Source organism: Trichomycterus rosablanca, chromosome 5 (assembly GCF_030014385.1).
Source record: "Trichomycterus rosablanca isolate fTriRos1 chromosome 5, fTriRos1.hap1, whole genome shotgun sequence".
NCBI classification, from domain to species: domain Eukaryota; kingdom Metazoa; phylum Chordata; class Actinopteri; order Siluriformes; family Trichomycteridae; genus Trichomycterus; species Trichomycterus rosablanca.
This window is the reverse complement of record NC_085992.1, coordinates 8,540,196-8,684,374: the sequence shown is the minus strand read 5'-3', so window position 1 is coordinate 8,684,374 and position 144,179 is coordinate 8,540,196. Positions and strand designations below refer to the sequence as shown.

Genomic DNA, 144,179 nt, shown 5'->3' with positions numbered 1-144,179 from the left:
TTATTGTAATAATTTATCATTTTGAAAGTGTGGGTAGTGTTATTTACTATCCACCTTTTTCACCATGTTTATAAACCGGATGAATACACAAAAGTTACAGTACCACACATTAAACAACATTAGAAAGACTCACATTAAAAGATTTTATTCTGTTCCAGTTTTCTGATCCAAATCTGATTCTGGGGAAAATGTGCTTGAAAATAAACAAAATAAAACCATGCACGCTATAACCATATATGATACCAAACATTAATATTCTATTGGTCAGAGAGGAAACACAGTGGGGATAAAACAAGTAGTCATTCCCTTTTGGGTTTTGTTATTTAATTTACTTAAAGTGCATACACAATATGCACTTCAGTTTTACACTCGCTGATTTTTGTTTATGTACATACAAATATAAAAACATGCCATTACAGGCATAAAACAAAGAGAAAATAACTTAACATATAAGAACATGAATTACGTTGTTGGCAATAGAAGCCTTAAGTGTCTTTGGTACAAAATAAGTATTTTGAAGCATTTTGGTTTTATTAACCAGTTTCTTATGCCAATATGTCTTCAATTTTACATAATTTAGTGGAATTCAAGTCAGAATATATGTAAAAACTTATTTATCTTCTTTCTTAAAAAACAGTCTTAAGGTTATTTTAGTTTATAAGGGATTGTATTAATGGTTTAGTTGTTTTGGGCAATGAGACTAAATTCTTCTCTCATATGTCTCAGGACCAGCTTCATATTATGATGCTACTACCATCATTCTTGTGAATCGTATGAGCAAAAATTCTTTTCCAAAACCGGACAAGCTGAATTATTAAAGAGTATTTATTTTTCCTTCACCTGACCATTATTGATTATGATCTGCCTATTTTTTTATGTGCAAGTTACTAACTGATGTACCATTGCGACACTGCTTAGCATCCCAGTCAATTTGCTGTTCTAAAAAACGTGCTCTTTGCTTTTCTGCAATAAATTTTCGTCAGTTTTAATTACTGATTGCTTATTGAAAATTGTACCATGTGTTACATAAAATGTGGGGTATTTAAATAGGTTTGATCAAGTACTTTAAGTTTTTGGCTTTATTTTGTTGGATAACTATCAACTGGCAACAATCAAAACATTTTGTTTTACAGTAATGAAAAAAGTAAAGTCTTACAAGTTGTGTACTTAGAAATACAGTTTGGCACAGTGGCACAGCGGTCCAAGTCTAATTCTCACCTTTGTTTACTGCTTGTGTGGTGTTTTTCCCACACCTGTGTGGATTTTCTCCGGGAGCCTTTGTTTTACTCTGTCCGCTGTAACCTCCAAAAACTCAGCTGAAGATAAATTGGCTATTGAAAATTTCCCCAAGAAATGAGTGAGTCAGTAAAACAATGAATTTGAGACATCCTGCTCTGTCGAGGGTGTGTTCTAGGAATAGAATTAGACCCAACAGCAACCCTGTTTAGGATACACACTTGACAGGACACCAGTTTATTACAGGGATCTCACTTTCTTACTCACTCAGAAGTTTATGTATTCATTTATTTATTTATTAGGATTTTAACGTCATGTTTTACACTTTGGTTACATTCACGACAGAAACGATAGTTACTCATTACACAAGGTTCATCAGCTCACAGTTCATACAGTCATGGACAATTTTGTATCTCCAATTCAGCTCACTTGCATGTCTGTGGACTGTGGGAGGAAACCGGAGTTCCCAGAGGAAACACACGCAGACACAGTGGGAACATGCAAACTCCACACAGAAAGGACCCGGACCACCCCACCTGGGGATCGAACTTAGGACCTTCTTGCCGTGAGGCGACTCAGTCAGAAGATCAGTATAAAGCTTTCACTTAAGATCCTTAAGATCACTAAATGTATGTGTGTGTTTGACCTGTGAAGGACTGGTGACCTGCTCCGGGGTGTTTCATACATTTTGCAAAGTGAATTGGACCCACTGTGACCCTTAATAAGATAAAGCAGGGGATAATCAGACAATAAATAAACGAATTAATAAATACACAAATTTACAATTTGGATTTTGCAATGAGTGTATCTGTTTCATCCATTCCATCTTGATTATTCCTTAAAAGATTCATTGATTTTCTTTTGATTGCAAGTTGCAAACCGCAGCTCGACCACACAGACTCTGAAATGTCCCATGTGCCATATTAAGGAAAATGTAGAGTTGACGTCTGCCCGGAACCATTATTTACATAGTTGATGCTTTTATCCAAAGAGACTAACAATTATGAGTGAACAAAATTATTGAGCAATTGAGGGTTAAGGGCCTTGCTCTTGCTCAGGGGCCCAACAGTGACAACCTGGTAGTGGTTGGGCTTGAACTGGCAACCTTCATATTACTAGTACAGTACCTTAACCACTGAGCTACCACTGTCCATTATAAATATGCACAACAATGCTAAGGTATACACGGAGACTAAATGTAGATTAAACAGGTTCATTTGTTCGATAAGGTCTGCAGACTGAAGCCCGTATCCTCTTTATGCACGCGTTCAGTGCGCGTGATACCTGCGCTGTTCCTCGAGGCTCGAGCGCGCAGCCTGCAGGTGGAAAGAAAGCGTTTAGGATGCACCGTCGCTGTTCCTCGAGAGCAGGTGGAACCCACGTGCTGTCTGGCGCAAAGTTAATAGCCTATATAAAGACGGCGGAGGCACGAAGCAGTCATACCAGCTTGCGGGTTCAACTAAGATTACACCTCATGCGCTACCCAGACTCAACAAGTACTTCCACAGGATCAGCTGCTTACACTTTTCTGCACACATGGATTAAAGACAGTAAGACTGTTGTGGAGCTACCGCACCCGACGAGTGTCAGCAAGTCGATAATCGGGGCATAAATCTGGATTTGTTGGTCATGCATCGAAAATCTCTCAGCAAGGCGAGTGACATTTTTGCAGAACCAAGTGCACTCATGTAGCAGTACTGCGTGCCTGTTTAAACTGTTACACCATCCGAAGTGCTCACATTTCCCCTCATTTGGACTTCATCTGGATCATGGACTCATTTGGGATGGCAGTGAACGGTGTCAGTTACACAGAAGTAGCTGTGGTACTGGCACCAGATGATCCCTTTAAAGGACCGTCCAAATCCATCGCGCCCTGGAGCTTCAAACTGTTGGCAGCCTGGATGTCCGTAGTGACCGTACTGTCCCTGTCCGAAAACTTTCTGGTGATGCTGGTCACTCACAAGTTTAAACAGCTCAGACAGCCGATGAATTATCTCATTGTGAATTTATCACTGGCAGATTTTCTCATGTCACTGATCGGAGGGACGATAAGTGTGGTGACAAATTATTACGGCTACTTCTTCCTAGGCAGTTGGGCGTGTGTGCTGGAGGGATTTGCGGTCACTTTTTTCGGTAAGTGGAGTCCGAACAATTTAGATGTTAGACGCGCTGTTTTGGACGTTACAAATTGTAGTAGAACCGAGTTGGTTGGTTGGTACAGGGTTGATCGGAATTGTTAAATGTTAAATATTAAATTAGACTTTTTCACATCTGTCCACATGTAAACCAGAACAGTAACTGATTGACGGGCGGCACGGTGGCTTGGTGGGTAGCACTGTCGCCTCACAGCAAGAAGGTCCTGGGTTTGATCCTTTTTGTGTGGAGTTTGCATGTTCTCCCCGTGTCTGCGTGGTTTTCCTCCGGAGGCTCCGTTTTCCTCCCACAGTAGAAAGACATGCAAGTGAGGTGAATTGGAGATACAAATTGTCCATGACTGTGTTTGACATTAAACTTGTGAACTGATGAATCTTGTGTAATGAATAACTACTTTTTTTGTCATGAATGTAACCAAAGTGAGTAAAACATGACGTTAAAATCCTAATAAATATATAACAGTTAAAATTACTGCTCCACCTAGAAATACTAAACCTAAAACGCTTAACGTGAAAAAGCTGAATGTGGCTTACCAACACCAATCTTCTCTCAGTTATTACTGGTCATAAGTACCCTCTACTGCTCAGATGACCAACCCGTGGTCCAACAGGAAGGTAATATTTTGTTAAGCCTTTTCTCTCCATTTAAACCTATTATTATAAGGAAAAAGCTTAATGTACTAACACCACAACCTAAAAACACCAAACTTCTCTCAATTGTTACTGGCCATAAGTACTTTCTACTGCTAAATGACCAACCTGTGGTCCAAAAAGAAAGCACTAACTTTTTTCTTTCCATTAAAACATATTATCATTAGGAAAAGTCTAAGAATGACCTGGAAATGATCCTGGAACACCAAACTTGCCTCACTTATTTATGATCATTAGTACTCTCTACTGCTGTTAATTGTTTAGTTGTTTAGTTTGATGTTTAAAAAGTATGTTGAAACTGTTTAAATGCCGTTTCTATATTGTATTTTTTCAGCATTTGAGATTACTAATGATCAGTAATAAGTAAGAGAGAATTGGTGTTCCTAGATCGTTGTTTTATTAAGCCACATCAAGCTTTTCCCTATGATAAGTTTAAATGGGAAGAAAAAAGCTCAACATAAAAGTGATTACTTTTCTTTTGGACCACAGGTTCATTTTAGCATTAAAGAGTTCTTATGATCAGTAATAAGTGAGAAAAGGTTGTTTTTTCTAGGTCGGTGTTTTAGTACATTCGGCCACATTAAGCTTTTTCCTTATTACAGGTTTGAAACTGAAGAAAAAGCTTATTGTAAAAATGACTCCCCTCAAAGCACAATCGATCACTCACTTATTCATTCACTTACTGGCTCACTTACACCTAGGGGCATTAAGGGGTATCCACTTAAACCTACTTATTTTTATGATGCATATTTGATGAGCTGGCAGAAAAACTGAAGTACCCAGGTTATTGGTTATGCCACTAATGAGACAAAATGCATATACTATAGGACACCACCTCAGCCACATTCATTTGCACCTTGTAAGATGCAGTGTGTGACATTTCTTGTGAAGAGGCATATTCCATTAGCAGCCCACAGACCAGATCTGGTCCTTGGATACATTTTCTGTTTATTTGGTTCCTACTAGCAATTTGAACATAAACAATGAATAAGTAACATTTACGTAGAATTGACACTGAACAGAGACAGTGTGGAAGATAAAGGACAGAATGTGCTGGAAAGATTATATCTTGACTGGTGAACGCATTGGTATCCCCCAGAATGCGCTGGACTCTTCAGCTGAGAACAAATACATCTGGTCTGATCTGTTCAGCCTGTTAAGGGGGCCCACTGGGACCCTATACAGAAATATCATAGGAAAGATAAGATGAACAAAACAAATGTTATGTTCCATACATTAGATGCAGTAAAGAGTTAATTCTAATTGCCCCAGCAATTAGAATTATAGTTAGTGCACAAAACTGTCCTGTTTTCATATGCACAGCATGCTTGATTTCCTCAGTAGATTTCCTCTGTAGTCAAAGTATTACTGTCCGTATTAAAAAAAAAAAAAAAAACAAGACCAGAAAAGCTTAGTCAGAAAAGTCATTGGAACAGAATTAATGCATGTTCAAGGTTGTATAATGTCTATGTTACTGTGCTTCACTGCAAACCTTCCATTAAGAAATAATAGTATAATGGTAGCCAGCATATTTACAAGTGTGGTCAGATTGGACTAACATACTTGGAGTCGATTGGCAAACTTTTTAAGACTACATGAATGTTTCAATCCAAAACTTATTGAAACTTTTGGTAAATATGGGTAAAAAAGGCAATGAATGGTAACTTTAAATACGAAAAACGTTACCTCTATTTAAAGTAAATTTATTTAAAGTCAAAACATTTACAACTGTTGATACTTCAAGGAATGTAAAATTAGTACATGAAATGTGAGTGTGTAGTGTCTTGTCCTTGGAGTTTTTTGCTCTGTGCTCAGTGTTTCCAAATGGCACCAGATCCAACATAACCCTGACCAGGATAAACTGGATAGTTAATTTGTGCTACTGATAGCATGATGAGGGATCATTGGAATGCACTTTCATAAAATCTGATTTCATTAAACGATATGATCTTAAAGTTCAGAGTTTTTAAGAATTTTTTTTGTGTCTACTGACAACCCATGTGATTAAAGCTGCAGGATATATAGTATAGCCTGGGTATAGGCTTATGTACTGTGTGAAATTGTACTTTAACTCTTAATTGGATTATAATAGTGCCAGTAAAATTATAAACATGGAAGTCAGATGAAGGAAGCTTTTGAAAGTGATTAAACCTTGAGATGATATCGCTTAAGATAATCTGTTGTGTTTTCATCTCGTTTGATGAAATAAGATTTGATTAAAGTGCATTCCAACAATCCTTATTATGCTATCAGATTAACTCACCAGTGTATTATTGTCAGGGTCGCCTTGGGTCTGGTGCCACTTGGAAACACTAAGCACAAGGCAAAAACACACACACACGGGCAGCATGGTCGCTAAGTGGGTAGCACTGTTGCCTTACAGCAAGAAGGTCCTGGGTTCGATCCCCAGGTGGGGCGGTCCGGGTCCTTTCTGTGTGGAGTTTGCATGTTCTCCCTGTGTCCGCGTGGGTTTGCTCCGGGTGCTCCGGTTTCCTCCCACAGTCCAAAGACATGCAGGTGAGGCGAATTGGAGACACTAAATTGTCCAAGACTGTGTTCGATATAACCTTGTGAACTGATGAACCTTGTGTAATGAATAACTACCGTTTCTGTCATGAATGTAACCAAAGTGTAAAACATGATGTTAAAATCCTAATAAAAAAACAAACTCAATCACTCAAGCGTAGAAGCAATTTACAGTAGAGTAGCACGGTATTTGAAACCTAACTTCTTTTGTTCTGTCATTTTGTCTTTTTTTATTTATTCATATATAATTGCCTATATATACATACATCATTGTCTGTTTTACCACCGCTTATTCTGGTCAGGGTTGTGGTGGGTCTGATTCTCTGGGTAAAAGGTAGGAAATACACCGGACAGGTCGCCAGTCCATCACAGGGCAGACACACACACAATTATACTTAGGGCGATTTTGAGTAGTTCCAATTGGCCCAACTGCATGGAACTGTTTTGGAGGTATAACATCTGGAGAAAACCCACACACACAGAAAGAACAAGCAAACTCCACACAAAAAGGACCCTGTCCGCCAGGCCCTTCTTGCTGTGAGGATATTTATAGCCCTTTATTAAGTATTTACTCATATTTACATATTTTCCAATCACTGCTATTAACATCTTCTCGTGGTGTTTAATTAGGCCTCATAACAGGCTTATTCCCTCTATTTAGTGTTGCCAGAGGAGGATGGGTTACAAGCCTGATTTCTCTCAAGGTTTTTGTCCTTGAGCCATCTCAAGAAGGTTTTCCCTTGGTCACTGTTGCTTTTGCTTTGCTAATTGTACATATAGATTCAGAACTGTAAAGCTGCACTGGGACTGCTAAACATTCTATACAACCCAAAAATACTGAAAATGTAAAAATCAATAATCATTAAAACGCACAATAACATGCCTGCTGACAGATTCCCCAGTGGGCTAAAATGAACACATTTCCACATCACAGCTGTCAGCTCAATAACTTAAAATACTTAGGGGTCATAAATTTACGCATGTCCATGTCTTTGATTGTTGTGACAAATCCTAACTGATTTATTGAATTAATTATTTATTTTTGGACCTGCATTAAAGATAATATATGCCAATACTGTTTATTTTTGGTATTAAGTACATTTTATATTGTAATAAGTGCTAAGAATAATAAGAAAATTACTTTCAGTTAACTGATAACTAAGGGCAGTGGTAGCTTAGTGTTTAGTGCACTAGACTTCAGAAGGTTGCTGATTCAATTCCATGTACTGCCAAATTTCCACTGTTGGTCCCCTGAGCAAGTACCCTAACCCTCAATTGCTTGGTTTTGTTACAACTGTAATTTGATTTAAATAAAAAGCATCTGCTTAATGCCACAAATTTTATTAACTGACGTTTTCCTACACTAGGTATAGTGGCATTGTGGTCCCTGGCAGTCCTCGCATTTGAGCGGTTCTTTGTCATCTGCCGGCCTCTGGGAAACGTTCGTTTACAGGGCAAACACGCAGCGCTGGGCTTGCTATTTGTCTGGACTTTCTCTTTTATTTGGACCATTCCACCTGTACTGGGCTGGAGCAGCTACACTGTCAGCAAGATTGGCACCACATGTGAACCCAACTGGTAAGAGTAGATTATGTTTCTGCTACCATGCTTTACATTCAATTAGATGTAGAGTAAGAAAATAACAAATCACCATTATGCAGCATTTTATCTCTAAGCTTTGATCAAGTAAATCAATTTTAAAGGCATACTCAATACATACCTTTCCTAATTCTGCATCCAACTGTATCTGTAGCTATGAACAAAAAAACCTGACGTTTGGCTGTTCTGACTAAAGGGAAGGGGTTGTGCTGGAGGTGGTGTGGGTGCTGTACAGCAAATAGACCTTCCTGTACTTACCTACAAGTATGTTAACACCTGCCCATAAGCTTGTTGGACATTCCATTCCAAATTTATGGACATTTATATGGAGTAGCCCCAAAAAAGGCTGGGACGAATTTTGAATATAATTTTAACACAAAGTTAGGACAAGGGAAAATTGAGTTACTCAAGTTACACTGTTTTAAAATATTCCACAATAAGCAGGAGAATTCGTAACAGACATGGGTATTATGAATGGGGGAAAAAGGAGGATCCACCAAACCCTTTCTTTTTCAAATAAAGATGGGTCCCAGCTTACCACTTTGTGCCAAACTTTGTGAGAGAGTTTAAAAAATTTCTTAACACAGTATTGCAAAGAAATTGGGTCTCTCACCATCTACCATACATAATATTGTAAAAGATTCGTGAAATCCAGAATTATCATTCTATGTAGAGCATGGCTAAAAACCACTGTTAAATGTACAGTATGTGGGCATTACATAAAAAACTGTGATCCTAGTCTGAAATATATAGGTGATGAGTCCAAGTTTCAGCTTTTTTTTAGGAAAAACATCCTCCATGCCTGAACTGTCATGCCCCCCTCTGACACATGTGCAGTCACTTTTTACCTGATTGAGATTTGCCTGGGTCTCACAAAGAGGTGTATACAGTGAGGCACTACTACATGTAAATTAATCATCCCTCATGCAGGTGCCTTGACCAGCCAGCAGAGGCAGCAATTGAAGTAAAAAAAAGTCGTAAAAAACCTGTTCGACCACCCACCCCCAGACACAGCCAATTGTCGATAGTACATGTTCTGCTTGTGTTTAAACACAAGCACCTGAGATCTCAGCAGTAGAAAATCTAAATATATTTGGGTCATTAACATTGTTAATAAAATAAAGTGCTGCAATTTAGCTGTTGAGAAATAATGCACTAAAAACTGGCTTGTAATGTGTATAAAATACAAGCTAACTGACAAACAACCCTAATAGTAATGCCATGCTGTACTTCCTGTAAAACATTTGCTCTGGATAACACCCAGCTGTCAGAATTCACAAAATACAGTGTTTGGAAAACGTTTATCCAGGATGCAGGCTGTAGTGAAGACAGTGTCTGTTTGGACATTTCTTTCTTCTCTTAAAACTCTGGGTCAGAACACATGCTTTGTTGTCCTCGGTGGCCTTAGCCCTTTACTGCATCACCTCTGCTGATTGACGCCAAAACTGACATTCACTTTGAACAGTTCACAAGGCACATTCATTATCGGCTGAAAGGAAAAAGCAATTTTGTTCAGCTAAATTATATTGCAATTCTACAAAAGCAACATGATGATTTAGATAAAAACAGTGCTCTGTCTACAGTATAACCAATGTATGTACATTAATAAATAATAAATTCTTATCTATGTTAATAAAGTTCTTCTTATATTCCAGAAGCTGACAGTAAAATGCATGTTAAAGGGGAAAAATGCTGCTTTAGGATCAAGGAAGAAAAAAATAGCTAGCATTTTACTTGCCTGTCAGTGTAATAAACTTCATTTCCCTGTAACCCCAGATCTCTGTTTCGCACTCAGCTACACAATCACAATGGTCCAGTATTGACCCCTGATGCTCATTACATCTCTCTATATACATAGCTATATATACAGGTCCAGTTTATTTACTCCTCGCATAGTGCTGCCTATTAACATGCTCTGTGAGTTTGTTCCTTAAGTATTTTGATGTTATTCCTTGTTATTTAGTAGAATTGTTTATTTCCTCTGTTCTTAAAGGTCTGTAGTGTAGCATTGTTTAGCGTTAGCATTAATGTAATGCCAATGCTACCTCTCACCTGTCACTAGCTTAGCACTTATCACTAGCATTAGCACTGTTGTTAGCATTAGCTATTTACTGTAGTCACATGTAGACATAGACACAGCTTGTTTGTGTTCTGTTCGCCATTGTTAACAAATACCATGATTTATTTTCCCTTAACCTGTATTCTAGTATCCTTCTTCCTGTCACTCATGTTTGAATAAGCATTCAGGCATTTTCAAGGCCAGGTCATACCAATTTTTTGCATACAAGTGTTTAAAATTATGTTTCTTTCAATAAGATTTGTGGTGGTTAGCACATTGTTAAACTTTAATCTGTGAATTATCACAAACAGCTACAAATTATTTGATAAAAATGTAATCAGTTGGGAGGCTATGTAAGACTACTTAAAATGTGTAAATATAATGTTGACTATTGTGTTTTTTATTTCTTTTTTATGGCATCCAAGTAAACTTGCTAACAGGGCCCCAAACATGATAAGCAAATTGCTAAAAAAAAAACTCCCAGTGTAAAACACTTTGTGTACAAATAGAATCTAATTTGGTCATTGAAACTTAATTTCAAGACTTCATCTGCACTTATAATGCCTGCACAACCAGATTACATTTTAGGTAAAGCTAAAATGAAAAAGGCTAATAGCTAACTTAACCAATTAGCCAGACCAGTCTCACGTTTCAAATAACCCAAATAGCAAGTTTTAGGTGAGCTGTGTGTGGCTTACTTGCGTGAGTGTGTTTGCGACTTTGAGAAGAGATTTAGCCTTTTCCTTCATTTTTTCTTTCAAACATACAAACATTGATTCTTCAGGGTGTTTGACAATTACACACTAAATATTATATAAATATAAACAACCCTTATAATTGAAAGACGTGGCAAAAATCTTTACTATGCATGACATCAAATTGGATTCTCTGGCATAAGATACCCTTCTGATACATGATGTTTACACTGTGCAGCCATCTGATTTATCTGGGTCTTCAGCAACAATGGATAAAAACAATTTCTATCTTAAAGCATAAGTGCAATGACTTTCATGTATAATAGGAATAATAAATGCTACACTGTTCACAACAAAATGCATTATGGTGTAGCATTTAACAGTGAAATTATACATAGGTCTACTTAAACACATAGTACAATACAAACACCCAATAAGAAAAAAATTAAAAACACTACCTGTTACAGTAGATAACATTTCTAACCCTCATAGATGTCCACTATCCTATAGACAGTTTTGTCTTAATGTCCCCTTTAGTGTTTTTTATGTGAGTTAATCACATACCTTTGGACTTTTTAAGCAGTGCTATGCTTGTTACCATCTTTGCTTCTTGGCTCCCAACTCTTGCCATGGATAAAACTATATAAAACAGCTATAATACATATTATATTAATATATTAATGTTTGTAAAGAAAAGTTTTGAATTCACTGTGATACGTTTAGTTTTATAGTCCATATAACAAGTTTTATTTATGCTATTTATACCAGTGCACCATTATATAAAATAATAATCACTAAGAAAAAAATCTGAGCATTAAATCTTGTATTTATTGAGGCTGTTCTGGTGTCTCCACAGGTACTCTGGAGACCCATTTGACCACACATTTATCATCACATTTTTTGTCACCTGTTTCATCTTGCCTCTGGGCGTCATCATTGTGTGCTACAGCAAGCTGCTGCGGAAGCTGAGAAAGGTTGGTCTGATGCTACATGATGATTCACATCTGCATTTTTCTAGTGAAATATGCCATGTATGAAGCATAATCTCTACAGCAACTTTCGAGTTCGAACCGTTCTTTTGGTCACTGTCTGCAAGCTGTTATAACTGTATAAATTTTGTAATTTTTTTGGTTCACTGGGTGCTCTGGCTGCCCTGGTTTCCTTTCACCTCCATGCAGAAGGTTGATTGGCACATGCAGAAGTAGCTGTTCTGCTTTGCCTATATGTGTTAGTAAGTGAGTAAATGTGTAAGTGTGTGTTGCCTCAGATTGATTGGCACCGTGTCCATGTTGTATTAATATTTTGTTATTGCAAATAAAAACATAATACATAAAAATAACATGTCAGTATCCCTGTGCAGGTGTCTAACACTCATGGCAGGTTGGGAAATGCCCGTAAACCTGAGCGGCAGGTGTCTCGTATGGTAGTGGTAATGATTGTGGCCTTTATGGTGGCCTGGACACCATATGCAATGTTCTCCATCATCGTTACTGCCTACCCCACCATCTATTTTGACCCCCTGCTGGCTGCTGTTCCTGCATTCTTTGCGAAAACTGCTGCAGTCTACAATCCAGTCATATATGTTTTTATGAACCAGCAGGTAAGAAAAAAAGCTTTACATTTGATAACACTGAAAAAATGTTCACTAGTGCAACAATCGATACATATTTTAAATGAATAATATTTATAGCAGCATGTGGTTTGTGGTGTAGCAGGTAAGGTGAGCTTGTCAATAACGTTTCAAAGTTGCTTGTTACTATGGATATAAGATGGATATAAAGATGGTCAATAATTCAGCACGTAAGAACCTAGTTCAATGTGTACAGGTGTATCATAACCTCAGATATTAGATTAATAAAGAACAAGGCCCATTTCTTAACATCTGTAACCATTTTTAGACTTAGAAAGTTTATTGAGGCACAGTCAGACAAATATTTGTGTGTAAAAACATAAACATGACAGTTTTATTATAACTAACACTGCAGTCTATCACTGACTACATTTTCCAGACTTTTTTGCACTGCTTTGTTAGTAGTGGGGCCTATAAATGCTATACAGTGTAGTGATGTACCGTATGTAATTTGATTTATGTTTTTAGCTGGCTGGATCTCCATGTGATTTTGAAAATCTAATTTAGCATGAACATCTTTCATTGAGAAATTATTAAAAACCTCGATAAATTTTAATAAAAAGAAATTAGTCTCAGATGGTCTTAAATGAAAAGAAAGAAAGCTGCAGAGAGAAGGAGCAGTCTCTTAAAGAAGATCGCTGAGAATTAAATATGTGAAAGCAGCAGAGCAGGATAAACAACTGTACATAATTCAGCTAAATGCTGAAAATGAAAAATGAAATACACAAAGAACAATAAGCACTGAACTACAGCCGATAACCTCTGGCAAAAACCCTTCTGTCATACTCACAGCCAGAAAAGAGGGGTATAGAGCTGGAGTTTTAATTATAAACAACAAAAGACGGTTCTTTCGGACATCAACATAAAATATTACATTCCTGCACATACCCAACATTGTTTGTTTCAGAAGCTCTGTTGTGCATCGTTTTCTTTTTTGTTCTTTTTTGCTCTGTAACTCACGGGCATCTTTCTTTCTCCAAGTGTGAGATGCCTACTGCAGAAGAAACAGGTGTTAATTAGGCATCCTAAATCATGCAATCACGCATAGTTGCACCTTAGTAAGCGCAGGTCAATTACACTCCTGCTGTGGTGTCTTTCCATTATACTTTTAGACATCTTAAAAGGTAGATGTGTTATACTGTTGATGTGCTTCAACATATTTTACACTGAGACACAACAAACGAATAATTTTAGTATGATGTAGCAAACAAATTTTGGTCCATTTGGCCAATGGTCTCCAGTTTGGTCCTACATAGTTAAAATTTGTCCTTCGACTGTATAATAGTGATTGTCCATATAAATCACAATTAATAAATTCATAATATCTTTTTATTTTATTTCTGCCTCATTTTATGTACTCTATCTTAAACTCTTTTCTGGTCTTGAGCTGCTGTAACACTCCAATGTCCCCAATAGGGATCAAAAAAGGAATCTTATCTTAATTCCGCCATCGTACAAGGGTCCCTCGAGAGGACTACCATTTTTTAAACCCCTTAAACATTTAAATGGGATTTGTCAGGATATTGGCTGGGACACAAAACCTTCTTGTATGTGTGGGGTCATGTGGGTTCTTGGACTCATGCATGCTAACATGATAAGCTTAATTACTGCCAAAATGTTCTATTAATTTTATTTCATGTAGGAATAGAGAAGACCTTTACTTTTACTATGTGGCTAAAAAACCTTAAAAGGGCAGTTTATGCTCAAAACCATTCAATGTAACCAAATTAAAACAATTCTCAAAAGAAGAGTGGGTCAAACAGTGGATAAAAGACTCAAGTTGTCACAAACATTTGATTGCAGTTGTTACTGACAAGGGTAACCACAAACAGTCATTAGGTCTGTGGGCAGTTACTTTTCACATTGGTAATATAGATTTAGAATAAATCTTTTTATACAACAGGTAGTTCCGAACTTACAATCTGATTGGTTGAGAAGCGCTCTAACTGTGCTGATATTCGTGATAACAGCACAGCCTTTTCACACCACAACTGTATTACTCCGCTGACGCGTTGCCAGTAACGACAAGCTTCATGCACACAAACGTGCACGCAAGCGACACAGACTTTATTCCCGATCGCGTTTTAAATCCGTTATCTGATACACAATCTAGCGCGCTGTGTAGGAAACATAAATCCGCGATCTGATACACAATCTAGTGCACTATGTAGGGAACATAAATCCACGATCTGATACACAATCTAGCGCACTATGTAGGGAACATTAATGTGTTTGTGACGCGAACAGTTAGCTTAATAGCCCAGTTAGCAGCTCCTAAGAGTTCTGTTATCATCCATAATCCTTTGGTGTGTGTGAGAGGTTTTTTATTTCCTTTTTTCCCTTCGGAGGTTCTCGCCTTTTTCTTCTTGTTGTTCTTACCTCCCTAAAATGAGTTTTTGCAACTTGGGATGTTTGCTTTGTAGTGTTAAACTTTATATTCGTTGTGGAACTACTTTTTGGCGGAAGGTATTGTCAATATTAAAGCATATCAGAGCTTCTTTGATTTATTTTCTTTCTTTATTTTGTAAAAACTGTTGTATAAAAGCAATAGAACACTTGAGGTTGTGTGTTATCGTGAATAACATCACGGCTGTTACGATCTACGACCGAATCACAGCCGTGATGTTATTCGCGATAACACACTCCCTCTCGTGTTCTATTGCTTAAATATAGCCTGACCTAAATGCTGTAAAAACCCTGGAATGTTGATATTATTGAGTACAATCACATGCTTTAAATAAATGTTGGGTTGAGCTGGGAAGGCTTGTGGTAAGGACTGCTCCAATTAAGTTTCCCTGCTGTTAAATGGGTTAATGTATTTATAACAACTGTGATCACAGCAAGCAACAAAAATATCCAAAAATGTCATTTGAAGTGATGTGGGTAGTTAATTGTGACATTTTGTAAATTGTGCTGTCTTTTCAAGCAGGCAGTGGTACAGTGTATTACATGTATCTGCCCTTCTAAGCAGCCCTTTGTGTTGGTCAAAGAACCGCATTGATGCATGAAGAATTAGAGTTAATTTGGTTCTCTACTTTGACAGGGCAAAGCCTATTAGGGTCACAATGCTCGTACTGCAGATTATAGCTCAGCTCTAATTTCAGATCAGGAAGTTTCTAATGTGGGATCCCTGAGCCCTTTTTGGCAACACATGTTGCACCTAATTTATCAGAGTACCTGTCATTGCTTTGTGATGTAAACAACTGAATTAATTAGTTCTAATTTTTTACAGACAATAGTAAAAAGTGAGCTACTATTCTTTAAAAAGCTAATTTTTTTAATTTTAGTTCTAGTTTTAATGTTTTATCTCTGTATTTTTTAGAAATATGCACAATATTTTCATGGTATAAACATGTAAAAGTTTAGAAGAAAACAGACACAGTCCCTACACTATTGTTTGACTGCTGCAATGTACAAACACGACAGTCACTAGCTTGGTAAACAATGCAAATTGCGATTATCCATCTGAAACTGTGGATGATTTTAGGAAATGGGATAATTGTTTATGTTGGTTAGCAGTGTTAAGAGTGTTAATTCACCTGTTAAAAATGAGGGTTTAAGTAATTGTACTTACAGGTTTACATCAGGCATGCAGGCAACTGTGCTGGAAGTCAAAGGACCTGATCAAAATGTTTTTTTTTTTGTAAAATACAATAAAAACAAGAATCTGTGGTTTAATTCTTTTGAAAATGTATTAAACTGACCAATCTGACCAGTGAAAAAGTTTTATTTAGGCTTGAAGACCAGCTAAATCAGCCCAAACCAGCCAACACTAGCAAACTGTTCTAATATAATTAAAGCTGTTTTTAGGATATCACCTTATGTTAAAAGTAACAATGTGTTTTTCATTGTTTTTCATGTTTTCAACACATCCAGAGCTGACTGTTCACTTGCTGCATATTTCTCACCCACTGACATTTTCCACTGTAACGAGATAATCAATGTTACTCGCTTCACATGATAAGACCTGGCTCATGATCAACGTTTCATTAAATCCCAAATATGTTCACTGGGGTAGAGGTCAGGGATTTGTACAGGCCACTGGAGCTCATCCACACCAATTTAGTCAAACCATTACTTTACTGACCTTGCGTAATTCACAACACAACTGAATCTGCACCAATTTATTCTGGATAACAGTTTTCACACAAAAAAAAAAATGCATGAGACGTCATCAGGTCAGCGTCAATGATCCTGCAGGTCAAGCACTGTCACTATTAAAGCGCTTAATGGTCAAGCCCCGGCTTATCTCAGTGGTATGCTTTCTCCCGCAACCACACAGCGATCTTTAAGATCAGCCACTCAGAATTTGTTGACTGTTCCTAGGGCTCGTTTGAAGCTAAAAAGTGATCGTGCATTTGCAGTTTATGCTCCGAGGCTATGGAACACTCTACCTCCTAATATTCGATAAGCACCTTCGGCCACTGTTTTTAAATCACTCCTAAAAACATACCTTTGTAAGCTGGCATTTGAACAGTGAGGAGCCGTGGTAATTATAATTGTTTAGTCTATTTTTATCTGTTTTATTTTGTCTCTTACTCTTACTTACGTATTTTTATTTGGTTTTACTTTTTTAACATAATGTTGTCTTATGTATGCTTGTTCGATGTACAGCACTTTGGTCAACGTAAGTTATTTTAAGATTTTAAGATCAAATTTACTTACTTACTTACTTACTATTGCGCAAGAGAAAAAGCATGTAAATCAATACAGAACCTGGAGCATGTGATGTCTAAAAGACGTGACCAACAAAACATTAAATTAAAACCTAAATAAAGTAACCACTTTTATATACCTTAGTGCGAGAGAATGAAAATAACCTGCATAACAGTTTTCACATAGAAAATTGCACATAAAAGTATCAGACCAGTGGCAAACGTTGAATAATCAGAGGATGTATGTTGTCGGTTGGCAAGTGACACCGAGGTGACAGCAGAATTGAGGTAAATGTCCAGGTAGTGACCTGGTGTCAGATTTCTACCTCTGTGAACCTGTTCTTCAGACGTCCATCCTTATTCTAACAGCCAGACAGAAAGGGTCAGCTAGGACCTCCAGGGGTTGCTTAGGTGTCTGACTTCTCCTAAACTGCCTTTCTGGGCTAAACACAGACTTTTGTCAAAATATGCTCATAAAAGGCTTTCATTTCTGAGAATGTTGCCTTTTAAATGCCGGGTTGGTTACCCACCAACAATAAATTCAAAGGGCCCATACCACCCATTGGGCTATCACCACCACTACCATTATGAATACTATTGCAAATACAAAAGTGACTCTGGAACCTTTGTTCCATTCAGTCCCTGGCATATACAGTCAAGACAGGGGTGGGAATGTCATTAACCTTTTCTACCTGGCTAAGAAAAGTGCAAATCCCACTGACAAAGGTGTAGTCCCCTCAGAAGTACACTGCACAGCATGCTGTTCGCTTATCAGTGCGACTGCACACTGAGTAGCTGACAGGCTGCATCCAGCTGCTGTTCATTTTCTATTTTTCTTTAAAATGCTGTCGTTCCCTGCTTCTCCCATTTAGTATGATTCTTAATAGTTTGCTGTGTGAATGGTCTTCTTAAACCCTGTGGCTGTGTTTTTTGCATTTCTTTGCTAAAATCACTGGGTGCATCACAGTAACACACTCCAAGCAGTTTATGCTAGGCATATCCAGTTATGTCTGTATGTAGATAATACATTGGCCAATAGCACTATATACACTATACACTGATCAGCCATAACATTAAAACCACCTCCTTGTTTCTACACTCACTGTCCATTTTATCAGCTCCACTTACCATATAGAAGCACTTTGTAGTTCTACAATTACTGATTGTAGTCCATCTGTTTCCTTACATACTTTTAGCCTGCTTTTACCCTGTTCTTCCATGGTCAGGACCACCACAGAGCAGGTATTATTTGGGTGGTGGATCATTCTCAGCACTGCAGTAACACTGACATGGGGGTGGTGTGTTAGTGTGTGTTGTTCTGGTATGAGTGGTCAGACACAGCAGCGCTGCTGGAGTTATTAAATACTGTGCCCACTGACTGTCCACTCTATTAGACACTCCTACCTAGTTGGTCCACCTTGTAGATGTAAAGTCAGAGACGATCACTCATCTATTGCTGCTGTTTGAGTTGGTCATCTTCTAGACCTTCATCAGTGGTCACAGGATGCTGCTCACGGGGGGCTGTTGGCTGGATATTTTTGGTTGGTAGACTATTCTCAGTCCAGCAGTGACAGTGAGGTGTTTATTATGTTGATTATCTTTGGTCTGTTATCAGTTTTCAGCCTCAAATTGTTCAAGCTTAATGGTGGATGATATAACGTCTTTTGTTGTTAGCACAGACCTGAGGCTAGAGTTCAAGTAAAAGTAGTTTTTTATTGACTTGGGGTCAGAAGAATTACTGTACACTAGACCTGGCGCATCGAGTTCCTGTAAATGTCAATTGCACGGCTGTAATTGACAACCATGTCTATTTTTTCCCTTTATCAATTGCCTTTTTAAAACGTACCTTTTTGAAAACGCACACACACACACACACACCCACACCCATACCCATCCACACACATTATATATATATATGTATGTATGTGTATATATAAACGTTAGAGGGGGGCTCAGATAATGGCACAACATAAAAGCTTGACTGTTGTTTTGTGGTAATGTACGAAGAAAATCCACACAAAGAAATATTATGTGATTTTATTATGTCAGATAAAATAAAGATTGAGCTCCTAAGACTGCCATAACATACAAGACCCGCTTAAATGTAGATAAACTTTTGACCTTCAGTGGGACAGGTAATGGTCCCACTACCATTAAGCTGCCAATGTTAAGGCTTTTTTTTAAGGCCCTATATGCTCAGTTGCTCAAATTGTATTCTACTGTATCATATGTTTCACTTTGGATAAAGGCATTTGTAAGTCATACTTAGAGCTGTTGAAGGTCAGAAATAAATAACTTTATTTTCCTCTTGTTTACTAGGATTTTAATGTCATATTTTACACTTTGGTTCCATTAATGACAGGACAGGAAGTTACAGGTTAAACATGATTCATCAGATCAAGTTCAATGTCCAACACCATTACGGCCAGTTTTGTATCTCCAATTCACCTAACTTTTATGTCTTTGTACTGTGGGAGGAAACCAGAGCCCTGGAGAAACCCACGCAAACAGTTAAAACCTATAAACTCCACACAGAAAGGACCCACACTGCTCAACCTGCTCCAGGATTTCCAGAATAGTTTTGATACTGCAGTGCTACCAGACATACTTTCTAAGAAAAAAGCAGAAGACTGATCAGGGTCAGCTCCCATGTTTACAGATATAACCATATATTTCTGAATGATCTCAGCTTGGTCATGCACACTTGGGGGTCTCAGAATGAGAGTGACTTATTTATTACAACTCTATATATAGTCATCTTTGGATCAGCTTTTGGAACTTTGTGGGAAAACTTGAAAGCAGATCCTGTAGCTGTGATGTATTTATGGAATTACAGTAAAAATTGGATTTTATTTTGCTCTTGCATGTTTACTTTTTACTTTCATACACTAAATCATGTAAATGTCTTACATTGCAGATATTTTCAGTAAAATTAAATAATATGTTCTTATCACCCTTGTAATGTGTTCCCAGTTCCGGAAGTGTCTGCTTCAACTGCTGAGTTGCAACAATACACTGGAGGCAAACCAAACCACAGATCGAGCAGACATGACCGGGGAGAGCAACAGAGGCGAGATGTCAACCATCACTGCCCGAATCCCAACTGGTACTGCTTCACCCAAACTGGACAGTCAACACAGCAACTCGAGCTTTACTGACCCGCTGCCGATTCCAGAAAACAAAGTGTGTCCCATCTAACTGGGCAAGGCCTCCACTTTACACACTCTTATTTTATTTCTATTCTCTGATGGACAGTCACAATCAGCAACTTTACAACACAATGAAAGTGATCTTCTGGTCCTCACCTGTACCCAGTACCCTTTAAAAAGCAATAGTTTTTTGGCAATAGCCATTTTCTGTGTTGTCTGTATATTATTTTTGAAAATCCTTGTTTATGTTCACTCATGATATGAAGGTTGCATTCTGTTACATAATGTAATCACGTGAATATTCTAAGAGTGAAATTAAGCTGAAATATGACTGTTAATTGTTTTGTGTATCATAACTTCTGATAATTTCTCAGCCCTTAGCAGTTATGAGCACAAAATAACTGCTTGTTTTACACTAATGTAACGGTGGTCTCATGTCGAGGACAGACACACGTGAGATGTTACATATTGTTTACTCATGATTACAATGGACAAGACCAGACACACAAACACATGACCTATGCTAACTGCTATGCTAAGTGCTATGCTAAATGCTGAACACACATGAAACATGACTAAACTATCCTTAACTCTAAGCTAAGCTCAACTGTGAAAGCGAACACAAATGCTAATGCTAAACATGAACTAGGCTGTAATTTATTTATGTTATTGTCATGTTTTACACTCTTTGGTTACATTCATGACAGGACAGGTAGTTACTGGTTATACAAACACAGTCATGAACAATTTTGTATCTCTAATCACCTCACTTGCACGTCTTTGGACTGTGGGAGAAAACCAAAGCTCCCAGGGAAACCCACACAGACATGGGGAGAACATGCAAACTTCCCACTGAAAGGACCCAGACCACTTCACCTGGGAGTCAAACCCAGAACCTTCTTTCTGTAAGGCGACAGTGCTACCCACAACTAGACATTATTCCCTAAACAAGATTCCTAAGCAAGATACATGAACTATGATACTAAACATCATTCTCCATGCAAGACAGCAATCACCAAACAAAAAAACCCCAAAGGCTCCCTTAAAGTAATCAACAACAGCAACAAAAACGCCACCCTTAACTGAACCAAAGCACAGTCTTTATATACATTGAGCGTTCGTCTTCCCATGAGGTTCAGCGCTGAATCATTAGCTCAACTGTCCAATCAACATGAAGAGACGTCGACTTGAAACTCCAAATAAATCCACCTAAACCATGAGCTCCAGGAGCACAGAGAGGCTGTATTCATAACGGCTAGACATGGAATAAAAAGTGAAATGCAAATCAGTGGTTGAACCAGGTGCAAAATGCAGATTTACTTCAATAAATAAGATAGGATGCATACAAGAAAATGATTATCTAGATGAACTAGACAATTACTTTTGGAAGTAAACTCTTGCTGCAGGGTTCACTGCTGACATGACTTTAATTTTCCAGCCATAGATGTATCAGGTCAACTTTTTGAGTTTGCTTTGATGTCATTTCTCTTTTTCTACATTCTCTTTGTATTCTCACAGCTGCATGTTTATTCAGCAGAGCCTTCTGAATTAATATATATATGTTTTTTTTTCAATTCTCTCTGAGCTGGACTGAAGTCAGTCAAGCAAAGAATGTGTGTATGTGCATGTACAAGGAATCAGTGGTTTGGTGTCTCGAATTTGAATCATTTTATGCAGTGTTACTGTTTTTTTAACTCATTAGATTTAAAGACAAATGGCAAAACAAATGTATCCTAAATCACACAATGCCACTGTTTTAAGCTCTCATGGTTTGTATTTTTTAAAAGCAGTAAAGCTGTGTGCTTTTGACACCGCTTTTAACTAGCTAGCTTAGTGGCTTTCAAAAAAATTTTTTTTTTAGTTTATTATATGCTCAATTATTCACTGATCTTCCAACCTCAGTACTAAAATAGATAGGACAGAATGTAAAATGCTAATTAAAATCAGAAAATCATTGATTTGTAAAATATTTTTGATTGATTTGTAAATAAATGTGATGATTTATTTATAAGTCTTAATATTTCTCTTAAATGTTTGCACATCCATATATCTAAATATTTAATATCACTAGGGTTCCATTTTAAATTATACTGCTCACCATTCTTGCATTGCTTCTGAATGATGCCAATTTATGTTATAACCTAATCATTTTGAATATGCTGTTAAATGCTAAATAGGGCTGGGGTACACTGATCAGCCATAACATTAAAACCCCCTCCTTGTTTCTACACTCACTGTCCATTTTATCAGCTCCACTTACCATATAGAAGCACTTTGTAGTTCTACAGTTACTGAATGTAGTCCATCTGTTTCTCTGCATACTGTTTCAGCATGCTTTCACCCTGTTCTTTAATGGTCAGGACCTCCACAGGACCACCACAGAGCAGGTATTATTTAGGTGGTGGATCATTCTCAGCACTGCAGTGACACTGACATGGTGGTGGTGTGTTGGTGTGTGTTGTGCTGGTATGAGTGGATAAGACACAGCAGCGCTGATGGAGTTTTTAAACACCTCACTGTCACTGCTGGACTGAGAATAGTCCACCAACCAAAAATATATCCAGCCAACAGCACCCCATGGGCAGCGTCCTGTGACCACTGATGAAGGTCTATGTTGTGTTTACGTTATTTAAATGAACTTGCTGGCAGTTTGAAGGATCTTGTGCACCTCAATCTTTCCTATATATAAGGGACATCAGAGCCTCATTAAATGTGTCTGATAGTGATTCGAGTTGTTTGTTTCCCTGAAGACCTTTAATAGGACTGGAGCAAGGATGTCAAAACACATTTAATAGTATCAGTTATAAAGTATTCCACAGGGAGTACATCAGTGAGACCTTGGTGATTTAGTATTTTTTATAGTCCTGATGGCTGATCTGACTTCATCCGCTGATGTTTGTGCATCTAATGTCCCTGACTGTCTGGTCTAGGAGTTAGAAAATGACTCATTCCTCCTGACTAAAAACCTAAAGAATATAAGTCATATTTCACATAAAACTGCTGGAATATCTAAATTATTTTAGCTGTTAAGGAAACCTCCTGACTAGCTGTTTCTTATTATGGGTATATTTTATGGAAATATTTATGTGCATTATTTCGAGAATTGTTTTGAATCTGTTTTTATCATGGGCATATTTTTATGTGCATTTTTTTTTTGTAAATTGAAAATTTTTTTGAATTATTGTTTGTAAATACATTATAAACAAGGCTTTACATATTTTGTTTTGTGGCACATTAGCAGAACACATCTTTTTATCCTCTTCTTTCTTTTTGCCTTTAGCAAAGCTAAATTCTATGAAGTACAATAGACTAGGTCATGGCCAGCAAGTCTTTTAAATTATTACTTGTTCATTGCTATTATCATGCTACTTCAATGGCAAAGACTGTAGTAAATGGTGACTGACCAAGCCTTATAGACCAAGCCTTAAAGACCAAGCCTTAGACAAAAAAGTGAGTGGAGATGCTGACGATACCACGTTTGTAAGGAAATCTGATTTTAATACATTTTAGTAGGGTAAATTTAAAATGCTTTACATTGAAACTGCACTAATTAGACATGAACAGACAGTGCTGAAACATATGCAGCTAAATAACAGTGCTAGAGGATTGACAAAGTAAGACAGACAGTATGAGACAGGTAATGTCAGGGAAACACTGCAGAAAGCTGTCAGAATGGATACATGCTGTTGTAGAGACAATGGTGTAAGTAGCTCTTCTGGCTAAATGAGCTTTTTATGGTATATTATCCTTTATGTTACCTTGTTTGTTATTATGTGTAGAGCTTTGTAAGATAAGATAAGATTAGATACGATTAAAGGGAAGTTTACTTGTTACAGCAGTACTAGAGAAGAAGAAAAACAGATAAGAACTTAAGAAATAGGAAAAAAAACAATAAGGAAGAAATTAAACATAAGTATAGACTTTAAGAGCTATCAGTTTCACAAACAAATTGCACAGCCAGCGTGTAGTATTTAAACTAAAAATCCTTTTAAAAATAGAAACAGAATCATATTCCTATTGTTAGAATATAAAGAACAGTTATTGCATTTATATTTGGGGGAACATTTAAACATAATAGAGATTGTGACAATGACTGAGTAGTAGTGAATAAATACATAAGTGTTAAAAAGGTAAACGTTTTCACAGAGGTAAGTAAAAATCCTTTACTGATCCCTATGGAAGAAATTCGAGGAAAATATTGCATGACTGTTTCATAAATCATATGTAATGACAGGAAGGCGTATATTGACAGTGCTGACATTTGCAGTTTATCACCAAATTCTTCTGTTCTGGTAAGGATGGTAAGCATCTTGTGTATAAAATGCTGCCCTCTAGAAATATTTATCCTCTGAACTATTGTTATATTTTATTGTCTCAGACTGTACAGAATATTATTTTCTGTTCATATTTTCTATCTATTACCCATCAATCTACACTTAATTACCCATTATAATACTGTGAAAATATGTTTTTGGTATTAAAAAAAATACTTATATCTCATTCACAAAAGTATTTCGATCCAAAATATTTAGTTTTTGGCAGAAATTAAAGCTGTCTGCTTGGATAAAAGTCTGCTTGGATACCCCTGTACCCCTGTACTGGCACACCCAGATTTAGGCAGTTTATCCCATTCCTCATGACAGATTCTCTCAAGCTATATCAGATTGGATGGTCTATGAAATGCCATTATGGCATCAATCTGCAGATGTTCAGTGCTAACAGAGGTGTAAATACTTTTTACAGCACTGTATACTGACAGGGCACTTTATTAGATACACATTTCTAGTATGTACATAAACGATTACACCCACCATTTAAATAAATTTAATGGTTTTACAATTGGTGCAAGTGGTTCGTCTGTACATTTTGTCACCATCCTGTACCCCATTTGTGAGTTGAAAAGAAACCCCAAAGAACCCCCACTTATATACAACTTCTGTTGTAAAATAAGTGCAGGGGCCAGTACACTATAGTGTAAATACATGCTCAGACATTCAATTGTGTAATAACAGAAAATTAAACTGAAATGTATCACTTTACTTATCAAAATGTATCCTTAGGATCCCAGTGGGACTACCACCTACCCATGCACATTGGGTGCAAGACCAGCACAGGGCATCATACACTCACCAATGAACTCGGGTACAGTTTTACAAACAAAACTTTTAATTCTGTACTGACCTGTGATCTATGATGCTTTTAGAAAGACAATGAGAACCAGCTGCATAAGAATCAGATGACCTTGCGGTAGTTGCAAGGAGAGAATGTTGAGTGTGTGTGTGTGTGTGCACAACACTTACCTTATACACTCCTGGTCAGAACAGATCTTGAAGCAGTCTCCCTCCTGTTGTAAGCATATATTAAGCTGCTGGCAGGGAGTCAAGTAGCGATTGAGGTTCACTGGCAACAAAGAGACAAATTCTATTTGTTGTTTTTTTTTATCTGCATCAATATCTGCATTTCTTTGCAGTGTATCTTGCCTGCTGAGTGTTAATATACTTACTAATGATAGATTTGCTTTTAGTTACTTTAGTGTTTTTTATTGGCCATGATTTTCATTATTCATTTTCTACAGTGGATTTCGCCACACTGACTTCACATTTCCCTTGCATCACAGGCGCAGACATAGTCAAGCCTAGTGCAACAGAGGAGGTTTTCCACTTGTGCCCTGCACACATAGTAGTAGTAGAACTTTATTGTCACTATAAATTGCAACAAGTAACAAGGGGGGGCAGGACGGGAAGACAGGATAAGAAACAAGAAATAATACACACATTGGGAGTGAAACATGTTATACAGGATGGTGTAACAGTTCACATTCTCACCCCAACCTTTTTGTAATAATTAAATAATCAAATTTTCAAATATTAAAATCTAATCATTTTAAAGGTAAATAAAAGTTTTTAAATGTTTGGTTATATAGTATTCCACAGGAAGTCCATCAGTGAGACCTTGGTGATGTAGTGTTTTTTATAGTCCTGATGGCTGATCTGACTTCATCCTCTGATATTTGTGCATCTATAATGTCACTGACTGTCTGGTCTAGGATTTTGAAAATGACTCATTCCTCCTGACTAAAACCTAAAGAATATAAGTCATATTTCACATAAAACTGCTGGAATATCTAAATTATTTCAGCTGTTAAGGAAACCTCCTGACTATCTGTTTTTTATTATGGGTATATTTTATGGAAATATTTAAGTGCATTATTTTTTTCTGAGTCGAGAATTGTTTTGAATTATTGTATTATTTATTTAAGCAATAGAACACGAGAGGGAGTGTGTTATCGCGAATAACATCACGGCTGTGATTTGGTCGCAGGCACGAGCCGAAGGCGAGGAATCGCATACTTCCATACTCAATAGTATGCGAAATGAGGACGCGAGAGCGGTTAGTATGTCCGAATACATAGTATACATAAAGAGGTACGCGAGAAGTACCCGGATGACGTACTTATTGGGCAGCCATGTTTGAGTATGCAAACGATGCACACTTGCGGTCCGCTAATGTATCCCATAATGCAACTGGAGCTGCGTAGGCGATTGAAGCGGAATAAGAAACAAGAACGATAGCGGAAAACGGAGTCCTGTACTGAAAGTATGTACTTTTTTACCGGCCGAGTAGTGCATACTTCCTCCAATCTAGTACGTACTCTGTAAGTATGCGATTCCGGACGCAGCTACTTTCATGTAAAGACGCTTCATCTAGGAATACCGTATTCCGTTTAGTAAAGGCGCATTTTACTTAAGTCAATGCGCATTTACTGCACGGAATACGGTATTAAAAAGCGTAAGGAAGCAAAGTAAGCGTTATTGTATTTTTATATTGATTTTGAATTGTTTTTTAATTATATTTCAGTGTTTTTATTTTATAGTTGTGTTATTTTCAGTGCTTAAGTGTCAAAAACAACCCTATTATTTTACATTTGCCTAAAATATAAGCAGTTCCACGGGACCATGGAACGCATTAACAGGTTTCCCATACATCCTTATGGGAAAAAAATACCTTGAAACTCAATGTGTTTTAAACTCAACGCCACTCCCAGAACCAATTAACGTCGAGTTTCAAGGTACCACTGTATTTTCTCTTTATTAAAATAATTGTATTGGAGAAGCACTAACCTGGTATTGCATGTAAAAATAAGTGAGCACTGATGAATCTCTCCTCTGTACCAGCAGAGTAAGTTCAGTTGAAAATGTACTGACATCTCTCCTGTGTCTACTCAGCTTGAACACATCCATTCCATCCAGCCTGGGCAGCCAACCTTTCCACACCTGCAAACAGAAACATAAAGCACTGAGAAACAACCAGCACATGTGCTGTATATGTTATTGATTTGTTGTGTACTTTTATCTGATATTGTTTGCCCTTTGACATTCACATTAGCATTAAAACAGATAAACAGATCAATACATGTATATAAAGAGATGACCTCTTGTTTGTAGTCTGCACTGACCCTGCCGAAGGAGCATGTACATAACCAAGCCTCTCTCTCATAATCCAAACCCCATTCCTTTTGTAAAATGCAATAAAATAAGAATCTGTTTATTTTCTTGATGCCCTGTGATGGACTGGCAACCTGTCCGGAGTGTTTCTTACCTTGTGTCCACTGCAACCCTGAATAGGATAAAACAGTGGTAAAAAAGACAATGATTGAATTAAAAAATAATGAACACACAAACAAATGAACTGAATGTTTAACTACAAAAGTACAAAGAAAAGATTTCTGATGTTTTCACTGACCAACTTAATTGTAATTTGATTATACAAACAATGCCTACAACCCTCTAAAGTTGGGACAGAGGCATGATTACCACTGTGTTACATCACCTTTACTATTAATTACACTCATTTGAGAATTGCAGATGCTTATTGTTGCAGTTTTTCAAGTGGACTTTTGCCTAATATTGCTTGATACAAAAGTTTAGCTACTTTTAACCTGGTCAGAATTAAGCTGGGTCTGAATCATCTCTCTCTCTCTCTCTCTCTCTCTCTCTCTCTCTCTCTCTCTCTCTCTCCAGTATTATATGTAAAAGTTTAATTTTAAGTTTTTTAGGTTTCTTTCATTTTTTTAAAACTAACATATATGATATTTAATAAATTATAGGTATATATACTTTAGAATATAATTTAAAATGTTTACAGGACAATAGGAACAGAGAGATTGTTGTAAGCAGAGCTATGCTTGATGTAACAACCCTGGGAAAAAATAACATTTAAAGTGTTATTGTTCCAGACATATTAAATACATTATTTATAAGGCTGAACGGGACAATATTAGAAAATATTGTGCTAGTGATGTACACAGTACAAAAACACAGGTGTCATTTATTCATTTATGTATACTTTTATAAGCTTTTACAAACTTTCATAAACTCACTCACCCTTTACTGCAACTGAAAGCAGCAAATCCACCTAATGCATTTTTTGCAAGGTAGGAAGAAACCAAAGTAAAAGGTCAAGATACATGTTGACATGTAGTGAACACGGTAAACCCATTACACACAGAGATTTAAAATAAGGATCAAACCCTGTATCCAGGATTTGAAAATTACCCAGGGTACCTTGCCACTAGGTGACACATCAGATGAGCACAAATTTTGCAAACTAACATTAAAAATGAATTTGATGGTCACTCTAACCTTTTTCTGACGGACCACATAATCAATATTTTAGCAAAAGTATGCAGTTGGAGTTGTTGGCAGACTGCTTTATTAATGACGGCACAGTAGCACAGTGGGTTACTTTCTTTCCTCTGGTCTCCACTAGATCCTCCTTTTCTTTCCAACTCCCCAAACATGCATAAGATAGACTGACTGCTCTAAGAAACTTATTTTATTTTAATGCTCTTTGAGATCCTATTAGTGATAAGCCTGATGGTAAAATAATGCAAACCAGAGTCATTTCTTCACTTAGATCATCAACTGACAGTTACTGAAATGTCCTGTGATGTTCTTCAACAATCTTTAGTTCTCTTTCTCGATCCCTGCCCCCTCTGGTATATCTTACTACCAAGTGTAAATTCCTGCAGTGCTTTTTCTTTCTTTTCCTTACTTTTTCCATACTTCATATGACTTCTCAAATGAAATTTCATGACTTTTCAAACACTGTTTTTGTTTGTTTTGAAGCTTTGAACAAGAGATGTCAGTGTTGATCAGAAAAGAAAGTCTCCCGCCAAGCTTTCTTTAAAAGTTTATTTTTTTCAATATATTCTTCTTTAAAGTAAGTTTGTTTTCCTTGGGACACGGTGGTGCAGTGAGTAGCCTCACAGCAAGAAGGGCCTGGGTTTGACTCCACGGCCAGGCAGGCAAGGTCCGTTCTGTGTAGTGTTTGTATGTTCCAACTGGTTTCTCCAACTCCGGGTACTCCAGTTTCATTCCATGCAGTTATGTCTTTAGACTGTTAAGGGGTCTGAATACTTCTACTTAAATTCATTATACACCGATCAGCCATAACATTAAAACCACCTCCTGGTTTCTACACTCACTGTCCATTTTATCAGCTCCACTTACCATAGAAACACTTTGTTGTTCTACAATTATTAACTGTAGTCCATCTGTTTCTCTGCATACTTTGTTAGCCCCCTTTCAAAAAGTATATATTTCAATCATTCAGTTACAGAAGAAAAACGGTTAAATATCTCAATAAATTGCCAATATTAACATGACATTGATTTTAACTGTGAATGAAAATATTCTACACCTGGGATACAGCACTACTTCAAAGATTTAAAAAGTAGCAGACAAGTTTTAACACATTTAATTTTGTGTTAAACAGTGTTAAGACATTCCCATGACACACGCCTCTGGCATTACCAACAGCGTCAAGTCAGCTGTGCGTCCTGAATGTGTCAGGACTGATTTGTCATAGCCATGAACCTGCACGGTCCTGTTAAATCACCTTGACTGACACCTTGTAGTAGACTCCACAGACATATCAGACAGCTGCTTTAACAATCATTCCAAAATCTCCAGTCATGCAAAGTCTGGGTGAATCGTTTATGCCGTCTCAACCAGCGTCTGAGCCTATAACTTTCACTTCATCTGTACCCTGCAGTCCAAAACCACAGCTAAACACACAGATTAATTAACCTGACACATACAGCTGTGAGATATTTAAAGAACATGCTTGTCCAAGTGTTACATTTCCACAACAGAATTAACCCTGATTATTAAAGCAGGCTGCATGTTTGCACGAATTGGATTCCCTACATGGTTTAAATCGGACAGGGACATGGCTATCCCCCAAAAGTGTCAGTCTCTGGGGGGAAAATCAGCAATTAATAAACCATGAAGGCATGTACTGAGCTCTCGGTTCTCCCTCCACAGATCCCTCTCTGCAGAGTATGAGGTTTTGACAGAGTGAGAACATGTACTGGGTGCTGCTGCTCAGCTCTGCATATATTAAGTGTGTAGTGATGGCCGGTGCAACTACTGCGCCTTCCTCATTCTTTTACCATCCAACTCACTCTTTACAGCACCAGGTACATAAAACATACCAATCCTCATTTGTCTAGGTTCTCAATTCTCATTTGGCTTGTGTTCATATTCATTCATTTATTCAAAATAACTCTGGTGAGTTCTGAGCTTATCATATTTCTACTGTAGAAACACTTTTCAGTAAATCCCAAGGAAGAACACACTCACTCACTTATTCACACTGAGAAATGTGGGGCAGCCACCTACTGGCATTGTTTGAAAGAGTGGCAAAACCAGAATGCCCAAAGGGAACCAAAGCGGTACAGTATAAACAAGCCAAATCCACACGGATAGCAATAAGATATGAATGTAATACTGTAAGTACACATATTATAAATTCATCTTATCGATCCATTTATTTACTTATTCATTCATTTATTGATTTATTCATTCAATATTTCTTTTATTTCTTCTTTATAACTGAGGTGGGTTCTGCATCTATCCTAGAAACACTGGCTGCTCCAGTACATTACAAGGCATCAAACACTTACTTACGCATTCACATTTAGAGAAATATAGGGTAGCCAGTCCACCTACTGTCATGTTTTGGAACAGGGAGTAAACTATGCTGTATGGAGAAAACATGACAAACTCCTCACACTTGCCAGATGTTAATGTGATACTGTAAGTAGTCATTTATAGGTCAATTATTATATATTTATATAGTCAATTTATTTCTATGCTAATTTATTAACTCATTCCTAGGTGGAGAAGTCTGGGTCCTTTATGTGTGGTGTTTGCATGTTCTCCCCATGTCCGCGACCCTGCTACTTTAAGTGATATAACAATAGTAAAAGAAAATAATGAAAAACTGTGATAGTAAACTTTTAAAAGTAAAAGCATTTTGCATTCCTTACATCTGTTCATTAATTGAACCCTGAAAATATACCAAGGCTTTTAGAAGAAATAGTGCAGTTCGCTGTATTTTATAAAATATTGGTGTAGATACATAGATACATAAATAATTTGGCACACATACAGCATGGGCGCATACAGATATAGGTAGTACAGACTAGAGCCCTGAAAAAGTATTTGTAAAGGATTTTGCCTCTACTGTTTTGCCTATTTGTCACACAGAGATGGTCTAAACAGTAGACCCTTGAGTTACGAACGGTTTACCATACAAACAATTTGGGTTACAAACGATCTTTTTCAGCTTAACGTACGAACAAATTTCGGATGAGGAACCGAAATTCGCGAAACACGTGACACCACGAACACGTTCACTCTGACCATCTCGCTCTCTATATATATACAGTGAGCGAACATTTGGACAGAGGACGATGTTTTTTTTCGGTGTATTTTGTACAATTCTATATTAAAATGGCCAAAAAGAAGCTGCAGAGAAAACGTTTTTGTGTTGTATAATTACTCCTGCCAGTAGCTGTCACTGTGTATTAGACAGAGGGGACGGTGAGTGAGAGAGAAGAAGGAACTCGGCTAAGTAAAGTATTTTTTTTTTCGTGCAATTGCAGCTACAAAATACAACACTATTGAAATGGGAAAAATAGGTTTAACTAATGAACATTTTGACTTAAGAACAACCCTTTGGAACCAATTAAATTCGTAAGTCAAGGGTCTACTGTACTTAATATCTATTATTTAATATCTAAACCTAATCTTTAAATATGTAACATTACCTTTTATCATTCCATTATAAAATTGTTCCTACTTTGTTTTAAGTATGACAGAAAACATTGAGATTTGTTTAAGCAGTTTCAGATAGAAAATGTTAAGACCAGATGAGGATTTTTTAAAAAAATATATATTTTCTTTATGCATTTTCTCCCCTTTTCCTCCCTTTTTTAGTGCGTCCAATTGCCCGATTGCGTCATGCTTCCTCTCCACCAATGCCTATCCCTGCTCTGATTGAGGAGAACGAAGCTAACCCATGCCCCCTTCGACTTGTGGGTAGCATGCCGTATGCATCTTATCACCTACACTTTGACGTGTGCAGTGCAGCTTAGCTGCGTGTACGGAGAGACACACCCTGAGAGCACTCTTTTCTCATCTCTGTGCAGGCGCCATCAATCAGCCAGCAGAGGTCGTAATTGCACCAGACATGAGAGAGAGACCCCATCCGGCTTAGCCCTGCCCATATCTGAACAACAGGCCATTTTAAGAGTAATGAATATCCCTTTTTGAAACTTTATGAAAATTTTTTAGACAGCATTTATTAATATTTTCATAGAAAGCATTGATTTTTATTGTTCAGACGCAGTATATTTCAGCTAATAAGCAGCTAAATTGTAATGGGATGAATTACATTTACACAAATCTGGCATTTAGAAAATGCTTTTATCCGAAGCGACTTACAGTTATAACTGAATACAATTCACGCAATTGAGGGTTAAGAGACCTGCTTAGGGGCCCAACAGTGGTAACTTCTAATTACTAGACCAGTATCTTAACTGCTGAGCTAGCACTGTTATTCATTAACAGCCAGGATGTCAGTGTGCAGAGTGGGTTTTGTGAAGCATAACTAAAAACCACTGCTTGGTGCTCAGGTGGCACAGCATGATATTCCATTAGCACACCAGCGCCGAGATTCGAAACTCTGCGTTGCCACCAGTCGGCTGGGCACCATTTAGCAGGCATGATTGGCAGTGCCTGCAGTAGACACGTTTCTTCTAGGGTGGGATGACCGAACTATGTGGGTGGGGTCTTCAAACTCTGTATAAGGACCCTGATTAGCAGATAGAGAGGCGCCTTTGCAGAGTGCATGGATGAAAAAGGGTTCCGCTAAGGGGTGCACGCAGGTCGGAGAAGGTGTGAACAGCAATATACCCACCTCAACTGCAGTCAGGGATCTCCAGCAGCGGAAAATTGACAAACTAACTACGCTAAATTGGGGGAAAATGGGAGAAATGCATAAAAAAATCACTGTTAAAACAGTCTGTAAAGCATCATGTAACATGTTTATACCATCTAATTTGAACTCAGAAAGCTTAAGTAAGAATTCATAAAGAGAGTCAAATATGTTGATTAATTTAGTGTCAAGTGTTTTGGTATGTCATTTAAAATAAATAAACTGAGCAAGGCATGGCAAACTGCACCCAAGTTGGCACTGGAGCTGAAGCTGGATAAAACTGTGAGTAACTGCTGCTGCAGAACAACCCGGACTGGCACTCAAAGCAATTAAAAAACAATAAGTTCTAATTACAGCAACCTGGCCGTATAGAGGCAACACTAAATTACTGTCAATTAGTGTTCCTCAGAGCATCAGAAAAAGGAGTAAACGAAGTGAGCAGCATGGTGGGAAAACAAACTAGTTTCCCTCGGAATGTAATAAAACATTTCTGCGGTATGTCTGAATTTACACAACAGACCTGCTGGAACAGCATCCATAAGAGCAGCAAAAGCTTAGGAAATGGCTTTTAGTAGACTTATATAAACAGATTATATTTATTTTTCTTTTAGCAGTGAGCAAAGCAGAAAAGCAGTCAAGGATATAAAAGATGAACACACTGTATGTTCCATTTTTCAGAAATGTTTAGGAAGCCAGATGCTTTTCTATTGCAAAGAAATGAAATGTAGATAAATAAGAAAAGAATAAAGGAGCTGACCTGATGTGGCATCATTTCTGAGGTTTTCAAGAAAAAACAAATTAAAACAACGGACATAAGAGTAAAAATACAATATTACATAACATTATATGTGTTCAATTATAAAGGTTTTTGATTCCTGATCTTTAAATTTATTTATTTATTTTTATATTACTCACTAACTCACTCAGCTTCTTAACCGCTTATCCAATCAGGGTCACGGGGGTGGGGGGGGACGGGGTCAGTGCTGGAGCCTATCCCAGCTTTTCAATGGGCGCAAGGCACACAGGAACACCCTCGACGGGGCGCCAGTCCATCACAGGGCAGACACACACATACACACACCCATTCACCTATAGGGCAATTCAGTGCCTCCAATTAACCTGACTGCATGTTTTTAGACTGTGTGAGGAAACCCACGCAGACATGGGGAGAACATGCAAACCACGCAGAAAGGACCCGGACCGCCCCGCCTGGGGAATGAACCCAGGACCTTCTTGCTGTGAGGCGACAGTGCTACCCACCGAGCCACCGTGCAGCCTATTTTTATATTATTTTATCTTTAATTAATATTTAATCCTGGTTAGGGTTGCAGTGGGCTTAGTCATTAATATATTAGAAATAAGATGGTGTTATTAACTAGCTGGTCTAGCAATTTAGGTAGAGAAGCAATAATCCACAGACAGAATTCATTGTCTTTTAGGTGCCATTAGATGCTGCTGCTGACAAATGCTATAAACACCACATTACAGATGTCAAGGACCCTTCTTGATGTTGTCACAGACTAGTTTAGAATTAAGATAAAGCAGCTACATAATATGTAGTGCCCTTGACTTTTTTGCTTACTTTATTGTGGTGAGGATTAAATGGGTGTAATTGCCATTTTTTACCTATAAATCAATAATTAACCAAAAAGCTGAAGTAAAAACTTGTTGTTAAAGTTGTATTAAATATAATACTTTTAATATAAACAATTATATAATGATATATACAATGATATGCTTCCAACTTTGCAGCAACAGTTTAGAGAAGGCCCTTTTCAGTTCCAGCATGACTGTGCTCCTGTGCACAAAGAAGAAAAGCTCAGTTTAAAGAAACTCCAGTGTCCTGCACAGAGCCTTGACCTCAGCCCCACTGAAAAGCTTTGGAATGAACTGGAACACCACTTGAGGCTTTCTTGACCAACATCACTGGCCAGCAATTTTGACTAAATGGGCACAAATTCTAACAGACACACAGACAGACAGTGTGGCTATTGTTATAGCTGAAAAGATCACACAGCTGTCTCTAGTTTAAATTAATACCATTTGATATTGAAATGGAATGTCCAACAAGCTCATGGTCAGATGTCCAAATACTTTTGGCCATATAGTATAGATTAAATGGTCAAGAGTAGGTAAACACCCTTACACTACTTGTGGCTGGGTTAAAAGTAGCCAGACTTAAGTATTGCTGTATTATGGTTGTTGTACCATCCTAAACTGGGAAAACTCCTCCTGCCCACCAGAGGTCGCTATCTCCTGAAGTTTGAAAGTCATTGTATACACCTGTTCCAAACTACTGTATAACTACAACCTTACACCCAGTCTATACATTCATGCGTACTTCATAGACTCTAAGGTGCGCAAAGACTTGGGCACTGTCATAAATCATATGTAAACACTATTATTGTGAAAAGAAAACGTCTGGCACTGTCATAAGCTTGGTGAGTAAAGCTTGCAGTGCTTGGTTGCAACACTCACTACTAACAGCCAAACTACATTGTGCATGTGATCTAAAGCTTGTATCTGCTCAGCCAGGCAAAATGGTGGATCGGTGGGTAGCACTGTCATCTCACAGCAAGAAGGTCCTGGGTTTGATTCCCAGGTAAAGCAGTCTGGGTCTTTCGGTGTGGAGTTTGCATGTTCTCTCTGTGCATGAATTTACTTCCAAAGTTCAAAGACATGCAGGCAGGGGCGTAACTACCGGGGGGGGGGCAGGGGGAACCGGTGCACTGGGGCCCATGGCGGCGGGGGGCCCCCCACAGCACTGCCCCCCCCCCATTGGCTGCACTCGCCAGGTCGTTATTGTTATATTACAATATTTTTGTTAAGTAAAATAACGAACTAAAAGACAATGAAATATCAGAATACATGTAATCAAAATAAACAGTGAGTGCACAGCAAGGGATTTTGGGAATGTGTGTAACCTGCTTAACGTTACTACGTTACTAGACCAATTTAACATCAGGCTAAACTTGACGTGTGACTACTGCAAGCCATATATATATATATGTATATGAAATTTGTTGAGGGGACCCATGAGCTTATAGTTACGCCACTGCATGCAGGTGAGGTGAATTAGAGATACAAAATTGAACTGATGATTCTTGTGTAACCACTAACTACCTGTCCTGTCATGAATGTAACCAAAGTGTGTAAAAACATGACGTTAAAATCCTAATAAATAAATATAAATAAATCTGCTCAGCCATGGAACCCTAATTAATCACATTTTAGACAACAGTACTTACGGCGATGTAGTTTTTAGAAGCAAAGTGCCAGATGCAGTTGGCTGGTGGCAGTACCTCTCAGCAGCGGTATATTCTGAGCACCTTGCTGCTTTTCATTAATTACCGGAAAAATAGATTGTGAAAACTGATGAAAGGTGCTCAGTGTGAACATACACTTAAACAGACAGGTAAATTACTTTTATCGGAGCTACTTTACAGCCCCAGCTGGCAGTGTGACAGGTTCCAGTTTTTAAATAACTGTCATTTTTAATGCTGTTACTGCTGGATGTGATGAGAATCAGCAGTGACCGCACTCACCATGTCCAGAGCTCACTGTTAGACTTTATTCCACAACAGACTGAACTGAAGAAAGCTGAACTCTGAATAGTTTCTGTGTCTTTGTCACATTTTCATGATTTAGTTTTACCTTTAATGTATTTTTAATGTCTATTTAATCTCATTTTAAAATATCCACATTCTGGGTGCCAATAAAGGAAGATGGATCCCTGTTGAGTCTGGTTCCTCTCAAGGTTTCTTCCATGTCATATTTAGGGGGTTTTAATTGCCACTGTTGCTCTCGGCTTTCTCATCAGGGGTTTTAGAATTGTAAGCTGTAAGAATTGTAGCTGATGGATTAACTTTTTCTGTATATACTTATTTATTTTTTCAGCTTGCCACAGTGGATCATTCTGATCTGCATACCTGATTTGGCATAATTTTTAAGATAGATGCCCATTTAGAAGCAATTTTCTTTATTTTCCTCATGCTTGGGACTGGTGCTGAGAGTGTACCTCCCAATAGTTAGGCTGTTTTACCCCCTTTCCCCCTCAGACATAGTCAATTTTGTCTGCATAGATGCCTGCTGGCTGGTTTAAATTTGCTATCTACCAACCAGGCACATACACAGATATCAAGTGAAGTCAAATTTATTTGTATAGTGCTTTTTACAATAGACATTGTCTCAAAGCAACTTTACAGAATCCAGGACCGACAGACCAAACACCCATGCTGAGCAAGCCGAGGGTGACAGTGGCAAGAAAAAGCTTACTTAAAATTACAGGAAGAAACCTTGAGAAGAACCAGACAAATATAGATAAATTACGATGGCTTAAGGGGGATGGCTGAAGCCTTGCGATTGAGTGTATTTCTGCCCTGTGTCCAGTGTTTTATTTCTACCTTTGTAGTATGTGTTTATTTAATCTAATTCTAATACATAGACATTGTCCTCTAAGCCATTAAAGAAAGACGGGTCCCTGTTGAGTCAGGTTCCTCTTAAGGTTTCTTCCATATAAAGAAACCTTGACAAATAAGCTCAAAACCAGTGATTGTGTATAAAATGTTGGTGAGAACCAGAATTACCAAATTATTTAAAAGCAGGTGATCTGACTATATGTAACCTTTTTCAAACTGTGAAGGTGGCTTACCTCTGCTGGCCGATCCTCATATGCCTTACTCTTCTGGATCTTTCCACAGTTAGCTGATGGACAACCTGCCTAAAAGCCTGCAGCTTCATCTCATCTAAGGCATCCAGACAACATCTGGGAGTCAATTCAATAGATTCAAATGAAAGAAGGAGTGAATATAAAAAGCCTTTATTTAATAAAAATTTGTGCCTGGATTGTATGACTGACCTACATACAATACAAAGCTAGTGAATCAAAACAGGATTATGTTTCAATTACAAATCCACACTGTATTCTGAGTCCCTGGGTGCAGATCAAATGAACTAATAGTTCGGAGAATCAGGAATGATTACAGTCTTTGGTCAGCTTGTGTAACACATTATTAAAAAGTCCTGGGTTCACAGATGGCCCTTAATTTGAGTCAACACTGCACAGTAATGAACACAGCAAATGAACAGTAGGCAATTTTATTCCAATTAAAATGATCTAATGAGGTATTAGAATTAATTATGTACAAATTAAACTGAAAATGTTGTTTTTCATCCATGCCTGCTCCAAAAAATCACTGGACCAAGTGGGTAAGGCATGGAAGGTTATTGCAGGTGTTATGGAGCATTGACGATGTTGCAAGGACATGAAAGTTTACCCTTGCTCGCACTGAGGAACAGATGGTTCAGAAGATTACAATGCATGGAATTATCTTAAGGTTAATTTGAACTTTGCTTACTACTCAATAGCAAATCCTCTGGTAATTATTGTCTATAAATAATCATTTTCATTTTTCCAGATTCAGTCACTGTCTGTTAGGAGTTCAGCTTGTTCTCCCAATGTCAATAGTTAGATTGACTACTCTAAATTGCGCTTGAGTGTGAGTGAATATGTGTTTAAGTGTTAAGAATAAGTGTTTAAGGCTCTGTATTGGTGTTTGATGTGTTGGTGCTTTGTCCAGATTGACCTAGGTAGGCTCCAGACCCAACACAACCTTGATTAAAACAAACTGGTTATTAATAATGAATTAATTATTTATTTTTTAACTTCTTTATATCATACAAGTCAGGGTTATACAAAAAATCCCACTTTTTTCTATGAAGCATCTACACTATATGGCCAAAACAAATTGGCAATTATAATGAGATTGGATCCCCTTATTAAGTAACTGGTGAAACCCTTATGTGGAAAGAATCTGTAAAAGTCTTTACAAATCATAGATGAGAGAATGACTAATTGCAGATGCTTGAAACCCTTTTTGTTGTGTGGCAGCCTGCTGTAAACAGTTTGGCCTGGCAGGCAGAGGCGGGTCAGTTAGTGTGGTTTTCTTTGAGATACACTTTAAAGCATTCCCTGCGCCTAATCAACCTTTACTCGTGACACCTGGAGAAAACACTTTATAAGTGTACTTGGTGTCAAACTGTTTGTAAAAAGAAAACTGTGCTGTAGCTGCATTCTTCTTGTTCTCAAGTTTAGTCCATGCGTGGGCTTGCAGGGTTTTTTTTGTTTGTTTTTTGCAGCTACTGGTCAGCTGGGTTCCCATGTCTGATTGTTGAAGTGTTACAATTGCTGGTGAAATTCACTTGTACACTATACAAACAAAAACATGTGGACATTCCTATTAGTTCTGGTGTTTCAGTCAAAATTACTTGTAACAGGTGTATAATTAATTATATTGGGGCACTTAGAAAGTGCAGTGGTCTATTACACTAACCCACCAACGCTGAGAACTGGGTTCGAATTTCAGCAGGTGCTACTGGTCAGCCACGCACATACACAAACATAATTAGCTTTGTCTGAAGAGGATGGGTGGCTAAAGCCTTGTGATGGAGTGGTGCCCTGTGCGGGGTGAATTTCTGCCTACTGTCCAGTGTTTCTGGGGTAAGCAGACCCTGTGCTACTTGGTCCAGGATAAACCGGTGATAATGATAATAGAGCCCTGGGGTGGTATAGCAACCTATCCAGTCCAATCTATTATAATCTATCTAATCGTATCTACTTAATCTAATCCAATTTTATCTAATCTTATCTATCTAATGTTACTAATCTTATCTATCCAATCCATCTAATCTTTCCACCTTTCTCTCTCTCTACATGGCAGGCAATTTATTTTACTGTCTGTTGAATTCCAACACAGCCACACCTCATTGATGAAATGGAAAACACTGGGTGCAGGGCAGGAACACCTTGGACTAAGCATCAATCTATCACAAGGCTCATAACACGTGGTTCTCAGCAGTGGTGGACCAGCATAATAGCATCGCTGCACCACCCGAGCGCCTTGTTTCAAATAGTATCTTTTCAAATTCGGATTGTGGTGGAATAGCAATATTTACTCACTGAAATATACTTACTATATAAAAAAACTTGCACTATTCAATATGTAAAAAATACATAAAAATAAACTTAACTGTATGTTTTGTTCTCCTTGCATGTGTTCATTAGTATTAATGAGAAAATGTTTATACCCCTGTAAGTCACTGTAAATAAGAGTCTGCAAAAATTTAAATAAAAGCCTACGCTATTTAATTTAAAGTTAGATATGATAAACCAAGTTTTGGCCCCACAGTGTACTTTTTACCTGCTTAAAACTCTATGGATAAATCAGTGTTGAGTGAACCACAGAACAGTGCACTGCAGGGTACCTTCATTAGTGTGAAGTTTTTACCTCTTTGTGTCCGCTGCCCTTTGCTTGACTGCTCTTTCTGGAACACGCTTAAAGACATTTCAAACACCTTCGTAATTCAAACCGGCACTGCTTACATCATTACGCCCTTCTTTCCAATTTTAATGAATTCCGCAGTCTTAAACAGCCGAACAGTTTGATGCCCTATTAATGCAAAAAAATGTTTATCCTACCTAGCACAAGCCAGAGGATTTCACGCAGCAAAATGAGTGTCCCAGTTAACAAACCCTTGATTAAAAAGTCTTTCTAAGTGAATTTACTTAGAAATGTCGGATTAGAGGATTATTGGTAATCTTGTTGCAGTGCATATTCAGATTAACACATCCCTCAGAATTAGCATTAATAATCAACCTTAACCAGGCTTAATGTAATCAAAAAACACTAATTGCATTTTTTTTAAGCTAAATAACCTTAACAAAATCTAACAGCCTAAATGATTTGAAACTGGGGTCTGCAAATCTGGTTTGAATGTAGCTGTCCTAACCTGTTTTTTGTTTTAAGTTTCTTTTCTCCAACGTGAACTCATACTTATTCATGACTCCCTTCTCACTCCGCTCTTGAACTCTATATGTGCGTCTCCTAAAAGCCTCTCCTGCTGGTCTCCATGTGATCACGCAGCACTGCAGCAGCAACAGACGCCAGATACAGTGTATCACAAAAGTGAGTACACCCCTCACATTTCTGCAAATATTTCATTATATCTTTTCATGGGACAACACTATTGACATGAAACTTGGATATAACTTAGAGTAGTCAGTGTACAGCTTGTATAGCAGTGTAGATTTACTGTCTTCTGAAAATAACTCAACACACAGCCATTAATGTCTAAATGGCTGGCAACATAAGTGAGTACACCCCACAGTGAACATGTCCAAATTGTGCCCAAAGTGTCAATATTTTTATCCATTATTATCCAGCACTGCCTTAACCCTCCTGGGCATGGAATTCACCAGAGCTGCACAGGTTGCTACTGGAATCCTCTTCCACTCCTCCATGATGACATCACGGAGCTGGTGGATGTTCGACACCTTGAACTCCTCCACCTTCCACTTGAGGATGCGCCACAGGTGCTCAATTGGGTTTAGTCCATCACCTTTACCTTCAGCTTCCTCAGCAAGGCAGTTGTCATCTTGGAGGTTGTGTTTGGGGTCGTTATCCTGTTGGAAAACTGCCAGTTTTCGAAGGGAGGGGATCATGCTCTGTTTCAGAATGTCACAGTACATGCTGGAATTCATGTTTCCCTCAATGAACCGCAGCTCCCCAGTGCCAGCAACACTCATGCAGCCCAAGACCATGATGCTACCACCACCATGCTTGACTGTAGGCAAGATACAGTTGTCTTGGTACTTCTCACCAGGGCGCCGCCACACATGCTGGACACCATCTGAGCCAAACAAGTTTATCTTGGTCTCGTCAGACCACAGGGCATTCCAGTAATCCATGTTCTTGGACTGCTTGTTTTCAGCAAACTGTTTGCGGGCTTTCTTGTGCGTCAGCTTCCTTCTGGGATGACGACCATGCAGACCGAGTTGATGCAGTGTGCGGCGTATGGTCTGAGCACTGACAGGCTGACCTCCCACGTCTTCAACCTCTGCAGCAATGCTGGCAGCACTCATGTGTCTATTTTTTAAAGCCAACCTCTTGATATGACGCCGAACATGTGGACTCAACTTCTTTGGTCGACCCTGGCGAAGCCTGTTCCGAGTGTTTCCTGTCCTGGAAAACCGCTGTATGACCTTGGCCACCATGCTGTAGCTCAGTTTCAGGATGTTAGCAATCTTCTTATAGCCCAGGCCATCTTTGTGGAGAGCAACAATTCTATTTCTCACATCCTCAGAGAGTTCTTTGCCATGAGGTGCCATGTTGAATATCCAGTGGCCAGTATGAGAGAATTGTACCCAAAACACCAAATTTAACAGCCCTGCTCCCCATTTACACCTGGGACCTTGACACATGACACCAGGGAGGGACAACGACACATTTGAGCACAATTTGGACATGTTCACTGTGGGGTGTACTCACTTATGTTGCCAGCTATTTAGACATTAATGGCTGTGTGTTGAGTTATTTTCAGAAGACAGTAAATCTACACTGCTATACAAGCTGTACACTGACTACTCTAAGTTATATCCAAGTTTCATGTCTATAGTGTTGTCCCATGAAAAGATATAATGAAATATTTGCAGAAATGTGAGGAGTGTACTCACTTTTGTGATACACTGTACATATCAAGCATGGACACACTAAAGGTAAGAAAAGTGAAAGGCCTAACTGAACGGTCGGCCGTATTAACATTTTCTTTGACTTGTTAAGCATCACATTAGACATACTGGGTTGTTACACAGCTTCCCTTTTTTACTAAGACTGTCCAATATATTTTGGACATGACTGCGGGAGCTTTTATCAATTCTGCTAGAAGCGCATTACTGATGTTTTGCAGTAGGCATTTTACCTTGTGAATGGATCATTGTTCGCCGGAGTGTAGTAACAAAACTGAAAGCACACAGTTCTTTGGAACACCTAATTCCCTTCTCTGGACCTAGGAGGCCAGAAGGCCTACACTTTTACAGTGGGCACTGTGGTGGTTGCCAGCGGAGCACCAACTGGTTGAACTTGCAGACCATCACAATGCCAACTATCACTGGGCATAGCGCATATGGATTATTTAAATGTAATCTGTAGGGTCCCAGTAAACATTGCCTATGCTGATATTAAATAAGTGTCACCAATGACACATGGTATCAACACGCTATATGTTTAGGTGCTGGATGGTCCTTGACCTTGGATGGATACCACTCCACTTTTCTGTATCAAAAACTTGTATTAAGTTTTTTTTATTTAGCTCTTTATATAAACCTGCATAAATAGATATTAATTTGTCCTCAGCTTTAGCACATGGACAGATTATCTTTACTTCTCCTGAAAAAGCTTCTAATAGAAGGTAAAGTTAATTCTTTCCCCAAGTCCTGACTTAGCAAGGCAACCTGACACCATCACTAGTACATAGTTTGACCGCTGGTGTAATGTAATATGCTGTATTTGATTTGATAGGACCGTTCATGTCTAACTGGCTTATGTGATTACACTGGTCATAGCAATAAAAATACATCAATCCATATCCATCAATCCATACCTATTCATCCATCCATCCATATCCATTTATTTATCCATATCCAATCATATCCATATCCATTTATCCATATATCCATCCATCAATATCTATTCATCCATCCATCTCCATTTATTTATCCATATCCTTTCATCCATCCATCCATCCATATCCATTTATCCATCCATCCATCCATACATCCATCCATCCATATCCATTTATCCATATATCCATCCATCAATAACTATTCATCCATCTATCCATATCCATCCATCCATCCATATCCATTTATCCATCCATCAATATCTAATTATCCATCCATCCATCTCCATTTATTTATTCATATCCATCCATTCATCCATCCATCTCCATTTATCAATATAACCATCCATCAATATCTATTCATCCATCCATCTCCATTTATTTATCCATATCCAATCATTCATCCATCCATATCCATTTATCAATATAACCATCCATCAATATCTATTCATCCATCCATCTCCATTTATTTATCCATATCCAATCATTCATCCATCCATATCCATTTATCAATATAACCATCCATCAATATCTATTCATCCATCCATCTCCATTTATTTATCCATATCCTTTCATCCATCCATCCATCCATATCCATCCATCAATATCTATTCATCCATCTCCATTTACTTATTCATATCCTTTCATCCATCCATCTCCATTTATTTATCCATATCCTTTCATCCATTCATCTCCATTTATTTATCCATATCCTTTCATCCATCCATCTCCATTTATTTATCCATATCCTTTCATCCATCCATCTCCATTTATTTATCCATATCCTTTCATCCATTCATCCATCCATCTCCATTTATTTATCCATATCCTTTCATCCATCCATCTCCATTTATTTATCCATATCCATTCATATTCATCCATCCACCCCTTCATCCGTCCATCCATCCATCCATCCATCCACTTCCCACAGCAAAAAAAATCCCTATAAAGCATTGACAAAGTCATGGCTTTAAACGGCACTTTATAACATTATTTAACCGCCTAGTTACTAAATGTCCTGTAGGCTCGTCCACTTTCCCAATACAATCCGTACAATACAAACAAATCCTAGAAATAAACATTCTTACATTGTCTGTCTCGACATCTATCCAATGTCAAGATGTAGATTATAGTAAGCCAGACAAGAAGCCCTGAGCAGTTATAAGAAAATAATGAATGTCTACATATTTTATCCATTTGTGTCTCTATTTTGAGCCAGGAGCGATAAGATCATTGGATTACTTAAAACAATATTATTTGCAGTTAAATTACAGACATGGGCACAAGGTTAAATAACCACTAAATTAGGTAATCCATAGATGATGAAGTTGAAAGCCAGCAGTGAACTCCAGCTTGGTGCAGCACCTTCACCCGCAGCACAGTCTGTCTCTGAATCAGGAGGACAAGAGAACAGACCTTAGCACAAAGAAATCCCCAGAAACATTCACAACAACGTGAACACACATTCTAACTTCTCTGACTAAAGGGCATCTCTTACTTTCTGAGATCTGTGTTGATCTTGCACGCAAAGTATAGACAGCCTGACCAGACGTTAATCCTGTTTTCAGGAGATCTACAAAACAAAAACACACATGCATTCCCCAGTGTTATTAAATGTTTTATTATAGCTTATATTATTATTCATGGATCCATCTGCAATAATCATTTCATTACAGTGACTTGTGTTTTTATAAGGGTTACAGGCCAAGGCTATTATCTTTGCTGGCATGCGAGCCAAATGAATAAAATACCCCTATTCAGGCCCATGCCAGGCATAAACTACTGAGCTTGTTGATTAACACTCAAAGCTTAACAATGAATGATGTTGGGTTTCTGTGGCTGAAATGAAACTCTCTGCTGCTAGAGATCTAAATTAATGTCCTGACAGATTATACTTATTTTTTTAATGCATTTTCCAATGTAAACAGCATTAGTAAATCCCCACAAGTAATTTAGGGCTATTTATTTTAAGGGATTTATTTAAAATGACAGTGTAAGAAATGAAACATAAAAGTTGTAAGCACCCATATTCCTTCCATTTATATAAATCCTTTCCATCCATTTATCAGTTCAAATTCTTTTCCATCCATCCTTCCATATATATCCTTTTCCTTCCAACCATCCATCCATCCAGATATATCGTTTTCCATCCATCCATCCATCCATATATATCCTTTTCCATCCATCCATCCATATATATCCTTTTCCATACATTAAAACCACCTCCTTGTTTCTACACTCACTGTCCATTTTATCAGCTCCACTTACCATGTAGAAGCACTTTGTAGTTCTACAATTACTGACTGTAGTCCATCTGTTTCTCTACATACTTTTATTAGCCTGCTTTCACCCTGTTCTTCAATAGTCAGGACCACCACAGAGTAGGTATTATTTATGTGGTGGATCATCCTCAGCACTGCAGTGACAATGATATGGTGGTGGTGTGTTAGTGTGTGTTGTGCTGTTATGAGTGGATCAGACACAGCAGCGCTGATGGAGTTTTTAAAGCGCTGATGGAGTTTTTAAATACCATGTCCACTCACTGTCCACTCTATTAGACACTAGTGGTCCACCTTGTAGATGTAAAGTCAGAGACGATCGCTCATCTATTGCTGCTGTTTGAGTTGGTCATCTTCTAGACCTTCATCAATGGTCACAGTTCGCTGCCCAGGGGCACTGTTGGCTGAATGTTTTTGGTTGGTGGACTATTCTTAGTCCAGCTGTGACAGTGAGGTGTTTATAAACTCCAGCCATGCTACTGTGTCTTATCCACTTATACCAGCACAACACACACTAACACACCACCACCATGTCAGTATCACTGCAGTGCTGAGAATGACCCCCCACCCAAATAATACCTGCTCTGTGAAGAACAGCATGAAAGGGGGCTAATAAAGCATGCTGAGAAACAGATGGACTACAGTCAGTAATTGTACAACTACAAAGTGCTTCTATATGGTAAGTGGAGCTGATAAAATGGACAGTGAGTGTAGAAACAAGGAGGTGGTTTTAATGTTATGGCTGATCAGTGTATATCCTTTTCCATCCATCCATTTATCCATCCATCTATTCATTTATATCCTTTTCCATCCACCCATCCATCACATGCTTGCCAGCCAGCCAGCCAGTTCCCACAGCAAGTGCAATAAGTCCCTTTAATGCTTTGACATAATCATGGCATTAAATAGCATTTTATTAAATTATTTACCCTCCTAAACACTAAGTGTCTGGTAGGCTTGAAAGTTTCCAGCACATTGCTCTGCTGAGCATTATTATTTATTATTCTAGATAATGGTTATACAATAATATCCCTGCATGCACACACACTCCTACTGATACTGACATTTACTTGTAAGAGCAGCCATGTGGATTTCTATTATGCACTATAATAGTGTGCGTGTCCCTGTGTTCATGTGTAACGTAAAATACCTACTTTCCAAGATGACATCCATGTTGTAAGCATTGACTGTGCCACTACTGGACCACTGGTTGAGCATTACAGAGTGAACTCCAGAGAGGGTAAGCAGGTACACACACTCTACCGGAGCTTTCAGTGCCAACATGTCCTTACTGCAGTCACAGAGAAAAACAGAGGAAGGGTGGCATAAAGCCTAATGACTGGTTTCATCATATCATTATAAACTTTACATCCCAAACCAGTGTGTTTCATAAGCCTGCAGGAGCTAAGTTCAGCTAATAAGTGAAGTTCAAAAATATTACACAGATGGCAGCATGTGTGTAGTCTGACCTCATGTGGACATCCCGCTGAGACTGGCGCCGAATATTAGTGGCACTCTGATGTAGGTCAAAGAGAATAGCCATCTGGCATTCTGAGGAGAGGGAAGCAGTGGCACAGAGTGAATGCATGAGTCTGTGGGCTTGGTGCAAATCTAATGCAACAATCTGGACACCAGTATGGACTGGATGGACTGGATTGTGTTAGATATTAATTCAAAAGTGTCCTGAAAGGTGCAGAAGCAATGGCTAAGTTCTCAGACCAAGTTCCGGACCGAGCCCGGCATCATGTTTTCAAGAGAAAGGTAGGTTTCCAACAGAGGAGAAAGCATGATAAATAGAAACACTCTTACATTTTCTGCATTTATCAAAAGCGACTTACAGTACTGTGACACTATATTGTCTAAGCAATCAAGGGTTAAGGACCTTGCTCAAGGGCCCAACTGTAACAACCTGGCAGTGGTGGGGCTTGAACTAGCAACCTTTCGATTACTAGTCCAGTACCATAACCACTAGGCTACAACTGCCCCCAACACTTCTGCCTGAAGCCAACGATGTGCAGGTGGCCGTCAGTTAAGAGAAACAGACATGTTAATCATCTGCACCTCCATGCCCCCTTTGCTGTCCATTAGTGGCAGGGCAGATAGGCATGGCTCTGTAATCTGAACTCACTTCTGATTTCCACAGCAAGGTGGGCCTACTACAGCATTTAATGTACATAATGTAATCATGTTGGCATATTATTATACAAACACTAACAAACAGTTATTCAACAAAAAAAATCATGTGTTTCATAATTCAACTTAAAAGCAGCAGTATACAAAAAGGCAAAGTGATCACTGAAAGAAACTGGAACATAAAGAAAATGAACTCTGGACCTGGTTGAAGGCTCAGCTAAATGTCACACATACACTGTAGTTTATGCAAATCATTTGATTTTCTAAGTTATGTGTTTGCCTTTTGCATTAAGCAAATGTTCCTTTTTAACTATTCATGATTATTATACATATAGTAATCATTTATTCCACATTAAATGCAGCATTGTAAAGCTGTTGTTGCATAACCATTTGTATAATTTTGTTATGATGAATAGTTTATTACAAATTCTTGGCAGTTTGTGGCTCTTTCCTCCTCACCACAGCCGTCTGTGACCCCCTTGCTGTTTCTGAGATACTTTAAGCCGGTCCTCTGGCTATAAGATTTTGGCCCTTATGAAAGTTACTCTGGTTTGAATGCTGCCCATATCTGCTGCAATAAACACATCACCCTCTAATTTAATATATTATTCATCGCAACATCCACAATTAAAATAGTCATTAACATGCACAATTTTGGGGGTGGTCCAAACATTTTGTCTAACCAGTGCAATAATCTAATGTGAAAATATAAATATAAAACCAACGGTAATACTAATATAATTATCATTTAACAATAATTAGAGCACTGTCACCTCACAGCAAGAAGGTCCTGGGTTCGATCCCCAGTCAGGGCGGTCCGGGTATTTTCTGTGCGGAGTTTGCATGTTCTCCCCGTGTCTGTGTGGGTTTCCTGCGGGAGCTACGGTTTCCTCCCACAGTCCAAAAACATGCAGTCAGGTTAATTGGAGACACTGGTTGGTTGGTTTAGTAGGATTTTAACGTCATGTTTTACACTTTTGGTTACATTCATTACACAAGGTTCATCAGTTCACAAGGTTATATTGAACACAGTCTTGGACAATTTAGTGTCTCCAATTTACCTCACATGCAAGTCTTTGGACTGTGGGAGGAAGCCGGAGCACCCGGAGTAAACCCACGCAGACATGGGGAGAACATGCAAACTCCACACAGAAAGGACCCAGACCGCCCCACCTGGGGATCGAACCCAGGACCTTCTTGCTGTGAGGCGACGGTGCTACCCACTGAGCCACCGTGCTGCCCTGGAGACACTGAATTGCCCTATAGGTGAATGGATGTGTGTATGTGTGTGCGTATGTGTGTCTGGTCTGCGATGGACTGGCGCCCGGTCCAGGGTGTTACTGTGTGCCTTGTGCCCATTGGGAAGCTAGGATAGGCTCCAGCATCGAACCCCCCCACCCCCACCCCCCGCAACCCTAATTGGATAAGCAGTTATGAAAGTGAGTGAGTGAATAATTAGAGATTTTTTACATTAAAAGTGGCCTGCAAAAGGCTCTAAAATAATTTGTTAACATAAACAAAAGCATTTTTTAATGCACTGTATCACAAAACTCCTAGACACGGCTGGAAATAATTCTTCCTAACAATGGTTGTTTTTAGCTGTTTATAGATTAAACAACAAATGTAGGCAAAAGACAATTCATACTTTTATACAGTTTATCTAATATGTTGATTGTATTATTGCATGATAAGAAGTTGCTTATCAGCAGACCAGTGTAGGCATGACAGGTCAGAAATTTAACATAAACTCACAGCAAGTATTTGTTTCTGCTTTGTATCTCATGTGAAATGCAATGATAATAATTATTATCACTCTCAATTTGCCAAACAATCAATTTTGTTTGATGAATAGAGTGTTACAGATGTAATAGAAATGGAAATTCAATTTAGGGACGTACCACTCAAGTCGAGAGTCGCTAGTCTGGCAGGAGAAATGTGGCTGACAAAGCGTCTTGATCCAAAAAAGATGAAAGAACTGCAGTTTGTCAGCAGATGCTCCAGATCTTCAGCACTGATAAAGACATGACACACGTTTTAGAGAGATGTACAGAGTTCTATACAGTCAGCTTATCTGTTCACAAGTGCTTACCTATAAGACAGATCAGTTCCCATGATGCCTTTCCAGAGAGCTGTGGATTGTGGGTACATCTCTATAGATTTCCTCACAGTCTCAGATGGATCAATACATTCTAGTGAAATAAATTACAGTTTTTACACAAATGTACAGTACAATGCTGTGCAAAAGTAATTGATCTCTATCTGATTGCCTCCTTTGTGGAATGAGGGGTGCTGGGGTGGTACAGTGGTGTAACAATGGCTGTATCTGAGAGAGGGAAGTCAACAGGGTTTCATTGACACTGCAGAAAATCTCTGTGAGATTTCGCTACTGGCAGATTAAAGAGCTGGTGGGACACACACAAAAAACCCACCCCATAACATAATCTTAACAATATGTTTGATTTTTGGTTTAATCTTCTTACTATTAAATGCTGTGTATGCAGTCACAATAAGATCACTTTTTTTTTTACAAAAAGTTAAAACATTTTTTAATGCATTTTCTCCCAATTTTAGCTGACACATGCCCCCTCCGACACGTGAGCAGTAGCCGACTGCATCTTTTCACCTGCATGAGGCGAGTTCATATGCAATCAGCCCTGTGCATGGAGAGACATCTGTGCAGATGCCATCAATCAGCTAGCAGAGGTCATAATTGCATCAGTTATGAGGTCCCTATCCGGCATTTTCCTTCCCTGGATAAACAACAGCCAATTGTTCATATAGCCGCCCAGCCCAGCTGGATCGCAGAGCTGAGATTTGATACGATGTATTCGAAATCCCAGCTCTGGTGTGCTAGCGTATTTTACCACTGTGCCACCTGAGCGGCCCCAAAAAGTTCAAATTTTAAATGTTTGAGAATCCCCCAGATGTCTCAGATGTCAGACAAGCACTGGTGCTTTTAATAAGTAGTCATTTAATATTTGCCACCCTCTCATTAATCATGAATCCCCCTTTTGCCTGGCCTCCTTCTTTTTATGAAGTAATTTAAAATGTAGACTGTCTATAGCTAAGACTAAAGACATTTGCAGTTCTTCAGATGTTTTTTTCTGGGAATTATTGTGACTTCTATCATAAGTTGTCCCTGAACCCTTGGAAAAATGGAAAAATTCAGCAGGCTGTCCATGTAGATGTAACACTGTACCAAGATTGCTCTGTTTGGAAATAAATGCTCTGACTGTGAGTCAGAGCTATAAAATGGCTTTAAATTCCTTCAAACTTTTACAGACGTTTTGGAATGCATTTACGTTGTGCCTCAAAAGGCAATTGTTTGACTTTAATGGCAAGGTTTAAGATATACAATACCATGTTTTGTTTAAATATGCATCCATCTTTAATGTCATTGTTTCAGAGAGAAACAACTCTTATACCCAGGTGTGTAATGGGAGGGGAAAACAGGGGAGTGGAATGTACCGTTCAGCTACCGTTCAGCAAACAGAGCATTAATCATAGCAAGGCTTTCGTTGACATGGGCAAGTTTCTGCAGTACAATCACAGCACCACTGCAGCCACTGAACATAAAGTTGGTGCAGAGATGCTACCATAAATTCATCTCCACAGATAACTCCTGTCAAATGAGATTTTCAATTACAGCAGCAATTTTCAAATCCTCATATTTGACTACTCATATTTGAACTACATACTCCATCATTACTAGTGCTGAAAATGGTCCACCACGCAAATATCATCTCTTGAGTAGTGGACCTAAGAGAATCTCTTTCAATTGATAAATGTGATACAAGGGGGTGACAAAGTGTACACAGTCGAATGTGGGTGTGAATCAATAAATGTACTTATCCGATGTAAATCAGTGTGAATAATGGTGTGTGTAAGCTTCACTTGACACTTACTGGTATCTTCTACATCATTATGTGATTCCACAAAATCTGTAAATAAGTGTTAAAGAATTATTTTTGTGACTCTTTAAAAATGAGCATAATATAGTATTTATGGGCTTGGGGGTAAAATTAGTCAACTGAACTACTAAAGCATTAAAAAAGCACAAAGGCATTTCAGCACAGGTATCTGAGACCAGCAAAAAGTAATACTAGAAAGTGAAAAAAGAACCTAAAGGTGTGAGGATACATTTAAACTTGTGTGTGTCCACTGGGAGACAGTGTGCAGGAACAGTACGATCCATTGGTGCCTGAAAAAGAAACAGAGCACATTCATCACAATTCTCTCATGGGTCGTGTTAGATTTAAACAACTATTGAAAACCTTTACAGGATTGGCTAAATAATTAGCTGTCCAAAGTTTGGGAGAAATAAAGTCTCAAAGTAATAGAGAAGGAATAAAAACTCTAAACACATCTAAAAGAAAAGTAAGGGCACAGGGAGAGAGGCAAAGAAACGTGAGGGTGACGGGACATGACAGAATAAAAATGGTCCGGCACAAAGGCAATCAGCCTCATTAGCGATAATACATTAGGCAACTGATTGAGAGAAACCTCAGTTTAATGCGTCGAAAGGTCTGTTAAATAATTGAGTGCCGTGAAGGCCTGTAAAAGCAATAATTCACAATTTTCAGCCAGACTAATTTCGTTGACTCACCACTTTGATTCCTTTACTTTGATCTCCCTTCCCCTTGGCTGCCTTTCCACTTTTGATGTCCTTTTTATTGTCACTTTCAACTGTTATCAACAGGAAACACAATTAGAAATTGACCAGCCAGCTGCTGGCTTTAAATGACACAGCATTTCCAACCATGAAAAAAACTCAATCACGCACCACCTGACATTTAGCGTCAATGATTAAGTAAAAGCGCTGCTGCACAGCATGTATAATAACAGAAAGAACGCAGAAAATAACAGCAAATATTTATAGCACTGATGTTAATAACATTAAGATAAATTCATTTTATTGCTTAAGTAAACCACACCGTATTCTTCTAGCAGTTTTCATAACAAATGCTGTATTAAATTAGAACTTGCTTCTATGGGAAAAAAAACCCTTAATTCACAAACAAATGGTAAACTGGACAGGCTAAAATTCATGATAACAGAGATCTAAACACTTGGACACCAAATGTAACTCATAAAGGTACAGTGGGGCCAAAAAGTATTTAGTCAGCCACTGATTGTGCAAGTTCTCCTACTTAGAAAGATGAGAGAGGTCTGTAATTTTCATCATAGCTACACTTCAACTATGAGAGACAAAATGAGAGAAAAAAATCCAGGAAATCACATTGTAGGATTTTTAAAGAATTTATTTGTAAATTATGGTGGAAAATAAGTATTTGGTCACCCACAAACAAGCAAGATTTCTGGCTCTCACAGACCTGTAACTTCTTCTTTAAGAAGCTCTTCTGTCCTCCACTCGTTACCTGTATTAATGGCACCTGTTTGACCTCGTTATCTGTATAAAAGACACCTGTCCACAGCCTCAAACAGTCAGACTCCAAACTCAACCATGGCCAAGACCAAAGAGCTGTCGAAGGACACCAGGAAGAAAATTGTAGACCTGCACCAGGCTGGGAAGAGTGAATCTACAATAGACAAGCAGGTTGGTGTGAATAAATCAACTGTGGGAGCAATTGTAAGAAAATGGAAGACATACAAGACCATTGATAATCTCCCTCGATCTGGGGCCCCACGCAAGATCTCATCCCGTGGGGTCAAAATGATCATGAGAACGGTGAGCAAAAATCCCAGAACTACACGGAGGGACCTGATGAATGACCTGCAGAGAGCTGGGACCAAAGTACAAAGGCTACCATCAGTAACACACTACGCCGAGAGGGACTAAAATCCTGCAGTGCCAGGCGTGTCCCCCTGCTTAAGGCAGTACATGTCCAGGCCCGTCTGAAGTTTGCCAGAGAGCATATGGATGATCCAGAAGAGGATTGGGAGAATATCATGTGGTCAGATGAAACCAAAATGGAACTTTTTGGTAAAAACTCAACTCGTCGTTTTTGGAGGAAGAAGAATGCTGAGTTGCATCCCAAGAACATCATACCTACTGTGAAGCATGGGGGTGGAAACATCATGCTTTGGGGCTGTTTTTCTGCAAAGGGGCCAGGACGACTGATCCGTGTTAAGGGAAGAATGAACGGGGCCATGTATCGTGAGATTTTAAGCCAAAACCTCCTTCCATCAGTGAGAGCATTGAAGATGGAACGTGGCTGGGTCTTCCAGCATGACAATGATCCCAAACACACTGCTCGGGCAACGAAGGAGTGGCTCCGTAAAAAGCATTTCAAGGTCCTGGAGTGGCCTAGCCAGTCTCCAGACCTCAACCCCATAGAAAATTTGTGGAGGGAGTTGAAAGTCCGTGTTGCCCAGCGACAGCCCCAAAACATCACTGCTCTAGAGGAGATCTGCATGGAGGAATGGGCCAAAATACCAGCTACAGTGTGTGCAAACCTGGTGAAGACTTACAGGAAACGTTTGACCTCTGTCATTGCCAACAAAGGTTATGTTACAAAGTATTGAGTTGAACTTTTGTTATTGACCAAATACTTATTTTCCACCATAATTTACAAATAAATTCTTTAAAAATACTACAATGTGATTTCCTGGATTTTTTTTCTCATTTCGTCTCTCATAGTTGAAGTGTACCTATGATGAAAATTACAGACCTCTCTCATCTTTCTAAGTAGAACTTGCACAATCAGTGGCTGACTAAATACTTTTTGGTCCCACTGTACATGCTAAATGTAGGTACATCCAAATCCAGTTCAAAATATTGATCACAGTGCCAACTGATGCTAATTCTAATTCATGGCCATTTACTATTCAGATCTGTTTACAATTCTTTATAGACTTTAAAGTTAGGTTTACATATTTATGGCACAGTATGGTTATCTGTCTATGCTGTAGGTTGTTTTAGCTTCTGCAGTAGTACAGGCATCTGTTTACACTGCTGCTGTAGTAGGCTCACACAGGCAGCATAATTTGGACATCTTTTTATGCTTCTGGCTTGGAATGGGCATTTATTTATGTTGCTAGCGTAGTTTAGACCTCTGTTTATGCTACTGCAGTAGTAATTTATGCTGTTACTAACAGTAAGTACAAGGGGTGTTACAGTAAAATTTTTATGGTTTGAAGCGACAATTAAAAATGGCAAACAGGTGATGAAAATTATAGAGAAAATTATATCTTCTGGCTTTTAGTCATTGCTTTTAATCCATTGTTTGGTCATTCTGACATGCACTGTGCCACAAGTAAACAATGCCCTTTTTAATGCCAAAGCAACATTTTTTACCTTCAGTCCAGAGGAGCAACTGCCCTGCATCATGTAAAAAAAATTACCTTATTATCATTATCAAACACTTTCTGAAAAGATGTGTATGGTAAAGCCAGCACGAAAAAAAATCCAACACTTGTTTTAAGTAACCCTGAAAAAGATCCGTTCTCTTGACAAGTTCAAGCCAACTCGACAGGACCCACTTAGAATTTTTATATATGTCTCATATTATGAATGTGGAATGTTAAGTGCTTAAATTTAAAGTTCCATAAAAAATATATATAATAAAGTTAGTCAGTGAAAACATCTGATACATTTTCTGTCAGACAAATAAAAGTTCAAGTGTTAACAATGAACAGATTCTTGTTTTACAGCTTTTTACAAAATGTCCTAATATTTCTGGAAATGGGTTTGTACATTTTAGGTCACCATCCTGCTAAGGGACCTTTTAGCTGTGACAGACACAGCTTTCTAAAACTGGGCTGTACTACTATTAGTTAAAGAGAGTCATGTTGTTCAACTCGATTCCTGATTGGACTCCTGGTGACCGTATGGATAGTGTTTATCCAGAGCAGTCTTCTGTTTGGGCCTCTTAATGGCTCGTTTAGTGCATCTTTTAAGTATCCATCCACCGTGATGGATAAGTAGGCCGTCCTCTACCTCAAGCATCACTTCCAACAAATTGGTTCTGTTCACAACATGTCTAAAACAAATTATGTTGTACTAATCCCATTACAGAAAAATGATTTGCATTAGGAATGGAATATTCTTCATGAGAAAAATTTTTTTATAAAACATTTTCTTTCACAGAAATCTGTATTAATTACTGCTTATTTGAATGTAGACTGTTTTAAATATTTAGGAGGTGAATATAAATCAAACCCAGTGTGGCTCATTTCCAAACATCCTTCACCTCTGATGAGTTACAGCGCACCGGCAGCATTTGTGAATATAAGTAGCTTTTAATTTGACAATTTGCTGATTTACATTCATAAGTGGCACACGAGGTGGAAAGCAATAGGTTTATGCCCGTTTAAAAACAGTCCTCCAGTCCTAAATATGCAGCAGCAAATTAGAATTCTTAATGAGATTATGAGGATGTAAATCCTGGCTGAGTTGTTTCTGTAAAAGAACTCCCATTAGCGAGGCATTTTTATTACCAACACTATAACAGAGGTACGAGATTAATAAGCTTCAGATTTGAAAATCTAAGGATACATTTAAACTTTTCCCCTAATGCATTCTGACTGTTACTGCCCACAGCCATGGCATGTACAAGTTCTAGTAAGATACTCAGTGAGGTCAGGAACTCATAAATAAACAATGTAAATGTGCCAGAAACAAGCTGCTGGCAAAATAGAATTTCTTAATGTTTAACTTTCAACTGCTTGTGTTAACCTACACATATAATTACATTGAACATTATGACCTTGACCTAAAATATATGGGTTATAGACTCATTGCATAAAGCCTGCTTTAAAATGAATCAGACCTACCTTTAATGGCTGCATCCTAAGACCACATGCTATGTGCTCAAAGAGTTATTGATGGGAGTAAACTAAATTGTACCTAATTAAGTGAAGGTAAATAAGCCAAGAGGTGTAACCATGGTGCAAACATGCATCAGATTAGTACCTGGCTTTCAGTCATTTTAATTTACACATTCTTGGAAAAAAAAATCTGCAGCAGCTAAATGATCCTCTACATGTTTTAAACATGTGAACCTTCAGTCAATATACTTAAGGGAAATAACATTCAGAAGCTATCAGCTTGGGTGATGTGTTACCTGACTGATCTCTCTGAAGGCGTGTGTAGAAAACCTGCAATGAGAAATCCCGCGACACCGAGCTGATTCCATCTCCCTTCAGAACAGCCAGGCATTCTAAAGGCAGATCCAGCAAAATCCTGTCTGCTAACACCACTACACACTCTTTTTGCTCCTCAGACGATCCTGTTGAATACATACCAGACATTCGATAAGTACAGGTCCTTCTCAAAAAATTAGCATATTGTGATAAAGTTCATTATTTTCCATAATGTAATGATAAAAATTAAACTTTCATATATTTTAGATTCATTGCACACCAACTGAAATATTTCAGGTCTTTTATTGTTTTAATACTGATGATTTTGGCATACAGCTCATGAAAACCCAAAATTCCTATCTCAAAAAATTAGCATATCATGAAAAGGTTCTCTAAACGAGCTATTAACCTAATCATCTGAATCAACGAATTAACTCTAAACACCTGCAAAAGATTCCTGAGGCTTTTAAAAACTCCCAGCCTGGTTCATTACTCAAAACTGCATTCATGGGTAAGACTGCCGACCTGACTGCTGTCCAGAAGGCCATCATTGACACCCTCAAGCAAGAGGGTAAGACACAGAAAGAAATTTCTGAACGAATAGGCTGTTCCCAGAGTGCTGTATCAAGGCACCTCAGTGGGAAGTCTGTGGGAAGGAAAAAGTGTGGCAGAAAACGCTGCACAACGAGAAGAGGTGACCGGACCCTGAGGAAGATTGTGGAGAAGGGCCGATTCCAGACCTTGGGGGACCTGCGGAAGCAGTGGACTGAGTCTGGAGTAGAAACATCCAGAGCCACCGTGCACAGGCGTGTGCAGGAAATGGGCTACAGGTGCCGCATTCCCCAGGTCAAGCCACTTTTGAACCAGAAACAGCAGCACTGGACTGTTGCTCAGTGGTCCAAAGTACTGTTTTCGGATGAAAGCAAATTTTGCATGTCATTCGGAAATCAAGGTGCCAGAGTCTGGAGGAAGACTGGGGAGAAGGAAATGCCAAAATGCCTGAAGTCCAGTGTCAAGTACCCACAGTCAGTGATGGTCTGGGGTGCCATGTCAGCTGCTGGTGTTGGTCCACTGTGTTTTATCAAGGGCAGGGTCAATGCAGCTAGCTATCAGGAGATTTTGGAGCACTTCATGCTTCCATCTGCTGAAAAGCTTTATGGAGATGAAGATTTCATTTTTCAGCACGACCTGGCACCTGCTCACAGTGCCAAAACCACTGGTGAATGGTTTACTGACCATGGTATTACTGTGCTCAATTGGCCTGCCAACTCTCCTGACCTGAACCCCATAGAGAATCTGTGGGATATTGTGAAGAGAAAGTTGAGAGACACAAGACCCAACACTCTGGATGAGCTTAAAGCCGCTATCGAAGCATCCTGGGCCTCCATAACACCTCAGCAGTGCCACAGGCTGATTGCCTCCATGCCACGCCGCATTGAAGCAGTCATTTCTGCAAAAGGATTCCCGACCAAGTATTGAGTGTATAACTGAACATAATTATTTGAAGGTTGACTTTTTTTGTATTAAAAACACTTTTCTTTTATTGGTCGGATGAAATATGCTAATTTTTTGAGATAGGAATTTTGGGTTTTCATGAGCTGTATGCCAAAATCATCAGTATTAAAACAATAAAAGACCTGAAATATTTCAGTTGGTGTGCAATGAATCTAAAATATATGAAAGTTTAATTTTTATCATTACATTATGGAAAATAATGAACTTTATCACAATATGCTAATTTTTTGAGAAGGACCTGTATGCAAAGACACACTTATACCTACAGATGCAATCGGAAATATTCAGCCCCCAAGGAAAATAAGGATTAACGCTGAACTTTTCTGTAGAGCTTTAAATTTAAATCAGTTGAATTATGCAGTGAATGAACAAAGACAATGAAAATTTAATATTTTAGATTAGCAGAATATTGTGTTAAAACTGCCATGTCACAATTACTCAACTCCTGCTGATCTTAAAAGCTACTGCTAGTCTGTATGACCTGAAGCTGGGTAACAACATGATTAAACCATCAGGAACCTAATTTGCCCTTAATTTGATTAAGCTGTGATGTGTTATATAAACACCACCCAGAGATTCAAGTGTTCAAGGTGTGGTGCAAAGGGTCTGTCACAAAAGCTGAGAGAGGAGATTATTTCATTACATCAAAAAGACAAAACATTCGAACCAGAGCTGGGATCTCGAATACATCGTATCGAATCTCAGCTCTGCCTGTCGGCTAAGGCTGAGCGGCCACATGAACAACGATTGGCCTGTTGTTCAGATGGGCGGGACTAAGCCGGCTGGGGTCTCTCTCTCATGACTGGTGAAATTTCCCTCCCTCCCTCCCTGGTGAAAAGAGGGAGGGAGGGAAAAGAGGGAGGGAGGGAGGGAAAAGAGAGAGGGAGGGAGGGAAAAGAGAGAGGGAGGGAGGGAGGGAAAAGAGAGAGGGAGGGAAAAGAGAGAGGGAGGGAAAAGAGAGAGAGAGGGAGGGAAAAGAGAGAGGGAAGGAAAAGAGGGAGGGAGGGAGGGAAAAGAGGGAGGGAGGGAGGGAAAAGAGAGAGGGAGGGAGGGAAAAGAGAGAGGGAGGGAGGGAGGGAAAAGAGAGAGGGAGGGAGGGAGGGAAAAGAGAGAGGGAGGGAGGGAGGGAAAAGAGGGAGGGAGGGAAAAGAGAGAGGGAGGGAGGGAGGGAGGGAAAAGAGAGAGGGAGGGAAAAGAGGGAGGGAGGGAAAAGAGGGAGGGAGGGAAAAGAGGGAGGGAGGGAGGGAGGGAGGGAGACACATTTGCATTGGCATGAAAATTGGCATCAATATTGGTGATGATGTTAAGATTACCAGACTGAGTTTTATCTGTAGCCTCTCTGTTTTCCTTGTCTTTAGGTTGAGTGTTCTCATCGTTGCCTGTCAATGAAGGGCACTGGCTGGGAACAAGAGATAAGGAAGAGGGAGAATCAGCGAATACTGAAAAATAGGAACGAAAATAAAAAGGGTGTGAGAGAAGGCTGGAGAGAACGCATTGCATAATGTAAGGTTTAACTCAGGTTAAATTATTTCTACTTTTACAACTACTTTTAATCATTTCTGCTCTTACACGTGTACATACACATACACACACACACACACAGGCTGATATTTACTCAGGGCACTCAGTTGTCACTAAGAGCTCTTATTTAATCATTTAATAGATGCCAAAAAAGTAAGTGCATGCCAAAAAAGGAATTCATTATCTGAAATGTTATTCCTATTTTTTAATTAAAAGTAGTATACAGGGAGTGCAATAAAAAGTGACAGAAATTTGGCTGAATACCAGGAACATGAGTGTCAGGACATTTTGAGCTAATTTGAACTTCACACACTTCAACGCTGACCAAAAGCTTTCAAAAGATTCCAAGAGTTTGTGCCCATTCAGTCATAAGATTGAGTCTAAATCTGTGTAATAGAGTTAAGGTCAGGGCTCTATGCAGGCCACTGGAGTTTCACCACAACAAAACTGCTAAGCTATTTCTGGATAAACCTCATTCTGAATCACAGTCATGTGGAAAAAGGAAAAAACTTTAGCCACAGAGTTCTTTACATGATATTTCTTTGATACAGTTGATTTTGTACAACTGTTTGCAATGGGTGTGGCTAAAACACCTAAAAGAATAAGGAGGTGTGTGAACATATCTTTGGCCATAAAATGTAGAGACAAATTAGAGAACAACCCTAAATGCATGCCTGCTTAACTGTCAAGAGCTTCAATGGCATGTGTAGGGTACACCAAAATACAATATTCTTATGCAATGCTACCTGGGGGCTTGAAGGTCACACACATTCAACAGTAGTTAGAGGTCTTGCCCTACACGGACTGAGATTTTACCAGATTCTCTGAATCTTTTCACAATATTATGAATAGTAAATGGTAGAGCAACTAAATTAATTGCAATTTTTTAAACTGACTGACAATTCACTCATTAAGGGTGTGTTTGAAAACCTAGGGAGCTGCCTTGCTGTCTTACTGTCTACATAGGCAGCTGCCTTAATAGAGAGGATTCTAATAAGTCAATGACTTATAAGTCAGGTTATTCGAACGCACTACTTAGACAGCGCTTCCATCGGGTTTCGCATTTCACGTTTAGCATTTAGCACCTTGCCATTAAAACCAATAAACTGAGGTAGCACAGCATGCTAACGTCAATATAACATCTCCCTTCATGTACCGATAACGGTTACATTTCCTGACAAGCCCGAACTTGCAAATAAAAACACTCTGTACAAGTTTATACAAGTTAAAAATCAGTAATATTTTATTTACGTTTGAAAATAACTCCATTCGTTTCTCCGCCCCGTCAGCCATGTTTATTTTTCTGTGAGAGAAGAGCACCCGACCCGCAATGAATGCTGGGATTGCCTTGATCACTAAGGCAGCGTCGGATGCTCACTTGTTCTTGAGCCAAAATAACATTGAAATATTAAGATGCCTCAGTAGTGAGGATTTTAAGGCATCTAGGATTTCGAACAGCCTCCTTCTCGGGAGCGCGCACAGGATGATGTAAAATGCTGCCTATGTAGACAGCTCCCTAGCTTTTCGAACACACCCTAAGTGTGGGACAAAGTAAGGTACCACAACCCATTGTTGCTTGCTGAGCGTTTGATGGATTCTCCTTTTATATCAGCTTGAAAAGTCCTTACATGTTACCAATTCACATGCTTATTGTGGATTGTTTTAAAAATATTATAAAAACCTTACACTTTTTATTGACCCTGTAAAAACCTTTAGGTCTTTTGCAGAAAATGTGTTATAAATGTATTTATGCCGCTCAGGTGGTGCAGCAGTAAAATACGCTAGCACACCAGGGCTGGGATTTCGAATACATCGCATAGAATCTGGGCGGCTATATAAACAACGTTTGGCTGTTGTTCATACAGGTAGGGAGCCGGATAGGGACCTCATAACTGATGAATGACCTCTGCTGGCTGATTGATGGCGTCTGCACATAGTAGAGGAATAATGCTGATCAAGGTGTGCCTCTCCGTGCACAAGGCTGATCGCATATAAACTTACATCGTGCAGGTGAAAAGATGCAGTCAGCTACTGCTCACGTGTCAGAGGGAGTGTGTGTCAGTTCGCTCTTCTCAATCGGGGCGGGGGTAAAAATTAGACGAGCTAAACATCGGGAGAAAATGTATAAAAATAAATAAATAAATAAATGTATTTACAAAATACAATCAAGTTGGTCAGAACTTTGACAGTAAAGTAAAAAAAAAAATCACCAAATCACATTTTTGTTTGTAATGTTTCACAAATGTCTGGAATCTGTGGACGCAATGCAGTAACACAACCCGGATAGGATGGCAATTTGGCCACCCGATTAACACTGTTGCTAGGCAACATGAGGGCGAACATAACATTAACTTTTTCTTTTCAGTGGCGTATTAATATGGAATGATGTGAGGTGGTCATAGGTGTACGTTTATCGGCGATTTTACAACGGCTTCGAACGCGGCTCAGCCAATCAGATTTTAGGACCGGAACTATCTGTTTTATAAGACAATTTTCTTCAGTAATAGGTAATGTGTATTGCAGCAGTGTTAATTCAGAAGAGAGCACCAATTATTTTGTTCAACAGTAAGCAATCTGGTCTGAGATGGTCTAAATTCTCCCAGTGATTAGTCTGAGATGGTCTAATTTACCCAGTAAAACTACAAAGCAATACCTGTAAAAAACTTGAATTAACCTGGTCCCTTGAGAAACGAATCCAATATGAAAGGGGCTTAATTGCTGTGTGGGCATACCTGAAAGATGAAAAGTCGAACTGAGAGAGGATAGGATGCAGATAGTCCTCCATTTGTTGGACCACAGCTTGCAAATGCGTCCCCAGCTCTTGGTCTGTGTCGTGTTCCTGTACAGAAAGTTTAGAGAAATCAATAGAAATAAAAAGATAAATAAAGAAAGTGTGAATATTATGCTTGTACGCTAAAGCCAAAATGCTTCTGATGTTAGAATCTGTCAATCACAATGATGCAACACTATTAATTGATGCAGTGCAGCCAGCAATGCAGTTGGTGTCAATGCAGCCAGCAATGCAGCCAGCAATGCAGCCAGCAATGCAGCCAGCAATGCAGCCAGCAATGCAGCCAGCAATGCAGCCAGCAATGCAGCCAGCAATGCAGCCAGCAATGCAGCCAGCAATGCAGCCAGCAATGCAGCCAGCAATGCAGCCAGCAATGCAGTGGGCGGCATGGTGGCTAAGTGAGTAGCACTGTCGCCTCACAGCAAGAAGGTCCTGGGTTCGATCCCCAGGTGGGGCAGTCCGGGTCCTTTCTGTGTGGAGTTTGCATGTTCTCCCCGTGGCTGTGTGGGTTTCCTCCGGGAGCTCTGGTTTCCTTCCACAGTCCAAAGACATGCAAGTGAGGTGAATTGGAGACACTAAATTGTTCATGACTGTGTTTGATATAACTGTGTGAACTGATGAACCTTGTGTAATGAGTAACTACCGTTCCTGTCATGAATGTAACCAAAAGTGTAAAACATGACGTTAAAATTCTAATAAACAAACAATGTAGGATTGAATCAATTGGGTTAAAGCATTGATATCATGTCTAAATCCAATACAAACATGTTGGCTGTTTTTTCACCACTTTATCCAATTTAGGGTCACGGAGGGTACAGTTCACTGGGCATAATGCAGGAAACACCTTAAACAGGTTGCCAGTCCATCACAGGGCAGACACATACACACACACAGCCTGACTGCATTTCTTTAAACTGGATTCTTTGGACTGCATTTATTTGGCTTCTGGAGGAAACCCACACAGACACTGGGAGAACATGCAAACTCCACACAGAAAGGATCCGGACCGTTCCACCTGGGAATCGACCCAGGACCTTTTTGCTGTGAGGTGACTGCTGCTGCGTTCAACATATGTGCCACAACTACCATCAGTGTAACATTTAATATATCCCTATAATAACATGCATGTTTTGGATGTGGTCTTAATGTTTTGGATCATTAAATCATTTTCTTTTATTATGACTTGAATACAAATCAGACTGCGTTGTAATTAATTCAGCAATCCAAAGAAATCTTTAAATACTCCATTAACATCTTGTTGCAGCTTTACTTTTGTACAGTTGTTCTATCCTGATCATAACAAAATTGAGATGGTGCAATAGTACAGTATTTGTGCTTGTGTGTGTACCAGTTGGGAGTGTTGTTCGGTCCCTGCAGTACTTTTGTGCTGGTGGGACTTGTTCCGCAGGGTACGTGCAGCAAGGCTTTTAAAAGTTTGAGCTTGTTTTCGGAGTCGATGCATTACAGAAGGTTGGACCCGAGCCTTGGCCACACTGGTGCACACCAATCCACCTAAAGTGGCACAAAACACACCTTAAATGCACACAAACTAAGCAACTTAGATCAGTAATAGGTCCCACTGAGCCTCTTACAGCTAATAACACTACAGATACGGTGCCCCTATCAGGCATACAGATTATACCTAGCCTTAGATTCTTAATAATGGGATTTTTGCAATGCAAGTGCATTTTGAATGCAATGAATAACAGATACACAGACTTTCAGATGCACAAAAATAGTATAGAACAGTATAAAACAAAAAGAACAACAAAAAATAGAACAGTACATGGTAGAAGAGGTAATAAACAGATGATTAAAGAAACTGTCCGAGGGGACAGAGGTAGCCTAGTGGGTAGGGCTTTGGGCTATCAACAGAAGATTGGCGGTTCAAATCCAGGCTCTGCTATGCAGCCACTGTTGGCTGACCCTGCGCTCTGACCCCAGCTTCCAAAAACAAGCTGGGATATGAGAAGAAAGAATTTCATTGTTCTGTACAACTGTATATGTATATATGACAAATAAAGTATATCTTCAGTTCCCGAGTTTTGGTGCCCGGTGGCTACAATTGATGAGGTTCATTCTTTTTTTACTACTTTTTTTTTTTTTTACTAAGTGCTTGTATATGATATTTAAGCAACATCACACAGGACGAAGTACTGTTCCACTGAGTACCAGCACACTGTCTGCAGCCTTGTGTCTACAACCAGCCTGACCAATCGTGATAATGCTTCTAAACAACATTCATTATTTATTAATTGACAGTAGTAGGCAACACATCATGACGTCATTTCTTCTTTAGTCATTGCTGAGCTCGTAATGTATATAATTAACTATAATTACAATTGTAAAGCAGAGTGTTACACTGTATATCGGGACACCTCATATGTCTCTTGTCCAATCGGATTACTTGGTCAGAACTAGGTCACTATAATAAGATTTATACCATGGGCACAGAAAATACATGTTTTTGATTGGATGGGATGTGTGTATTCATTTCTTCAATAGGACAGTCTAATGCAGATCCAGTCTAAAAACACAAAACATCCATAGTCTATAGCTGAGATAAAAACAGAAATGGGATAGAATCAAAATGAAAACTGTCACAACTGGGCCAGCGACTCAATCAACCAGTGTGCGACAAATGAGTTTATGAAAAAAAGGGAGAACCTGGTAAAAACCCGGGAGTGGCTATAAAAATTGATCCATATGCTCATAAGAGAACCATCACGCTGGCTTTGGAGCAGCAATACTGGGCCAAGTTCCGTAGGCTACCTGACATTAGTGCTGGTGGAAGACTGAAACCATTATGTCAGGCATGTTTAAAAATGAGCAGGTTGCCAACAAAGAGGACAGATATTGTGGGGATTATATAGACCTACCTCCACCCGAACCAAATTAAGGCTCAATGAGGCACAGAGAACATGAGTTTCCTGACATCCATCACTGGCATGGCAGGTGGTCATAATACTGTAATCAATGCTAACCTAACAAGCTATCAATCACTGTGCTTGACCAATTGTAACTATGCTAGGATTCATTTATTACAATATTACATTCTAGAATACAATGATGCATTACTATTACATTAATAGCAGTGATATATGATCCACATCTACATTAAGACTTTTGGAAGAGTAAAATGCAGCATAGATATACAGGGTAATAATGTATTTGACTCTTGTATTTGATACTGTACACCTGTGCAGTATGAAAAAGTGTTAGACTATTACCTGGTGCCTGCATGCTCCTTCCTTTCTGATTCTCAGTGGCTTTCACCTTCTCATATAATGCTCCGTAGAGCAGTGAACTGCAAAAAGAAGAAAAATGGAACACATCAAGAATTAAGATGCACAGAAGGCACAGTTTCACACCCTCATTGAGCACTCTCAAGTAAACCTATCTGGTATGTACATTTGTTTTAAATTTTGTCAGGATGTCAATGCTCCTACTTAAAATATAAAGCCAGCAGCATCCTAGAGTCAGAAAGTGTGAACCAAAGTAGGGTGACACCTAAACTACAGATAACCTTTGACTATAACCCATCTGTTGCTCTGTACACTTAATAAATGCACATACCAGATAGGTGTTCATCACATGTGTCAAACTCCGGCCGGCTATGTCGTTTTTTGTGGATTGTCGTAAAATGAAAGTCTATGCTGCTTTCAAGTGTACATTGTAAAATCATACATAAACTCCCACAATGTATATCAATTTTGTGACCCACGAACTGACTGCATCCCGCCACTAGATGGCAGTGTTTCCACATCAGCGTTTAAGTAAGGCGGTTTTCCAACAAGTGGAGTTGAGAAATATCTACAAATAATGCCAACATGTCCAAGAAGAGAGAGAAAATTGATGCAGTTTAATGACAAATGGGACAAATGTCTTTTGTGTTATGAGACCGTGTCAATGGTAAAGGAGTACACTTAACTGTAGCTATAGGTATACAACATATAGCCTCCAAGAAAACCAACAAACTGTCCAAGAATTAAAAGGCAGATTGCAGATTGCAGCTGGATATGTTACAGCTCTTCAAGGGCAACCATAATGCTGTTTTGGCCCTCTGTAAAAATGAGTTTGACACCCCTGGTATACATTAATGTTACAATTACAATGTTACAATTACTTATTTTACATGTAGTGCCGGCTGTATAAACATCAGAAGGAGTGACTGAAACGGTTAGTGCATCTTCATAACCCCTGTATCGAAAAACACTATCTTACACTAATGCACAGGAGCAGATGGCAGCACGTGTAAAGAGGCACAAAATGTGGCAGCTGGGTTTCCATTCAAACCCAAAAGATGATACTGCACGTACATGCAAATAGAGCAAACAGCCATTAGATGACATGCTGGACATATTTACTAAGCATAGCCAAGTGGATAAAACATTTGTCATTTTAAAAAATATTCTGGCATGTTTTATTTGCCAAGCCATTGTTGTACTAGATGGTCCACACAAGAGCAATGTTAATTATTTATTTATAGAAATCACTATAACTTTTTATTGCATTTTGTCATTTTATTACTTCAACTTTTCCACCTCAGTGAAGCAAAAAACATTTTTTGCATTATTTAGCAGACTCTCAGCAGTTTCCATTTAGCTATGTATAAGCTATTTTAAATTCAAACAAAGTAAATGGAAAACATTGCACTGACAGAGAAAATAAAATGTTAATGTTTAAACATTCCTTCCAAATATTTTTACCTACACCTTTGGGTAACGTAAAACTAGCATATTGCTTTTTTATCGATAAACAGTTTGATCTTACCCATCTCCAGAGTGCTGCAGCAGCAGGATTTTAAGATTAGGTGGCATCTCTTCAAGAAATCCCAAGTGGTTTGGATTTATGTTCAGCTGCTGATAAGCCTAGTGCAATCCAAACATATGCACCATCTGATTAGGTATAAATCCTCAAACTTTCAAAAGCTTTTACACATGTTATGTAGATACATAATGGTTACATAAATTGAAAATGAATTCTGTAATATTAAATGGTAAATGCATTTAGAACATTCTATAATAGTTGGGACTTTTTAATGTCAGATGGCATTAATAGGCTGACATGCAAAATATCATTAAAAAACAGAAACATCTATGTGCATAAGTGTAAGTCGATAATATAAATACAGTTCTGAATGGCCATAAAATTGCATTAAAAAAAAAAGTTTACTGCAGAGAGGCTCAGGTGACACCAATCTACTACTGTCATCCACCACAGATTCAAAGAACAATTCAAAGAACCAACACTAACGAATATCCGTTGGCCGGACCCAAAGGCATGGCAGGTGAGCATTATACTGGAATTCATACCTCTTGTAGCTCTATAAAACAGGTGGGCCTGTTTTACAGATCCAGTGTAACAAAGTATTACATGACCCTAAATAATCGTAGCACTACAAGTACCAGAAAAATCACTAACAAAAAAATGTTGTGATGATTTCCAGTTAAAATTAAAAAACTAAACATAATAATATCTATTTAAATTTAGGAACAGAGGTTGATGGGTTATCTATGTCTTGTTGGAATGAATAATTAGAACTATCAATGCCCATGTTTGTCATTTACATACCACAAAATTTTTAATATAATATTATACACCTATCAGTCACAACATTAAAACCATTTATCCTTTTTAAATTCATAAACATGAATTTAGTTGCCTCCATAGCAGATATTTGCACATACTTGATTAGTTTTTATGCTATTTATCCTGGTTTGGGACCAGCACTAAGGGTGAACTGATGTGTCCCCCAGTGACTAAGTTCACATAAAGCCATGTGCGTACGTGTATTCGTAAGTCCAGACCAAGTTTGGAATCCCCAGCAGCCCAGCTCTTACCATTACACCACATGTTTAATTCAAATTCACAAACATAATGTCTTTTGAACCGGTACTTTTTAAAAATCTATATTTCCATCCAGATACTTTTTTTTCTCAGATTTAACACAGGTTACAAGGTCAGAGGTTCCGCAGGGTGAGGGTTAAAAACAGCAGTACCTTTGAGAGAGAGTGAAGAGAGTGGTTGACGGCTGAAAGCACACTGCTGCTGTGTTGATCAGACAGCTGCAGGCTTTTCTGTAGACCAAGCAGAGCCGCCACCTGAGACTTACCAGTGTCTAAACATGCGGCATGTAACACCCTGGACATTTCAGTGCAGCACACACAGCTCTAGGATCAGAGGAGAACAATAAGCAATAGGGATCACACACACAAACACACAGACAATATAATCTCTTCCTATACTCTTCCCACAGAGGGAACGAGCTACTTTTTTGGTGTTCATATATGTGAGAAAGCCTGGGTTTGGTGCAAGATACAAAGTCATAATGCAATAAAACCTAACACCAACCTAAATAAATTACAATAATATATATAATAGAACAAAAACTTTTATCCAAAGCGACTTACAGTACTGTGACAGTAAACAGTCTAAGCAATTGAGGGTTAGGGGCCTTGCACAAGGGCCCAACAGTGGCAACCTGGCAGTGGTGAGGCTTGAACCAGCAACCTTCTGATTACTGGACCAGTACCTTAACCACTAGGCTACAACTGCCCTAAACTGATGAAGTTTATGAAGCTGATGAACCTGGACCGGACGACATATATGAACAGCATAAAGACCCAAGTGACTTTGATAAGAGCCAAATCCTTATAGCCAGACCACTGGGTTAAAGTATCTCCAAATCAGCAAGGGTGCTTGATGGCAGCCCTGTTGAGTATCCACCAACTGTGGTCCAAAGAGGGACAAGAAACAAACCACTTTCAAGACTCTTTAATGCCAATGAACAATAAATGCTATTATACCACTACGGACCAACGGGAGGATTACTACGGCTCAAATTCAAGATGATTTTAATACTGGGAATGAGGTAAATAAGCCACAACACACAGCACATCAACTGGGATACTGGGCTGGTAGTTTCAGGCCAGTCAACATAACCATGCTAACACCTGTCTATTCTTCTACCAAAGGCACACAAGAAGGATCTGGACATCAAAGAATAGAGGAATGTCGACTGGTCCAACGAATCCTGTCTTTTCCAAAATTATGTGGATAGCCCGGCAGATGCGGATCATTTACCAGCAGAAGATATGGCAGCTGTAGGATGATCCATCTAACAATGTACAGGACCTGCTGGTAGTGTCCTGGTACCAGATACCACAGGGCTCCTTCAGATGACTATTGGGGTCCATATCTTGGATAATCCAGATGTTCATACATATACACTTATATATTATATATTATACAGTGGGGCCAAAAAGTATTTAGTCAGCCACTGATTTTGCAAGTTCTCCTACTTAGAAAGATGAGAGAGGTCTGTAATTTTCATCATAGGCACACTTCAACTATGAGAGACAAAATGTGAAAAAAAAATCCAGGAAATCACATTGTAGGATTTTTTAAGAATTTATCTGTAAATTATGGTGGAAAATAAGTATTTGGTCAATAACAAACAAGCAAGATTTCTGGCTCTCATAGACCTGTAACTTCTTCTTTAAGAAGCTCTTCTGTCCTCCAATCGTTACCTGTATTAATGGCACCTGTTTGACCTCGTTATCTGTATAAAAGACACCTGTCCACAGCCTCAAACAGTCAACCATGGCTAAGACCAAAGAGCTGTCGAAGGACACCAGGAAGAAAATGTAGACCTGCACCAGGCTGGGAAGAGTGAATCTACAATAGGCAAGCAGGTTGGTGTGAATAAATCAACTGTGGGAGCAATTGTAAGAAAATGGAAGACATACAAGACCATTGATAATCTTCCTTGGGGTCAAGATCTCATCCCGTGGGGTCAAAATGATTATGAGAACGGTGAGCAAAAATCCCAGAACTACATGGAGGGACCTGATTGATGACCTGCAGAGAGCTGGGACCAAAGTACAAAGGCTACCATCAGTAACACACTACGCCGAGAGGGACTTAAATCCTGCAGTGCCAGGCGTGCCCCCCTGCTTAAGCCAGTACATGTCCAGGCCTGTCTGAAGTTTGCCAGAGAGCATATGGATGATCCAGAAGAGGATTGGGAGAATATCATGTGGTCAGATGAAACCAAAATGGAACTTTTTGGTAAAAACTCAACTCGTCGTGTTTGGAGGAAGAAGAATGCTGAGTTGCATCCCAAGAACACCATACCTACTGTGAAGCATGGGGGTGGAAACATCATGCTTTGGGGCTGTTTTTCTGCAAAGGGGACAGGGCGACTGATCCGTGTTAAGAGAAGAATGAACGGGGCCATGTATCGTGAGATTTTAAGCCAAAACCTCCTTCCATCAGTGAGAGCATTGAAGATGGAACGTGGCTGGATCTTCCAGCATGACAATGATCCCAAACACACCGCTCGGGCAACGAAGGAGTGGCTCCGTAAAAAGCATTTCAAGGTCCTGGAGTGGCCTAGCCAGTCTCCAGACCTCAACCCCATAGAAAATTTGTGGAATCCGTGTTGCCCAGCGACAGCCCCAAAACATCACTGCTCTAGAGGAGATCTGCATGGAGGAATGGGCCAAAATACCAGCTACAGTGTGTGCAAACCTGGTGAAGACTTACAGGAAACATTTGACCTCTGTCATTGCCAACAAAGGTTATGTTACAAAGTATTGAGTTGAACTTTTGTTATTGACCAAATACTTATTTTCCACCATAATTTACAAATAAATTCTTTAAAAATCCTACAATGTGATTTCCTGGATTTTTTTTTCTCATTTTGTCTCTCATAGTTGAAGTGTACCTATGATGAAAATTACAGACCTCTCTCATCTTTCTAAGTAGGAGAACCTGCACAATCAGTGACTGACTAAATACTTTTTGACCCCACTGTATGTAAATACATAGTATATATGAATGTATGTGTGTATATGACATTATCTGTGTAAATTGAACTGGATATGCAATAACATATAAAATTTACTGAATAACAATCGTTATTCTACTGACCTGCAGCAGGGCGAGGTATTGCCCAGATGAGGTCGGGTCATATTGACTGTGGCACTCCAACAGCTCCCCGCAGATCTGAGCAAGCAGCTCCGGCAGGTTGTTTTGCAGACCCAGATTTAGAGCCTCAGTAAGTGTCTCTCTGGCCTGAGTCAACATCTGCTGCACTGCTGTTCTGTTGCTCTGAAAATCAGCACACACAGGATTATGTGGGTATTTAAAAATTGCATATTATGTTCCCAGTGTAATGCAATATAAAGTTATATAATATTAAAACTGCAGAATAATTAAACACTGTGTGATTTACAAGCATTCTCATTAGATCCTAAGTAGTTTACAATTTATTTTCTGTCAACCTTATTATATTTATTCATCAATATTACATGCATATATGGTGGCACTCAGGTGGCACAGCTTTCTACTACTCCTGAGATCAGTTCTAATCTGAGCGATGCTATCAGCCGGCCATATGATTCAATTTACATTACATTATATGTGTTTGTTATAAATGTACTGAACACCCTAATGAAACCCAGGAAAAGCTATAAGTATGAGGTTTTCTGTTTTTTCCAACAAAACTGTTAAAAAGGAAGCATATTTTACTGATAACTGAAGCTGAATGAAAAAATGAAATGATGTCAGACACTATTACAGATACTATTACAAATAATTCATTAAATTATGCAAAGCCAATCTGTGTGATTTGTTACTTCTCCCGGCTGAGACTGGTTCCTCTCAAGGTTTCTTTCTGTAACTTTAAGGGCGTTTTTGCCACTTGCCACTATCACCCTCGGCTAGCTCAACAGGGTTTTGGTCTGTTGGTCCTGAATGCTGTAAAGTTACTTTGAGTTACGTCTACTGTAAAAAAGGACTATACAAATGAATTCGATTTCACATGACGTAATGCATCATATTTAATTGCATGAATTTTTTTTTTTTGCTATTTAAACACGTTATTTAAATGTTGGCTTGCCACTCTTTCTGTCACTTGGTACTGCCCTTCAAATTAGAACATCCAGATTAGTACACTGTACAAGTGACTGGAACATGTTTTACACATAAATGTTGTCAAACTGGTGTATGTTCTGTCAACTCTGGTGAACTAATGAAATTAGTAACAGATAACATATTATACTTATTTTAATGAAAGGGTGCAGTTTAGATTATACGAAAATGCCTCTGTAGACAGAGTATGTAAATTTATTATAAATGTTCCTTATACAGCTCTGTTACTGTGCTGTTTTAAACCCAGATAAAAGTGTGTGTGTATGTGTGTGTGTTGGGGACTGGCTTACCTCTGGTTCAGCACTTTCGCAAGTGTTGGCACTCTTCTGTGTTGTGCTTTCCTCCACTCCTCGTTTGCTCTGCTCGTCTTCATCCTCAGTCTCCCCTTGTTTTTCCACTGTATTTTTCTGCATCATGGGTAGCATTTATACTTCAGTGAGTCTCTCACACCAATACAATTATTGTTATTTATATATACATATTTATATGTACTGTATATAGTTATAGTTATAATATGTACATATTTGCGCTATCGTGTTGCGGTGGCCTATTACGCTAGCCCACCACAGCTGACATGATAAGCGCTCAACAATTAATTCACCTTAATGACAAAGTGAAAACATTTTTCAAAAATTAATTAAAAAAATCAAAATCTAAAATCACTTAATTACAAAAAGACACAGACCGTTTAATCCCTACTTTGTTAAAGGTATTGTAGCAATTACAGCTGCAAGTTTTTTGGATTAGATAAATCTCTATAATCTTTGCACACATGGATTTGGGCCGTTCATCCCATTCCTTATAAGTCAATGGGATAAGAAGTCAATGCAGATAAGAATATTATTTATATAACATAATTAAAACAACTTAACACAGAAAGATTCAAAGGAGGTAGCACTATGGCGCACCTGGTGAAGCAGGTGCGGCACAGCAACAATGAGTCCTGAGACCTGGGCTTAATCTCTTACATCTCTTATGGTCTGTTAGGAGCTTTGCATGTTCTTTCTGTGCTTTTCTGGTTTCCTTTTATTTTCCAAAAACTTGCAGAAGATAAAAAGACTGCTCTAAATCGAAGCTAATTGTGAGTGAGTGAGTAAATGGGTGAGTGTTGTATTTGGATTTGCTCCCAGCACTAGACCCTGGCTTCTGTCTTGCCACTCTGTCTGTCAAACAGCTTCATCCATGTCTGCACAGGATTTTTGAAGCCCTTTTAGAATGACACTGAAATGTAAATTGTGATCCTATTGATGCAGGTTTGTGTTTTAAATGCTCCAATCAATTCAGATCGTAGCAGGTTGGGGCATATATAGATCTAAAGGATAATTAAAGCACACAGAATGCACTCAACCACAATGTAGAGCCGCCACAGCAACAGGTCTGCATACTTCTGTGATTAAAAGACATCAGATTTTAATGTTCAAGTATTTTTTTTAAAACTGTCATTATGATTTATTAAGTGTAGACTGATCAGTAAAAAATGGTTAGAAATTGTGCAAAAAAGATAAGGGGTCTGAATACCTTTTTAATCAACTGTATATGACTTTGTTAAAGCTAACCATGTACGTGGGACCTAATGGGATTGTTAACGTTATGTACATCCAACCATATTGATGTGCAGATGGAGTAAACGTACCATAATTGGTCTGTCCCACAGAGTACTGGGGTAGAGTGGGTCCTTCCTCTGAGCCAACAGCCTCAGGCACTTTCCCAGCATGCTGAGTGAAAGAACTCTTGTCTTCACGCAGTCCTTCAACAGAGACTGGACCACAGTCAGTTGGGTTAAAGTAACCTGACCAACAGACTGACCTATGGATAGCCACTCCTGTAGGCAGAATGAAAGTTGTGCTATTATGCTGTACAGGTGTGTGCTTGACAGCATTTAATAAAATAATGATTTTTTTAAATTCAAACACCAGCTCTTATTATACTAACGGGTACAATTCACTAAGTACGACACTTTTAAATTGCTTAGTTGGTGGACGACTTCAAAATAAGGAATCAGTGTTTCTGTAGTAACAAGGGAAAAAAAGGGTTGGGGGGCAGATTGTGACTTCTGCGTGGTGATGACTACCTGACTTTAAACTCACAGCCATCACACAGTTCACAGCATGCGGCTTGTTTGCTTCTGATTGTCATTTTGCATAATACACAATCAGTTGTGCTTAGGTGACGCAGGATTAAAGTAAGCGTGCCCACTATCAACTGGTCAGGCGTTTACACAGGCATGATTGGTTACATCTAAAAGGGAAATTCCAAACAGTCTAGCCATTGGGCACAAAAATGCTCACCCTGCAGAACACTACGCTCTTACATTTTCTAGATCACTGAGGTCCGCGCTGCTTTTGATGTAGTCCTCCACAGCTCTCTCAGTGGGGTTCTTCATGCTCCGAAATCTAGCCTGGACCATCTCCTCCTCGCAATGCATGTCCAGCAGCAGCAGACCCAGATCAGCCAGAGCCAGCCTGAAACGTACACTCTCACGCATGGCAGGCAGCTTACTCCACTCACACTACACACAAACACACACACACACAGAATAAGAGAAACTCACACACCACACCGAGTCAGACAAACACACACACAAGGTCAGACAGACAAACACACAAAGTTAGACAGACAGACACACACATATAAACAGAATAAAAAAAACACCTACAGACACACATCAAATCAAACAGACACATGCACAAAGTCAGAGAGAGAGACACATACACACACGCGAACACACACCTAGTCAGTCAGACACACACACACAAGGTCAGATAGCCAAACAAACACACACAAAATCAGACACAAACACAGACACACACATAAAGTTAGACAGACCGACATGCACACAGTCATACAGACACACACACACACACACACAAAATCAGACAAACACACAAAGTCAGACACACACAGTAAGACACACACAGATACAACCATGTTAATATTATACAGTCTCATTCAAATAAAGACTACAGACACAGTGAGAAAGTAAGGCCCCCCTTAGGAACTAGCAGGTTGCAAAAATCCCTGAATTTAATGCGTATTTTAACAGATTAAGCAGGACAGGCGAGACAGTGGGCCAGTAAACAAATTAAACCAACTTTTTGGGAATCTCATTTTTGGGACATCAGCACAAACCCAGAAAGAAAATCAAAGAACCGTTCCCCTGTGGTCCAGCTCAAAGTGAACTGTTGTAACAACTTCTCCAGTGTGAATATCTTTCCTACAGTACAGCAGCAAAACGAATAACGAATAAACGAATTTTGATCTGTGTCTTATCTGACAATATGACTCAAGACTGGAATTCTCTTCCATTTAACTGCAAAATACTGCAATATTATTGATGTTAAACTCATCACACGATTACACAGAGATCAGGGAACAGAGCGTGTGCATTGCAATTGCTTGGAGACCAGCACCATCTGCTGCAGACAAAGAATTATGATTGGACCAAAAAGCTGCTCCCACTCTGTAAACACCCAGTATTAGTTCTTAGTGAGAAGGGTCAGGTTTGTTTCACCTGGTTTTGGCAGTTCTTAGATTACATCTGACCATTCAAAAATGTCCTTTAGGGCTTGGCTTTGTACAACTTTTCTATATAATCTTTAATAGTTGCAAAAGACCAATTTATGTGATAACTGAAAGCAATCATAATCACAAGGATTTAGAAGGCCATGTCACAAGACAACTTTCTAAACCACCAAATGAATAAGTTGCAGCAATTTAATTCTTAACTTTTCTGGGGATACAGAAAACTATTTTTTCAAACATTTACTTCTGGGCAAAATCAGTTCCAGAAATTACAAAACTTCCAAAAGTGGCATGACAAACATGATCATAATTTTATTTTTTTAAATTTTACACAAATGACTTTTAAACAGACTATTTTGTGTTTCTTCAAGTGGAACAGTACTTGTTATAGTATCTAAAGTCAGTTTTCTCTAATTTGAAGGAGCAGCATCTCTCAAACATCTTAATAATGCAGCAGCATATCGAGTCAGAGAAAGAGTGATGACTGTCTCTTTTTATATGTTTTAACTATGGAATAATTACCTCATGAAGTGGAAGAAGCTTGAGGCAATTAGAAAGCACATCCTCCTGAATGGATACAGTCTTCTGCAAAAGCAAGAGGGCATCGAGGAGGTACCGCTGTTTTTCTTCCTTGACAGAAGTCAGCATGGCCAGCATTCTTTATAAAATTTTAACAAATAAGTAAATAAACTCAATAGAAATAAAAACAGTCAAGCCTTTTTACATTTTATAAGGGGTAAAATGAATCCTAATTTTTCAATAAGAGCATAGAAAAATATAGACTTGCCTTAAATGCAAATAAGACCGTTGTTTATGTTCTGCTTTCATTTTTATTATAAATGTTTTAAAGTCAGTAAAATAAAGGCATAAATATTATCATGTGTACAAATTCTTTTTAGTGCATTTATAAGCATAATTAAATGGGCTTGACAGAGTGCATTTGGTGCATTTTTCAGCTTTTCTTCCCAGTCTAGTCATGTCCAATTTCCCCAACTGTAACTTCGTCCATTGCTGCACCCCTCCTGCCCTGACTGAGGAGATCCACAGACTATCACACACCCCCTGTGGCACACTGGCTGCTTCTTTTCACCTGTCAGAGGCCACGCACTGTGGTCTGTGTATCATCCATCTCTCATGCAGGTGCCTCAAATAAGGGAATGAGGAACCAATACACCAATGTTTTCATCTTTGCTGTGATACCATCATCTCCATACACTGAGGTTCTGGTGTTCTTGAGGTCATATATGCACCCAGTTCTCATCAAACAAGACAAGTTAAACTATTAGATAAGCTTGCTTGACTGTAGACAGTGTCACAGTGCCTGTAAACATTTCCCTTTAAACATGGGCTGTACCTGAGAGTGTTTGCCTGCTCGTATGTTGTTTCTGCAGCAGGAGTCTTGTAACCATGATCAAGCAGAACAGCAGCGCTGTGTTTTAATGTGTCACACAACGAGTGAAGTCTTTTAACTGTCTTGGTATCAACAGCCTGACCAGGACAAGCAGGGCTCAGGGCTATTCGGCACAAAACTGCACCTCTATAAGACAACACAGTAAACATAATGCAAAACGTTAAAACAATAATCAAATAATACAGACAGACACGCAACACAAATGTGTGCAGCCTTACCTAGTGTCACAACTTGCTTACAGATAAAAGTAGATATGCTCCAGCAAGGTTGTGGGATATATTAGAGAAATGATGGCAGGCCGCAATAGCACATTCCGTGAATGGTTGTTTATTTAGTAAAAGTGTAAAAAGGGTAAAAATCTGAAGACAAAAAAACCTAACTACACTTATGTGCATAAAATGTGAGGTGCATCATTTTCCCTAAGAACACAGTCAAAACAGGTTTAAAGACCCCTAAAACTCAATTTGCACCTTTTCCCAGAGCTGAAGGGTTAGGGTAAGCCAATGTAAGTATTCTGGGTTATATATTTATTATATTTCATATTTTACTTTATAAAGTTTAATTAGTGTTGGTAATGGTAAAAGGAAGTGTATAAACTAATGTAAAACTATGACACAATAGTACTAAAATAAAGTCGGGGGTGAAAGGAATAGGTATAGGTTGTTCTTACACACCTAGTCCGCAATGATGAAATGTAGAAATTCAGGACTGAAGCTTGATTTCGTCTCTGCTGCAGAACTGACCTGAAGAAACCAGTGGCTGTGTCTGTGATCTGACACACCTGTACCAAAAAATAATAAATAAAGGCAAGGCAAGGCAAGTTTATTTGTATAGCACCTTTCATACACAGTGGCAATTCAAAGTGCTTTACGTAAGGAAAAATTAAAAGCATTAAAACATTCCTGAGATCTAGAACCCCAGAAAGACTTCTTGCAAACATTTAGTTACAATTAAGAACATGAAATTCAAACAAGAGAGATAAAAATTAAGAACATGAAAAATTAAAAGAAAATATAGTAAAATATACCCTACAGTTCAGAGAATATAAAATTAAAACAAGAGAGATACACGTTATTATAAGTGATTAATTATACATAGTAACGGGGAAATTACAATACTAAATACTAAGACTATCCCACAGACTGACAGCAGACAAAGTAACTTATACTACCGGTCATCACCAATAAAAACCATCTTTACTGTCCAATTCAAATGTTAACCAGTCCACATGCTTTAGTCCACAAGCACTGACAAATATATGAAAATATGAAGGCCCTTGTACCTTGTCATGTAAAAAAATTAAATTGTTTTCAAGTTAACTCTATTTTATTTGTATTTGCAATAGTAAAAATAACCTGAGAAAAAAGCTTGGTTTAAAGCAACTGACCTCAGCTGAACAGCTTTGGAATGAACAGGAACATTAATTGAGGTTTTCTTGACCAACATCAGTTCCCAGTCATACTAATGCTCTTTTGACTGAATTGGTACAAATTCCCACAGACATATTTTAAAGATTATTGTCATGGCTGACAAGATCACACAGAGGTCATTCTATTTTGATAACGTTCATTTTTGAAATGTGATGTTCAACAAGCTCATGGTCAGGTGTCCATATGTTTATATAGTGTATCATAGGTCCAGCATATTTTGCCTTAAAAACCTAAACATGAACATACAAAATAGCTTGTGATAATTGTTTTAGATAAAAAGAAAGTCAATCATTTAGTCAAAGAAAATGCTATGAAATTCATGTCTCTTCAAAATATATGTTTAACTTTGACTTCTAAAGTTTATACAGGGACAAGCTGGCTTGCCCTAGTTTTTAATATCTGATTTTTACTGCACAATTCATAGTTAGAGGTAAGATTTCCTCTATATTTAGCTTTGAGTTCAATTGAACGCAGTATTCAGTGGATAAAGCAGTGCAGCTGATCATTTTATCAGTAGATGGTGCTAAAGCTCCAAAAACTGTACTTTCTCAAAAATACCCAAAAATCTTCAAATACATAAAATAGGTTTGGATTAATATATAGTCAGTTGTCTAGTAAAAGGTTCTGGTGAACATAGTAACACTAACTAATGTCCATCTAATACCTACACAGACATAAGTAGCAAGGCTGTATTATAATATTTAAAGTTAACCTGTGCATATGTGTCCTCTCCATGGAGCTCTGCTGTGACGTTCAGAAGAATCAGAGTGAGGTTGTACCAGAAATCCTCATCCCCACCGATCTCCTGAGCCTGCTTTAACAAAGCATGGGCCTGATCTTGCTGCTGGTTGTGACTGGCCAGAATAGCCAACTGGTAAAAAGTCTTAGCCAACGCGGTTTGATCTTCAAGTTCCTAAAACAGAGCATTAGTGTGCATTAGAGAAATGATTCATTTAAACAGAGGTACATTACATTATATAGACATTACGTAGACATTTATGGGCGGCACGGTGGCTAAGTGGGTAGAACTGTCGCCTCATAGCAAGAAGGTCCTGAGTTCGATCCCCAGGTTGGGCGATCCGGGTCCTTTCTGTGTGCAGTTTGCATGTTCTCCCCGTGTCCGTGTGGGTTTCCTCCGGGTGCTCACCTTCCTCCACAGTCCAAAAGACATGCAAGTGAGGTGAACTGGAGACACTAAACTGTCCATGACTGTGTCTGATATAACCTTGTGAACTGATGAACCTTGTGTAATGAGTAACTACCATTCCTGTCATGAATGTAACCAAAGTGTGAAACATGATGTTAAAATCCAAACAAACAAACATGGACATTTATGAACATTCAAGCACACACACCACTGAGAGCAAAACTAAGTGACAGTGTTGCCAGAGTCAGTGAGAGTAATGTATACACAGAGGCATATAATCTTTTCCCCATGATTAAATGACATAACATAACATAATCATAACCAATACTTAATTTCAGAAAATAACAAGTTTTTTGTAATTTATTTACAGACATAAACAAAGACTTGTTAGACATCCAAAAAATGTGCTATAACATGGAGTCTGCAGCTCTGACATGCTTTTCAAAAAATTGTGCCTGTAAGAATTTCTGAAGTCAGGTACTAATGCTGGCTTGCAGTAAAGGTTTATCCCAAAGATGTTCAGTGAGGTTAAGATCACGACTCTGGAGTTTCTCTATGTCTATTGGATCTTAAGTTGTGCAGGGGGGCACAGTCAAGCTGGAACAAAAAATGCCCTTAAGGCTGACCTTATCTGCACGACAAAAAAAGACCACAGTTAGTTAGAAAACGTCTTTTACTTCCGCTCTCACCCCCCTATTTCTGTTTGTTCATTATTTTGCTTATATTATTGTTTCCTTATTGTATGTAATGTATATCTTCCCTCTGCATAAGGACCACACTTTAGTACTTCAAATTAACACTAATAAAGTTTCATTGGCCCCCCGAAGAGGTGGGGTGGTGGCGGGAGAAAAAAAAAAAAAAACCGTGACACGAAAGCACTATCACCTTCTGCTGGAAAACATGAGTCCTTTCTCACCTTGGACACCAGCTGAGCCTCAACCAGCAGACGTCTGGCAGGCTGGTACAGACCCATACTGAGACACACAGCAGCCTTGTCCAGCCACAGATCCTGCACTGCATGTCTGTCCAGCTTCTTTCTGTACACACTGCCACTGACTGCAGCGCCCCAGCTGTGAGCCGGAAACATCTAAAAAGACATATTTGTTAATAACTGTATCGTTTGCTTTCATTAGCTTTAGAAATTTCCTTGTTATGCACCTCATGTGTCTTTCTGATTTCAGATTCTGTTCGGTGTCCACTTCGTTCTCTCTGAAGAGCGATCGCTTTTCTACACCTAAGAGGAAATTAATCAGCATTATCAGCTTATTACAGTGTATAAATATAAACAGTTTTATTCCACATTAACCTACAGAGAAAAACTCAATTCCTTTTTTAATATTCATACAAATTTTTGCACACAGCTCACGTCTATTATTTAGTTATGATTACATTTATAATGGAACTGTTTTGTTTTAAACTACAAAATTGTATTGCTACCTTTCATTTATTTACAACATTCCTTATTTCAAACAAATGCTAGTCACATCTGTTATTAGGCTGCATATGTAAAAACAATCTAGAAATCTAGTTTTTAAAGAAATACTTCATAACAGATCAAATCTGTCTGACGTGCCTTTTTTCTCTTTCTTTCTCTGAGTCTTCCCCCCAATTTTCCTCCCTTATCTAGTCGTATCCAATTACCCTGATTGCGATACAACCCTCCACTGCTGACTGAGGAGCTTTACAACTGACACACGCCCCCTCCGACACGTGCGCAGTACCGACTGCCTCTTTTCACCTGCACAAGGCGAGTTCATATGCGGATCAGCTTTGCGTACGGAGAGCCACACCCTGATCAGCATTATTCCCCAACTCTGCGAAGGCACCATCAATCAGCCAGCAGAGGTCGTAATTGCACCAGTTATGAGGAACCCTGGTCAGGCTCATCCCACTCTGAACAACAGCCAATCGTTGTTCATGTGGCCCGCAGCCCAGCCGGATGGCAGAGCTGAGATTCGATACGATGTTTTCAAAAAAATTTGACTTTTCAAATTGTTATACTGATTATTTAATTTGTGACAAACAAACATATTAAATTACAGAAACAAAAAGTACAAAAGTAAAGTAGCATCCATATAAAATGAAAACGGTTTGGCAGATGATGATCTAATTCTAGCCATCTTGAAAGCTTCTTAAACAAGAGATGTATGTACGCACAGTTGTAATGCTAGCTAGTATGTATTCTTAAATGTATATGCTCACAAATAATGATTTTTGTGCTGATGCTCTAAAGTACCAGTATCTGTGCCTGGAAGGTAATCCATATGCATGTACATATAACAGCGCCATGTGTCACAGGCTGCAAAAAGCCCATGGGCTGCAAGTTAAAACTCATGTTCTGGATCATTTAATAGCATTCAATGTCATTTAATAACATTTATTTCTTACAACATTTGTTCCTCCTCAGGAATAGTGGCAAAGCTTAGTAATGTTTCTCTGTAGGGTGTGGAAGACTCAAGCCTGAGCTCACAACACGTCTTTATTATTCTGAAAAGACACAGAGGAAAGATTTCATGTAGTCTGCAAATGTAGAACAATAAAAATTCTTCAGAAAACACAATTAGAGGTCCAATTAAAATGAACAATTGTCAAAAATGTGACTAAACAACTGAACAATTGGACTACAGCTTGTTGTTTTATTTTTTTTTTAATACGACAAAATCTACCTGGTCAAAATACATACAGTAACTTTTGATACAGTGTATATGAAATGTATATATGAAATGTATAAATAGTATATAATTAGGGCTAGGTTTGTCCAGACTTTAGAAAGTGGATCATAGATTTTCGAAGTCTGGAATATAAATACAATTAAAGCCATTTCTAAGCCCCTCTTTTGCCTGTACTTTGTCCAGATGGTTGCATTATGCTAAAATCAGTTTTGTTTAGGACGGTCAGATGTCATCTAAGAAACACCAAAAAGAACATGGCTTTAAAATCAGCACAGTCTGACTGAAGTTCGTTACTGCCTCTACTTACACTTTGTTCATAAGCCTATGGAAATATAAAGTTCCAGAAATCATGAAACTCCCAGGACTACCACGACATAGGGCAGTTGTAGCCTAGCGGTTAAGGTACTGGACTAGTAATTAAATGGCAGTTGGCTCAAGCCCCACCACTGCCAGGTTGCCACTGTTGGGCCCCTGAGCAAAGCCCTGAACCCTAAATTGTTTAGATTGTACACTGTCACAGTACTGTAAGTCGATTTGGATAAAAGCATCAGCTAAATGCCAAAAATGTTAATGTTTGACTTTAAATGTGCATTCAGAACTATATGCATTAGGACGGGTATGTGACAGAAAGATGTCCGGGCAGCACACTGACTGGAGAGCTGACAGAGTTAAATACCTGAGACGGTAAAGGTCTGAATGGCTCTTGCTAAGTGAGCGATCATGAGCGATGAGTTCAGACAGATGTAGAAGAGGCAGAGTCAGTGGGGTCTGAGAAACAGACTCGAGCGCTTTCACCAAGATATCCAGATAAAAGAGAGTCCGGCTCTAAAAAGACACAAATACACACGTCGCACATTTGTTAATGGGAAGAAACATTACTTACAAAGAAAAAGGAACAAGGCAATAAAACCAGCAATAATATGATTTTTTTTACATGTCATTAATCTCATTTTCTGGTCAGGGGTTGAAGTGGGTCCGCTTAAGAAACACTGGGTGCAAGGCAGGAATAGCCCGGACAAGGTGCCAATTCTCAGGGCTTTCAGCCACCCCTTCTCAGACACAGTCGATCATGTCTGTGAAGACTTCCGGTTGGCTGATAGGGTTCTACTCTCAGCTGTGGTGGGTTAGCGTTAAAGGCTGTTATGACACCGGAGCACCACTCAATAAACACTATTAGACAATATTATACTTTATTATAAACTTTATTTATCCCAAGGGAAAGTTTTGAAAATGATTTTTTCTATTTTATTTATGCATTTTCTCCCAATTTAGTGTGGTCAATTTGTCTTCCACTGCTGGGTTATCCCTGATTGCAGTCGAGGTGGGTATATTGCTGCTCACGCCTCCTCCGACCCGCGTGCAACCCTTAGTGGAACATTTTTCTATCTGCTAATCACGTCCTTACACAGTTTTTCAAGACACCACTTTCAAGGTGTTACTTTCAGAATCTTGCCGCTGGTGTGCTAGCAGAATATCATGCTGTGCCACCTGGGCGCCTAAAATGATCTTTTTTAAATATAATCTTTGTTGAATATGATATTTCACTCAAAGAATTGACACAATAAAAACACGAGCATTTAATTTTGTCACATATCTTTAAGGATTTTAGAACAACTAATACAAAAACAAAAATGTTTTGTCACTTTTACTGTCTGATTCTTAGCAGAATGATTGACATTTTTTTGTCGATCTGAATCAATCGATATTCAATCAATCAAATCAATCAATATTTTGTTCACTTTAAACTTGTTATTGTTTCCATAGCCGTTTGAATTGAATTTTCTATAAACACATTAATTCATGCATTGATTTTTTTTTTTTAATCTTTTTTTTTTTATGTGGGGTATTTCTACTGCATTTAATCAGTGCAGCAAATCGATGGCGCAGGTTTCCATGTTTTAATCCCAGCAGACTCACTGGAAGGAGTTTAATACTGCCACCTCATTTACAGATTGACTCACTGAGACCTGATAGAAGCTACAGTGAAGAATCAATTGAAAGTCATTCCTACTCTACTGGGTCTGAAGAAAAAAAAGTAAGAAACAGAGACTAATGACTGACACTGGGGACTCTGTGAGTGGTGACCTGGTGAAGATTCACTGACCTGCATTCTGTGGCTATTGTTAACAGACTGAGAGCTGCGGTCCTGGTGGTACGCCTGTCGAAGCTCTTCGGTGCATTCAAACTGAGCCCACTCCTCTGTGGTTGACGGGAGGGAGATGAACCTGGGTTTTTTCTCAACATGAGGGGGCTAGATAGTGAGGTTTAAGAAAAACATTTTTCCTAATTAATATAAATGATAATTTTGCACAGTTTACATTTTTGCTAGGTAAGGGTGTTCCAGGTAAGGTTCCAGGTATCGATCTCTGGTGTGCATCAAAACCGATCAAGACCGAAGTGAGATTTCTAGAATGTCAAATATCTGAATCTGAGTTGCCCGACTGGCAATGAGTGCTATGGCAAACAGCCAATGAGAACGCAAGGTTCGGGGTGAGGGGAAACGCAGGGGAGGAGTTGTAAAAAGGTGGGACAGGGGCATAATATAGTTTATATCAGAATACATCAGCACACACACAGGTTTTACAGTATTTCTGACCTTATCGCTCTCTACAAAACATAACACCAACACTGCATTGCAAAAAATATTTATTAACCTCCAAATCACTATAGAACAATCCATGCTGTTCATGTAGCCAAATCCATTCAGATTCATTTATTTTTTCTCCTTGATTTAACGCTGCACATCAGCGCACAAACTTTGATCGCTCACTACTTGTTGACGTGCATTTTTGGACGTGGTATCATTAAACCCCTCGTCACTTCTCAGGTGTGTTTTCATGACAAAACGTAGTTTGGGAGACCAGAGAAGCTCGCCTGCGATTCCAGTTGGTGATAGATCATGTAGTGTGAATCCCCCTATCGCCGATCAATCGTGTAGTGTGAAAGCCACACCGACTTGAAAGACTCCCGATTACAAGAGATCCAGTTGTGTAGTGTGAACTGTACAGCCACCTGACGACTTGAAAAGTCGTGTAGTGTGAACTTGAGGCTTGGAACGATCCGGCTCCTTTAAAACAATACTGCAGCGATGCCGCTCTCTCCAAATCAATCCCAGAATCAATCCCTAGTACAGACTAAGTGTACAGACAACTCTCAAACCTCTTTTGACTTTTTGCCTTTTTCTTTCTCCTTGTCTTCTTTGGTGCTGGATGCAGGAACAGGCAGAGGATTTGAATTCTTTGCTGCCTCTTTAATGATTTCCTGTGCTGTTTCTATTGACACCTGCATAAAAATAAGAAGATAACTTAAAAAGACTCCAGAAAAATAAATATAATCCACATTTCTGCACTTTTATGATGGAAAGCAGAACAAATCAAACTTAAATGACCAGTGTAGCAAACACTGGAGGTGGGACAGTAGTGCAGCAGGTAGTGGTAAATTTGTCATTTCATTATGTTGTAACACAGCTTTATTCTGGTCTGGGTCACGGCTAACACTTAAATATTCTAATATTCTAAAGGTTGTTTGTTTCAGGTTGCTGGGTTGTGGATGTATTCGGTCACAGATGTAAGTCACTGTGGATAAAAGTGTCCACTACATGTCGCAATTGCTAAATTAGTTTCTGTGTAAAGAAAATCACCTCTTAACTCCCAGTAATTCAATTCAGCAGACATGTGAACAAAAGTGAGGCTAACCACCATAAGTCTTGAATTTGTAAATGTTTAAAAAACACAAAAAAAAGCAAAAAAAAAAAAAAAACAACCTTCCTGATTTCAAATGTTATAATAAATACGAAATATAATTAAACTCTCTTCTCACCTCCATTCATACTTCAAGTCAGTGGTACTTATGCTAGGTGACAAACCTGCCAGATCCTCAGAACAAACTGATACGCCAGGATCAGATAGTGATGGTGCAGAGCAGATACTCTGGACTCCATGAGAGCCAGCAGTGTATGTGCCCGCATCAGGGCATCTAGACGTCGCAGGTCCTTCAGCTCGAGTAGAATAGGCACAGATGACACAGTCTTTCCGTCCAGGGCAGATAATGAGCTGGCCAAGGCTGCTGTAAAAAACAGACTATTAAAATTGGATAGTAGACAAGAAAAAAACTCTGTAATATAATGATTTATGACTTAAATTACCTGCATTACTAGGGTTCTGTCTGGTGTCTGTATCAGTGGACAGCAGGACATCTATTGCTGATTGAATGTGCAGCTGTGATTCAGCTATGGGTAAATGATTAAAGTACAGCCATTCCCCAAATTCCAGAAGCATATCCACCTTGTACCACTGCACATCAGCACTCTGGAAAGAAACAGCACAACACAAATCAGTATCAGTTTTAAAATGTTATTGTTTTAACAATATTGCTGTTATTTATGAGAATTGAGATGGCGCTGTTAGCCCTTTTGTCTGTGATTGCACGCAGTACTTTTAAATGTCCAGCAGATGTCGCTCCGATGCAAGTGTAAATTCTCTGAACTAGTAATTCTCAATTCCAGTCCACAGGAACTCAACTCTTTAAACATTGTGATATTCTTAAACTGAATATTTACATTTGATGATTTCTTTTGGCTGCTCCTGTTAGGGGACATGATATGCTGATCATTCACCTGCATATTTAATTTGTCACAGTTGTATGCCTTTCCTGAAGTAACCCTATTTATTTGGGTTTGGGACCTGCACTATGGGTGCACTGCTATGTGTGGCCCCATTGGCTAGGTTTACATAATGCTTATACCTTCTGTTTTTGTAAGCTCAGCCCAAAACCCTGAAACCCTGGAGGCTGACTTTTTATGTAACCGTACAATATTTTGTAGCTAATAGGCTATTAGCATTTTTCTTTGTGGTGCTTGAATTTGAAGATTGGTTCTCATTGAATTTCAGACACTTTAGATACCGCATTATTATTATTGTATTTTTTTTCCAGTTCATGTTTTACTGCCCTCAGCCATTTAAATGAGATCACAGATGCCCAAAATTAAAACGCTAGAAAGCACGAACCAATCAAATGGCCTGTAACATCACTGGGCCCTACATTTGCTTTTTTCTGCAGTTCTAATGCTTAAATGCTTTAATAATTTTTTTTTTTTTAAGTTTTAAACCTTTCCACAAAAAAATATTTAAATTTGATGGCAATAATTAAGAATTTTTAAATAATGATTTGACAAATCTGGGTAATTCACAAATTGAGCCACAGCACAGACCTGTAGGGCGAGGATGGCGTTCTGATAGTAGACAGTTTGCTGCTGTGTGTCTTTGGCTAAAAGTGCAGCACACTGCCACATCTGAGCAAATGCCAGCTCTCCACATTCTTTGAATTTCTGCATGTCCAGCTCAATATTTTCCCCCAGCTGAGCTTTCACCAGCACCCGCTGCTTATAGAGGATGCTAAACACACAGACACAAACACAGTCGTTAATTCTGCCAAGAGACAATTGAATGACCAGGTAAAGGAAATAAAGCAATAGAAATATTATTGATTTTAACAATAAACAACATATATCAACATCAAATGTAGCAAAGAGATTTGCTACAAGGTGCGTGGAGGCTCCATCAAGCTTTTGAAGAACTTTCTAATGCCACCTTAAATGTAACTATAGACCAAATGTTATATGTAAAGAATCAAAGTACTACTGTGAAAGTATGTATGTTAAGATTGCCTTTTAAATGTCTTTTATAACACCAAAATAAATTTCATGGTCAGACAATTTAATGTGTTTAAAACAAAACACATTTTAGAATGTGGATGGAAAATAAGAAACAAATGAATTAATGCATAAAGACATGCATGGCAGACGTGGTACTGTCAAATCAGCCTTATATGAACCACTAATTAGGAGTCTCCTGACATTAACTTGTCCTAACCAGGTGCACTCACAGTCGGTGGGGGCTACGAGGCACCTCTCTAATTGCCTGGTCCAGAACCTGCAGGCCACTTCTCCAATTCTGATTGTCTGCATGAATCTGGAACAACACACTGTACATGGCTGCTCTCACTGCCAGATCATCTTCAACTTTACCTACAGATAGAGAAAGAAAGACATTATAAGCAGGACTTACTTTTACATTATAATTAGGTCATCAGAAAAGGGTGCTCAGGTGGTGCAGCAGTCTATCCTGCTGGCCCACCTCTGCTGAGATCATGGTTTGAATTTTAGCGCTGCTATGGGCCAGCTTGGCTGGGCATCTAGCGAACCTGATTGGTTATGTCAGGGTGAGGGTTGGGAGTGGTCGAACCGCTGTGATGAATTGGTAATACTGGACCTACTGCAACCCTGACCAGGATAAAGTTGTTAATGATAATCACACACACCATGCATCATCAATCCCTAAGAACATTAGTGGGAATTAATTTTACAACATCAAAAACTCAACATAGCCATTTTTCCTACAGCTCCCCACTTGTACATCTCAACCTGCCATACCCAACATAGCCGACAGGTTGGAGAGAGCAGGTTGCCAAACTTTAGTTTTCTTTAAACTACACTAACAAGCAGTTACTTGCTACAACTGGAGATAACACATTAAGAACACACCTAAGACTCAACTCTGGGCTGAGTCCTCTGCTTATCTGCCTGATTTCCCGATGTAGTCTCCTGTGTTGTGTGTCCTGTGTTTCAGCTGCTGTATTTCACCTCTGGCTAATTTCTCAAGTTTAATACAGTAGACTAGACCCTTGACTTACGAATTTAATTGGTTCCGAGGGGCTGTTCTTAAGTCAGAATGTTCGTTAGTTAAACCTATTTTTCACATAAGAAATAATATAAATAGAATTAATCCGTGCCAGACCTCCCAAACCACCCCCTTACCTAACCTCTCTAATGTCTTAAATGGTCTTTTTTGTTATAAATACAAGTATATTTTCCCTTAAATCTTAAATTATAAAATAGACATTCCTGTAATAAATAATAATAAACAACAATACACAGTACTGCTGTACTGTACATAAAACACACACCACATTTCAGTACAGTACATGTGCTATACCATACACCATAATAAATTTCATTCTTTTTATATAAAATGAATCTACCAGAAACAACAATAACTCTCATATTTCTCTAATATTTCTTTCTTTATTTCAATAGTGTTGTATTTTGTAGGTGTAATTGCACGAAAGAAAGAATACTTTACTGAGCCGAATTCCTTCTTCTCTCTCACTCACTGTCCCCTCTGTCTGATACACAGTGATAGCTACTGGCAGGAGTAATTATACAACACAACAGATGTAATGGATTTCATTTTCTCAGCACTGCACTTCCTCTGCACCTTCTTTGAGGACATTTTAATATTGAATTTAACAAAATATAAAGAAAACGTTGAAAAACACTGTCCACTGTCCGAATGTTCGCTCACTGTATATATATATAGAGACGGTTGGAGTCAACTTGTTCGTGACGTCACGTGTTTCGTGAATTTCTGTTCGTAATCCGAAATTTGTTTGTACGTTAAGTTGAAAAAGATCGCTCGTAACCCGAAATGTTCGTATGGTAAACCGTTCATAACTCAAGGGTCTACTGTAATTTTGTTCATTTAGTAATTATACCTTTCATTTGATAATGTAGCATTTCAGCCACAGCATTGTGTTCTATTATAAGCATGGCTATATAATACACTAAGGTTTTTGGAAAAACACTTTACATGGACTATATGTAACAAAAACAATGTAATAAATTTAAAATAAATTAAGAAAATGCAAATTAGAAGCATTTTCACTAGTGGTTTCAGGATTTTGGTCCCCACTGTATCAGCAAAGTGTTTTCTGGTCTATAGTCATATGATCACGTCTAAACGCGTTCTGTAAATCATTTTTTTATTCATTTGGAAAATATGAGAAACATTAACAGATTATTTTTAGATGTTTTGCACTGAGTTGATTGTCAATTACGATTTATCGTTCGTTGAAATGTTTCATGCTGTGCAAAACGGTTTTCCACACTTTCAAAACTTTCTTTTAAAATGTCTTTAAAAATGTCATTATTTTGCATTATTCATGAATGAGTCGAGGGGTGGAAATAATTCTGAAAGGAATTCTGCCCAATTTACGGGTTAAAACAGAAACGCACATTCTTTAGGGTCTGATTTATGACAGTGTTATTATGTCCTCAGCCCTGTGTATCCATCCGCGTACTACATTCGAATTAAAGGAATTAAAGTTATTTCAATTATTTTGAATACACAGAAACACATTTCAATTATTTTGAATGAACATAAACGCATGATTAAGTAGATTGTTTATCGAAATAGAGGTAGACTTAAAACCATTGGACCATAACGTGGTGAACGTTACCTCAGCTAACACTCCGCCCTGAATCCTCCAACTCTTGCACGCTACCATACCACCGCTGACGAGGTAACAAGTTCCGCTACGTCATGCTTAAGAGCACATGATCGGCTCGCTTCCTCTATATCAGCATTGGTGGTTCAGTGGTAGAATTCTCGCCTGCCACGCGGGAGGCCCGGGTTCGATTCCCGGCCAATGCAGATGCGTTTTATTCCCAACACAATCACGCAATAATTTCGAACAGAAAACGTTTAATATTTTCAGACCTTTTTCATTTCTCCCTAAAATCAGATATGGGGGGAAATCCAAAGAACATTGTGAGTGACGTCACACAGTATGTATCATACATGTTTATTTCACTGCTTGATACAGACACAGTGACGTTGTTGGTCCAGTTTTCTCTGGTTGATTCTCAAAATGTTTTAGATAAAAAGTACTTTAGTCTATATTATCGAATATATAAAATTTAACAGCCTTTTTGTCCACGTAATAAATAGTCAAAACGAATCTTGAATGACTTGAATATGATTCTCATGTACTTTTCTGTTTATAAATGTAAATAATAGGAACATTTTAACATGTCTTTTATTATAGATGAACTAGGACTTCTCAATCGCTTATACATGATGATACCTCATACAGGTCTGGTAAAGACAATTTAAAGGTGCCTGAATGTTACATCAGCTTTCCCCTTAAAGAAATGCTCTCATCTAGGTAAAAATAAAATTAGACTAGCTTGATGGTTAAGAAACTGGACCACTGATCAAATTGACACTGGTGTAAGCCCGACCTCTGTCAAAGTGGGACTAAGCCACAATTAAAAAAAAAAATAAAAAAAAAAAGTGTTTTAAGTCAGTGGAAACCCAGCAGTTCAGATGCTGGTCTAGATATAAGAAGGTTGCTGGTTCCAGCCCCACCTTTGCCAGCCTTGCCACTTTTGGTTCCCTATGCAAGACTCTTAATCCTAATTTTCTGAACACAATTGTTTAAACACAAAGATCATTTATCTTCCACAATAATGTTTGTTTCTGAACAAAACATTTATGCAAGTGTATATGTATATATGTAAGTGTATATAATAAATGTAATCATTTTGTAGCAGTAGAAGAACATGAGTAGCAGACCGAGGGACCGATCCAGAACAGTAAGAGAAAAGGAGAGAACAGTAAAGGGCATTAAAAACCCTTTCATGTGAATGCAATGTGCTCACCCTGCTCACTTGGTTTTTATGTTCCTCCCCCTAAAATCTGCACACGTGGCAGCAAGTTCTGCAACCTCCTGAACCAAGCTTCATGCTCAGATCTTCTCATCTAAGCATTGGTGGTTCAGTGGTAGAATTCTCGCCTGCCACGCGGGAGGCCCGGGTTCGATTCCCGGCCAATGCAGATGTACTTTTTCCATAATTAGACTTTTTCATATTGAGGCAAAAGTCTCAAAGAACAGCTTGCAACAGGTTTTACCACTTCACTGATTATAACAGGACGAATGAGTGTAAATGGCAGGAGGGGATTATTATTGGAGGTGGGGCAGAGTGTAGGGTAAGTGAACAGTGTAGTGACTATTTCACTCTGTTCACGCTCATCTCTAAACCCCACATCGCCTGCAATCCACATCACCGCGACACAAGCTCTCCAAAAGCGCGAGTTAACCTCATCTATCAGCATTGGTGGTTCAGTGGTAGAATTCTCGCCTGCCACGCGGGAGATCCGGGTTCGATTCCCGGCCAATGCACACACTGCTTTTTTTTAAGCTCCTTGTGGTAATACGCCATTTAACAGACATTTTTACTCTAAGCGACTTCAAATTATGACTTGCCCTGTACTTTTGTTCAGTCATGTTTTTAGAAAGTCATTGAAATACTTTCAGATCTTCCAGATTTTTTGTACACACACACTTTGAACTAATCAATACAATGTGCAACATTCTTCATGTGCAATTTTTAAAGTAAATGTGCAATTGTTTGTAAATATTTTTTCCAGAGTTTCTTATATATAACTGTCTATATTATATATTGTATACTTTAAACTGTTAATTTGTCAATTTTTTTGTACTGAGTGCCTTGCTATCCCTTTGCTGCTGAATTTCCCCACCGTGGGACTAATAAAGGTTTATCTTATCTTATCTATCTTATCTTATCTTACATTAAAAAAATGGATGGATGGATAGATAGATGCTCGATACAGAATCAACCAGAGAAAACCAGTTACAAAACAGCGTTTTTGTCCACATAAGAAATAGTCAAAATGAGTCTTATATGACTTGAATATGATTCTGATGTACTTTGTTTATAAATGTAAATAACAGGAATATTTTTTTACATGTCTTTTATTATAGATGAACTAGGACTTACTGTTAGATTCCACATATTTTGTGTTCTCTTTTAATCGCTTATACATGATGATACCTCATAAAGGTCTGGTAATTACTATTTAAAGGTGCCTGCATGTTACAGCAGCGTTTTCATCAAAGAAATGCTCTCGTCCAGGTAAAAACTAAATTACAACTAGCTTGGTGGTTAGTTTTTCTGAGGTAAATGCTTGCTAATGTGTTTAGCCAAAATATTACTTTAGAAAGCAAAAGGAACAGGAATGCATCTGAGATGGATGGACGGATGGATGGATGGATGGATGGATGGATAGATAGACAGACAGACAGACAGACATACAGACAGATAGATAGATAATTTATTGATCCTGAAGGAAATTAAAGGCCTTGCTGCGTAGAACTTACTGTTAGTTTCCAGCATTGCAGTCATAGACTTCACTTGTGTCTCCTTCTGAACTTTCACTCCTTTATATCTTTCCTGTCCAAAGAAAAAAGGTGGTTTAGTGTTGTCCCTTACATCAGTGTTGTATACTCACAACGCTCACTCACATCATGCATTATTAGTAATAGGACACTACTTGTTAAAAAAGTGCTTCTTGATTTAGTGGAAATTACTTCTAGTGGTATAAAGGAGGATATAAAATCATTGAATATCATATACAAGAGTTAACTAGTTTGGTCCCAGTTCTTTTTTTATGTCTGGATTTTTCCCCTCTTATCTCCCAATCTAGCCATGCTTGATGGTTAAGAAACTGGACCACTGATCAAATGGACACTGGTGTAAGCCCAATCACTGCCAAATTGACACCGTTGGGCCCCTGAGCAAGGCCCTTATCTGTCAACTTGACTTGACTTGACTTGACTTGACTTTTACCCAAAAACAATTTTAACAATTGTGACAATGTTGTACAAGCAATTGAGGGGTTAAAGGCATTTCTCAGGGGCTCAACAGTGGAACCTGGTGGTGTGGGACTAAGCCACAATAAAAAATCCAGAAAGGGCATTTGCTAAATGTTTTAATTCAGGCAGTTCAGATGCTGGTCTAGAAATAAAAAGGGTTGCTGGTTCCAGCCCCACCTTTGCCAGCCTTGCCACTTTTGGGTCCCTATGCAAGACTCTTAATCCTAATTTTCTGAACACAATTGTTTAAACACAAAGATCATTTATCTTCCACAATAATGTTTGTTTCTGAACAAAACATTTATGCAAGTGTATTAAATGTAATTATTTTGCAGCAGTAGAAGAACATGAGTAGCAGACCGAGGGCCCGATCCAGAACAGTAAGAGAAAAGGAGAGAACAGTAAAGAGCATTAAAAACCCTTTCATGTGAATGCAATGTGCTCACCCGCCTCCCTTGGTTTTTATGTTCCTCCCCCTAAAATCTGCACACGTGGCAGCAAGTTCTGCAACCTCCTGAACCAAGCTTCATGCTCAGATCTTCTCATCTAAGCATTGGTGGTTCAGTGGTAGAATTCTCGCCTGCCACGCGGGAGGCCAATGCAGATGTACTTTTTCCATAATTAGACTTTTTCATATAGAGGCAAAAGTCTCAAAGAACAGCTTGCAACAGGTTTTACCACTTCACTGATTATAACAGGACGAATGAGTGTAAATGGCAGGAGGGGATTATTATTGGAGGTGGGGCAGAGTGTAGGGTAAGTGAACAGTGTAGTGACCATTTCATTCTGTTCACGCTCATCTCTAAACCCCACATCGCCTGCAATCTAATATTCTGCTACTTTCTGCTCGAAAGAAACATTTCACCTATGTGAATCTGCTGCCTCTTGCACAACTCCTTATCTGATGAGGGAGAACTGGATCACCCCAGGCCCCGCGTCACATGTCAAATCTGTAGCCGCTTCTAATCACCTGCCAGTAAGGGTTCCCACAAATAGCTGTATCACATTATAAGAGCCACGCTAAGCACCATGTGACCCCTACCGTCTTCCCAAATTGTACAGGTGCCCGGCCCAGTTCCGGAGATCGCCTAAAACAGCAGCAGCGCGTGAAGACCCTGTCCAACCTTCCCTTTCTCAAACATGACCAATTGTGTTTGTGTGATGTTATCAGCAGGTCACCCAGTGATTCTGGAGCAGCCACACCCACCAGAAACCTTCCCAGAATAAAGCGGTGGAAAAACATGAAAATGAAGTTACTAAATTACAGATATTCAATTGTGCTCCATGACCTTGTATTAAATAGCACATTATCTACAGCAGATTGAGAACATGTTAAAAAAGCTGGAGTAATCTTTGAAGCTATTAGACACAGCATGATGGTGTTGCAGGGCTTACAGTTGCTGGTTGAGGGGAGGTGCGAGACAGAGCCTTCACAATGAGCTCCAGTGGCTTTTGGAGCTGCTGTCTCTGCTCAGGAGTCTCCAAGAGAGGGAGGCAGGCGTTCCAGTAATGCCTGGCTAAAGTATCACACAGCGACCAGCTACTCGCCTGCTCGGCATAACTAGACATACAACACATTACAATACAGTGAAAGCAGCAGTACAGAGAAATACAGTAGAGAAAGTAGAGAAATACAGTTTCTGGGCAAAGTTTGGACACAGTGGTAAAAGTCTGTGTTTGTTTTAAAACTTAGTTATGGTAACATACATGGTAAATGGAACTTTATTGCACCAAAAATATAAATTTTTTATTTATATACAGTGTATCACAAAAGTGAGTACACCCCTCACATTTCTGCAGATATTTAAGTATATCTTTTCATGGGACAACACTGACAAAATGACACTTTGACACAATGAAAAGTAGTCTGTGTGCAGCTTATATAACAGTGTAAATTTATTCTTCCCTCAAAATAACTCAATATACAGCCATTAATGTCTAAACCACCGGCAACAAAAGTGAGTACACCCCTTAGTGAAAGTTCCTGAAGTGTCAATATTTTGTGTGGCCACCATTATTTCCCAGAACTGCCTTAACTCTCCTGGGCATGGAGTTTACCAGAGCTTCACAGGTTGCCACTGGAATGCTTTTCCACTCCTCCATGACGACATCACGGAGCTGGCGGATATTTGAGACTTTGCACTCCTCCACCTTCCGCTTGAGGATGCCCCAAAGATGTTCTATTGGGTTTAGGTCTGGAGACATGCTTGGCCAGTCCATCACCTTTACCCTCAGCCTCTTCAATAAAGCAGTGGTCATCTTAGAGGTGTGTTTGGGGTCATTATCATGCTGGAACACTGCCCTGCGACCCAGTTTCCAGAGGGAGGGGATCATGCTCTGCTTCAGTATTTCACAGTACATATTGGAGTTCATGTGTCCCTCAATGAAATGTAACTCCCCAACACCTGCTGCACCCATGCAGCCCCAGACCATGGCATTCCCACCACCATGCTTGACTGTAGGCATGACACACTTATCTTTGTACTCCTCACCTGATTGCCGCCACACATGCTTGAGACCATCTGAACCAAACAAATTAATCTTGGTCTCATCAGACCATAGGACATGGTTCCAGTAATCCATGTCCTTTGTTGACATGTCTTCAGCAAACTGTTTGCGGGCTTTCTTGTGTAGAGACTTCAGAAGAGGCTTCCTTCTGGGGTGACAGCCATGCAGACCAATTTGATGTAGTGTGCGGCGTATGGTCTGAGCACTGACAGGCTGACCCCCCACCTTTTCAATCTCTGCAGCAATGCTGACAGCACTCCTGCGCCTATCTTTCAAAGACAGCAGTTGGATGTGACGCTGAGCATGTGCACTCAGCTTCTTTGGACGACCGACTCGAGGTCTGTTCTGAGTGGACCCTGCTCTTTTAAAACGCTGGATGATCTTGGCCACTGTGCTGCAGCTCAGTTTCAGGGTGTTGGCAATCTTCTTGTAGCCTTGGCCATCTTCATGTAGCGCAACAATTCGTCTTTTAAGATCCTCAGAGAGTTCTTTGCCATGAGGTGCCATGTTGGAACTTTCAGTGACCAGTATGAGAGAGTGTGAGAGCTGTACTACTAAATTGAACACACCTGCTCCCTATGCACACCTGAGACCTAGTAACACTAACAAATCACATGACATTTTGGAGGGAAAATGACAAGCAGTGCTCAATTTGGACATTTAGGGGTGTAGTCTCTTAGGGGTGTACTCACTTTTGTTGCCGGTGGTTTAGACATTAATGGCTGTATATTGAGTTATTTTGAGAGAAGAATAAATTTACACTGTTATATAAGCTGCACACAGACTACTTTTCATTGTGTCAAAGTGTCATTTTGTCAGTGTTGTTCCATGAAAATATATACTTAAATATCTGCAGAAATGTGAGGGGTGTACTCACTTTTGTGATACACTGTATATATATTTTTATTAATATATTTAATTCATTTTTTATATCATGCAACATTCCCCAAATAAATGATACATTTGTATTAATGTGCAGTTTGTTTTCTGTAGTGATTTTTTGTCTGGCCTGGACCTGGTTCTACCCAGGAAACGCTGGCCGCAAGGCAGGAATACCCTGGACAGTGTGCATACCCATGGCAGGGCTTCGGTCACCTCTCCTTTCCCCAGACATAGCTAATCATGTCTCTGAGAACAGTATACACTAGAGCACTAAAAACCCTTTCATGTGAATGCAATGTGCTCACCCTCCTGCTTTAGCTTTTAAGTTCCTCCCCCTAAAATCTGCACGTGGCAGCAAGATCTGCAGCCTCCTGAACCGAGATTCAAGCTCAGGGAAGCTCTCTGTATAAGCATTGGTGGTTCAGTGGTAGAATTCTCGCCTGCCACGCGGGAGGCCCGGGTTCGATTCCCGGCCAATGCAACTATACTTTTCTTATCGCATGTCTGATGTTAGACTTTTATCTTGAAGCAAAAGTCTTCGTCAAAGAACTGCTTACAGGTTTAACTACTTCATTGATTATAACAGGATGAAAGAGTGTAAATGGCAGGAGGGGAAGATTATTGGATAGAGGTTGGGGCAGGGTGTAGGGTAGAATGAAAATGTGTATTGACTATTTTACTCTGTTCACACTAATCTCTAAAAGTATCTATCTAAACCACCCAAAATCCTCCTCCTAAATCATGCAGATTGCATATAACAGAGGCAATGTGAGGAGACCCCATCCAATGCTCCCTCTCTCAAACATGACCAATTGTGTTTTTGCTGTGTTATCGGCTGGTCTACATACAGACAAGATTGATTATGTCTGAGGGGTGCACAGCTGAGGCCCTGCGATAGATTGGAGTCCTGACCGTGGTGTGTTAATGCTTAGCAGCTAATTATGTTTCTGTAGACGCCCTGCTGGATAATAGCACCACTGAAATTGTTATGCCTGTATTTTGTAAACATAAGCAAATTTAAAATTTGATTCCTGCAACACATTCCAAAAATGTTGGGACGGGGCAAATATATTATATCAAGCAGATTAATGTCATTAGGCAATTTTACAAAATGTCCCAACTTTGCTAAAACCCTGTGATGGACTGACTGTTATGCATTGTACCTATTGTATAGGACTCTGACCAAGATGAAACTTTTAATTAAAATAAAATGAATATTGTTTTAGTAGGGTCAGGACACAAGATGCTTTCAAGTTAAGTTCACAAACAAGCATTGGTGGTTCAGTGGTAGAATTCTCGCCTGCCACGCGGGAGGCCCGGGTTCGATTCCCAGCCAATGCATATATTCCTTTTAAACTTCATGTGGTAACAGCCTTTTACAAAACATCATAAAAACTGTTTATCACTTTGCAGAAATTTTACACTCAAGTTTACCCATTAATTAATCAATAAAATGAATATTGTTTTAGTGGTAATTTTAAATAACATTTACAATACATTTTGGAACAAAAGTAGTGTTTTAGTAAGTGATGTATTTGCATGTTTATTTTTTGGAACTGTATTAAATTTTGTACACATTCTTTTTTATAATAAGGCACTGTTTTAAGTATGATCTTAACATATACAAAGCTGGTCTCTCAGACTGACCTGATGCTGGACTGAAGTATCTCAAGAGCCTCTGTGTATTTGGCCAGATGTCCTCTGGACTTATGTACCATGCTCAGTCCTCTCAAACATGCAGCACTGCTGAGCATCTCCTGCACCTCTTTCACACTGTACCTACACCCACATTTCAGGTCGTAATCAAATGTTAGTCCAAATACATTTCAAATGTGTCAGCTAAACAGTAACTGAACCCAAACAGATTCTACAGTTTTAACCCAACAAATAGTCTTGTTTATGGTAAGATCCTCTCATGGCCACTAGATGGTTGTGTGAACCTGTAACACCTAAGGTCTTGTGGAATGTTCATATTTCAGATGGATTTTATGTATTTAAAAAAAAAATACAAATGACATCTTTTGAGTGAAAATAAGATCCTCTACAGAACACAACCTTTAGTAAACATTTTGTGCACATTTTGAATTTAACAAACAAAACAAACCAAAAGTGCCATCAATATAGATCTCTTTGTTAGTCCAAGCCGACAGAAAAGTCAGCCTTTTTGATTTATTTATTACCCTACTTTACAGGCTCATTAAATAAATGCTAAAGCTTTGACATCAAGTCAGCCTCAGATAAGTATGATTTGCATCAGGTTTCTCCAGTCCTCTAGTACAACACAGTAAAAAAAAAGCACTCACAGATTATACACTGTCATCTTTGCCTTAAGGACGGCAGTCTGCTCCAGCTTCATGGCGTTCTCAGTGCAGATCTCAACTAGGTCGTGATCAGAGCTCTGGTGTGCAAAGTGAGCAAGCTGAGACCATACGTACAGCGCCACCACCGGATCAGACCATTTACATTCAGATGCCATTCGTACCAGCTGCCACAGAAAATGAGAGAGACAAAATGCAAAACAGGCAAAGATGGAAAGAATAAAGGTTGTAAATTATGAGAAACATGATAGAAAAAAACACTTTAGGACTTTGGGTGGTAAAACCAGTACAAACAATACTGTTAAAGAAGAACAGTATGAGAGAATGAGAGTATGGATAGTCATGTACTGCCCTCCAGTATTAACCATCTCTGTGCAGGCACCATAGAGCAGCCAGCAGAGGCCGCAATTGCAGCAGCAATGAGGAATCTCCTTATCCATCTCTTCCAACAGCTATAGCCAATAATGTCTGTGTAATTGATAGCAAAGCTGAGATTTGGCCTCGCCTGGCCAGGTGACTTCTTATATCCCGTGTGTATGATTATGTGTGTGTGTGAGGTGTGTACCAGTACTTTTGTCAATATAGTGTACATTTTATCTTCATCAGGGTCTTAACAACAATTGTTATGATCCATGTAAGCTTTTAAGTTACAGGTCAGTAAAGCAGCTGTCAATCTTTTTGTGTTTTTGTGTTGTATGCATCTGTTCAGCAAACAATACAGCTGTTTAACTGTATTTCACTGGTTACATCTTCTCTTCAGTTTAAGTATTTAAAGTGAAATAGCATACCAGAAGTTACCTGATCCAGGATAAGCCTCCACTTTGTCTGTAAACCACTTAGAAGGGCAGGTCCCCACCAGGCACCATCTAGTTACAGTATGTGTCCCCACCAAGTAGCATAGACAGGTATGTGTGTGTGTCCACATCCCTTTGCAATATAGAATTTTGTACAATATCTAATTTAAACTCTATGTGCCACTACATTAAAAACAGCCATTGTTAGTTGCCACTTTTTAGTAGTCCTTACTACTGCAAGGTTGGGCACCGTGAATTCCATCAGTCCAGGGTTACAATTACACCTCAGCATCTCCACTCCAACCAGGACCCGGGACATGGCTGCCACTGCCTCATTTTTACACTATAAAACATTGCAATAACAAGATCATAACACATATTTATTTGCGCAGCACTAACTTCACTCTTTTTTATCATTAGTATTTATTAAATACAGTTAATACTACAGTATCCTCTAGCACATACTGACAGTTTCACAAAAAGCCTTCACCTACCACCTCATCAATGTCGAGTTTTTGACCAATCTGCTGTTGGAGCAGTTGTTTGATATTCACCCATGTGCTGATGATCTGCTTCCTAACCATAATGGGCAACTTGTCATTGTTCACACTGGACAGGTGCATAGCATATTCACATAACTACAAGACACAAAAGAGAAATACATGACATGACCACATGACTGTAGATGATCTGGATGTAGGTATTTCAGATATTACCCACTTATCAGTGGCACCGCCTTGCCACAAGTCCAGTTGTTATAGGGTGACCAATAGTGGGTCATGTTTTTTTCTGCTGTAACCATGGTGTCATAAGATTAAGTGCTAGCACTTAAAAAGAGAGTCAGCCATGTTTTATTCATGAACAGCAAAGACTGTGGTGGAATAAACGTCTTTAAGTAAACACTGATTCCTGATGCAGTGGCATCAACGTGGCTATGTTTATCACAGTAGCATGATGGTTTCTTATTCAGTATTAAAGTATCAGAAGACTAAGTATTGAAAATTAATCCCATCCATTCATCCCTCTAATTTTCTTGTTTTTTTTCTAATTGTCTTTTACCCAACCACCCAGCCTTCTTTTCATTCTGATTTCCAATTAGATCAAGCTGCGAGATTAACAGTATCTTCAAACATACAGAGAGATCTGACACTTTCACATTTATTTTCCTAGATAATCTCTGTCTTATTTGCTGCATTTACACTTACATATCTTTTTTCAAACAAATGAGAATATCAACAGCAAAACAATTTATCTACTGATATTATAAAAGAGCAGCATTTAATGTGCAGGAAAACTGCTATTCCACTCAGAATTAATGCCATACTTCTGCATTAATTATTCACTTACATTTAATTAAGCCTGGAATTGAAGTTATTACCTCTTGTAGCAGAGATGTTTACAAGTGACAAAATACAAGTCCGAGTCAAGTCAGGAGTCTTTAGGCTAAAGTCCAAGTCAGGTCACAAGTCTTTAGGCTAGAGTCCGAGTCAAATCACGAGTCAATATAATATACACAAAACATATATTGGAAATGTAGCGTAGAAATAAACAAATAATAAGTAAGTTCACATAAAAAACAACAAGAGACTGGCAACTGTATTTTGCTGTTTTACTTAGTGCCTTTACTTTCCTATTCATTGAGCAAATGAATGTAATTTCCGTAACAAGAAGGTACCAGTTAAAAGCTTAAACTGATATGTTTTGTTTTCATTGCAAAACAAAAGCGTGCGATTATCATGACAGAGTGGCCAAAATCCAAAACACAGCAAAAAAAATCATAACCACTGCTTACCTTAGCTTATGTTCTTCCAGATGCTATTAAATTTATAACCGTGTGTTGTCCCATTAGGAATAGAATTCGTTATTTTGTAAATGTGCTTATAATTAAAAACCTCCAAACTTTTCCCGGTTGTGAAGTAAAGCGTTTCATTAACACATCATCTGTGTGAAGCAAACTGAATAAATGCAAATAACAGCATTTCTTACAAAACATTAATATCAGAAGCTCTGATTGGTTCAGAAAGCGTCTTTCAACCATTAGCGCCAATTCTGTAGGAGCGTTCCATTCACCCCAGTTGTCCTGTGAAGTGCACTACGGAGGGTATTCCACCATTTTAAGTGATATTCCAATCCAAAGGTAACGAAAATGTCCAAATGAAGTGAACTTCAAACTGTAGGGAGTAGGGAACGATGCTTCATCACTAAGCCGGAAGCTGGCTGTAACATTTACCCATTTCGTGCGTTGCGGGTTAAGACGGCCAGAGCGTTATTAGAGAGCAGAATATTTATAATAATAATAATTATATATAATTACATATATAGTCGCAGACTCGAGTCCCCATCTCAGTCTAGTAGTGATGTAGTTATTGGTGCTTTTATGATGTGAAGAAGAGGTTAATTTTGTAATTTTATTTTAAACCTTCTTCGAGCTAAATAGGACATCATGAAGAAGTTCATTCAGCTCATCACAACCCAATTAAGACGTAATTAGACACAGCTAATCAACATCCTGACAAAAATCCAATAAAACATAATTAAATGAAAGTTTAATACAGGTTTAGAGAAGCATCTGGGTGGTTCGATTTAGAGTGACAGATTGAGAAACAAACGGCTGAATGTAACGTGTCAGGACAGTATTTTTTTAAATAAACCAGTATTTCATTCATTTATTAATTCATTCATTTATTCATCTTCAGGAAGAACTTGTAAGCCAAGATCACTGTGGATTCAGAACCTGTCCTGTGAACACTATGCAAATGAGGAATACTTCTAAAACAGTCTATACCTAAGGGTCAATACTGCATTCATTTTTAAAATAAAATGATTAAAACACTAGGCCACTAGTCTCATTCATTCATTTCATTTTCATCAACTGCTTTATCCTGGTCATGGTTACGGCAGGTCCAGCTTTACTGGAAAACACAGGACAAAAGGCAGAAATACCCTGAACAGGTTTTTAATCCATTGCCGGGCTTTGGCCACCCCCGTTCAGGCATAGCCAATTATGTCTGTGTAGACACCCAGCTGGCCGAAAGCACAGCTTAGATCCATGTTCGACTGGGCTAGCATAATAGAGTGTTGCACCACCTGAGGGCCTACGAGATATTTATATGAAACACCTATTATTGCAAATGTGTAGCCATAATTAGCAAGGTAGAAAGCAGGTTACTGTCAGCCACCATGAAAGTAGGAAGGTAGGGGAAAGAATTCAGAAGGAAAGAGTCCCCTGCCAAATGGCATCTATAACAGCCTCCACTCTTCTGCAAGGGCTTTTTTTTTTAAATTGGAGTATGTCTGTGAATGCACCCTTTAGTCAATACAGGCGATGGTGAACGAGAACTGATGGTGAATGAAAGGAATTGGATTGCTGATTGTGAGCCTGGCCTTCTCAAAGGTGTTAGGGTAAGGGCTCTGTGCACCTAACTCATCAAACCCTCTCTCTATAGACCTTGCACAGTTAGACTGAAACATAAAAGGCATTCACCAAACTGTTTCCACAAAGCTGGTAAAAATCACAGTTATACACCTGTTAGCAATGGGCGTGGCTGAAACACCTGCACTTAGTAAGTAAAAGTTGCATTTACTTACATTTGGCTGTATAGTGTATCCACTATTAAACAAGTCACCCAACTCACCACATCTGAGAGTCTAAAAACAAAAGTCTGACTTGGACACATCATGGCACTGATGCGATGATGTGTGTATGAAGTGGACAGAGGTTAGGATAAAAACTGCTGAAGTTATGACTGTTCTGTGAGCTGTTGCTTCTCTGTGGATCAGCTTTAGCTACTGTCAACATTAATAAGCTTTTAGAGTGTTGTGTAGGTGTGTAGATGCCTGGAGAGTACTGCTGAAATAACTTTACAGCTCAGACCGCACAAACAAACAGCCTGAATACACCTTCTTATCTGCAGGGTTCAGGAAAGGTCATTCTTACTGACACAAGTAATGATCTCAGCGTTCCTCTATGTGTCTTACCTGTAGAGCTTTCTTGATGTCCTGCACAGCAGCCGCTTCCAAACCAAGACCAGGAGTGAAGCCTAGTTTCCCTCCACCCTTCTTAGCCTTGTCAGTCAAAGGCTGTGGCTCTGTCTCCTCCTGAGTAGTAAGTCCAGGTGATACACACCAGGGCTGGATGATACCCTGGGCCACAGTATTACACAACAGGACCAGTAGCATAACCTCCCTAAAACACATACACAGTTCAACACAATAAAAAACTGGACACTATATAAACTGAAATGGCTAAAGGCATTAGCTCAGTTAACAACTTGAGGTGAGCAAACAAGTTTTTTTGACTTTTGTGCATTTTATTTTTTATTTGTGCATCCTTTTTAAGACCACTCCAGCAATTTTTCAGCAAAACTGTAAAAAACAGGAAACTGTGGCAATGTCCGACATAAAATCAGCGATACTACGGGGTAACTACTTTTTTTTTATATGTTTTCTTTATGCATTTTCTCCCCCTTTTTCTCAAGACTTTTTAGCGCGTCCAATTGCCCGTGACCATCAATCAGCCAGCAGAGGTCGTAGTTTATCAGTTATGAGAGAGTCCCTATCCGGCTTAATACCTCACCCCTATATGTACAACAGGCCAATCGTTGTTCATGTGGCCGCTCAGCCCAGCCGGATGGCAGAGCTGAGATTCGATATGATGTACTCGAAATCCCAGCTCTGGTGCACTAGCGGGTTATTTTTTTACCGCTGCGCCACCTGAGCGGCCCAGGGTAACTACTTTAATTTCAATTTTCAGATATATTTCCACAAACAAAAACAATAAATGTACCACAAGACCATCTGTACGGTGAAGCATGGTGGAGATCCTTGGTGGGAAAACATTCTTGAAGAAACCCTCCTTTAAAGTGTACACAAACTTAGACTAGTGTGACAGTTCAACTTTTTTTAAAACTCGGCAATGGCCTGAATCATACACCCAAAACAACACTAAATAGATTTTATAAAGGACTCTAAATGAACTTGAGTGGCTGAGCCAAATCCCAGATTTAAACCCCATTAAAAATCTGTCAAGAAACCCAAAGATGGTAGTTCAAAGACACACCAATCTGTAGATCTATTGTAGAATGATGGGTAGAAATGGTAACACTATCCATTCAAAATCCAATTCACAACACAATAAATATTTTTGATAAAGTCAGTGGATGACTTCAAATCCTAATGTCTGCTGTCAATTGGTAGCTACAGGGGATCCATGACAGTATCTGGTGAAAATCACTAAATCCATTGATTGCTTTGTGTGGTCATTGAAGAGTCTACAAATACTGGCTCTTTTAAAGGACCAAACACTATCATAACAATGTTCCTGTATTTAAGGATACCCCACACACTGCTAAAATGGTTTAAGAGTGGTTTAATGGACACCAGGATGAAGTTAACCCAGTTTCTGGTACACTTTAAGTATGATCCAACATCTTACAACAATATTTACCACAATGAAGATGTTTTCCATTTCCAGAAGCTTGAAGGATGGCTCTAACCCTTACAAGCTCCTTTATAATAATAGATACACTATATGGCCCAAAGTATGTGAGTACATGACTACGAGCTTGGCAGTGTTAGGCACTGATGTTTAACATGGCCTTTAGTGACCTCTCTTTGTGCAGAGCGGTACAAAACCTGTCACAAACTGTTGCCACAAAGCTGGCACCAATAACGGATAATAATAATCAAGAGGTGTCCACATATGAATCCAAGTATTTTTTCTGTAAATCATTGTTACAAAATCTTCTGTTGCCAAATAACTAAACTGGGATAGTTCAGAGTTCACACAGTTGTGACACAGTGATTCTGAGTTACAGTATTTACTATTCTTCTACAAAAGTCTGAGTTCTGTTTTTTGTTTCTACTGACACAATACCTCTACACTGTTTGCATTATTTAGCTAACGTATTATCATCAGTCATTATTCATTTTGCACCGTTACAGTCTAACCTCTTTGAAACTTTCAATTACTGAACATTCTAATAATGTTTGATGAAAAAAGCCTTACCCAGCATGTCCTGTCTGTTTGAGTAATTCCACCAATCTGCTGAATGTGGGCACTAGAGTGTGCTGGCCCCCCGTGGACAGAATGTGACAGTTATAGTTCCACAGGTACACAGCCGCATTAGCTACCAGCCATGACTCCTGCAGTTCCGCCCCTACTTCTGCTCCCTGCATGAAGTTATTTGTAGCGTAGATGGAAAGCTCTCGAATCCAGTCACTACAGACAGTGATAACAGGATGAGAAGAAAGCAATTAGAGAGGAAACACATCCATGCAAAATATTTTGCAACATGTTTTGTTGATTTTCTATGGGAAAATAAGTTACAAACCTTCCACAAATCCACAAAGTTGAATCAGTTCATCTGGACACAAGTTTGTTGTTTTCTACAACAAACTTGTGTCCAGATGAACTGATTCAACTTTGTGGATTTGTGTACCTGGATTATTGAGCATGCATCAAAAGACAAACCTTCCACAAGTTCTTTGTTATGGGACTTTTTAATAAAGCACAAAAATCATTTGACTCAAGCTGGCAAATTTGGACACTATTTACCAAGAGTGATGCTGATAACATCTGCAAACCACTCGTCACACTGATACTGTCTATCTAGCAGGCATTACAGAACTCTTCACTCTTGCAACTTCAGGTTGCAAAACAGCTTCTTCTCCAGGGACATCACCCTCCTGACCCAAACTTCCACACTTCCACTGCCTGTGGAAGTGTACACATTATCAACTCAAACTTTTTATTGAGACTGTCAACCGATCTACCCTCACTTAGACTATATGGTCACTTTACAGCACAAGATTTGCACAAATGTATCCACTTTCATTAAAATAGAGTATATTTATTATCTGTTTCTTTTTTATTTCTTTATTCACACACACACACACACACACACACACACATATATACGTACAGTGTATCACAAAAGTGAGTACACCCCTCACATTTCTGCAAATATTTCATTACATCTTTTCATGGGACAACACTATAGACATGAAACTTGGATATAACTTAGAGTAGTCAGTGTACAGCTTGTATAGCAGTGTAGATTTACTGTCTTCTGAAAATAACTCAACATACAGCCATTAATGTCTAAATAGCTGGCAACATAAGTGAGTACACCCCACAGTGAACATGTCCAAATTGTGCCCAAATGTGTCGTTGTCCCTCCCTGGTGTCATGTGTCAAGGTCCCAGGTGTAAATGGGGAGCAGGGCTGTTAAATTTGGTGTTTTGGGTACAATTCTCTCATACTGGCCACTGGATATTCAACATGGCACCTCATGGCAAAGAACTCTCTGAGGATGTGAGAAATAGAATTGTTGCTCTCCACAAAGATGGCCTGGGCTATAAGAAAATTGCTAACACCCTGAAACTGAGCTACAGCATGGTGGCCAAGGTCATACAGCTGTTTTCCAGGACAGGTTCCACTCGGAACAGGCTTCGCCAGGGTCGACCAAAGAGGTTGAGTCCACGTGTTCGGCGTCATATCCAGAGGTTGGCTTTAAAAAATAGACACATGAGTGCTGCCAGCATTGCTGCAGAGGTTGAAGACGTGGGAGGTCAGCCTGTCAGTGCTCAGACCATACGCCGCACACTGCATCAACTCGGTCTGCATGGTCGTCATCCCAGAAGGAAGCTGACACACAAGAAAGCCCGCAAACAGTTTGCTGAAGACAAGCAGTCCAAGAACATGGATTACTGGAATGCCCTGTGGTCTGACGAGACCAAGATAAACTTGTTTGGCTCAGATGGTGTCCAGCATGTGTGGCGGCGCCCTGGTGAGAAGTACCAAGACAACTGTCTCTTGCCTACAGTCAAGCATGGTGGTGGTAGCATCATAGTCTTGGGCTGCATGAGTGTTGCTGGCACTGGGGAGCTGCAGTTCATTGAGGGAAACATTAATTCCAACATGTACTGTGACATTCTGAAACAGAGCATGATCCCCTCCCTTCGAAAACTGGGCCTCATGGCAGTTTTCCAACAGGATAACGACCCCAAACACAACCTCCAAGATGACAACTGCCTTGCTGAGGAAGCTGAAGGTAAAGGTGATGGACTAAACCCAATTGAGCACCTGTGGCGCATCCTCAAGTGGAAGGTGGAGGAGTTCAAGGTGTCTAACATCCACCAGCTCCGTGATGTTATCATGGAGGAGTGGAAGAGGATTCCAGTAGCAACCTGTGCAGCTCTGGTGAATTCCATGCCCAGGAGGGTTAAGGCAGTGATAATAATGGTGGTCACACAAAATATTGACACTTTGGGCACAATTTGGACATGTTCACTGTGGGGTGTACTCACTTATGTTGCCAGCTATTTAGACATTAATGGCTGTGTGTTGAGTTATTTTCAGAAGACAGTAAATCTACACTGCTATACAAGTTGTACACTGACTACTCTAAGTTATATCCAAGTTTCATGTCTATAGTGTCGTCCCATGAAAAGATATAATAAAATATTTGCAGAAATGTGAGGGGTGTACTCACTTTTGTGATACACTGTATATATATACATACTGATCAGCCATAACATTAAAACCACCTCCTTGTTTCTACACTCACTGTACATTTTATCAGCTCCACTTACCATATAGAAGCACTTTGCAGTTCTACAATTACTGACTGTAGTCCATCTGTTTCTCTGCATGCTTTGTTAGCTTTGTTTCATGCTGTTCTTCAATGGTCAGGAACCACACAGGACCACTACAGAGTAGGTATTATTTAGGTGGTGGATCATTCTCAGCACTGCAGTGACAATGACATGGTGGTGGTGTGTTAGTGTGTGTTGTGCTGGTATGAGTGAATCAGAAACAGAAGCGCTGCTGGAGTTTTTAAATACCGTGTCCACTCACTGTCCACTCTATTAGACACTCCTACCTAGTTGGTTCACCTTGTAGATGTAAAGTCAGAGACGATCGCTCATATGTTGCTGGTGTTTAAGTTTAAGTTTTAGACCTTCATCAGCGGTCACAAGACGCTGCCTACGGGGCGCTGTTGGCTGGATATTTTTGGTTGGTGGACTATTCTCAGTCCAGCAGTGACAGTGAGGTGTTTAAAAACTCCATCAGCATTGCTGTGTCTGATTCACTCATACCAGCACAACACACACTAACACACCACCACCATGTCAGTGTCACTGCAGTGCTAAGAATGATCCACCACCTAAATAATACCTGCTCTGTAGTGGTCTTGGGAGAGTCCTGACCATTGAAGAACAGCATGAAACAAAGCTAATGAAGCATGCAGAGAAACAGATGGACTACAGTCAGTAATTGTAGAACTACAAAATGCTTCTATATGGTAAGTGGAGCTGATAAAATGGACAATGTGTGTAGAAACGAGGAGGTGGTTTTATTGTTATGGCTGATCGGTGTATATATATATACTGTCAGAACAGTTCAACATTTGTTGTGTTCATGTTTCTAATCCTTTTTTTTATCTTCTTATTAATTCTATGTATAAGAGTCAGTTTCTTAAAACACAAAACCTAATATCTGTGTATCTCTTAACAGTGATAAAACTAAATTTATAAAACGGATAGTTCCGGTCCTAAAACCTGATTGGCTGAGCTGCGTTCGAAGCCGTTGTAAAATCCCTGATAAATGCACACCTATGACCACCTCACATCATTCCATATTAATACGCCACTGAATAGAAAAAGTGAACGTTACGTTCGCCCTCATGTTGCCTAGCAACACTGTTAACGGACTACCTGGGGTAGCGGAAGAATGCTTTTTGTAAGTGTTTTTGTAAATAAAAACATTTATAAATTGAACATTGTTGTATTTTATTATATTTTATGTTGACCGCCATTTTATCATGGGAAAAGACGTTTTATGCACTCCGCTTCGCGTCGTGCCAAAACAACCTTCCCCATGATAAAATCACAGTAACGCACGGTCTCTCGTGGCTTATTGCTTTAGTAATTCTTTTCCACAGTTTATAGTTTATGTTTTCAGTGTCCCCCAATATGGTACATTTAGCAAATGAAATATGTGCACCAAAATGTGCAGCAGAATGTCATATTTACATGTGAGTCCCTTATAGAAAGGGTTAACTTACTTTCTTTTTGAAAATAAACAAAGCATGCAATCTGACACCATGGTGTCCAAGACTGCTCAAGTGGGAGAAAGTGAGAACATTATTCTGATTTGAAGAGGAGGACAGTAATCCTCCAGGTTCCCAGCCCATGCAATAATTTGTCATTTAATGTTAGCAGAACATGAATAGGCCCTTGATACAGCTGAATATAAAATAAATTGCATTTCTTGTCATGGTAAAAGGGTGCTTGATTACAAAGCCTTGTTTACAAAGGCATAAACCAAGGGCTTTTAGAAACTGCTTTTCATTTTGAATAAGAGTAAATAAAGTAATTAAATGCACGCAGCAGTGTTGAAAAATGCTCATTAATTATCCTGACTTCACATGCTGACTTGAGTGTGAAACAGCTTCTTCCATGTGCAGACAATGAATGGGATAAACTCTAGCTTTATTCTAACAGCATAAGAGGGGGTAAATTAAGTCATTGCATGATGCATCCATGCATGACAATTTTCAGATTCCATGTGACCATATTTGCACTCATGCTCAACCAACATGGGTTTCTTAGCATCAGGTACACATATTAATATTTGGATAACTGAAATATTTGGTATTTAAAGATGCATTAAGCAATGGTTATAGTAAAAAACACCAGGTGATGTACAAACCAAGTCAAATCCAGTTTGCTGAATTGGGAAAGTAACGTTCACATAAAAACCTAAAGCTGTGAATTGTAAATACAGCTATGTCATTAAAAACAGCACAAAAAAGAAAGGTTCTGTGTTTTACCTTATTAACCTAATTGATTTTTTATAAGTATACACATTTATTATTTGATGCCTGTAACACATTTCAAATACGTTGGGGCATGGGAAATACAAGTAAATTACATTTTAGAAGTTTTAGAACTTTCTACGGGTATTTAGGTGAATTAACAGTTAAGAGGTGCTTTTATTAATGAAAGAATATGAAGGAATCAAGGATGGGTCATGGTTCGGAACTAAAAAACTGTGTTGGCAAGTAGTCAAACACTTTTAAAAAAATATATTTTTCTTTATGCATTTTCTGCCCGTTTTTCTTCCGACTTTTTTAGCGCGTCCAATTGCCTGATTGCATCATGTTTCCTCTCCACTAATGCCAGCCCCGGCTCCGACTGAGGAGAATGAAGCTAACCCACGCCCCCTCCGAAACGTGGGCAGCAGCCGTATGCATTTTGTCACCTACACCAGACGAGATCAGCTGCGGACCAGCCCTGTGTACGGAGAGACACACCCTGATCCGCACTCTCTCCCTGTCTCTGTGAAGGCAGAGATCGTAGTTGCATCAGTCATCAGAGAGTCCCCTATAAGAACAACAGGCCAATTGTTGTTCATGTGGCTGCTCAGCCCAGCTGGCAGGCAGAGCCTAGACTCGATTTGAGATCCCAGCTCTGGTGGGCTAGCGTGTGTTTTTACCGCTGCGCCACCTGAGTCAAAAACTTTAAGAACATTTTTCAATGCACAATTGCAATACAAGTAGGAATTGTACCCTCTACAGTTCATAACATTATTAAAAGATTTTAATAATTGCTATTTTTATTTACATTTCTCCTACTGTCCCAGCCTAGCTTTTTTGAAATCGTGTTTGCACTAAAATCCTAATATATTGTTTAAATCTTTATTACACAATGTATACCCATCAGTTACACAATGTTTTTACACAAGGTATACCCAAAGTCAGATTGCTTTAAATTAAACAGTTTGCTCTACAGATCCAGGTCAGTTGTCAGGGGACTGCCATGTCTAGGTCAAAATAACAATCTTGACTGATAAATGATTCATATTTATGCTCACTTTCCTCACTACTTTTGTCCACAAAAAGGAGATTAGCTGCATGGGTGTTGGAGGGGCCATGTGGTAGCCTCTGCCCCTTGATAATATTTTAGTAAAACACTAAGCTCAATAACCACAACATCATATACATATTTTATAATTTTTTTATGATTTATTCAGTTTCAGTGACCACCACTGATGGTCTGTAATCTGACCACATTTTTCAGTAACGAGTAATCTAACGCGTTACTATTTCCAATCCAGTAATCAGATTAAAGTTACTTATCCAGTGTGCGTTACTATTTTTGTCATTTTCCTTAGTGAAAAGATATTTTTGCTTTCTTCTTGGCAGGGCGGAGCCAGGGGGTGGCCAGTGGTTGCCATGGTCACCATAAAGTAATCTTCGGCCACCCCTCTGGCCCCCCCACCACCGCTTTGCCGGCAATTTTTTTGCGGAAGCATTTCTGCACGCAGGAGCAGCGCACCTCAGATGAGTAGTTCTTCACCAAAACAGTGCAGTAATACACTCAACATAAATGTCAACCACCAACACAATTACAGAAGTACAGTAGTACTATTTAGTAGTATTCGTGGCGCGCTAAGAGTAAAAGCGCCAGCTGGCTCTGCGCATTCCAGTGTTGCCAGATTGGGCGATTATCCGCCAAATTGGGCGGATTTTGTTGGAAAACAATTTAATAGCAGGTAAATAACACTTCTATTTAAAAGAAAATCTTCCGTTTTAAGAAGCTCCAGCATTGTAGAAGGCTATTAAAAGTAAAGTCAATTTTCAATGCTGATTTAGCGTAATAGTGTTGGTCAGTCTGTATCATATTCTTGAAAGAAAATTAAAATTTGTTTTCCATGCATTCACACTAGCATGTTCTGGGATTCAATTGAGTCTCATCAGTACACACAAGTTGGCAGCCAAATGATAAAGTATTGCAAAGGAATATCTTTGAAATATTCCGCATTATATAACTAATAAAGTAACTTGTAATCTAACTTAGTTACTTTTAAAATCAAGTAATCCATAAAGTAACTAAGTTACTTTTTAAAGGAGTAATCAGTAATCAGATTACTTTTTCAAGGTAACTATGCCATCACTGGTGACCACCCACTGTGCCAGCTGTACTACCATCCTGCTCTTTTATTATGCATGTTTGCCACAGGAGCCAATAATTCTGATGCTGACTGTACTTAAAACACTGGATTACAAATTGTAATTTTGGTTGATGCAAATATGCAATATGTTGGGGTCCATACCAAAATAGAAATATAAAAATGTGACAGTGAAAAGAGAAACATTCATAATATCATTCGTTTAGAAAGCTACTATGAATCCTGATTCATTGGTGAAATCTTCTGTACCTGTATATAGTCCAGTGGAGGTCATTCTCAGGTATGTGTGCACTTCTTTTAAGAGACGGAAGAGGTGAGTCATTAAGCTCTACTCCCTCTGAGCGAAGTTTCTGAATGGTTGCCTAAAAAACATTAAAAAAAAACAACAAGATTATTTTCTCTGCAGTGGCTGATGCTTAGTAGTGTTCAGACACACTAAAATAAACTTGGTTCTGGTCTCTTAATGACAAACTGAGTCTGAGCTGGTGGTGAATACCCCAACCGTATATGCAGTTGATTTGCATAACGACCGATCACTTCCCATTGCATAACAATGAAACCGGTGATCAGGTCCATATGCAAATCACAATGACCATTAATTACAAAGAGTGCTGACTGTCATGGACGTTCCTCCACAATCAACATGGAATACGGTTCAGCTCAGATAACATGTATTTTGCTGAACTGTTTTTTCTTTGAAACAAAACTTTGAAGCTGAAGTTAAAGTCTTTTTACATACTGCTAATGGTGAGGAACTGCAGTGACTGTGGGAAGAGCAGAGAGTACCTCCATGCCTCAGGCATGACACTCGACACACTGAGTTAGTAGATCAAAGCAATCCAGGATCAAATTAGCGTGACGCCTTTTAGTAAAAAGCAATTTCTTCAAAAACAGAAAATAAATTCAAACAGAACAAAGAGAAAACGCTGCTATCAAAGAAAAAGGAAAGAGACAGGACTATATGCTTTGGTCAAGACCATCATTTCCCCCCTTTTTCTCTTAATTCTCTGACTGCTAAATATCTTTTAGTACACAGTAAAAGTTAATCTCCCTGTAGACCTAATTTTGGACCAGAGCCCTGAGGTTTGGAGCAGACTTAACAGCCTTATTACAAAGTCCTGTCAGCTTTTATTCTTTAATTGAGACTTCATGCTAGAGCAGCATATAAAGTGGGTGCAGCAAAGCAACATAGGTCCTAGGGACCTGAGAGCCTGGGTTAGATCCTTGCCTCCAGTCAGTGATTTTAAGTAGCTTCATATGTTCCGTGTTGGTTTTCTACTGGCTACTGTAGGGTGTGAGTGAGTAAATAGACTGGCACCCTGACCAGGGTGAATTTCCTGCTTATGATGTAGTAAAATATTTATAGGCAAAAGTGTGTACTTTTAGAGAAGAAATTTAGTTTATTAGGATTTTAACGTCATGTTTTACACTTTGGTTACATTCATGACAGAAACGGTAGTTATTCGTCACACAAGATTCATCAGTTCACAAGTTTTAATGTCAAACACAGTCATGGACAGTTTAGTATCTCCAATTCACCTCACATGCATGTCTTTGGACTGTGGAAGGAAACCGGAACTCCCGGAGGAAACCTACGGAGACACGGGGAGAACATGCAAACTCCACACAGAAAGGATCTGGACCACCACAATTTATAGAAGAAAGCAGCCACATTTTTGCATGGGTTGAAACTGACCTGCCTTTAGTGAACACAGAGTTGCAAGTGTGAACATTTTGATTTTTTTATTCATGCCCTGAACTCAGTGTTTTGCAGTGGAACCAGGCACAGTGCTACCCTGGCTGTGATTAGGTGGTTGATGAAAATTAAATGTTTGGTGTTTATTATCTATCTAGAACAAACCGTCAGATGTACACTACAATATACAGAGTCTCAAGATGTTCTGGCTATTTTAAAGTTCTTTTGCTATTCTTTTGTTTACCTCATTTGGAATTGCTCACTGTGCCTTGCTTTGATCTTTGCAGGATGCCAATTTCTGGGGCGAGTAGCAACACTGCTGAATTTCCTTTATTGTTAACAATTGTAGTCTTTCTTAGAAATGATTCATTCCAAATTAAAAATGCATTACTGAGTGGTGCACATGAAAAGGTATTTTTTAGAAGCAGACTCAAACGTATGTGATTTTTTTATAGAGCAGGGCACAAGTAAATCCCCACCTCTAATCTCACTGCATCAAATGCAGCACCTGACATCACTAAATTGGGAAGTCATCAGGACTGGGATTCACAAAACTGTTTTCAGCCTGAAGTGAAAATGATGAATTTATTCATTTGCTCAGTAAAAATGAGAAAGTACAACTGATTGTACAAATTGTGAATTATAAGCTCAGGCAGATTTTGTCTTTTATTATGCCGTGGATGAAGATCAGAACCTTTCTGATGAGTTATTAATACAGAAATCCAGCTTGCTGGAACATTGGGATCAGGTTATCACTAGTACTGATCAGTGCTGAGACACAGTGATTGCACTGAATGGTTGTATTTATCTGTTCTACCTCAGCATTGATAAAGTGGACCTCGGCCAGCAGACGCAGAAGCTCTCTCTTCACATCTTCACCTTCTTCATCCTTCTGCTTCTGATCATCTAAATAAAAAAAACAACAACACACACATACCAGGCATATGAAGATGTGTTTTTGCTATTGGGTTAACCACTTGGAAAACAAAAAATATCTGAATATACAAACATGGACATTACATAGAATCAATGCTCAAAAAACAAGCAGCTACAGAGCTCCGTAGAGAGTGGAAACAAAATCCTAATGAGAAGCAACATGATCCTTTTATGTGGCTCACAGGTAATATAAAGCATACAGAATTGAAGGACAAGTTTTTTGGGAGGATTCGTTTATAGGACTGTCCAAGAAAGCTGAGCCTGGCTTTATACAAGCTAATGCTCCAAATTTGAACCCAAACCCAAATACATAATTTACATTTTTGGCATTTAGCAGACACTTTTATCCAAAGTGACTTACAGTACGCAGTCTAAGCAATTAAGGGCCTTGCTTAAGGGCCCAACAGTGGCAACCTGGCAGTGGTGGGGTTTGAACCTTATGCTTACTAGTCCAGTACTTAAACCGCTAGGCTACAACTGCCCTATTATCATTATATAATATATCATCTTTGCATGTCTTGATATGCTGCCATACTAAGTCACACGTTCAGATCTCGTTCCCACACATAATACAGCGTGGTCATGCATTATTTTCATTTATACATTATGTCACCAAGGGGGCTCCGTAAGCAGCAGTAATAACTACAGACTATAAAAAAGCCAGAAGACCCAAACAGAAGACATGATGTTCTGTAAAACACTATCCTTATGGTCAACAGGAGCCACAGTAGACAACACTGAATAATAAGATGAGTAAATTTCATTCAAAATCAAGCAATCATTAAAAGATTTAGGTTAAGAGAGCTTTACTAATACTAACACAAACAGCAGCACTTATACAGAGTAGATCAACAAAATAAAGTGTGTTAAATGTTAAGGGGTCGGAATTATTTCCGGATCCACTGCCCACCACTGTTAAGAGCTTGAGCTCTCAGGCTTGAATGTCAGCGGGCTTTTGATCAAAGCAAGATCAAATGCCCTCATATTGCAACAAAACAGCCGTACTAACCCATCAAAGTATCTTACCATTTTTATTTGACAGAAAAAATTCCCATATTTTCAATCTTGTTAAAGTATCCTGGTGTTTTAGACAGACCAGTTAATTTTGGAGTGTCATTTCTCACAATCCATTCACACTTTGAAAAAAAAGCCGTTCAACCTTCATGTTTTCTTTAACTACATTATAATGAGTTTGAATAGTTTGAATTTGTTACGATTTTTTAAATTTATTTGATGATTATCACCTCTATCTAAGCTTGCTCTGTTTTTAAATCTGATCTGTTATATTAAGTAGCAGTTTCTCAGATACTTGTTTATTTTAATTACCCCTCCAACATACCCCAAAAAACACACTCAGTTATTTCAACAGTCCAGAAAAAGCATCTGATTACAGCCTATTTTCAACACAACATGCACTAACAATCAATAAATCAGACAGGACATAATGACTACCATTAATCAATGAAGCCTGGAGGTGATGATATAATAGGATTGTAAAATATTGGTCCATAGGTTTATGTATTTAATGGGTTTGTGCATTTATTAATCTAAAGTGGTAATCTATGCAAATGAACCAGTGGCATAGAGTCCAACAGAAAATCTAATAAAAACTAATACAAACAGATATCACTTACACTTCATTTTCCATCTCCTGTCATCATAAAGCAGACAGAAGCGGCAGGCTGCCCTGCACACGTCCCACAACTCCAGTTTCCGTGCAATCTTAACCAGAGATGCCCACAGCCTCGTCCTGCCAGAGACACACAACAATAAAGGCAAAAAAAAAAGATGAGCCAAAATATGAGGAAACTGTTCATTAACACTGGTTACATGTTTAGGAAGAACGTTAATTAGGATGAAATAAGTAATAAACTAAACCATTTTATCAAAATTTTAATAAGCTCCTACAGGATTGCAAAACATTCCACACTGCTGCCTAACCACAAAACCCAAAAATCCCTGTGTGGATTAAACTGAAGAACAATGTTTACAATGTTTACTAAAATCTTCTTATAACACCAACTGTTTAAATTCTTAATTGTGATTGGTGAAAAACTTTTTTTCAGTTTTATAAAACAACATATTAATGCACTCATTGTAATACATTTTCATTATTTCCATTGGGGTGCTTGGGTGACACAGCAGTAAATTACAGTAGCTCACTATTTCTGGGATTCAGGGTTCAAATCCCCGGTGGTGCTATCAGCCTGTCAGGCATCTGCATGCAGACATGATTGGCTATGTCTGGGAGGAGAGGTGGGGTTTGTAATGGATTACCCTCCTGTCTGGATTGTGTTACCACATTGCACCCAGTAATTCTGAGGAAGCTGGACCCGCCATGACCCTGACCACGATAAAGCGTAGTAAAACATGAAAATGAAATAAATTGTTTTTAACTATATCAGTTTTTACATTTAGGGCATTTAGCAGACGCTTTTATCCAAAGCAATCTACAGTTGTGACAGTATACAATGTAATCAATTGAGGGTTGAGTGCCTTGCTCAAGGTCCCAACAGTGGCAACCTGGCAGTAGTGAGGCTTGATCTGGCAACCTTCTAATTACTGGACCAGTACCTTAACCACTAGGCTACAACTGCCCTATTTTGACATTCACACAACCCAAACAAAAAAGCTGCCATTTCACCTATGGAAAAAAAAACTCAAAATTGAAGGATGTCACTGGCAGCTGTAGTAACAAAAAGCTGCTACCAACAAAGTGCCCGGAAACCAGCTGGAAACCTAGCAGAAAAAAAGCTGTCCGCTGAAAAGTCAGCTGAGTGTCCGGGATGCTTTTAAAGCAATAGTCACAAATGTAGCAAGTAAAGCAGGTAAAACCCTAAAGAGAAGTACACTTTCTGTCTACCCATGACCTCCCACCTCACCTGCCAGATAGTGTGGGTAAGGCAGGCTGAGATACATACTGAACAGACCACCAATCCATTGCAGGGCAACTTACCTATTTCTTGAAGCATTTTAAAGCAACTCAACTACAATCTGCAAGCTTTGAGGAGGTAACTCAAGTTACCCAGAATAAACGCATAAAATACTTCTCAAAGACAAAATCCTGGTTCCAATAACCAATTCTGCTGTGTGGCAGCCACTGTTCCAGCTGTTCATCCTTTCTCTGTACCTTTCTCCATCATCTGTGTCATTTTTCAACCTGGACAGATGACCTTCCACTTCTTGTACAGATTCCCTGTGGTGTTGGGCCTCTTTTGCAAGTTGCTCCACATCCTGGATTCTGCTACCTGAAACTGAACAACATAAAAAATATGGTCAAACATATGTGTAATTACTCATCTCAGGTGTATTAGACATACCCATTGCAAACATGTGGGTTTCGTGAACCCTTTCAGCATGACAAGTTTGGTGTGGAGGAGCACAAGACTGACACACTGTTCTATCACTGGCAGACACAGACACAGGACAAGTGAGAGAGTCAGATAGAGGAAGTATGGGAAAAAGAGATGCCTATATAATTGACTGAAGCCTCACAGAAGCATCTGCTCAGTACCAGAGCTATAATAGTCCTGCCACTCAAAATTCTATCCACAGAAATCCCAATGCCAAACAGTGGGAGTCAAACATATGTATATGCCGATACCTCCTGCTGAGCTGTCTGCATCCAGGACCATCTGGAAGGTGTCAGGTGCCAGAACAATGCCAGCACTAACCAGCATGGGGTGCCATTTCTTTGCTGGCTCATAACTACATCCCTCTTTAACCTGTGAATGTAAACACAGATACAGAGTAAAACGTTATAAAATATTTCTGGCAGCATGCATTGCTCCTGTGCCATCTATCTTCAAGTTTAGCCTAAATCCATTTTATACATGCTTGAATTAAATGAGGAATTTCCTTAATAAGATTAAGGGCGAGGGTGGTGAATTTTGGATTAAATTTAGATTTCTGGCTTCTGTTAATACGGCTTTCTTATAAATCCCTGACACTGCCTTTAAATACATTAAGTAAAAGAAGTAGCAAAGCAAAAAGACACAGGAGCTTTAATTAAGCATTGATTAAGCTATAAGGATATACATGATCTAAGTACGTAGATAAGTAGATGACCATGAGCTTGTTGGACATTCCATTTAAAAGCCTTTGGGCACAGCCAATGGTGTGTGTGTGAGTGGGGGGGACCTGCCCAGGTCAATACATTCACATTTATATTCATAGCATTCAGCAAATTCTTTTATTTAAAGTGCTGTGGCCAGTTGTGACTGAATGAAGTGCAAGCAATTGAGGGTTAAGAGCCTCCAGAGCCCAACTGACGGTGGTGGGTCATGACACTTTGGAAGAAAGCTCCATGCCATAAATGTGAATGTATTGACACTGGCAGGGCACTCATACATGCACTGTTGGCTGTGCCTGAAGGGAGGTAAAAGGTCGAAAATTAATTGCTGCTGCACAGAAACCTCTGCTGTTGAATCGGAGTCGTATGCACTAGTGATGGATGATCTGGAGGACTAAGCCTGTCTCTTCGCTGCAGCTCTTTGTGTGGCTGAGACTTTCGGCCAGCGCGGATTGTTATTGGTGATGACTACAGTAGGCGCAAATAGGGAGAAAAAAATGATAATCATCCTCTGCTTATTGCATCCTCTTCTTATTCACCTGTCAGTGGTGAGACCCGCACTGACAGTGCACGGAAAGTCATGCTAATATCCACTTGAGTAAACCAACAAGTCAGCCAGCAAATAGAATCCCTGTCCATCCTCCCCACCCTTAAACATGGCCAACTGTAGTTGTTGGAAGCCTTACCAGCTCGGTGGCACTACTGAGAATCAAGATCTCAGTGTTGGTGTGCTTGGGCATTAGACCGCCGCACCACCCAGGCGCAACGTAAAATAGCTTATTTGTATGAATTAACACTCAAAATGTGGGCCAAGCATTCCAAGAAAAATGTGTTAATGGCTTACAATTATTTTCCAGTATTTGTTTGTTTGTTTATTAGGACTTTAGCATCATGTTTTACACTTTGGTTACATTCATGACAGGAACGGTAGTTACTGCTTACACAAGGTTCATCAGTTCACAAGGTTATATCAAACACTGTCTTGGACAATTTTGTATCTCCAATTCACCTCACTTGCATGTCTTTGGACTGTGGGAGGAAACCGGCGCACCCAGAGGAAACCCACGCAGACACGGGGAGAACATGCAAACTCCACACAGAAAGGACCCGTACCACCCCACCTGGGGATCGAACGCAGGACCTTCTTGCTGAGAGGAGACAGTACTACCCACTTAGCCACTGTGCCACCTCTATTTTCCAGTATTTTCCAGACATGATCATTGCTCTATTAAAGGCAGTGATTAATTCTGCCTGGCTGGGTGGCACGGTGGCTCGGTGGCTCGGTGGGTAGCACTGATGCCTCACAGCGATTCCCAGGTGGAGAGGGTCCTTTCTGTGTGGAGTTTGCATGTTCTCCTTGTGTCTGTGTGGGTTTCCTACTGGAGCTCCGGTCTCCTTCCACAGTCCAAAGACATGCAGTCAGGTTAATTAGAGATACAAAACTGATGAGCCTTGTGTAACCAGTATTTACCTGCCCTGTCATAAATGTAGCCAAAGTTTGGAAAACATGATGTTACAATCCTAATAAATAAATAAATTCTGCCTGGCTTGACTGGGGCTCTGTGGGCTGTACATCCACTGGTTTTCTTGCATTATAGACAAATTCCTGTGGACAGTGAAAGCATATTAAATATTAAGGAAAAAGCCAACACTGCAGTGGCAGTACAGAAATGTTACACTTTTTTTTCACTAGAATAACACACTGCACCGTGAGTATTGAAGCGACCCATAAACACTTCCCGTGTAGTCCTAAAGCAATCGCTAGTGCTAGACAGTCATTAATCTGTAGCATGCGTGTGATCCGACCTGCTGGATGAGGACGGCAGCCTGGTCCTCTGGGCGTACGGGGGTGCTGTAGAATTGGCAGCGCAGCTGTAGGAGGTGTAGGGAGAAGGACAAACGCTGCTTGTACTGGCCGGTCTCATCCAGGCTCAGGGCTGTACGGAGATGTTTTATAGCAGACTCCAGCCTCTCCTCTTCTTCCTCTATAGCAGCCAGCTCAGAATGAACCTGACACCGCATGTCTAACAGCACGCTGAACACACAACCACAAACGTATGTTTTATGATATAAGCCAAAACATTAGGACCACCTCCCCCATCCAAAATGTGCATCCTATTCCGTATTTTTGTGTGAATAAAATAGAACGCCTTTATTTGTCATATATACAGATACACGTGTACATCACAATGAAAATCTGTTTCTGCTTATCCTAGCTCATGTGAAAGCTGGGGTCAGAGCGCAGGGTCAACCAATGCACGGCACCCCTGGAGACTAGAGCGTAAAGGGCCCTGCTCCAGGGCCAAACAGTGGCTGCATGACAGAGCTGGGATTTGAACTCTCAACCTTTCGATTGACAGCTCAAAGCGCTATCCACTAGGCTACCACTGTGTGCAGGTCACGGTCAGGAAAATATTAAATGTTGGGCAGAATAATGACCTGAATGGGAAAGGGTTGGGGGGTGGTTGTTTTGCCCTGTGATGGACTGGCACCCTGTCCAGGGTGTTTCTGCCTAGTGCCCAGGGTTTACTGGTAAAATAGAACCCACTGTGACCTTGACTAGGATTTAACAGTTGATAAAAATGAAATGAGATGTACTGTAACAAAAAGCTCAGAGCTCTTTGATATTTTAGTGTGAGATAAGGCTAATTAACCACAAGGACATTTTGTATATTTATACATTTTTACAAGGGTGCCAAATATTCTGAATATATAAGCAATGTTTTTTCTCTTCACAACGAATCATTCTGGTCTGCATACCTGATTTGCCACAGTTTTACACCGGATGCCCTTCCCGGCTCAACCGTCCTTATTTTATCCTGGTAAGGGTGTGACATTAAGAGCGTACTGATAAGTGCACCACTCAAAAGCTAGGCTCTTCAACGCCCCCCCAACCCCCCCCCAAACCAGACATAACCACTCATGTCTGTGTAGATGTCTGATCTGCCAGTCCGGTGTTTGAATTTCAGTGGTTCTATGGGCTGGTAGACTAGCATATTGTACTGCTGAACATAGGACGTATCATTATGACACTTTTAAAGCCTTAGTTGCACTACATGCCAAAAACAATGATATATGAGATTCAGCTACAGAAAAAAATGACTCTAATCAGAGCCTGTTGGGAACTGTTCACTTCTTGTAGCTAACATTCAGTACAGCTTGTTTTTGCTATAAAATGTATTCACTCACATACACACCTTTCTTCCAACGCATGTGCAAGTGTGAGCAGGGGGCTTTTGATGTTCCTTCGCAGGTTGTGCTGGAGCAGAGGGAGACAGCTGTTCCATAAGGAAGCACACAGACACTGTATCACCTGAGCATCCCCATCTTTCACCGCTCTACGCAGCAAAGTTTCCAGTCGGCCTACTACATCTACCCAAGCCTGAGAACAAGAAGTACATCCATGCTTAGCATCTCACAGTACATAATGCCCACTGCAAAACAGCTGGACTACAACCATGAAAATATGATATAATGTGCAGATATCATATTTTACTTTATACATATGTAGATAGAGAGAGAGACAGACAGACAGACAGACAGATAGATAGATAGATAGATAGATAGATAGATAGATACTATATTTATCCCGAGGGAAGTATAAATATAGAAATATAGATAAAGATAAAGATTTTGTTATAGGTATAAATACAGTGTATCACAAAAGTGAGTACACCCCTCACATTTCTGCAGATATTTAAGTATATCTTTTCATGGGACAACACTGACAAAATGACACTTTGACACAATGAAAAGTAGTCTGTGTGCAGCTTATATAACAGTGTAAATTTATTCTTTCCTCAAAATAACTCAATATACAGCCATTAATGTCTAAACCACCGGCAACAAAAGTGAGTACACCCCTTAGTGAAAGTTCCTGAAGTGTCAATATTTTGTGTGGCCACCATTATTTCCCAGAACTGCCTTAACTCCCCTGGGCATGGAGTTTACCAGAGCTTCACAGGTTGCCACTGGAATGCTTTTCCACTCCTCCATGACGACATCACGGAGCTGGCGGATATTCGAGACTTTGCGCTCCTCCACCTTGCGCTTGAGGATGCCCCTTTAGGTCTGGAGACATGCTTGGCCAGTCCATCACCTTTACCCTCAGCCTCTTCAATAAAGCAGTGGTCGTCTTAGAGGTGTGTTTGGGGTCATTATCATGCTGGAACACTGCCCTGCGACCCAGTTTCCGGAGGGAGGGGATCATGCTCTGCTTCAGTATTTCACAGTACATATTGGAGTTCATGTGTCCCTCAATGAAATGTAACTCCCCAACACCTGCTGCACTCATGCAGCCCCAGACCATTTCATTCGCACCACCATGCTTGACTGTAGGCATGACACACTTATCTTTGTACTCCTCACCTGATTGCCGCCACACATGCTTGAGACCATCTGAACCAAACAAATTAATCTTGGTCTCATCAGACCATAGGACATGGTTCCAGTAATCCATGTCCTTTGTTGACATGTCTTCAGCAAACTGTTTGCGGGCTTTCTTGTGTAGAGACTTCAGAAGAGGCTTCCTTCTGGGGTGACAGCCATGCACACCAATTTGATGTAGTGTGCGGCGTATGGTCTGAGCACTGACAGGCTGACCCCCCACCTTTTCAATCTCTGCAGCAATGCTGACAGCACTTCTGCGCCTATCTTTCAAAGACAGCAGTTGGATGTGACGCTGAGCACGTGCACTCAGCTTCTTTGGACGACCAACGCGAGGTCTGTTCTGAGTGGACCCTGCTCTTTTAAAACGCTGGATGATCTTGGCCACTGTGCTGCAGCTCAGTTTCAGGGTGTTGGCAATCTTCTTGTAGCCTTGGCCATCTTCATGTAGCGCAACAATTCGTCTTTCAAGATCCTCAGAGAGTTCTTTGCCATGAGGTGCCATGTTGGAACTTTCAGTGACCAGTATGAGAGAGTGTGAGAGCTGTACTACTAAATTGAACACACCTGCTCCCTATGCACACCTGAGACCTAGTAACACTAACGAGTCACATGACATTTTTGAGGGAAAATGACAAGCAGTGCTCAATTTGGACATTTAGGGGTGTAGTCTCTTAGGGGTGTACTCACTTTTGTTGCCGGTGGTTTAGACATTAATGGCTGTATATTGAGTTATTTTGAGGGAAGAATAAATTTACACTGTTATATAAGCTGCACACAGACTACTTTTCATTGTGTCAAAGTGTCATTTTGTCAGTGTTGTCCCATGAAAAGATATACTTAAATATCTGCAGAAATGTGAGGGGTGTACTCACTTTTGTGATACACTGTATATACAATAGGAGTAATTATATACATTGTTTTTTATATATAGGTATATATAGGGATACATATTAAATATAAAAAAGTATAATATTAGCTATAGGTATGAATGAGTATAATAGGAGTAATATACAGCTAATAATAATAATAGCATATAAATAATAATAATACAGATAATTACTGATATAAACTCAAATAGGTATAAAATTAAGAATTAAAGGAATATGTAGGCTTGGATATGGCGGTGCAAATGTGTGTCTTGGTTTGAGTTTGGTTTGATTTAGTTTAACTTCCCCACCGTCATGTGGTGTTAAACAGTCTGACTGCATGGGGTAAAAAAGACTTTCTCAGCCTGTCTGTTGAGCAGGACAGAGACAGAGACTAAACACACCCCACTGTCTGGTGATTGTGTTGTTCAGAGGGTGGTGTGTGTTATCCATGATTGATAAAAGCTTGTATCACCTTACATATTAACTGAACATTTGCATATACTTGAAAAAGACATGTATGACATTTTTGGCATTTAGCAGACGCTTTTATCCAAAGCGACTTACAGTACTGTGACAGTATATTGTCTAAGCATTTGAGGGTTAAGGGCCTTGCTCAAGCACCCAAAAGTTGCAACCTGGCAGTGGTGGGGCTTGAACCAGCGAACTTTCGATTACAAGTCCAGTACCTTAACCACTAGGCTACAACTGCCCTGATGTCATGAATGGGACAAAGGGGACAAAGACCCTAAACTGATGTTAAAACAGGTTCTGGAAAAGTTCAACCAGGCTAAAACAAAGCAGTGCCAGAATCTGTTGATAGTGTCAAGACATACAGTACATCGACATAGAATTAAGTGTTCCAATCCTGAAGTCACAGAAAAATACAGCTGCAAAATCAGTGAAATACAGTGTTGTATGGGTTAGTTAAAAAGTACCATTTAATCATAATCATACGGCCGCATATTTGATTCGACACAGTGTTTACGCTGGATGCCCTTACTAATGCAACCGTCATATTTATCCAGGCTTGGGACCAGCATTAAGGGTTAGTAGCCCGAGGCGCCTGTACATAAATTGAGGAACGTGGAAATCAATGTGCGTGCAAGACTAGCCTCAAGCGCGATTCCACTTAGGTATGGGCGAATAAAAAGGGGTCGTGAACTGCACACATGTCAGAGGGAGCATGTGTCAGGCGAATATACCCTCCTCTGATACGATCAGGGTCTCCAGCAGTGGAAGACTATGCTAAATCAGGAGAAAAAGACAGAAAATGCATAAATAAAATAGCAAAAAAAAGAGTAATTTTAAGCAAATGCTTTACCTGCACGGTGCTTTTGGAGTAGTCCTCAATAAGGTCTTTGTGTTTTACAAGGGCCAGTAAACACTCAACACACTCCATCATAATGCGCTGTCCTACAGTCTGCATGGAAAATAGTACACACAGTTTAATCCTGATCACTTTGCTTGGGGTGTAATTAAAGAAAGGTTTGTATGTGTAAAAATATGCAAATGTGACAGCACCCTCAATAAATCTATTAACTGATTTTATTACAGACTCGAATGAGAACTGCATCAATTTGCATCTGTGTGCTTGCATTAATCAATAAAAAGTATAAAAAGGACTGTCAGTGTACATAGAAGCATTTTGTCCTTTGATGTTCCTATGATGAAGAGGCATGTACTTCTAAGATGCTTTAATGAGCCCACCTGCCGTGAAGCTCGGCTTGGGGGCTCAGTTATGAAATCATGTCCTCCTGGCTTGCCAAATATTGCTGAAAGAGGGGGCATGGAGGTGCAGATGAGACATAAGTTCCTTTTAATTGACAGTCACCTTCACCTCAGAAAGTATTAATTTGTTCCAGGAGAAAGTGACAGATTTTGCCAGGGAAACACTGGGTGTAAGGCAGCCCTTAGACAGCTAATCATCGTGAGGAGATCAGTGCGTGACTCTCTGTGCACGAGACTGAGCCCCATTTAAACTCGTCTCGTGCAGGCGAAAAGATGCAGTCTGCCATTGCACACATGCCGGAGGGGGCATTTGTTAGTCACGACTCTCCTTAGTCACGAGTGGAAATCAGCAACAGTAGAGAGAAAGCTAAATGTAATCAGGTAATTGGATACAACTAGACTGGGAGAAAAATTTGGGGAAAAAATAACTGCATAGTGTTGGCGCACAACAACAAAATACATATAAAAAATCAGAACATAAGAAGCATTCTGTTCACTCACAGTGTTACTGACTGGCTCTAGCTCTGTTAGACAGTTCTCTGTGATCCTGGGTTCTTTTAAATCGAGGGAGAGAAATGCAAGTTCCAAAAGCAGCTCAATCCTGCCAAAAATGAGCTGTTAGTTATAGGCTTGTTCATTTATATGACAGCTGTGAGTCAGTCTGATGAGGCCCAGGAATAAGCATGCTATCAATCATTAGAACATTAATTAGAACATTAATGATCTAAATGTTAATCCATACCGAGTAAAATTCCTACCTTTCAGCTAATGTGATAGAAAGGCTGTGATCAGTGCCAGGACTGTGGGAGGCAGGTGACTGGGCCTGGGAGGGCTGGGTGAGCAGGAGAAAAATCTCTTTCAGTTTATCAGAACCATCTCCAGCTTTACTCAAAGTCATGCTGTAAACAGACAGACAAACAATGTAATCAGGTTTAATGCTCAGCACTGGCTATACATTTGGACATTCAGTGACAGGACAGTCTGACCATACAGATACAGACATGCCTGTGGGAGAACATGCTCCTTAAACTTTAGGGTTGTAGTTAGCTATTTGTATGGAGTATGGCTAAAGCTAGCTGTTTTAAAACTTAAAATCTAAGTGCATTTAGCCCTAGCCCTCAGTGTCCTAACTCCGCCCTCTTTCTCAGTGAAATGCCCACAAAACCCCCTGTTTGTCAGCCTTGAACTTGTACAAAATATAGTGAACGTCATAACATTATATTAATTATTAACTTATCAATTTTAACAAATTTGTATTCTGGTCAGGGTCCTGATGGTCCAAAGCCACCAAGAAATACTAGGCGCAGGCACAGGGTGCCCGTTGATTGCAGGACTTAAAGTACTCAATCAGATTACAAAGTTTAAGTAAGTGGGAGGGCACCAGAGTACCCAAAGGAAAGACATGTGAACACGGGAACATTGTGTACCACTGTGACACTCCACATTAGATTAGTTTATTTTTGTTGCTCAGGGGTCCAGGTTTGTGCTCATATACCAAGTATTATGGCCTGTCTTGACCACCAGATTTTGCAAGTTTGAATCTCAGCTCTGCTACCAGCATCCGGGGGTGGGAATGCCAGAGAGGTTTCCTCATGATCTTTGCTGGCTAATCGACGACGCCTGCACAGAGACGGGGAATAATGGTCCACTGCACACGTTTCGTAGCGGTTGTGTGTTAATTGTGGCCCTTCTCTGTCAGAAGTGGAGGTCAGCAACAGTATAAGAAGTGAAATACAATTGGGTAATTGGATATGACTAAACTGGGAGGAAAATTGAGAAATGTGCATATATAAACAAAAATTAAGACAACTAACAAAGTGATAATTGTAAAACCTTTTTATAGCTGAAACGTAACAAAGCTGTTTAGCTCAATAATGTGACTAAGCGTATTAAACTCCTTTTTGTACACCATAGCTGCGTCCGGAATCGCATCCTTCCATACTCAATAGTACACGAAATGAGGACGCGAGAGCGGTTAGTATGTTCAAATACATAGTATACACAAAAAGGTACGCGAGAAGTACCCGGATGACGTACTTATTGGGCAGCCATGTTTGAGTATGCAAGCGATGCACACTTGCGGTCCGTTAATGTATCCCATAATGCAACTGGAGCTGCGTAGGCGTTCGAAGCGGAATAAGAAACTGAGTCCTCTGTTCACAAGTGTAAGTAAGATAAATAAAATAAATAACAAAAAGACGATAAATATCCAACATTTTGGCAAGTGGGGTTTGTAATGAGTCTGTAACTATGGTGATATTACGTCATCACGTCCTCACTTAACGTTGGTAAGATGGCGTATATACTGTAGTACGTAGCGGTGTTGTGTGCATACTGCATACTTCTGTACTGAAAGTATGTACTTTTTTACCGGCTGAGTAGTGCATACTTTCTCCAATCTAGTGCATACTCTGTAAGTATGTGATTCCGGACGCAGCTCATGTCTAGATTACTGTCAGTTAAATATAAGTATGTGAAGTACATGGTGTTCGGTGTTATGAACTGACTTCACCAGTAATGTGATATTTAAAAAAATTATAGTGTCAAAGCTCTTTGCAATTTTAGGAATGGTAAAATGGGTTTCTCACAAATTCATGACAAATGGGTTTGTTATTAATTTGTCCATAAAAAGTTGTTTCTAATAGTTGATTCTGTATTTGAAAAGCAAACGAGATGAGGCAAAAAAAAGCATGAAAAGAAGCCCTTAAAAGCTTAAATTAGTTTGAGGGGCATAATGCTGCCTCTGATAAAAACACAGTTTGACAGCATCCTGACACAGTTTTAAATAATTTAAAAGCAAACATTAAGATTCAGGATTTGTTTATATACATAAGTGTTGCTCAACATCAGAGTTTCTTAAATCTTTCACAAGTAAAAGTCAAAACTAGGGAAAAAAATGACATTGTCGTGTCTATAGTATGCAAGATGAGAACAAGAACTAACAAAGTGACATAGACCAAATTCAAAATGTATATGTAAAAAAGCAGTCTTAAAAGTCCAGCTGAGTTTTTCCCTGCTTAATACATGGTGAATTATTGGTTCAGTTTTGTCATTTTTGAGTTTGCTCATTTTACTAATTTTTGCCACCCCACTTGCTTACAGTTGAATAAAATCAATCACGTACAATAAATTGGTACAACAGTCTCAGGAAAGCCCTAACCTGTTGTAGCATGACTTTTCCCCTGTGCACAAAATCAGTTCTATAAAAACAGGGTTTGACGATTTAACTGTGGAGAAACACCAGTGGTGTGCAGTGGCTTGCTAAACACGTCTGTCGATTGCAAACAAAACTAGTTTTACTGCACCCATCAGACCATGGCATTTGTATTACAATGAAAAATCTAGGACTTTCTCTACAGATCACAGTTTATTTAAAACTCAGGATGTCACTTGGAACCATTTCTAAGGAATTCTAGATTCATAGATCATCTTTACAAACCCAGAACTGTGACTTCATGCTGAGAGGAAGTTTGTCTGGATGGTCAGATAGGATCTAACATCCAAACAACCACACAAAACAGATGTACTGAGATATAAGCTGATGGAGCACAGCTGAGATTTTCCAATCTCAAGCAAGCTTTTCATCATTATGGGTTTAGAGTTAACTCGCCATCCAATTCGATATAGCTTGAAAGGATATACCATGAAAAATGAGATAAACTGCCTAAATTACGGTGTGCAAACTATGTAGAGATGTATCTAAGTAGACTGGTAATTGTAATTGTTGCCAAAGGGCTTCAACAAAGAACCGAAGGGTCTAAACAGTTGTAAATAGACTGTTTAATGACTAAAACAAGGTTTTAAAAAACTCTAAAAACATGTTTTCACTTTGTCATGGACTGTTAGTAATAGTGGCAATTATTTCTTTTGAAATCAAACCCTTAACACAATAAAGTGTGCAAAAAAGGCAAGAGGTCTGAATAGTCCAAATCCACTGTGTATGTCCTGTATTGGTCTGTAAGTATATTGTCTTTTAGTTAGCTTAAAAGCAATTTAAAGAAAAGACTCTTACTCATTGCTGAATGTTCCAGTAATGTTAGCTGGTACAATGGTTGCAGCAAAGCAGCATGGGTCCGCTGTTCGCTTTTTTTAAGGGTACACCATTTTCCTACCAGGTACCTATGCAAAAAGTGGACCGGCTAATTTAAATTGCTTGGCTGGAAGTGAGTGTCTGTTGCACTGCAGTTGATTAGAACCTTGTATAATCTATTCAGTCTAATACTACTCAGTGTTTCCATTTGGCGTCTGACAAAAGCAATCGTGACCAGAACTCATCAACAGTTTTATCTAGGTCAGGATCATGACAGGTTTGGTTAACTGGGCAACACTGGGTGCAAGGCAGGAACACCCTGGACAGAAATCCATCTCAGGCAGGGCTTTGGCCATCTCCCATCTCCTCCTAAGTCATTTCCAATTAAGTCTGTGCAGATGCCTGGGCAGGTTAATTAAAATAAATGATGATTAAACAACCAGCTTTAATTACTAAATGTTCTTGGCCTTTCTGTCCACTTCTAAAGAAACTATTAGTAAATTAAGCAGAAAACTGTTTAATACTCACTGTTTAAGCTTCTGCATTTTGTAGATAGCAAGTACTTTTGCGTTTGCTTGGGTCAGAATATTGGAGACGTCCATAAGGTCATGCCGCACCTGTAAAAGTCAACCAGAGCAAAACATTGGCACATAAAAGCAAATGTGAAATGCATTACACACCTGGGGACCTGACAGTTTGAAAAATACAGGTATATATGCAGGCCTAATTTTGAAAACATTTTGCCAAAGCCAGGGGTATGAGGGGTGCTCAGCTGTGTGGGCAGAATGTAATAAAGCCTGTAAGTGACCAGAGGGAACAGCGATGATTTACCTGTATGGAGAAAATGCGGGGGTACAGCTCGGGCGCATGGAGTTCTATAAAATCAGACGTGACCTTAGAAAAACTGGCAGCCTCTGTCTTTTTCCCAGCATCCAGCAGGCAGTCCACATAAAGTCTGAACATAACAAAGCGAGATGGTCGTTTGAGGAGGGCAGCTCGGAGACACTTACTTAGATCAACATCAATCTGACTACTTGAGAAACCTCTGCGGTCAATATTACATCATCAGTTCAGCACGCCAGGCAAGGTCTGGGTCCTGCACTTCCTGCAGAGCACTGAGCACCTGGCTGAGAGAGGGGACCAGAAACTGCCATCGGCCAGGTCGCAGAAAAACCTGTATGGTCTGGAAGTACAGCAGCGATGCATTAAACACCAGAAAATGGTATCTGCAGGAGAGAGAGAGAGAGATAGATGAAAGATAGCAAAACATGGATGAAAATAAAATATTAAAGCCCCCCCAAAGATAGCATAACTAGCATGACTTTAAACACAATCTAACAGCTAAGTTTAGCTTAACACAGCAGTGCTTTTGGGACACTGAGCCCAGTTGAATTATTTAGTGATACTGCTCTCTGATCAGTGCTGTCAGATTTTGACTACGTCTCAATTCCTGCCGTCTGCTGACTCTAGATCCAAGTTCTTGCAAAATGCAAATGAACATCATAGAGTAGCAGCCATACAGTAAGACCCAGGGGGCAGGAATGCATGGTGCTTGATCTTCATTTTAATTGAGGCAGTTGTTACAGTTATGTGTAAAATGAAGCCATCCTCTCCCTCAGACACAGAGACTCCCCCAGCAATCACATTTGTATGTAGACAGCACCGCTGGGACCTACTGATAGTGGGCTAGCATCCTGGTGCCATCTCTTCCTTAGGTAACTAACACACACACACTCAAGCCTGGTCATGAAAACAACATGGCCACCTGCTTCTTTTAATTGTAGCAAAGCCAATTAGTCTGGGGATCCCAATCGTGTCTGAGAAGGTTATATTCGCCTGCCCCATGCCTTCTCCGACACGTCCTTTGACCCCTTCTTGTTCACCCATACCTCACCACGCACTGATCTCCATGCTCCTCAACTTCTGTACAGGCACTTCGGGTCACCAACCAGGGCCCTTACACAGCGTTTGAAGACCCCACCCACTTATTAGCCCAGTCTTGCCCACCCAGCAGACTGGTGACCAATTTTGTCTGCTGCAGGCACTGACAATTGTGCCCACTAGAGGGCGCCAAGCCGACCGATAGCACAGCTGAGATGAGATTTGAACTCGGGGAGTTCAGAATCTCAGCGCTGGTGTGCTAACGGAATATCCCGCTCCACCACCTGGGTGCCCAATGGTCCAGTTTTGATGCTCATAAGCCCACTCTGGGTGTTTCGACAGTGGACTGTGGCAATCTGCAATGCATTGTGTGTTATAACACCTTTCCATTATAGCCAGCATGAAATGTTTCAGCAGTTTGTGCTACAGTAGCTGATCTAGGATCAAACCAGACAGGTTAACCTTATGGCCTCTAGGTCTTTAACTTGTTTTCTAAGCTTGTCTCCCAAAATACACCCAGCCTTGTAGAGACAATACACAAGAAGCAACTTTAAAACTTTAGTCATCTTGGCATTCTTGTTGATTGTACCAAAAGGCACAGAGATTATGGTAATTTTGGTCAGAGATTATAAAAAAAAAAAAAAGCCTACCTCGGCTTGCCTTTGGACACTTCTATGGCCTTTAAATAGTACATCACAGCCTTCTCCAAATCCTCCTGAAAATAGAACACAGAGACAAAGAAAAAAGAGAAAAACTTCTTTTTATCCTGATACTCAAGAGAATAGCTAAAACGCTGTAGTGCCATACGGTACCCAAGCATGCACTAACAAACTCTATACCCTCATGATCTATAATGCATGTGTTCCTCCTGTGATGTTTCTCAGAAGATTTCCAAAGAATTCAGGCAGCACAAATCCTTACCACACAGGTGACAGTGCGTGGCGAGTTCAGCTGAGCCTGGCAGAAGTATGCGCGGCAGAGGAACTGATTAGTTGGGGGTTTACTCTCTAAGTACATCATTAGGCAGTCTTCTGTGATCTCCTTACATCCCAGCTGTAACCACAGAACACAGACAAACACAGAGTCCTCATAATGTTTCATTATTTTAATCCTGTCCTGAATTCAATTTACACTTTTAAATATTACGCAATAAACAGGTCAATCAGGTAAGAACCAGGTAAGAGTATCGAAAAGAAGGATCTACCAAAGGCTCAGTCTTTGCAAGCAAAGATGGGTCGTGGGTCACTACTTTGTGCCAAACTCTCTTAAAATAAGTTTAAAAAGTACATTTCTCAGTCCAGAATTGCAAATAATAATTTAGGTCCCTCACCATCTACCGCACTTACTATTGTAAAAAGATTCAAGGTACTCAAGAAATCTCAGTCAGTGTAGGGCAAGGCCTAAAACCACCTTTAGATGGCATTGCATGAGAAACCATTATGCTAGCATGATGAATATAAGCACATGGGCTCAGAAGTACTTCAGAAAACCACTGTCACTTAACACTTGTCGCTGCATCACAAAATGCAAAATACATACATTAATTTTTATGTAAAAACACCACCAATTTATCTGGGCATGATATCATCTCAGATGGACCAAAAGACAGTGGAAACGTATGCTGTGAATAAATTAATCCACGTTTCAGGTTTCGTGTTTTCAGGGACAAATGCATGTTGAGTTCTAAGTGCCAAAGACAAACAGAACAATGAGAGCGTGTCTGGGATGTCTGGGATGCAGCAGTTACAGAAGAGAGGGTCACATAAAGGTTTCATAAGTCATCTATACTGGTTGTAACAGATATTGAGCCATTGCATATGTGGTCACCGGAATTTACCATAAAACATGAATTTGTTTTTAAAATGGTTTAACCTAATTGTAACACTTATTCGTATCTTGATTATTATTTTAATAAATTCAAGCTCTTTAATAACTGATACTTGCAACACATTAAAAACTGGACAATGTGCTAACACACCACCACTGTGGTCTAAGTTTAAAAAAGGTAAATACCAAGGGCCAAGGGTAATAACCAAGGGCCATTGAAACTAGATACTAAATAAAATTTTCAGTGCAAAATGAAAAACCAAAATACAGTAACAGTTAATGAACCAATAAGGGACGTAATCAATTATATCAAAAATAAAGACATGGCTCATAAAGACATGGTTTGGCAAGTTATGCCAACTTCACACTACACAAATCACTTTCCAGCAAAGTATATCTTACCAGCCATTATAGCCACTGAGGAAACACAAAACCGTTTCTGTTCTTTGACAGTCCAAGTCCAAGATTTCATATATTTTAATTATTTTTTTGTAAATGACAAAATCTGGTGAAATCTGGTCAATGATATAAATACAGCAACTTCATTTCCTAATCCCTTGTTAGTGATTATGATTGACTGCACCATGTAAACAGGCCTTACTGACTGCACCTATTGAACTGAGTCACAGAAATAACAATAGAAATCTCAGTGCGAAAGTGGATCATTGATTTTCTTAAAATGTGACTTGGAGCAAGTTTAGGGAACTTTGGTTCCTAAGATCATCTGTACTACATTTACATTTTCAGCATACATTTAGCAGACACTTTTATCCAAAGCGACAGTACTGTGACACTATATTGAGGGTTAAGGGCCTTGCTTAAGGGCCCATCAGTGGCAACCTGGCAGTGGTGGGGCTTAAACCAGCAACCTTTCCATTACTAGTCCTGTACCTTAAACACTAGGCTACATCTGCCCTAACAATTGTCCACCATTAAGTTTAGAGGTTAAGGGGTTTTGGTTATTTTCATTAAAAACCAGCCAAATACTACAGATGAATCATATAGGAATCAGGCTCTAATGTCTGCATGATTCCACTCGTTTGTAATTTTTCCAATAAAAACAGGACTAAATGATTATGAGATTATAAGACGCTTACCCGAAGAGCCTGCTCTGCACACAGCACATAGAGCTCAGAAAGAAAACACCTGGCATCTGCTGCTGTCTTTTCAGAGACGACCTCTTTAATTACGGCATATGCTTTCCTCACTGCTGCAGGATCTACAGGAAACACATACAGTGAATTAATAACCCAAAAGTATTCATAAGCCTTGACTTTGCACACTTGATTGTGTTGGAAATTTTAAATGAACTGCCATTTCTACCCATCAGTCTACATACATAATGAAGTAAAATGTTTTAAGGAGATTTTTTGAAAACGGATTAAAAATGAAAAAATGATATTAATTTAATACTTAAATACTTTATTTTAATGAATACATTTAACACTTTGTCAAAGCCTGTTCAGCAATAGCTGCATGTCTTCACTGACGTCACTGTTGGGACGCTGTTAGCCAGGTGATGTGCAGTGTGAGTTCAAATTTTCACCTCATCAGACCAAAGTACTTTATATTCCATTTAGCAAACTCTAAGCTAGTAGTGCTAAGCCACCGCAAGCCACCAGAAGAGCTTCAAAGATTCCAGAGATCTTTGAAACTGTAAAGAAAGTGTGGAACACCATTTCTCCTGAGGAGATTTTCTAAGCTGGAGTTTTAGTGATAGTGGTAAAATATTCTGTCTGACATGCTGGTCCAAACTCTTTCACAGGTGTACACACAGGTGTTTGTTGCAAAAAGAGCAGGTTCTGAAATTTTCTACATCTTAGCATCACTGCTGAGGTTGACTGAGTTAACAGTAGTTCACCAAACAGAAAAGATATTGAACCAACAACTATATGGAGTCTGAGAAATACAAATCCTTGCCTCCTGTAACTGTAAGGAATCATGCAAGTTCTAGACTCGTCCAGTTGTTTCTTCTGTGCTCTTCATTCATCTCATGCTCAACTGTTTGTTTAGTATGAGTACCAGGAGTTCAAAAATTAAAAGACAAAAATATATGAAGGATTTAGATTAACTGGCAATGTAAGGACTACTTTTAACACTTGCAAGTCTACTGGTAATTGATAATGTTTTTTATGGCATGACAAGTTCAGGTAAACAGTTTGTGGTGTTTGAAGTCATTAGTCCAGCAACTGCACAGTCACAGTCTCTACAGACAATGACTGGGGGTGACAATTTAACCCAGACACTTTATCCTATTTAGGGTCACACTGAGTATCTTCAATTAACCTGGCTGCTTGTCTTTGAAGTGTGGGAGGTAACCAGACCTCCTGGAGGAGACCCACACAAATACAGGGAAAACATGCAGTTTTTCCCCCAGAAAAGACCCCGACCGCTCCACCTGGGAGTCAAACCCTGGATTATTATGTTATTAGGCGACAGTGCTACCCACCAAGCCACCATGCTGTCCTATAGTTTTTTGTAAAGTATATATTCTGGGGTTCGATCCCCAGGCCGGGAAGTCCGGGTCCTTTCTGTGCGAAGTGTGCATGTTCCTCCCGCTTCTGCGTGGGTTTCCTCCAGGAGCTCCGGTTTCCTCCCATAGTCCAAAAACATGCAGTCAGGTTAATTGGAGACACTAAATTGCCCTATAGGTGCATGGGTGTGCGTATGTGTGTCTGCCCTGTGACAGACTGGCGCCTCATCCAGGGTGTTACTGTGTGCCTTGAGCCCATTGAAAAGCTGGGGTAGCCCCCAGCAACGCGACCCTAATTGGATAAGCGGTTAAGAAAGTGAGTTAGTGAGTGAATATATATTTGCCCAGATGGAAAACAAAAGCAGGATATAATTTTGTCTACATAAGAATATAGAATATATTCGTAGTAAACAATGTATATGTATAAACAATGTTACCGTTTTTATCCTGAGCTTGTATCAAACACTGACGGATTTGTAGATCCATGTATGAGCCGGTGCTGTACGCGCTGAGGTAACAGCTCTCAACCAGACACAACTACCCAACCAACTAACTCAACTTTTTTTTAAACTAGTCCCAGTGTTTGGACGCAGGTAAACAGCAGCTCGTCTGACTAAGAAATCGTTGTATTTCGTTGAGTAAAAATAATAAAGTTCAATTGTTTAACTGCATGTTGTCACCTAGAGGTATCTAAGTTACCTCACCGTTTTGTTTTGGCGACCGTTGTTAAGAAGAGTTTTGGAAGCGCATGCGTACTGGCTCCAACGTACAGGGACCTGAAACAGCGAATATTCTTACGTACTGTATTTAATTACATTTTATGAACGTTATTTCATTTTCAAAGCAATAAACATACGACTTATTGTTAGTTAATCGTGCAGTTATTATATTATATATATTATATTTCAAAGCGGGGCCACAGGGTCATTTATTCATTCATTCATTTACTGTCTGTTTTGTTTTACCACCGCTTATTCCTCCTGGTCAGGGTCTAGGCGGCTCTAAATCTTTGGACGTAGGAAACACACCGGACAGGTAGCTCCAGTTGGCCTGACTGCATGTCTTTGGGCTTGTCGGAGGAAACTGGAGCACCCTGAGGACTGTAAGACATCCACACAGACACAGGGAGAACATGCAAACTACACACAGAGAGAACCCTAGCTAAAGGAACATACACGTTAGATTTATTTTCTTATTGTGAAGGAAACAACCTGAAATAAGCAGAAGTATGAGTATGAAAAGATTTGTCTTGGCATGGACAGTGCTACCCACCATCCACCCAGTGTGTCTGTGTGTACTAAAATTGTGTGTATGTATATGTCATCTGCTAGACTGGTGACCAGTCCAGGGTGTTTACTACTTTTTTTGTAAATCGTACCCACTGTGACCCTAAACAGGATAAAGTGGTGGTAAAACAGACCATATACTGTATATATGAGAACCAGCCAGTTTGTTTTACTATACTGTCCTATTTTTCGGCAATGAGAAAACTATGGAATACAAAATATGAAATACAAAATATACAATTATTTGTATTACATCTTATGTGTATATGTAATCTATAGTTCTCCATGTAGGCTGTTATATAAGAAATGTAACAGTTCTGTGGAGTTTACAAATACTAAAAAAGAGGTGTTGAGGTAATTATGAAATAAATGAAGCTCAGTAGGTAGTGCCCCTGGAAACCTGAGTTTAATCTTCGCCTTCTGTAACTGGCAATGGCAATTTCTCCAGGTACTGTCTCCAGGTATTGTCTGTTAATTAAATTGCTATCCACATAAAACAAACATTTAGATTCATGCTATTTATATGTCCATGCTATTTTATTTCTAAAACACAAACACAGATTTAAATGAGATCGTTCAATTCAACACACATTTCATAATCAGTATTTTTATTAAAAGTTATAGGAATATTTTTGTTCACTTAGTAGAACTGCTTGCATAACTACATAAAATGAAGCCATGTGCTTAGCTAGCCATCAGTACTTCTTTAATACTTATTTAAATCCACCATTGAAAATAGTGCATTCTAAAAAAGCAGTAACACACTTGACCACTCTGTAGCTGGTTATAATGGAGCAGTAATTGAATTAGCCGATGAAGGACTAAATCTTAATTGAGTGTGTATTCATGTGTGACCCAGCTTGACGAAGAATAGATGAATTTCAACCATGAGGCAGCTCATTTATTAGCTCATGGTTCTGCTGATGAGTGCCATTGATTGATCACCTTATAATGAGCCCTTGTATTTTTCTGCTTTAATTGATCTTTTCCTTTTTTAATTTCTTAATATTTACACATAATAATAATAATAATAATAATAATAATAAGTTAAACTTATATAGCGCCTTTCTCAATGCTCAAGGACGCTTTACAACATTTTACAATACAATACAATACAATACTTTTACAATACAATACAAAAACTATGAAAAATGCTCAGTAAAGAGAAGTGTTTTAAGCAAAGATTTGAAAATAGTGAGGGAAGACGCAGAGCGGAGAGCCAGAGGAAGGGAATTCCAGAGGCGAGGGGCAGCACAGGTGAATGAACGGCCACCCATAGAAGCCCGCTTGAACCTGGGTACAGCCAATAAGTCAGAGTCAGAGGACCTAAGACTGCGACAGGAAGAGTGATACGTTAGTAAGTCAGCTAAATATACCGGGGCCAGGCCATGTAGCGCTTTAAATGTAAGTATAAGTAATTTATATTTAATTCTCAAAGAGATAGGTAACCAGTGCAGCTTAGCCAGTACAGGTGTAATATGGTCATATTTTTGGGAAAATGTAAGGATCCGAGCAGCAGTATTTTGGATACGTTGGAGAGGGCGGAGGGTTTTGGCAGGAAGCCCATATAAAATTGAATTGCAGTAGTCAAGCCGGGAGGTGACTAGAGCATGGACCAGAGTCTCAGCAGAGTCTTGTGAAAGCAAAGGACGAAGGCGAGAGATATTGCGCAAGTGAAAATAGGCAGATTTGGAGACCGATGCTAAGTGGGAGTCAAAGGAAAGGTGAGAATCGAAAAGGACACCAAGATTACGAGCACAATTTGAGGGACAGATGGCAGTGGAACCAATATTAAAAGTCACATCAGAGAGAGTAGAGACAGCAGATTTCGGACCAATAAAAAGAAACTCAGTTTTCAGAGCATTAAGCATTAAGTAATTATTATGAAGCCAGGAATGTAACTTTTGTATGCAACTGGTAAGCGAGGGGGGAGGCACAGGGTCAGAGGGTTTGAAGCTAATATATAGTTGAGTATCGTCAGCATAGCAATGAAAGCTCAGACCAAACTGGCGTACAAGGGGGCCAAGAGGGAGCATGTAGATGGTGAAGAGGAGGGGTCCAAGGACCGATCCTTGAGGAACACCTTGTGGAACCGGAACGGTAGCAGATGAGTGGTGACCAATACGAACAAATTGACACCTGCCGGTGAGATATGATTTAAACCAGGAGAGAGCCGTGTCCATGAGACCAATCTCAGACAGGCGTGCCAAGAGAATGTTATGATTAATTGTGTCGAATGCTGATGAGAGATCAAGTAGGAGGAGGATAGAGACAAGACCGTTGTCAGAGGCAAGAAGAAGATCATTTATAACACGAATTAGGGCAGTTTCAGTACTATGTTTAGAACGGAAACCTGACTGAAAGATTTCAGATAAATTATTAGCATCAAGGTAGTCGAGCAGCTGGGAGGCTACAACTCTTTCTAGAATTTTAGCGAGGAATGGAAGGTTGGAAATGGGTCACATAGTATACATCTGGGTGGCCAAACATTTTTCAAACTGGACCAGAGTTTGGTAAATTAAAATAAGGGGTAGATAATCTTTACCTAAACTACAGTATATTAAGTAAAGATTATTAAAAACAATAAGAAAATAATTTTAAAAAATCTTGACACAACCCTCATATTATTCAGGTTTGGGACCAGCATTAACAGTGCATTGATATGTGTCCCACAATGGCTAGGTTCCTGTAACACCATGTGCATTCTGCAGCAACCTCCAGAACTCAGGCACTGATGCAGTATGCCTTCTACCATTATGCCACACCAGCTTACTAAACCTTTTAGGACAACCATTGTTTTAAATTGTTAGTCCGAACACTTTTTACAGATGTATCTAGAATTGAATAAGCTGTGCATACTTTAGGCTAATTTACTGTAACATATTGATGAATAAATATTGTGGTACAGTATACATGTATTTTTTAAGAGAAGCTGTGGGCATCTGGACCCTGGGCTGAATGTTAAACAAGCATACCTCCGTCAATGTGAGTACATTTTCTCATTAAAAGAAAATCTACTCACACTGACTGAGTGTTAAGAATGTATCAAGATCTCATGGAAATAATTTGTACAGACATGATCTTGCAATGCACTTTATGCCTGACTAATCAGTGACCCCAATCCTTAATGGGTTTGCTAAAAAGCTTTCACATTTTTCTCACTCTTTTTCACAGCTTTAAAAAGTGCTAAGAGCATTTTACATGTGAATGTAAGTACCAGTGTTGCTAGAATGGAGTACTGTAAAAGAAATATTGACATCCTCCAAAGTTTATCTCCAGGGACTATACAGTTAGTATTAGAAATATCAGCTTCATGCCTTCCAAACTGTTTCTAAACTGATATTTTAAACAGTTAAAAATACAACACAATACTGGTAGTTAACAGAGTTGTGTTTATGATTGAGTTAGTGGTAGCAGTAGGTTAGGGTTAGAAGTCGTGTTATTGTTAAATTTAGAGTTGCAGTATTTGCAGGGTTATTGTAAAAGTTAGGATGAGAGGTAGAATTAGTATTCTGAAGGCGCTCAGATGGTGCATGGGTAAAACATGTTAGCTCTTGAGTTCGAATCTCAGCTCTGCTAACAGCCGACTGGATGCCTACACAAACACATGATTGGCTGTGTGTCTGTAGGAGGAGGGACAATAGCTAAAACAGATTGACCTCTGCTTGACCAGACAAGGTGCCTGCACAGGGGATGGATGATTACGGAAGGCAGTGCATGGCGACTATGTGCATGTTACAGGGGGCATGTCATAGTCTTGGCCCACTTTAAATGGGGGAGGGGGTGGTGGAAGCAAGGAGACAGACTGGGTAAAAGCTAATTAACAGATAATTTAATTAAGGGTTAGTGCATTAGTGGCAAAAGTAATGTTAAAGTTAGGGTTAGAGGTAAATTAAGGGTTATGTTTAGTGTTAAGGTTGCAGTAGTGGCAGAAGTATTGTTAAATTTATGGGTAGTGATAGAGTTATGTTTAGAGTTAGGGTTGCAGTCGTGGCAGGGTTATTGTTAATAGTAGGGTTAGAGATAGAAGCTGGGTTAAGGTTAGGGTTAGGGTTGCAGTAGTGATAGGGTTATTGTTAAAGCTAGGTCTAGAGGTAAATCTAGGGTTATTGTTAATGTTAGGGGTAAGGTTACAGGTAAAAGTAGTGTTATTTATTTGCCTTTATAAAGACAACCTTTTAATTAGCCCAGCGCAGAAACTTCAACTTCTGTTCATGAGACCAAAATTGTCTCATGACCATAGCTTGTAAACCTTTTAAAGTGTCAAATAACTAGAAGTTTGATCAAGAGAGAGAGTAAAAAGATAAAATATTAAATATAATTATAGTTGTTAGATTGAGGTCAAATAAAAGACGAATAATTAGGACCATAACATGAAGCTTCATTCCAACACAGCTCATACTGAATTCAAAGTGGCATAGATGTGTGAAAAGCTAACATAATTATTCAAAGCAGCGTGCAAGGAGTCAAACCCAGCTTCATCCTCCCACACTAATT

The 144,179-nt window shown here is 39.2% G+C and overlaps 2 protein-coding genes and 5 non-coding genes across 7 annotated transcripts; 6 read left to right on the top strand and 1 right to left on the bottom strand.

Annotated features, from left to right (window-relative positions):
- Window positions 1-3,005: 3,005 nt before the first annotated feature.
- Window positions 3,006-20,519, top strand: valopa (vertebrate ancient long opsin a). Its single transcript, XM_062995621.1, has 5 exons — window positions 3,006-3,369; window positions 7,934-8,144; window positions 11,776-11,893; window positions 12,280-12,519; window positions 20,178-20,519. The coding sequence occupies exons 1-5, from the start codon at window positions 3,006-3,008 to the stop codon at window positions 20,400-20,402; spliced, it is 1,158 nt and encodes a 385-aa protein (XP_062851691.1). The 3' UTR covers window positions 20,403-20,519.
- Window positions 20,520-45,060: 24,541 nt separating this feature from the next.
- On the bottom strand, window positions 45,061-137,602 carry LOC134314712 (cilia- and flagella-associated protein 46). The gene is made up of 59 exons (XM_062995404.1): window positions 137,533-137,602; window positions 137,021-137,142; window positions 135,018-135,149; window positions 134,747-134,811; window positions 133,277-133,441; window positions 133,047-133,170; window positions 132,744-132,832; window positions 128,944-129,084; window positions 128,687-128,786; window positions 127,779-127,877; window positions 124,397-124,581; window positions 123,006-123,234; window positions 120,732-120,852; window positions 120,258-120,381; window positions 118,762-118,877; window positions 117,009-117,097; window positions 114,745-114,857; window positions 107,524-107,736; window positions 105,495-105,702; window positions 102,011-102,154; window positions 101,749-101,859; window positions 100,708-100,889; window positions 100,052-100,183; window positions 96,410-96,575; window positions 94,520-94,592; window positions 89,384-89,525; window positions 88,710-88,893; window positions 87,645-87,807; window positions 87,366-87,562; window positions 86,660-86,782; window positions 85,605-85,751; window positions 84,177-84,325; window positions 83,217-83,315; window positions 81,987-82,062; window positions 81,745-81,915; window positions 80,394-80,594; window positions 78,926-79,032; window positions 78,195-78,377; window positions 77,363-77,498; window positions 75,630-75,827; window positions 74,952-75,140; window positions 73,609-73,725; window positions 72,317-72,496; window positions 69,382-69,552; window positions 68,153-68,250; window positions 66,610-66,686; window positions 64,728-64,891; window positions 63,321-63,427; window positions 60,381-60,466; window positions 57,534-57,698; window positions 53,114-53,193; window positions 52,648-52,708; window positions 52,413-52,448; window positions 50,597-50,696; window positions 50,406-50,518; window positions 47,844-47,925; window positions 47,529-47,665; window positions 45,594-45,668; window positions 45,061-45,484 (listed from the first exon to the last, which is right to left on the bottom strand). Exons 1-59 carry the CDS (start codon window positions 137,600-137,602, stop codon window positions 45,384-45,386), a joined length of 7,728 nt encoding a protein of 2,575 aa, XP_062851474.1. The 3' UTR covers window positions 45,061-45,383.
- trnag-gcc (transfer RNA glycine (anticodon GCC)) lies at window positions 91,919-91,989 on the top strand. The gene has a single exon. It is a non-coding gene; the product is annotated as a tRNA-Gly (tRNA).
- On the top strand, window positions 93,104-93,174 carry trnag-gcc (transfer RNA glycine (anticodon GCC)). The gene has a single exon. It is a non-coding gene; the product is annotated as a tRNA-Gly (tRNA).
- On the top strand, window positions 93,450-93,520 carry trnag-gcc (transfer RNA glycine (anticodon GCC)). Its single transcript has one exon. It is a non-coding gene; the product is annotated as a tRNA-Gly (tRNA).
- Window positions 98,815-98,885, top strand: trnag-gcc (transfer RNA glycine (anticodon GCC)). The gene has a single exon. It is a non-coding gene; the product is annotated as a tRNA-Gly (tRNA).
- trnag-gcc (transfer RNA glycine (anticodon GCC)) lies at window positions 99,675-99,745 on the top strand. The gene has a single exon. It is a non-coding gene; the product is annotated as a tRNA-Gly (tRNA).
- Window positions 137,603-144,179: the final 6,577 nt, after the last annotated feature.

Excerpts from the sequence above, each read along its gene's own strand:
- LOC134314712 (XM_062995404.1), bottom strand. The coding sequence starts at position 137,602 with ATGGTGTTCCACACTTTCTTTACAGTTTCAAAGATCTCTGGAATCTTT. Across the intron at positions 87,808-88,709 it reads ACGCCATCCTCGCCCTACAG|AGTGCTGATGTGCAGTGGTA; the intron begins GTCTGTGCTGTG and ends GTTTCTTTCCAG. Across the intron at positions 75,141-75,629 it reads ACCTCAGTGATCTAGAAAAT|GAGTGGCTATCCATAGGTCA; the intron begins GTAAGAGCGTAG and ends TTCTGCCTACAG.
- valopa (XM_062995621.1), top strand. The coding sequence starts at position 3,006 with ATGGACTCATTTGGGATGGCAGTGAACGGTGTCAGTTACACAGAAGTA. Across the intron at positions 8,145-11,775 it reads ACCACATGTGAACCCAACTG|GTACTCTGGAGACCCATTTG; the intron begins GTAAGAGTAGAT and ends GTGTCTCCACAG. Across the intron at positions 12,520-20,177 it reads ATGTTTTTATGAACCAGCAG|TTCCGGAAGTGTCTGCTTCA; the intron begins GTAAGAAAAAAA and ends ATGTGTTCCCAG.